This window comes from Oncorhynchus mykiss, chromosome 13 (assembly GCF_057628025.1).
Source record: "Oncorhynchus mykiss isolate SJ-2025 chromosome 13, ASM5762802v1, whole genome shotgun sequence".
In the NCBI taxonomy this organism is placed as follows: Eukaryota; Metazoa; Chordata; class Actinopteri; order Salmoniformes; family Salmonidae; genus Oncorhynchus; species Oncorhynchus mykiss.
The window spans coordinates 66,736,631-66,880,809 of record NC_143034.1 but is presented as its reverse complement, the minus strand read 5'-3'; the positions used below and the strand labels follow the sequence as shown (position 1 = coordinate 66,880,809).

Below are 144,179 nucleotides of genomic sequence, written 5' to 3'. Positions count from 1 at the left end.
TAAGTCATCTTGATTTGCTATATAATAATCTGTAAAAGAGATAACTATAACCATAGAGAAAGCCTAACATTTTTAAAGAAGCATATGAAAAGTTATACTTATGATAGTAAATGCTCCTTTAATTGTCTAGATGAAAGTGATCAAGTATGCAGGATAAGCCTGAATGTCGTTGAATACAATAAACATGGATGGCGCTGTTGGGTCGTCTGTCACGCTGTCATAGAGTTGAGTAGTTGATTTGCTTTTAGCTGGAGGCGCAATCATATCTCGTTGTCCTTCTGTGAAATCTCCGGTCAGAACATGGCACAGGTACATGTGCTTCTGCCCTTGGGAATCTGGGACTGAGTATGTGTCATCGGCAGAGTAGCTGGCTTCAACTGCAAAGTAGGTGCCGTTTCCATACACTGCCGCTGCAAAAAGGGATGACATTATTATCATAGACTTCTGCTGAGTGGTAGGAGGGGTCAGAGAACTTAGCTAGCTGGCTAACTAGTGTTTGTTATTTTAGCCTAACTTTCGTTGGTGAGTCTTACAGATGTAGTTGCTACGTTAGTGGCAAAACCAAAATGAGTACACTTTCCTAATACTCATACCTGTTGATCATTTGATCTGATTTTGTAATACCCATATAAAAACGGAGGTTTTTGGCACTACTTTATAACTCTGGTGTTTGTCATTTTGTACATCTTACCATTTTTCCCAGCGTAGCTCCGATTGAACCCGTTTGCGTTAATTGTATCTATGATTAGGGGGCAAGTTCCATGGAACAGCCTCTTCTCATTGTTCTGGTGACAGTTCTTGGAATCCATTTCTTGTTTCTTGATCTGTAGATTCCTCCACAGGCTTGGGTTCTGGATCCTCTCAATCTGAAGGAAGGGGGAAAACCACACATTCATATGCAAAAAGACTGTCAATACAGCTAGATGTCCTACTCTAATATGACCGGTTTTCAAAACCCAGATTAAGCCTAGATCTGGATTAAAAAGCACAACTCATTCCATTAAGAACATGGCCAATTGATTACATTATAACAACTGTAACCATTCCATTTGGCAGGCCCAGCAAGAATGTGTATGTAACCAGGGGTGGAATTGAAAGGGAGTGTGTGATTCTTGGTGATATAACAATGGAGAGATCTGAGTGTTGTGTCTTTTTTAATTGCACCTCTTCATTTAACTTGTATTGAAATACATTTAGCAGCAGAGATAGATACCTTTAGAACGCTGTTTTGGCAAGTGGCCTGAAACAGGCCTAGGACCTCATCATGCTCAGAGGTTCCTGGCTGGATGGGGAAGGACTGGCATAAATAGTTGTCTGGCATGGTATCCCAATACTGAGGAAGACTGTCATGAGCTGGAGAATACGGTTGAATAACGAAGGTCAGACAAACACACAGGCTTTACATTGTTGTAAATTCTTGTTAGTACTATAATGGGAATACAACAGTGGGAATGCTATCCTCATGTGTATGAATGGCTTACTCCCAACCAAGAGGACCATAGATAATGAGCAAGCAATATCAAAATAAAAGTTATTGGAATTCACATGCATCAATATCAATCTTAGCCAATCATAAACTCCCAAGAGAACGCTTTAGAGAATGTGAATGTGGTGCATTGATTTCTTGAAAATTGTTGTTCAAGTTTACATGGAAGGCCAAAAGGATAGGTACCTGCTTTGTCAATGCGTCTGATATCGAGGCTGTTGCCATGGTTATCTGTCGCAGGCCCATTTGGCAGGGTGACCTTGTACATCCGACCTTGGATAGTGACCTCCACATGCTGCTTCTTGGTCTCATTTGCCTGCTCCAGACGGAAGTTATGGATGAGGTCAAAGCTTTGGTACTGCCCTCCCTGCTGCTGGTACTGCCATTCCACCACGGTGCTGGCTAGCTCAGCACTCCTACTGAGTTCCTCTTCACTACGGATCCTTTGGAGCATCTTCTGGATTTCATTAGTAACTTTGAGCACGTCTTTGGTGATGCCCTCTATAGTCAGCTTGTCTTGAGATGACTCCTGTTCCACTCTCACTCCCATGGTGTTGATCATGTTACTAATGCGCTGGCGGTCAGAAGTCGTTAAGTTGATGATGGCATCGTCAGTGATGATGGAGCTGTCTTGTTCCTTCAAGATCAGGTCCTTGACCCACTGCTTGGCTTCATCTACTTTAGCCTGAGAATCCCCACAGATGTGGAAGCAAGCCGGATCCACTTCTTTATCCATGAAGACAAATCTCTCAGGCTTTTGTGGCTTATTACCTTTACTCCTAATGAAAATTGCTGTAAGAATATGAACAGATTGTAATAAGTCCCAGTTAATGCAGCTGTTTATCTAAAACTTTCTGTAAAAAAATTCTGTAAACAAAAAAAATTAACAAATTGACATTGAAAGTGTTTCAGTTATCATGTAATAACGAAGACACCTAGCGAATTTAAACATGTTATATACTATATATACTCAAGTTAATAAAGGCATCCCATACATTTTATTCTGGTGCCAATGTTTTCAAAGGCTTTAAACAGACTGCCTTCATCTTGAAGGTCAGTGACCGCCTCCTGTGCATCAGTGTCCTCCTCTTCCTGAACATCTGTGTTTTCCTTCTTCAGCATACTGTTGTAAAATTCAGTCAGCATGGCAGTCTGAAAGATGACAATCCGGACCAGCCTCAAGGTGCTCACTGACTTCTTGGCCACCACTTCCACTAGCGCATCGAACATGGCGTCTGCCACCTGGCTCACCTGTACATTGCCTTGGCCTTAAAAAAAGTATATTTGAATTGGAATTCAAATGGAAATTGTGACTGTTTGAATTAGAATTGGGATTCAATATAACACGACTTTATAAATGTCCATACATGCTTAGAACAAAAATAATAATATTAGGCTTTAAGTCAAGTGTTATTCTGTCTAACAAATGCAATATCAATGTTATTTGATATTTCTCCTATACTCTGTATACGGTCAGTCGTGTTCTCTGGTTGTGTGACTCACCTGTGCCGAGAGCAGGAAATGAGATGGATGTGAAGTCTTTCCTTGCGCACATTTTAAGTGCATCCTTGACACACTCCTGGATGTTCTGAGGGTCACTGATGCCAACCAGGTGAAGGATCTTCTTACTCTGCAGGTTGCCTGGCTCAGTCAAAATCATATCTTTTATAGGTTGGGCTGCTGGAAATAAAGTTGATGGGTTATTTATTTACACATACTTCATACTGCACGCAGAGACAAAGACTTCACCTTGCTCTCGGTAAGTAGAAAAACAGCCTAACTGCGAGAATCTTGCACTATCCCTTAATTGCATATTTAGATATACTTATGTGTATGTAATTTAAGAAAAATAAGGGTATGTTTTGAATTTCATAAGGGGACAAGCATTTCCCAGACCAGCATATAAGCGGCAGTGCAAATTAATTTCTAAAATTGGAAGTATACCATAACCCAATGGGTGTAGACAAAGGAGAGCTCTCCTGTAGGTGCCAAAATATTCAACGGCCCTTTTCTCAAAAGTGAGTTTACAAGTTTATCAACATTCAAAGCAGAATTACTTTCCCATTGTTCCTAAAAAATGCAGTGTATGATATAACATTTTGTAGTTTTGAGTCTCCACTTTTTTACCAATGTAAAAAAAAGAATTTCAAATTTTGCTACACAAGACCGATTTGAGCCGGTCAGTCACAATTTTGCAACAGGGTCACATTCATATGCAGAGATTCAGGGATAGAAGTTCTTAAACTAAATAAAGTGACAGCATTATAACTGGTTTTACTGAGTTGTTGACATTCTGCCTCAACAGTTGGACCAGCCGCATCCAGAATGGCTTTCGACACCCCTGGAGAAGAATAAGAGAAGAATGTTTTTAAAAGTACACACCTCTGCATGTATCGGTCTTGACTGCATACATGACGTATCTTTCCTAGCTAAGGGATGCTACACTACATTTTGCTACAATGACCAAATACACTGTGTATGCAGTGCCAATTATTTGGAAAATCACATCATTATTAAGATAGGGTTATTCAAGCTTGTCTTTTGGAGTCACATATCTTGGTGTCTTCTCCTCTTGACCATCCAGGTTGTTATTGGAAAATCACATTATTATTAAGATAGGGTTATTCAAGCTTGTCTTTTGGAGTCACATATCTTGGTGTCTTCTCCTCTTGACCATCCAGGTTGTTATTGGAAAATCACATTATTATTAAGATAGGTTATTCAAGCTTGTCTTTTGGAGTCACATATCTTGGTGTCTTCTCCTCTTGACCATCCAGGTTGTTATTGGAAAAAAACATTTTGGTCCCACTTTTTTTTGAATGTTTTTTTTGAATGATCCCCTATAGATAGTTTTACCATCACCAAACAATCAACTGCAACTCTGCAGATATGCAACAACTTAGGGTTAAGGTTAGTTGATAGTCAGTTAAACAGTTTGTTGAGAGTCAGTTGAACAGTTTGCTGATTTGAACTTAAACCATCTCTAGGCTAATGTCCCAAAAAAGTGTGAGAGACTTCATTCTCAATTACTAACACGGCTCATTAAGATAAACTACATTGTTGCACATTACAGCCTACTGGGCACAGAAGTTAAGTCAACGTCTATTCCATGTTGGTTGTAATTTAATGGACGTAGAAACAACGTTGATTCAACCAGTGTGAGCCCAGTGGGAGGTGACACAAATAATGACTTGCTGAATCCCACGCATACTAAATCCCCCAATAAAACCTACTGATAAAACCAATAAAACTGCTGTTGTTGTTGAACGTTTAACCTAAAACATGGAACCTCAGGGGAGCCAGAGGTAAGGTTGGATGTACCTGTCTTAAGGTTGAAGGTCTTATTGGTGGAGTTGACGATGACATCAGTAGTCTCTTTGGTTATGTCTCCTGTGACGACCTGTATAACCACCCCTCCCATCTTTGTCTCATGCATCCCTGAGCTTGATGTGACCTTAGAGAAAAGACCTACCAGTAGGAAATAAGTGGTGTACAAGCTGATAAATAATAGCAGATAAATCATCTTAGACAGAAAAGAACAAGCTCCTCCTGATAAAAATCAAGGAGGAGAAAGTTGGCATTGTGTCAGACAGTGAAATACCTTGGTGTTTATATCGAAAGTCAACTGAATTATTGGAATTTAAACATTAAGAAGCTTTCAGCTCTGTAGACACTTCTACAACTCTGAGAAAAGATGCGTGCACACAAACCAAACTCATTGACTGGGATAACCCATTTCAAATGACCAGCTGCATGGTCATCTCCTAAACTGAGGGTAAGCTAAGATTGCTCCGTACCATCACGCTCAAATTGGTAAATTACAAGGTTTGAATGCTAAGAGCTGCAAATCCTCCCTTGTTATGAGGATTATATGAGCTGCACCTTTACCTTGTTGAGTGGATGCTGAGCCCTTTGAAATTGCAGACTGGGTCATGAACCTTTTGTTAAATTCGTCAGTGAAAGCCTGACAGGGAAACAGAGAACGTTTAAAAATACTAATTCAATGCAATACCGTTTGACCAATTCAACTGCATTCACATATGACTTATTTGATTACCACCTGGTTATCAAACGCACTCTAAACGTGATTTGTGTATATTTCAAGTCACTCAGTTTGGCCTTATACCTTGAAAGTCGAAACATCACTTGGGTGGAGGATGAACACCACCTCCTTCAAATGCTTGGGGTTCATCTTACTGCTGAATTTGAGGACTTTATCCAGCATCAGAGAGGCCACCAGGTCTCTGGGGAAGCCCAGGTTTCCTGTGCCGATGGCGGGGAAGGCCACTGACATTAGTTGCTGCTGCTCCGCCAGAACCAAGCACTTCTTTACGATCTCACTCAATGTCTGCAAGATGTCAGGTAAACATGTTTTTCATAAAGGAATTGCTGCAACGTTGTTTAAATCTTTGTAATTTCATTGAGCATGTTTGTATAGTATTGTGTGTTTACATTGTATTGGCATGGTATGTGAAATACAAATATTCATTTTAGTTCTCAGTTGAGGAACAACACATGGTTTTCCAGTAAATGTTTCAGTAAAGGTAGACAGAGTTAGACAGCATTCTACCTTCTGTGTTGCTCCTTGTCCATTACTCCATCTAGGAGCAATTGTATGAAAGACCAGCTTGCTTTTGAGGTTGCAGCCTTTGGTGATGATGACTTCCCCAACCTTGCCAGCAGTGGCATGTTGGTTTATCAGTTCCTGAAGTTCGGGGCCAGCAGCATTAAGGAGTGCAGTGGAGACTGCTCCACTATCCAGTATCAGGTCATTACCGACTGTATTCACAACAACCTCAGTCTGTAACAGATACAGTGCATTTGGAAAGTATTCAGACACCTTGACTTTTTCAACAATTCATTACGTTACAGCCTTATTCTAAAATGTAACAAATTAACATTTTCCCTCATCAATCTACAAACAATACCTCATAATGACAAAGAGAAAAACAGCTTTTTAGAAATGTTTGCACATTTATTAAAAATAAAAAACAGAAATACCTTATTTACATAAGTATTCAGACCCTTCGCTTTGAGATTTTACATTGAGCACAGGTGCATTTTGTTTCCATTGATCAGCGTTGAGATGCTTCTACAATTTGATTGGAGTGCAGCTGTGGTAAATTCAATTGAATAGGAAAGGCACTCACTTGCCTATATAAGGTCCCAAAGTTGACAGTGCATGTCAGAGCAAATACCAAGCCATGAGTTCGAAGGAATTGTCCGTAGAGCTCCGAGACAGGATTGTGTCGAGGTACAGATCTGGGGAAGGGTACCGACAAATGTCTGCAACATTGAAGGTCCCCAAGAACACAGTGGCCTCCATCATTCTTAAATGAATGAAGTTGGGAACCACCAAGACTCTTCTTAGAGCTGGCCGCCCCCGGCAAACTGAGCAATCTGGGGAGATTGGGGAGATGGTCTCTCTGGACAGAGCTCCAGAGTTCCTCTGTGGGGATGGGAGAATCTTCCAGAAGGACAACCATCTCTGCAGCACTCCACCAATCAGGCCTTTATAGTCGACTGGCCAGACGGAAGCCACTCCTCAGTAAAAGGCACATGACAGCCCGCTTGGAGTTTTCCAAAAGGCACCTAAAGGACTCTGACCATGAGAAACAAGACTATCTGGTCTGATGAAACCATAATTGAACTATTTGGCCTGAATGCCAAGTGTCACATCTTGAAGAAACCTGGCACCATCCCTACGGTGAAGCATGGTGGTGGCAGCATCATGCTGTGGGGATGTTTCTCAGCGGCAGGGACTGGGAGACTAGTCAGGATCGTGGGAAAGATGAACGGAGCAAAGTACAGAGAGATCCTTGATGAAAACCTGATCCAGAGCGCTCAAGAACTCTGGGGCTGGGGCCAAAGTTCACCTTCCAACAGGAACGACCCTAAGCACACAGCCAAGACTTCGCAGGAGTGGCTTTGGGACACGTCTCTGAATGTCCTTGAGTGGCCCAGCCAGAGCCTGGACTTGTACCGATCGGACATCTCTGAGACCTTAAAATAGCTGTGCAGCATCACTCCCCATCCAACCTGACAGAGCTTGAGAGGATCTGCAGAGAAGAAATGGGAGAAACTCCCCAAATACAGGCGTGCCAAGCTTGTAGCGTCATACCCAAAAATCGCTGCCAAATGTGCTTCAACAAAGTACTGAGTAAAGGGTCTGAATACTTATGTAAATGTGATATATTTATATATTTATTTAGACATTTGAAAAAATTTCTAAAAACCTGTTTTGTTTTGTCATTATGGGATATTGTGTATAGATTGATGAGGGAAAAAAATATTTAATCAATTTTAGAATAAGCTCGTAACAACAAAATTTGGAAAAAGTCAAGGGTTCTGAATACATGTATGATACCTAAGGTAAACTATACCAGACTATTCAAAATAATTATCTGATTTGATTTTAGTAAGACTGACATTTATAAGAGAGCAAAGACATAATGATAACATTTTACCAAAGCATCTTGGATGTTTCCTTTCATCAGTGTGATGGTCAGCCCCTCTTTGGTCTGCGCTCTCTCTGACCCATTTGTGCTCTGCTCCCATCTATAATGCTGGGTCTCTGTGGATATGGCCAGATGCTGTTGCAGATTATTTCCCCCATGGTTCCCAAACTCTTTTGGCACCATTTCCTCCATAGCCTGGACTGTCTTGTCATTGCTCACCAGATGCATCTCATCCACCAGCTGGACTACACAAGCTGTCTTCATTTTAACGGCTTCAACATACATGGCCTCCTCGTCCTGGAAGAACTTCTTTGCTCCAGGTTCGGGGACTTGTAAAGTATCAAAGTATGTTGATGATACCAGGTCTTTAAATAAGGTCAAGCAGTCAGAGACATGAACCCTGATGCCACTAAAGCAAATGGCCTCATCCTTGAAAGAAACCTTTACTCCACCTTTGACTATATCGGACCAAGCACTCTCTTTTTCTTGGATGAATTTGACAATGGCGTTTGACTTAATCTGAAGAATTTCATCAACTGGAGCATTTTGAAATAAGAAGCCACCAAGTTCCTTTTGCACTGAATTGACAATGTCCATATTGCCAGCCACTACCACTTTTATATTTGGATGGACACCAGACGTCTTCACCATGAAAGTCCTAGACAAAATGTTGTATGTTTTTTCCAAACGGGAGGTAAGGTCCTTCCACCCTGACATCTCCAGGACATTGGAGTCTTCAACATCTATGTACTTGGAAACCAAACATTTTTCAATTTGGCGTTTTGCTTCACTCAAGGCCAGGTCTGAGACAGCCAGGAGCTCCAAGCCATTTCTATCTATTTCTAGTGCTGCATTAACACTCTGTGACGTGAAAAGAGAGTTGCTAAGCTTTTCTTGGTCTTCCTCCTGCAGAAACTCAAGGACATAGTTGCTCACTTCCACCTTCTTCCGTTTCAGTGCCGACACCCCATCTATAATCTTCCTATTAGCACCCCACACCTCTTGCATTAAGCCTGTTAAGATCACATTCTGGCTCTCACGGTTGTATGCCATCTTCAGTTCTGGGTATTCACCTGCAATCTTGCCTTGCAGACCATCTTGAGAAATGACATGGTAGATAGATGGAGCTAGGTGGAGCTCCTCTGTCTTGCTAGTCTTCTCCCTCTCAATTATTTTGGCAATCTTGTCCATGATTTCCTTTAGTGACTGACTGAGCCTATCCACTTCATCTACCAAGCCCACCACTATGAGTGCACCTTTGGCCTTATCAGGGACTACAACCACTGCCTCACCAGACATTGCCTTGCAGATCTCCTGTTCAGACTCCTCCCATGCACAGTCCTGTACATTCAGCTCCAAGGATTTGAATTTAGACAAGGCTTGAGTGAAGGTAGTCTTGACAGTGTCCTTCCACTGGTGGACATGCTTGGCTTTGACATCTTTCTGTTTGAGTAGAGATGGTAGGGGCCTTAACAGGACAGTATGGTGTTGCAGGTCTACTTTGCAGAAGTTTTCGGCCATAATCTTGTTGATGGTTTCAGTAGCTTCTTGCTTGTCACAAAGGTATCTCCAAATGGCCTGGTCGATGTTCTCAGTGAAGGCAGCTGGGAGTTTCAATGTGGGTTGATCTTTGTCATACAGGGCCGTTCCCAGAGATTCATAAAATGGGAAAGCTTTGATAGGCTGCTTCTCATCGTGGTGCTTTTTTGTGACTCTGTGAACAGCTAATTACACAGAAACATCTATCAATATATCATCCTGCATTATGGAAAACTCTGTCACAACATAGAGAATAAGAATGACCATTTACCGTGTGGATCTTGGAAAGTGATGATAGCGGATTGGTCCTCTTCACACATTTCAAGGTCGACAACTTCACCTTCTTTTTCATAGTACAGATGGAGATGGTCTGAACTGTAATTTGGAGGTATGTTTTCAACTTTCACTTTTGCTGTGATTTCCAGTAGTTTTACTGATAATTCTTTCTGCTTGAATATCTTGTGGCTGATACAGTTTGAGATAAAGTACTCAGAATCTGCCAAATAAGAAAAGGGTAGATTATGCGCTTAAGATATTGCTTAGGTTTCAATGACTGAACAAAGACAATAGCAGTGACACTACACCACCCCCAGCCCCCAGTTTTATTGTTTACCTTTTACATTTTGGAAAGTCACTACAGCCATACTGATGTCAGGCAGGATTTCCAGACTGAATCTCTGTGATGCAGTAGGAGAAGCTGAGGTTTGGGCATTCATGATGTTCTCTACCAACATCTCCAGAAATGCCTGGTTCATACTCTCCTGAATGTTTCCCAATACTGCTGAGGTGGATTGCAGCTCTGTCTTATCTGTTGCTGCACTGTCCTCAGGACAGGCTGTTTCTCCATCCCCACTGTCCTCAGGACAGGCCGTTTCTCCATCCCCACTCTCAGGTAAGTCTTTTGGAACAACAGCAGCTGAGGATGAAATGTAAGCAATGCATATCCAACAGGCTTCAGACCAATGTGGACAAACAAAAGTGGGCACAGTTAAATAGCAACATTAAGCCCTGGAAACCTGACAGACAGTAGGAAAAGGAAACATGGAAATAGGATGTGGCATTGCTGTACTTGAATATCAACAACAATATTAATGACAGATGGTTGTAGCTACCGTAGCTGTATCTGATATTGCCCAAACAAGATGACTTTGGGTTTTCTCCCAAATGAGATGAAGTTAGCCATAATAAATTTGTTGTTTTTGCAGATTAAGCACGGCACCTATAAAAAGTTAAGATTGTGTGATTACAATCTCAATAAAGGTTGTAAGTATTATATAACAATGTGCATATAGTGAATTTTATTTTTTTAACTAGGCAAGTCAGTTAAGAACAAATTCTTATTTTCAATGACAGCCTAGGAACAGTGGGTTAACTTCCTTGTTCAGAGGCAGAACAACAGATTTTTCCCTTGTGAGCTCAGGGATTTGAACTTGCAACCTTGATTAAATGGGACCACAATTAAGTGGGACCACAATTATATGTATTTCCCAACGCTCTAACCACTAGGCTATGCTGCCACCCACCATGTAGGCCCAAATTACACTTTACCTGCCTATGTAACTGCCATGTGTATAGGTAACATAGGCCTAGGTATTATGGGACACTAATTAGTAAAGTGGGACCACAATTACAGTGGGGCAAAAAAGTATTTAGTCAGCCACCAATTGTGCAAGTTCACCCACTTAAAAACATGAGAGAGGCCTGTAATTTTCATCATAGGTACACTTCAACTATGACAGACAAAATGAGAAAAAAAATCCAGAAAATCACATTGTAAGATTTTTAATGAATGTATTTGCAAATTATGGTGGAAAATAAGTATTTGGTCAATAACAAAAGTTTATCTCAATACTTTGTTATATACCCTTTGTTGGCAATGACAGAGGTCAAACGTTTTCTGTAAGTCTTCACAAGGTTTTCACACACTGTTGCTGGTATTTTGGCCCATTCCTCCATGCAGATCTCCTCTAGAGCAGTGATGTTTTGGGGCTGTTGCTGGGCAACACGGACTTTCAACTCCCTCCAAAGATTTCCTATGGGGTTGAGATCTGGAGACTGGCTAGGCCAGTCCAGGACCTTAAAAGTCTTCTTACGAAGCCACTCCTTCATTGCCCGGGCGGTGTGTTTGGTGAAAGATCCAGCCACATTTCATCTTCAATGCCCTTGCTGATGGAAGGAGGTTTTCACTCAAAATCTCACGATACATGGCCCCATTCATTCTTTCCTTTACACGGATCAGTCGTCCTGGTCCCTTTGCAGAAGAACAGCCCCAAAGCATGATGTTTCCACCCCCATGCTTCACAGTAGGTATGGTGTTCTTTGGATGCAACTCAGCATTCTTTGTCCTCCAAACACGAGGAGTTGAGTTTTTACCAAAAATTTATATTTTGGTTTCATCTGACCATATGACATTCTCCCAATCTTCTTCTGGATCATCCAAATGCTCTCTAGCAAACTTCAGACGGGCCTGGACATGTACTGGCTTAAGCAGGGGGATACGTCTGGTACTGCAGGATTTGAGTCCCTGGCGGCGTAGTGTGTTACTGATGGTAGGCTTTGTTACTTTGGTCCCAGCTCTCTGCAGGTCATTCACTAGGTCCCCCCGTGTGGTTCTGGGATTTTTTCTCACCGTTCTTGTGATCATTTTGACCCCACGGGGTAAGATCTTGCGTGGAGCCCCAGATCGAGGGAGATTATCAGTGGTCTTGTATGTCTTCCATTTCCTAATAATTGCTCCCACAGTTGATTTCTTCAAACCAAGCTGCTTACCTATTGCAGGTTCAGTCTTCCCAGCCTGGTGCAGGTCTACAATTTTGTTTCTGGTGTCCTTTGACAGCTCTTTGGTCTTGGCCATAGTGGAGTTTGGAGTGTGACTGTTTGAGGTTGTGGACAGGTGTATTTTATACTGATAACAAGTTCAAACAGGTGCCATTAATACAGGTAACGAGTAGAGGACAGAGGAGCCTCTTAAAGAAGAAGTTACAGGTCTGTGAGAGACAGAAATCTTGCTTGTTTGTAGGTGACCAAATACTTATTTTCCACCATAATTTGCAAATAAATAAATTAAAAATCCTACAATGTGATTTTCTGGATTTTCGTTCCTTATTTTGTCTGTCATAGTTGAAGTGTACCTATGACGAAAATTACAGGCCTCTCTCATATTTTTAAGTGGGAGAACTTGCACAATTGGTGGCTGACTAAATACTTTTTTTGCCCCACTGTATATGTGTTTGGACCTGACGAAGGGGTACTGGCAGGTGCCACTGGCAGCGACCTCCTGGGAGAAGACTACCTTCTCCACTACCGGGTTCTGCCTTTCGGGCTCCACAGGGCACGAGCGACCTTTCAGCGACTCATGGACCGTGTCCTGTGGCAGCACATGGAGTACGCAGCTGCTTATCTGGCTGACATCATTGTGCACAGTGACAGTTGGTAGTCACCTCTTTGTAAGTTACAGGCCGTGGTTGATGCGCGAAGGGATGCAGGCCTGACCGCGAACCCCCACAAGTGCAAGCCTGGCTACGCCGAGGTGGAGTACCTGGGATATCAGATCGGTAGGGGAAATGTGAAACCCCAAGGAAACAAAATAAAATTGCTGCTATTAGGGGATGGCCGGTCCCCCGAACCAAGAGGCAGGTGAGGTCATTCCTGGGGTCAGCAGGGTACTACAGTAGATTTGTATCTACCTTTGCCGCAATTGCTTCTCCCTTCACAGACTGAAAAAAGGCACGACTACTCCAGACAGTGCGATGGATGAAGGACACAGAGGCGACATCCAGACCCTGAAGGATGCGCTATGTTCGCACCCGGTACTCGTCACACTGGACTTCTCAAAAAACCTTCTGGTCCAGACAGACACATCTGACACACGTGTAGGGACCGTTTTGTCCCAGGAGCAGGAAGGTGAGGAGCACCCCATCATGCATGTCAACAGGAAGCTCCTCTCGAGGGAGAATAAATACTCTATTGTCAAGAAGGAGTGCCTCGCCGTGAAGTGGGCACTGGACACCCTCAAGTATTACCTCCTTGGGAGAAAATTCACCCTAATCACTGACCATGCCCCCCTTGTGTGGATGGCAAGAGGTAAGGACACATATGACCGTGTCACCCGCTGGTTCCTGTCCTTACAGCGACCAGGAGGTCTACCCCGGGGGATGGTAATAGAGGGGAGGTAGAAATGGTAATAGAGGGGAGGTACGTGAGGTGACGTTGGCTCCCTCTGCTGGGAATACGGGAGCTGGGCAGCCCGACATGGACAGCTCTAAGTGGAGGTAATTAGAGGAAAGTGCCAACCAGCCGTGGAGGCCAAATAAAAGGAGCATGGTGACACACCGTGGGAGAGAATGTGGAGAGACCGACACCAAGCAAAAGTAGAGAAGAAGGACTCAGCGAAACCTATGTGATTTTCTTTGTTTTATTCATTTTCTGTTTTAGTAAAGTTGTTTTTGCGGACGAAAGCCTCCCATTTCTGTGGCAATCTCTGCACGCTCAACCCAACACCTCACATTTTACCACAATATATTAACTCAGAAAAAAAAGAAAAGTCTCTTTTTCAGGACCCTGTGTTTCAAAGATAAATCGTAAATATCCAAATAACTTCACAGGTCTTCATTGTAAAGGGTTTAAACACTGTTTCCCATGCTTGTTCAATGAACCATAAACAATTCATGAACATGCACCTGTGGAACAGTCGTTAAGACACTAACAGATGCTAGGCAATTAAGATCACAGTTATGAAAACTTAGGACACTAAAGAGGCCTTTCTACTGACTCTGAAACACACCAAAAGAAAGATGCCCAACACGTTGTTTCATTGTTTTGCAATGACACAGAGCACATGGAGTGGAATGTTGGTTTAAAACAGGTTCTAGATGTCTGGTCCATTAATTGAATCATGACTGAAATGGGAGATGAGTCAGAGGGGACTCTAACATTAACATACTTGTTATAAAACCTCCTAAAAATGTATATTGCTGCCATCTGTCAAAATCATTTCCATAGTTGAAAAACATCTATATCATCATTCATGGAAATTAAAATGTATAGTTAAGCTGATGATATCCTTACATATTTAAAGTTGAGAGGACTTGAAATAAAAAGTTGAGTCAACTTTTAAAAAGATCTATGGAACCAGCTGCAAAATAATTTTCTAGTTGTCTCAACTTTGGCAAATGTGTTGAGACAACTCAGGAATGTGTTATTGTAGAATTTTCCTTCCACAAAGTTCAGTAAGGCTGTTTGCCTTGATTTTTTAAAGTTGACTGAACTTCCAAATGCTTTCAGTGTGCATGAATATTACACTAGGCATCCGTATATATGTCCAAAGTTGAATGAGATCTATTGAATAACCCTTGGATCAATCTGTTTTGACTGATATAAAATCTAAGTGGACAGACCTTACATTCCAGCCAACAGGCATATCAGTAAGGCAACAGGCATATCAGAAAGGCAACCACTCCCATAATATCCCATGTTAATTATTTGTAAAAGGTGATGACATTCTCTTGCAATAACACATATTTCTAATTAAGCAATACGGCTTGAGGTGTGGTATATATTTTTTATTTTACTAGGTAAGTCAGTTAAGAACAAATTCTTATTTTCAAGCTTGGGGATTTGAACTTGCAACCTTTCGGTTACTAGTCCAATGCTCTAACCACTAGGCTACCCTGCCGCCCCCAAAATATGGCCAATATACCACGACTAAGGATTGTTCTTAAGCTTGACACAAGGGATTGCTTGGATACAGTCATTAGCCGTGAAATAGCCACAAACCTCTGAGGTGCCTTATTGCTATTATAAACTGGTTACCAACATAATTATTTTTCATTTTTTGTCATACCCGTGGTATATGGTTTGATATACCACGGCTTTCAACAGTCAGCATTCAGGGCTCAAACCACCCAGTTTATAATATAATCATTTATAATAACCCTAACCCTCTTCCATATTGACCTAAAGTTAAATGTTTTGTACTTACGTTGTTTGCTTGAGTTGACAGCAGATGGTATTTCCTAAACATAAAAATCATGTGTTAAGTTTGATGGGGCTTGTCCACAGAATATATAGTACCAGTCAAAAGTTTGGACAGACAAGGGTTTTTCTTTATTTTTACTATTTTCTACATTGCAGAATAATAGTGAAGACATCAAAACTATGAAATAACACATATGGAATCATGTAGTAACTCAAAGTGTTAAATCAAAATATATTTTATATGAGATTCTTCGAAGTAGCCATCCTTTGCATTGATGACAGTTTTGCACACTCTTGGCATTCTTTCAACAAACTTCATGAGGAAGTCACCTGGAATGCATTTCAATTTGTGAGAATATTTTCCTTCTTAATGCGTTTGAGCAAATAAGTTGTGTTGTGCCAAGGTACGGGTGGTACAGTTGAAGTCGGAAGTTTACATACACTTAGGTTGGAGTCATTAAAAATCGTTATTCAACAAATCCACAAATTTCTTGTTATCAAACTATAGTTTTGGCAAGTCGGTTAGGACATCTACTTTGTGCATGACAAGTAATTTTTCAACAATTGTTTACAGAGATTATTTCACTGTATCACAATTCCAGTGGGTCAGAAGTTTACATACACTAAGTTGACTGTGCCTTTAAACAGCTTGGAAAATTCCAGAAAATGATGTCATGGCTTTAGAAGCTTCTGATAGGCTAATTGACATAATTTGAGTCAATTGGAGGTGTACCTGTGGATGTATTTCAAGGCCTACCTTCAAACTCAGTGCCTCTTTGCTTTACATCATGGGAAAATCAAAAGAAATCAGCCAAGATTTTATTAAAACCTTCCCCAACCAGAAACCGTGGATTGATGGCAGCATTCGCACAAAAATGAAAGCGCAAACCACTGCTTTTAATCACGGCAAGGCGACCGGAAACATGACTGAATACAAACAGTGTAGCTATTCCCTCTGCAAGGCAATCAACAAGTTAAGTGTCAGTATAGATGTAACGGATGTGAAACGGCTAGCTTAGTTAGCGGTGGTGCGCGCTAAATAGCGTTTCAATCGGTGACATCACTTGCTCTGAGACCTTGAAGTAGTGGTTCCCCTTGCTCTGCAAGGGCCGTGGCTTTTGTGGACCGATGGGTAATGATGCTTCGTGGGTGACTGTTGTGTGCAGAGGGTCCCTGGTTCGCGCCCGGGTATGGGCGAGGGGACTGTCTAAAGTTCTACTGTTACATAGAGACAAAGTACAGTCGCAATTCAACGACTCAGACACGAGACATATGTGGCAGGGTCTACAGTCAATCACGGATTACAAAAAGAAAACAAGCCCCGTCGCGGACACCGATGTCTTGCTCCCAGACAAACTAAACAACTTCATTGCTCGCTTCGAGGACAATACAGTGCCACCGACATAGCCCGCTACCAAAACTTGCGGGCTCTCCTTCCCTGCAGCCAACGTGAGTAAAACATTTAAACGTATTAAACCTCGCAGGGCTGCCGGCCCAGACAGCATCCCTAGCCGCATCCTCAAAGCTTGCGCAGGCCAGCTGGCTGGTGTGTTTACGGACATATTCAATCAATCCCTGTCCCAGTCTGCTGTTCCCACATGGTTCAAGAGTGCCACCACAGTTCCTGTTCCCAAAAGTAAGTCGTTTAGCTAAGGTAACTGAGCTAAACGACTATTGCCCCGTAGCACTCACTTCCATCATCATGGAGTGCTTTGAGACAAACTGAAATGGTCCACCCACATAGACAGCGTGGTGAAGAAGGCGCAACATCTCAAGACATCAGTTAGGAATTTAAAGCATACTTCCAAAGTTGTGGCAAAATGGCTTAAGGACAAAAAAGTCAAGGTAGTGGAGTGGCCATCACAAAGACCTGACCTCAATCCTATAGAAAAATGTGTGGGCAGATCTGAAAAAGCGTGTGCGAGCAAGGAGGCCTACAAACCTGACTCAGTTACACCACCTCTGTCAGGAGGAATGGGCCAAAATTCACCCAACTGGTTGTGGGAATCTTGTGGAAGGCTACCCGAAATGTTTGACCCAAGTTTAAATTGTTTAAGGTAATGCTACCAAATACTAAGGTGTATATAGAAGATAGCCCTATTTGGTAAAATACCTAGTCCATATTGGCAAGAACAGCTCAAATATGCAAAGAGAAATGACAGCACATCATTACTTTAAGACATGAAGGTCAGTCAATCTGGAAAATTTCAAGAACTTAAGATTTCTTCAAGTGCAGTTACAAAAACCATCAGGCACCATGATAAAACTGGCTCTCATGAGGTCCGCCACAGGAAAGGAGGACCCATAGTTACCTCTGCTGCAGAGAATAAGTTCATTAGAGTTAACTGCACCTCAGATTTCAGCCCAAATTAATGTAACAGACACATGTCAACATCAACTGTTCAGAGAAGACTGCATACGGCATTAATCAGGACTTCATGGTCGAATTGCTGAAAACAAAAACACTAGTAAAAGGACGCCTATATAAAGAAGAGACTTGCTTGGGCCAAAAAACACAAGCAATGGACACCAGACTGGTGGAAATCTGTCCTTTGGTCCAAATTTGAGATTTTTGTATCCAACTGCTGTGTCTTTGTGAGACACGGAGTAGTTGAATAGATAATCTCCTTATGTGTGGTTCCCACCGTGAAGCAAGGAGGAGGAGGTGTGATGGTGTTTTGCTGGTGACACTGTCAGTGATTTTTCTTTAAATTCAAGGCACACAGCATTCTGCAGCGATACGCCATCCCATCTGGTTGTTTTTCAACAGACTGTGTAAGGGCTATTTGACCAAGGAAAGTGATGGAGTCCTGCATCAGATGACCTAGCCTCCACAATCACGTGAAGTCAACCCAATTGAGATGGTTTGGGATGAGTTGGACTGCAGAGTGAATGAAAAGCAGCCAACAAGTGCTCAGCATATGTGGGAACTCCTTCAAGACAGTTGGTTGAGAAAATGTGTCACACCCTGATCTGTTTCGCCGGTCTTTGTGCTTGTGTCCAGCCCCCTCAAGGTGTCACCCATCTGTCCCATTATCCCTTGTGTATTTATACCTGTGTTCTCTGTCTGTTGCCAGTTTGTCTCGTCAGGTTCTTACCAGCATGCTTTCCCGTTTCTCAAGTTCTTCCCTTCTGACCATTCTGTTTGATCTGACCCCGAGCCTGCCTGCCGTTCTGTACCTGCCTGACTCCGACCTGATCACGAACCTCTGCCTGTCCTCAACCTGCCCTTTGCCTGCCCCGTGATTATAATAAAGTATCTGAGAACTGTACTATCCACCTCCTGTGTCTGCATATGGGTCATATCCTGAGTTGTGATAGAATACCAAGAGTGTGCAAAGCTGTCATCAAGTCCAAGGAGTGGCTAATTTGAAGAACCTCAAATATATATATTTGGATTTGTTTAACACTTTTTTGGTTACTGCATGATTCCATATGTGCTATTTCATAGTTTTGATGTCTTCACTATTATTCTACCCAGTTAGAAAATATTAAAACTAAAAACCCTGAATGAGTATGTGTCCAAACTTTTGACTGGTACTGTACATGTAATCCAGCAAATCTTTAGTAAAACACATTTACTGTCAATATCACACTACTGTATATACGATTCAGAACAAAAGACAGCAGCAGTGAATGTGGCCTTGAAGCTGTTAGAGGGTCGGAAATGCATGCTTGAATAGTGGCCGCATTCCAGTGTGACGACTTTGCAGACGCCTATCAGATCACACAACTCCTGGATAGGTGTTGAACATTTATTTTCTTTATTTTTTATTTCACCTTTATTTAACCAGGTAGGCTGGTTGAGAACAAGCTCTCATTTACAACTGCGACCTGGCCAAGATAAAGCACAGAGTTACACATGGAGTAAACAAGAAACAAGCCAATAATACAAACAAGTCAATGACACAGTAGGAAAACAATAAAGTTTATATACAATGTGTGCAATAGGCATTAGGAGGTAGGAAATAAATAGGCCATAGGAGCGAATAATTATAATTTAGCAGATTAACACTGGAGTGATAAATGAGCAGATGATGATGTGCAAAGTAGCAGATAATTAAATAAAATAAAAACAGTATGGGGATGAGGTAGGTAGATTGGGTGGGCTATTTACAGATGGGCTATGTATAGCTGCAGCGATCGGTTAGCTGCTCAGATAGTTGATGTTTAAAGTTGGTGAGGGAAATAAGTCTCCATCTGCAGCTATTTTTGCAATTCGTTCCAGTCACTGGCAGCAGAGAACTGGAAGGAAAGGCGGCCAAATGAGGTGTTCGCTTTGGGGATGATCAGTGAGATATACCTGCTGGAACGTGTGCTACGGGTGGGTGTTGTTATCGTGACCAGTGAACTGAGATAAGGCGGAGCTTTACCTAGCATAGACTTGTAGATGACCTGGAGCCAGTGGGTCTGGTGATGAATATGTAGTGAGGGCCAGCCGACTAGAGCATACAGGTCGCAGTGGTGGGTGGTATAAGGTGATTTGGTAACAAAACAGATGGCACTGTGATAGATTGCATCCAGTTTGCTGAGTAGAGTATTGGAAGCTATTTTGTAGATGACATCGCCGAAGTCGAGGATCGGTAGGATAGTCAGTTTTACTAGGGTAAATTTGGCGGAGTGAGTGAAGGAGGCTTTGTTGCAAAATAGAAAGCCGATTCTAGATTTGATTTTGGATTGGAGATGTTTAATATGAGCCTGGAAGGAGAGTTTACAGTCTAACCAGACACCTAAGTATTTATAGTTGTCCACATATTTTTAGGTCGGAACCGTCCAGGGTGGTGACGCTAGTCGGGCGGGTGCGGGCAGTGAACGGTTGAAAAGCATGCATTTGGTTTCACTAGCGTTTAAGAGCAGTCGGAGGCCACGGGAGGAATGTTGTATGGCATTGAAGCTCGTTTGGAGGTTAGTTAGCACAGTGTCCAAGGAGGGGCCAGAGGTATACAGAATGGTATTGTCTGCGTAGAGGTGGATCAGGAAATCGCCTGCAGCAAGAGCGACATCATTGATATACACAGAAAAGAGTCAGCCCGGGAATTGAACCCTGTGGTACCCCCATAGAGACTGCCAGAGGTCCGGACAAAATGGAGTGGAGGTGTATTTGGAGGGCAAGTTGGTCAGGATAATGTCTATGAGGGTGCCCATGTTTACGGATTCAGGTTCTGCTGTTGACATGCATGAAACCAAGGCTTTTTCGATCACAGAAGTCTACAAATGAGGGTGCCTGGGGACACGCAGGGCCTGGGTTTACCTCCACATCACCTTTGGAACAGAGGTGGAGTAGGATGAGGGTACGGCTAAAGGCTATCAAAACTGGTCGCCTAGAGAGTTGGGGACAAAGAATAAAAGAAGCAGATTTCTGGGCGTGGTAGAATAGATTCAGGGTATAATGTGCAGACAGGGTTATGGGGGGGTGCGGGTACAGCGGAGGTAAGCCCAGGCACTGAGTGATGATAAGAGATGTTGTATCTCTGGACATGCTGTTTATAATGGGTGAGATCACCGAATGTGTGTGAGGTGGGACAAAGGAGGTATCAGAGGTATGATGAGTGAACTAGGGGCTCCATTGTAAACTGAAACAATGATAACTAACCTAAACAACAGTATACAAAGCATATTGACATTTGAGAGAGACATACAGCGAGGCATAAAGTAATCACAGGTGTTGATTGGGAGAGCTAGCTAAGACAACAACGGGTGAGACAACAACAGCTAATCAGCTAAAAACAACAGGTAAAATGGCGATGACTGGGCAGAGAGGGTCGGTTAACTACACAAAGAGCCTGAGTTTGCGGCTGGGGCCGACAGATAAACAAAAAATAAACAGAATAGAGTACCGTGATTAATGGACAGTCCAGCAGGCATCAGCTACGTAGATAAGTGATCACAGGGTCCAGGGGGCAGCAATAGATGGAACAGGGAAGCAGTGGAGTAGTCGCTAGCACGCGGGCGACAAGGCGTTTAAAGTTAGTAGCCCGGGGCTAGTAGAAGCGTCTGCTACGAGGTCGGACGGAGGCCGGTTGAAGGCACAGCGGATGGAGTATTCGTCGGCAGACCAGTCGTGGTGGTGCGGCGGGGCGCCGTGTTGACAAAGGATCCAAGCCAGATGGCGAAAGAGGTGTTGTAGTAATTTAGTTTGCGCCCTGCTCACGGCTAACTGGTGCTAGCTTCGGGGCAGGGGCATTAGCCACTTTAGCCACTCGGTAGCAGCGGTGATCCGGTGCCAAGGTCCAGAGCTTAAGGCAAGGATCCGGTGTAGTAGTGTGTTCTAGCCGTGTTTTGCGTATGCAACCAGGTGATGAATGCATGTACCCAGGAGACAACAACCTTGCCTCAGAGCCAGCTCCTTCTTGGCCTCTTGGTCAGCAAATCCAAGTGGATTATTGTTAGTTCAAAGTGGTGACCCCAAAACAAAGATATATAAAAACAAAACAACAAAGAGGCTAAACTAAAGAGGGTAAGTAACAAAAAAACAACACCAACACTGGCTGGACGAGAGGCCTCTGGCCAAAGGTGAACAACTGATTAGGCCCGTGAGGTGGGCCTCAGGGATAGCTTCGGTACTGGGTAACTCGGAGGTTGCTAGCTAGCTGTGAAGATCAGGAGTAATCGTCCAGGGATTACGGCAGTAATCCGGCGTTGTAGTGGAGAGACAGTCCGATACTGGTAGGCTGGCGAGTATTATGCTGGCAAAAAAAAAGGCTGGTATCTGTGCAGCAGGTAAAGCCCGCTAGTAGCGGTTAACAATGACTAAATAGCTTGCACACTAATTAGCTGGTTAGCTTCTGATGGCTAGGTGGTTCTTGCTATAAGGTCTAAAAATAAAAAATAATAGCGGTTCCGAACCACATTGGGTGAGGCAGGTTACCGGAAGGTATAATTGAACTAAAATGGAAGAGAGATTGAAAATAAAATTGAAATATATACAAAAAAGACGAAAAATACACAAGTACACGAGAGGATGAACAAAACACATCTGCACTGCTACGCCATCTTGGATGAACATATCCAGTAACCACATCATATGATATAGCAATCTGATGCCTGACTGTGCAGATGATGTCTGCAATACTGTCTGCCTGGAATGCAACCACTATCAGGGAGGGGCCAAGCTTACCTGTGCAATTGTGACCTCATCTGATGGTAGACGAAGATTCAGTTTAAGCACACCTTGATCCAACTTGATCTTGTGTTCTTGCTTTTCAAGAACCATCTGCCTCACTGTGTGTGGAAAAGAAAATTACTTTTGCCTTGTACTAAAGCTTCAAAGTTTGAAACTAGTAAATAAAAATCACAGACGTGGGACTGTTCAGTATAATATCAAATTGTTACTTCAGGGGAGAGGAATTTGTAGCAATTCCCCTCAGATTAAAGACATTCTGAGATTTGAAAAAGAGCAAAATGGTGTCCATGTCACTTGCTTTGTTATAAAGATGAGCAATGGGGCCAAATGTACCCCCTCTCAAATTCATAGACAGCATTCTATATGCAAAGACAGAGTCATCCAACAGATAGTATTACCCATGTTTATAATATTATGTAGAATGAGGGATATCTTGAAAGATTTTTTATCACTGTTTATACAAGGGAATTATAGTCTGTATTAAACAATTCAATAATATATGTCTTATTGATCACTATCTTTGTGTATATGGTATTAACCCATTAAGGATGCAACCTCTAATTGCATTGAAATTATATTATTATTATTGTCATTATTATTAATATTAAGCCTAACTACATGGTCTGTAACCTGATTTGGTGTGTGCATAAATGAGAGGTAAGCGTATGCGACCAGGTGATGAATGCATGTACCCAGGAGACAACAACCTTGCCTCAGAGCCTCTTGGTCAGCAAATCCAAGTGGATTATTGTTAGTTCAAAGTGGTGACCCCAAAACAAAGATATATAAAAACAAAACAACAAAGAGGCTAAACTAAAGAGGGTAAGTAACAAAAAAACAACACCAACACTGGCTGGACGAGAGGCCTCTGGCCACAGAATGCCAATCATCTTGATGCTATCAGCTGTTATGCTTATTAGGCTTCTTGGCAGAGCACAGCCTGTGACCTGGTTGGTGCTGTCACCTGGGGATTGAGTGTTGACCTGAGTGTCACCTGAGTGTGTGGAAGTTTTCTTGTCTATGTCCTAACACTAAACTTCCGCCCCATATCATAACATCTATTATTATTATTAATAATGAATGTTACCAAGTACAAGGACATTCTTCACTGGAAAGTACCATGTAATGTGTTGGTCCCATGTTGCGCGAGCTGAAATAAAATATCCCAGAAATGTTCCATATGCCAAAATGCTTCTCTATCATATTTTGTACATCCTGTTAGTGAGCATTTCTCCTCTGCCAATATAATCCATCCACTTGAAAGATGTGGCATATCAAAAAGCTGCTTAAACAGCATGATCCTTACACAGGTGCACCTTGTGCTGGGGACAATAAAAAGCCACTAAAATGTGCAGCTTTGTCACACAACACAATGCCACAGATGTGAGCGTGCAATTGGCATGCTGATTGCAGGAATGTTCAGCAGAGCTATTGCCAGAGAATGTAATGTCAATTTCTTTATCATAAGCTGCCTCCAAGGTCGTTTTAGAAAATTTGGCAGTACCTCCAACCAGCCTCATAACCGCAGACCGCAGATATGGCGTTGAGTGAGTGAGCAGTTTGCTGATGTCAACGTTGTGAACAAAGTGCCCCACGATGGCAGTTGGGTTATGGTATGGGCAGGCATAAGCTACGGACAACGAACACAATTGCATTTTATTGATGGTAATATGAATGCACAGAGATACCGTGACGAGACCCTGAGGCCCATTGTCCTGCCATTCGTCCTCCACCATCCCTTCATGTTTCAGCATGATAATGCACAGCCCCATGCAAGGTTCTGTACACAATTCCTGGAAGGAGAAAATGTCCCAGGTCTTCCATGGCCTTTATACTCACCAGACATGTCACCCATTAAGCATGTTTGGGATGCTCTGGATTGACATGTACGACAGGATTTTCCAGTTCCTGCCAATATCCAACAACTTTACACAGCCATTGAAGAGGAGTGGGACAACATTCCACGTTCCACAATCAACTCTATGCGAAGGAGCTGCGTCGCACTGCATGAGGCAAATGATGGTCACACCAGATACTGACTGGTTTTCTGATCCACACCCCTACCTTTTTTGAAGGTATCTGTGACCAACAGATGCATATCTGTTTTCCCAATCATGTGAAATCCATAGATTAGGGTCTAATTTATTTATTTAAATGGAGTGATTTCTTTATATGAACCGAGACTCAGTAAAATCTTTGAAATTGATGCATGTTGCATTTATAGTTTTATTCAGTATATTTCCATAATGTGATTTTAGTGCCAAAGATGATATTTTTTTATAACCCTGTTAGGAGTTGATGTTATTCTTCAATAACACAGACCCTAAAGCAAATCAGGGGGAGAAAAATAGATTTGTTCAAAGAGATCAAATCATAGTTGTTATGCTGGGAAGCAGATGGTAGATGTTTATTATTCCCTGTCCTCAATGGTTTCTCCTTTGAACAAAGAGACAGGATGTAGTTTATAACCCAACCCTAGCCAGTGGTAGACCAATTAGAATTCCATCTCAGTCTCCAGACTTCAAACCTATTGAAAACCAGTGGTTTGAATTGAAGAGGGCAGTCCATAGGCTCAGACGAAGGATATCAAGGATCTGGAAAGACTCCATATTGAGGAATGGTCTATGATCCCTCCTAATGTCTTCTCTAATCTCATAAAATATTTGAGAAAATTGGTCCTGAGCCAGCTCCTTCTTGATCGGCCAGTTCAAGCAGATCATTTTTTGTTCAGAGTTCGTGACCCAAAATAAACATATATTAAAAGGAAATAACAAAGAGGCATGCAAGTAAATAAATACAATTAAAATAGAGAGCAGCTCGCTTACTAATTAACAATGTAACATTATACAATATCTTAACTTGTTTTTCAGGTTTATCATGGTTTTCTTAAAGATAGACAAGCTGAGCTCATGATGTATAGGTCTGCCAAGTATGCTCAAAGTGAAACTAGAAAGAACATGCAACACGTGTATAGTATTTAAATACAGTTTCACTTTCTATTTGAAATCATGTGCAAAATGTTAGTGTGTAATGAAAAACTTTTGTTTTACAAGAACAGTGTCATGCCCTACAGTAGTTTAAAAAATAGCAATGCTGATTTACATAAGGTTTTCTCATTTGAATGGAATGACAATCAAGGGCTTCTTACTTGGTATTGTTTCATATTTGATGTATTTTTAGATTAACATAACAGCCTTTTGTATTTACTTTCCATTATTTAGAATATCTATGATAAAAGATCATGACCTAATTTGTGGAAAAAATGACTGGCCTTTTTATAACTTACCCTCTGCAGTCCGGAACCACACAACTGCTCCTTGTCCTTTTGAGATTTCATATTCAACTAGACAATCACCGCCGTTGGATGACTTTTTACTTTGAAAATATTTAACCAACTTGTTTTTTAGTTTAGGAATATCTGGGTTTCCTTCGAGCTCAACAAGCACGGAAAATAAGTATGATTCTGCCATTGCTGCTGGACACGAACTGAACAAATTTACTGCAGGGTGGGTGTCTTGGTTCTAGTTTCACTTTCGCTTCTTGCTCTATTCATAATGAGAACAAAAGCGCAAGTCATTCAAACACCACATGGCCAAAAGTATGTGGACAGGCGTTCAAATGAGTGGATTCAGCTATTTCAGCCACACCTGTTGCTGACAGGTGAATAAAATCGAGCACACAGCCATGCAATCTTCATAGACAATCATTGGCAGTAGAATGGCCCGTATTGAGGAGCTCAGTGACATTCAACGTGGCACCGTCATAGGATGCCACTTTTACAACAAGTCAGTTTGTCAACTTTCTGGCCTGTTAGAGCAGCCCCTGTCAACTGTAAGTGCTTCTAGGAGCAACAATGGCTCAGCCAGCCGTGAAGTGGTAGGCCACACTTGTTCACAGAATGGGAACACTGTCACAGTTCTGACCTTAGTTCCTTTGTTATGTCTTTGTTTTAGTTTGGTCAGGGCGTGAGTTGGGTTGGGTAGTCTATGTTCTTTTTTCTATGTTGTGTTTATGTGTTTGGCCTGGTATGGTTCTCAGTCAGAGGCAGGTGTAGTTCATTGTCTCTGATTGAGAATCATACTTAGGTAGCCTTTTCCCACCTGTGTTTGGTGGTTGATTATTTTCTATTTTAGTGTTTTACAGGACTGTTTCGGTTTTCGTTTATTTTCACGTTATTTTGTATTTCAGTGTTCAGTATAATAAATCATCATGAACACATACCACGCTGCGCATTGGTCCGACATTTCAAACTCCTCCTCAGAGGAGGACTAAGAATTCCGTTACAGAATAACCCACCAACCAAGGACCAAGCAGCGTTGTATCGGGCAGCAGCAATCTCTGGACTCATGGACTTGGGAGGAGATTTTGGATGGAAAAGGACCCTGGGCACAGGCTGGGGAAAGATGAGCTGCGGCGATATGAGGAGGCAGCACGGCAGCGCGACAGGCAGCCCCAATATTTTTTGGGGGGAAGGCACACGGGGAGTCTGGCAGAGTCAGGTTGGAGACCTGAGCTCACTCCTCGTGCTTACTGAAAGTAGCGCAGTACTGGTCAGGCACCATGTTATGCGGTCAAGCGTACGGTGTCGGCCAACCCCCCACAAGTGTCAAGCGAGAGTGTGCATCCAGCAAGGGCGTGTTGTGCCAGCCCAGCGTGTTTGGTCTCCAGTACGCCGTTTCGTCCGGCGCTGCGTGCTGTGTCTCCAGGGCACTGGGAGGGTGCAGTGTGTCCTATGCCTGCGCTCCGTTACAACCACAGAGTGCTAAAGCGCGTAGCGTGTAAAAATGGTGTGTCCTCGGTTGCAACACTCACTACCGAGTTCCAAACTGCCTCTGGAAGCAACGTCAGCACAAGAACGGTTCATTTAGAGCTTCATGAAATGTGTTTCTATGGCCAAGCAGCCACACACAGGTCTAAAATCCCCATGCGTGATCCCAAGCGTCGGCTGGAGTGGTGTTAACCTCGCCATTATTGGACTCAGTAGCAGTGGAAACCCATTCTCTGGAATGATGAATCACGCCTCACCATCTGGCAGTCGAACGGACAAATCTGGGTTTGGCGGATGCCAGGAGAACGCTACCTGCCCCAATGCATAGTGTCAACTATAAAGTTTGGTGGAGGAGAAATAATGATCTGGGGCTGTTTTTCATGCTTCAGTCTCGGCCTTGAATGAGATGTTGGACAAGCAGGTGTCCACATACTTTTTTTTATTTACAAGTACAGTAGTTTAAAAAACAAATACAAAAATGCAGATTTATATAAGATTTTCCCATTTGAATTGAATGAGAATCAAGGGCTTCTTCCTTTGTATTATTTCATATTTTACTTTCATAAAAGCCTCTTGTATTTACTTTCCATTATTTAGAATATCTATGATAAAACATCATAACCTAATTTGTATAATTTTTTTTGTTGACTTTTTATAACTTACCCTCTGCAGTCCGAAACTGCACAACTGCTCCTTGTCCTTTTGAGATTTCATATTCAACTAGACAATTACCGACGTTGGATGACTTTTTACTTTGAAAATATTTAACCAACTTGTTTTTTAGTTTACGAAAATCTGGATTTCTTTCAAGCTCAACCAGCACGGAAAATAATTATGCTTCTGCCATTCTGTGGCGACCCGTTATTCCGGGCAGGTGGGGCAGAGACCCACCTGTTTTGAGCCCCACTTGTTTTGCTAGAAAAATAAAAAATATATTTTTAAATAATTGTTTTTTTGGGGGGGGGTTGTTGATAAGGGAATTTATATGTTTAAGGTAATGACTAAAGAATTCCACCCTGAAACGTAATTATTAGATTATCTTCTTATGGCTGAGATCCGCTAACGGGATCGATATGACAACAGCCAGTGAAATTGCAGGGCGCCAAATTCAAACAACATAAATCTCTTTATTAAAATTCCTCAAACATACAAGTATCTTATACCATTTTTAAGGTAATCTTGTTGTTAATCCCACCACAGTGTCCGATTTCAAAAAGGCTTTACAGCGAAGCACACCAAACGATTATGTTAGGTCACCGCCAAGTCACAGAAAAACACAGCCATTTTTCCAGCCAAAGAAAAAACACTGTCATTTTTCCAGACAAAAAGCAGAAATAGAGATAAAATTAATCACTAACCTTTGATGATCTTCATCAGATGACACTCATAGGACTTCATGTTACACAACACATGTATGTTTTGTTCAATAAAGTGCATATTTATATCCAAAAATCTAATTTTACATTGGCGTGTTATGTTCAGTAGTTCCAAAACATGTGGTGATTTTGCAAAGAGCCACACAAATTCACAGAAATACTCATAATAAACATTGATAAAAGATACAACTATTATACATGGAAATTTAGATAAACTTCTCCTTAATGCAACCGCTGTGTCAGATTTAAAAAAAACTTTACGGAAAAAGCATACCATGCAATAATCTGAGTTCAGCGCTCAGAGACCAAAGCAGCCAAACAAATATCCGCCATGTGGAGTCCACAGAAGTCAGAAATAGCATTATAAATATTCACTTACCTTTGAGGATCTTCATCAGAATGCACTCCGAGGAATCCCAGTTCCACAATCAATGTTTGATTTGTTCGTAATTTATGTCCAAATACCTCCTTTTTATTAGTGTGTTCAGCCCAGTAATCCAAATTCATGACGCGTGAGCAGACGGCCAGACTAAAAGTCAAAAAGTTCCGTTGCATGTCATAGAAACATGTCAAACGAAGTATAGAATCAATCTTTAGGATGTTTTTAACATAAATCTTCAATAATGTTCCAACCGGAGAATTCCTTTGTCTGTAGAAATGCAATGGAAAGCAAGCTAACTTTCACATGAACGCGCATGGTCAGCTCATGGCTGCTGGCAGACCTCTGACTCATTCCCCTTTCATTCGGCCCCCCTTCACAAGGTTCTAAAGGACCTAAAGAACAAGGTTCTAAAGACTGTTGACATCTAGTGGAAGCCTTAGGAAGTGCAAGATGACAATTTCCCACTGTATCTTCAATCGGGGATGAGTTGAAAAGCTACAAACCTCAGATTTCCCACTTCCTGTTTGGATTGTTTCTCAGGTTTTTGCCTGCCATATGAGTTCTGTTATACTCACAGACATCATTCAAACAGTTTTAGAAACTTCAGATTGTTTCCAATCCAAATATACTAATAATATACATATATTAGCAACTGAGACTGAGTAGCAGGCAGTTTATTCTGGGCACCTCTGGGCACCTTATTCATCCAAGCTACTCAATACTGCCCCCAGCCATAACAAGTTATGTAACATGTATAATGAATAATTAGACAAACTTAACTATTAGTAATTATTCGATTATGTAATATGTATAATGAATTAGAATGATAAACTTCAGTCTAATACGGTTTGGTCGAGACAAGTAGAAATGTGTGTGTGACTAAGAAAATACAGAGAACAATTAAACTGTGCATGACCTGACCTGGTTAGAACTCTGAGAAACTTACGTCAGGAAAGGGAGTCCTGTCAAGGTCCCTCTAATCTCGGGAGGATGGAACTGCCAGCTTTGTAGTGATAAACGAATGGTGAGAACTATGGGGAAAGATACATCCCACCTACTGTTTGTGTGTCTGTATGTGCGTGTAGGAGGTAGGGAGAGGGTGAGTTATAAAACGGCATGTCTTTGTATTTTGGACTTCAGAACGTTCTCGTGAATAGCTTTACGGACCTTTTGCATAAACTGAGTCTTTGCCTAATTATTATTAAACCCAGGGTCTTACAAACCTCGGGGATTGGTCAAAGCTTAAATAGGTGTTAGTTATTATCATGGGGATTGAAAGTTCTTGTGACAGTTTGGTCCAGATCTCAATATCTTTTTCTGTCGTTCCATGGAGACTGTCACGCCCTGACCTTAGATATCTCTGCTTTTCTGTATATTTTGGTTAGGTCAGGGTGTGACTAGGGTGGGTACTCTAGTTTTTGTAAGTCTAGGGTTGTTGTATGTCTAGGGGTTTTTGTATGTCTATGTTGGCTTGATATGGTTCCCAATCAGAGATAGCTGTTTATCATTGTCTCTGATTGGGGATCATATTTAGGTAGCCATTTTCCTAATTTGTGTTGTGGGATCTTGTCTATGTATAGTGCACACCAGTAGCTTCACGTCTAGTTTGGTTGTTTGTTGTTTTGTTCAGTGAGTTTCAGTTTCTTAAAATATGTGGAACTCTATGCACGCTGCGCCTTGGTCTCATCATTACGACGATCGTGACAGAGACACCAAAACCGTGCATGGGTGCATGAAATATCTGTAGATTAAAGACCTGGCCCCAGTCTGAGGGTTCTTTACAGGCCGGTGGTGAACTGGTGCATGACAGAAACGGTGACGAGATCCAACCAACAATGAAACCTCAGCTGCAAAAATAATGTCAGTGCTCTTTATTCATGGATACATGGGATAATATCTGTATGATTGCCTTAAGGGTCGGAGCAAAATACCAGCCTTAGTAAAGTTGAACATTTATTTTGAGGCCGTTAACTCTACAGCTACAGCACTCACCAGTTTTCTTCCCAGAAGTCCATAGGTCATCCCTGTAGACTGACCAAAACGAATGCCTTACAGCTAAGTTATCAACTTAGAATAGTACCCTAAGCAACACCCCGCAAATTAGGAAAGCCCTAGATATGACATTAGACAATGCCATGATAGGGTAATTTTGCCAAGACCATGGACGTAGATAGAATACAGTCCAATTAGATGATTAAGGGGGCATAACTATATTTTGTTTTGTTTATGCTTTCGTTCATTTTGTTTCATTTTCTTCGGCACATAGAAAGTGATAGAGCCATAAACAACTTCCCCATAAAACCATCAGTTAGTGCCACAATGCCACTCATTTGGGAGGAAATGTAATGATATATTTAATGAGTGTGCGTTGTTAACATCTGCCTAAGTTACTGCCCAGATCTTCCAGTCTGGACGACCAGACGACGGGTACGGAACGGCGATCCCAATCCTGACATCCGCTGCCCAGCCATGGAGCTGACTTGTTCCTTTGCAGACACCCTACCAGGGTCGACCACACCAGAGGGGGGACTGCAACAGCGATCACCAACTGGACATCTGCTGTCCAGCCATGGAGTGGACTTAATTCGCCTACCAGGGTTTCTGCGAACATGCAGGTTAATTTGCAACATGCAGGTTAATTGCAAGATTGAACCCACTGTCATGACGTTGGCCTGGGGGTAGGTTTATGACAGTCATAAATACCTCTTCCCCCCCTTTTCCTCACTCTACCCTTCTGATGTTACATTTGCAAAACCCTTGGTTAACATATAGATTCTGGGAACATCAGAAGGTGGGGGGAAATGAACTATATTCTGGTAATCAGACCAATTGAACATATGCGGTGGTACTTAATGAATATGATGTCAGTTCATGGAAAGTCTACACATCAGAGTTATCAGATTCACGTGGAATTGTTGTTCAACTTAAATGCTTGAATATGAAATGTTTTGTGATGGGTTGAAATGTGATTTTAGCTTCTAAAATGTGAGATATGATAAGATCTCTGCTCACTCAGTGGCCCGCCCATGTGAAGAGACATTGTTTGTAAACTATGAAACACACTCCTTTTCTCCCTTCCTATATAAAGCCTTGACGACAATATATCCTCCTGTTCCGAAGATGTGAGGACGACGGTCTGATGTCAGAATGGTTCAGATAATACCTACAGAACGAAGCCAATATCAGCGTGAGCTTTGGTTGCGAATGGTATCACACAACGACGTTACTACAACGTATCCAATTGACCACCAGAGACATTCTTCAAAGGACTCGGTTGGGCAACACGGCCTTCCATCTACCACCAACCTACCGAAGCGCAGCTCAGAGTAAATATTTATTGCATTTTCCTTTCCAAATGGGTGGTAATTTAGAATGCATAAGATACTGTATTTACGATAGCACAGCTTCTTCCCTTTGTTCCTCAGTCTTCCCGCTCTTTCACTCAAACCCAGACCCTTTTCTTTTGTGTAACAAGCTGTCATCTCTGTTCCGCCCGCTAGGGACGTTTTCCTTTATGGCATAATTTGTAATCAAGTTATGATTTAATTATGTGTATGTGTAATTCTGTGTGATTAGTTAGGTATTTAGTAAATAAATGATTAAACCCAATTTTGTATTGCTGATTCAACTTGGGAGCCAGGGTTCGTGCAGATAACCAAGAATTTACAACTTTCAGATGAGACTGAATTAAGATGACGATTAATATTGACTGCTATTGATGTAAAATATTACTAGGCCTTTAAGAGTTTATTGGGAAGATAACAGCTCTATAAATATTATTTAATGGTTCCCCGACTCTCTAGCTAATTACATTTACATGATTAGCTCAATCAGGTAATATTAATTACGGAGAAATTATTTTATAGAATAGCATGTCATATCACTTAATCCGGCATAGCCAAAGACACAACACATTGTTTGCTAGATGGTTACACTAGTGCATTCAGAGCCAGCTAGTGGCTAGCTACACTACAAACTTAATTTACCAGGTTCCCGTGAAGCAATTATGATGACAATCCACCACAACATACCTGAGATTGGCCTGATTAGCAACGGGTAGACTGTAATGAATTTAATTGTGTATTAAAAACCCAGTTGGAGATCATTGTTTGGGGTTTTCTCCAGTGGTTTGAATGGGGAATTGGGCTTCCTGGTAAAATGTTGACAGAGGTTGCAACAGTAACCTAGGTGGTGGGCTAAACAAAAGGTAAATTGAAAGTAAAGGTTTTGGAATCAATTAAGAATATTATCAATGGTCAGAGGTTTAGAGACATAGATACTATATACAGTACTAGGGCTGGGCAATATGGCCGAAATATTATATCACGGTATTTATTTATTTTTTACGGTATGATGGTATTTTATGTTTTTTAATAATAACATTTCTAAATCTGCCCTGAGTAGTGCGTGACCCTAGGGTGGCAACACATACATTCTAAGTGATTTCAATGGATGTTTCTCCATTCTGATAATTTCATACTGTTCAATTCAACTTCAACCCCAAAAAGTCATACTTTTCATAGATTTCTGCATATGAGATCATTTCTACACTTCTACACATTGGGTTGCACGATATGGGAAAGCAATCTGTGCCTTATTTTTAACCAAATGTTGCAATTTGACTTGCGATTTAGAGCAAAACACTTGGGTTAACTGTTGGAATCACGAAAATAGAATGTATATTCTAATTATATAGTTTGAATATAATAGTGGACACTTTTAATACAGTGTTGTTTGACATGACAACGAATGAAAATGCCAGGGAGGAGTTATTGTGACAGGGTAGGAACTAAAGTGTTGATAAGTGTTTCCTAAGGGACCCGATAATCTTTGGCTACATTGAATGTTTTCTCTTAGCTACTTCATGTAGTTAACATATACTCGCTTTGCGTTTACCTCTTTAATTTAGAAGATACTGTTGCACAAACAACATGCTGATTTAGGTCTACACCATCACTGGTACTATCAGGCTGTATAGCTAATTATGCTTGCTCTTACTCAGGAACATCCGCTAACCCCATTCCGTACAAATGTGCGCAACCGCAACATTCAAACGAGGCTGCAAAGAAAACTAATGGAACTGTAGCGACTATGTTGACATCAAAATCTGAGGTTTCTATGTTTCTATTCAAGCATTGATTAACATGGTAATGGCTCTATAGTATTGGAGAAAAGTTGAAAAAAACTGACCCCTCTAACGATGTATGTTACATCGTGACGTGTCATGGCATAACGTACAGCACGCATAGAGCAACTAATTCTGTCTTACAGCCTCTCTCCACCAGGTGCAGCACTTCTCTCACCACTTAAAAACAAGAAAAAGACAGGGACAGGGTAAGGGGGATACCTAGTCATTTTTTGCATCATCAATGCAAGCTATCATGACTCTCAAAAGACGTTGTTTACTTCTGAAGATCACTTTAGGACCTCCCTAAAAACCCGATTCAAATTCGACACAAACCTTCAAATAGGTATGTACAGTTGAAGTCTAAAGTTTACATACACTTTGGTTGGAGTCATTAAAACTTCTCTGGGATATGTGGGACGCTAGCGTCCCACCGAGCCAGCAGCCAGTGAAATTGCAGGGCACACTCAAAACAACAGAAATCTCATAAATAAAATTCCTGAAACATACAAGTATTATACACCATTTTAAATATAAACTTCTCATTAATCCAGCCACAGTGTCTGATTTCAAAAATGCTTTACAGCGATAGCACACCTTGTGATTATGTTAGGTCAGCACCTAGCCACAGAAAAACATGCAGCCATTTTCCAAAGAAGGAGAGGTGTCACAAAAGTCAGAAATAGCATTATAAATATTCACTTACCTTTGATGATCTTCATCGGAATGCACTCCCAGGAATCCGAGCTCCACAATAAATGTTTGTTGTGTCCATCATTTATGTCCAAATACTTCCTTTTTGTTTGCACGTTTAGCCCAGTAATCCAAATGCTCAATGCGTGATCACTTAGTTCAGACGAAAAGTTAAAAAAAGTTATATTACAGTTCGTAGAAACATGTCAAATGATGTATAGAATCAATCTTTAGGATGTTTTTATCATAAATCTTCAATAATGTTTCAACTGGACAATTCCTTTGTCTTTAGAAATTAAAAGGAACGCAGCTAACTCTCACGGCAGCACGCCTGACTTAGCTCATGGCATTCTGCCAGACACCTGATTCAAACAGCTCTTATTCTCTCCCCCTTCACAGTAGAAGCCTTAAACAAGGTTCTAAAGACTGTTGACATCGAGTGGAAGCCTTAGGAAGTGCAATATGGACACTGTATATTGAATAGGCAAAGAATTGAAAACCTACAAACCTCAGATTTCCCACATCCTGTTTGGATTTTTTTCTCAGGTTTTTGCCTGCCATATAAGTAGCAACATTTATTAAATGATCTTTGATTAGGGTTAAGCTTGGGATAGATTTATTCAGATTTTGATTAATATCTTAAGGTGATAATGAAATGCTAAAATTCCTACACAATGAGAAGATTTTGTAATGTAAGAGATTTGCAACTTTGGGTGCATTTGTAAATTCACTCTAGAGTGTCAGAATGCACTCAGAGTGTGCTCTGGGCGTTTGTAAATTCACTCTAGAGTGTCAGAATGCACTCAGAGTGTGCTCTGGGCGTTTGTAAATTCACTCTAGAGTGTCAGAATGCACTCAGAGTGTGCTCTGGGCGTTTGTAAATTCACTCTAGAGTGTCAGAATGCACTCAGAGTGTGCTCTGGGCGTTTGTAAATTCACTCTAGAGTGTCAGAATGCACTCAGAGTGTGCTCTGGGCGTTTGTAAATTCACTCTAGAGTGTCAGAATGCACTCAGAGTGTGCTCTGGGCGTTTGTAAATTCACTCTAGAGTGTCAGAATGCACTCAGAGTGTGCTCTGGGCGTTTGTAAATTCACTCTAGAGTGTCAGAATGCACTCAGAGTGTGCTCTGGGCGTTTGTAAATTCACTCTAGAGTGTCAGAATGCACTCAGAGTGTGCTCTGGGCGTTTGTAAATTCACTCTAGAGTGTCAGAATGCACTCAGAGTGTGCTCTGGGCGTTTGTAAATTCACTCTAGAGTGTCAGAATGCACTCAGAGTGTGCTCTGGGCGTTTGTAAATTCACTCTAGAGTGTCAGAATGCACTCAGAGTGTGCTCTGGGCGTTTGTAAATTCACTCTAGAGTGTCAGAATGCACTCAGAGTGTGCTCTGGGCGTTTGTAAATTCACTCTAGAGTGTCAGAATGCACTCAGAGTGTGCTCTGGGCGTTTGTAAATTTAGAACGTTGTCAGATTAGAGTAGCGTTGGAACTTTGAGTCTTGGAATAGGGTTGATCCGAGCATTCTGACCTCACAATGGCAGTCAAGCACACAAGCTAACTGGCTAAAGTTGGCTAGCTTGTTAGCTACTTACAGACATACAGTAAATAAGAGAAAAACACTCTCTAACCCTTTATATTCAATTTTTTAGGCAGATGTTTACTTACACCTGTCAGAACACCTGTCAGAACAACCGAGTTTAGGGCGTTTTGTAAATTCCTCAATTATTCTTATTATACTGATTTTTGTCCTCTGACGTCCTTGGGTAGGCAGAGGGAGTCTGGAAGGGCATCAAGGAATCTTTGTGTTGTCTGTGAATTTATAACACGACTTTTGCTGCTCCTTGGATGGTGTCTGAGCAGATTATTTGTTGCAATTGCAAACGTGATAAAATGGTGGTCCGATAGTCCAGGATTATGAGGAAAAACATTAAGATTAAGAAACTATGACATTGGGGGACCGGGAGCTGTTGGCTGTCATCAAGGCCTTGAAGGCGTGGAGACATTGGCTAGAGGAGGTTAGACACCCTTTTCTCATCTGTACTGACCACCGCAATCTGGAGTACTTCCGGGCAACGAGAAGACTGAACCCTCGCCAGGCAAGGGGGCCATGTTTTTCACCCATTTTGTGTTCACCCTTTCCTACAGACCAGGCTCCCAGAACGTGAAGGCAGACGCATTGTCCCGGCTGTATGACACAGAGGAGCGGCCCATGGATCCCACTCCCATACTCCCAGCCTCCTGCCTGGTGGCGCCGGTAGTGTGGGAGCTGGACGCGGACATTGAGCAGGCGTTACGTGCAGAGCCCTCTCCCGTTCAGTGTCCCACTGGGCATCTGTATATCTCGTCTGCTGTTCGTGACCGGTTAATCTATTGGGCCCACACTTCACCCTCCTCTGGCCATCCTGGGATTGGTCGAACAGTGCGCTGTTTGAGCGGGAGGTACTGGTGGCCTACCTTGGCTAAGGACGTGAGGGTTTATGTTTCCTCCTGCTCGGTGTGCGCCCAGTGCAAGGCTCCTAGGCACCTGCCCAAATGGGGGCTACACACCTTACCCGTTCCACAACGGCCTTGGTCGCACCTGTCGGTGGATTTTCTTACCGATCTCCCCCTCACAGGGTAACACCGTGATCCTGGTCATTGTGGATCGGTTCTCTAAGTCCTGTCGTCTCCTCCCTCTGCCCGGTCTCCCTACGGCCCTACAGACTGCGGAGGCCTTGTTTACGCACGTCTTCCGGTACTAAGGGGTGCCTGAGGATATAGTGTCTGATCGAGGTCCCCAGTTCACGTCTAGGGTCTGGAAGGCGTTCATGGAATGTCTGGGGGTCTCGATCAGCCTTACTTCAGGGTTTCACCCCGAGAGTAATGGGCAGGTGGAGAGAGTAAACCAGGATGTGGGCAGGTTTCTGCGGTCTTATTGCCAGGACCATCCAGGGGAGTGGGCGGCGTTCGTGCCCTGGGCCGAGATGGCACAGAACTCGCTTCGCCACTCCTCCACTAACCTCTCGCCCTTCCACTGCGTACTGGGGTACTAGCCGGTTCTGGCACCTTGGCATCAGAGTCAGACCGAGGCTCCTGCAGTGAACGACTGGTTCATGCGAGAGGAGGACACATGGGAAGCTGCCCATGTTCACCTTCAGCGGGCCGTGCTGCGCCAGAAAGAGAATGCAGACGTCACCGCAGTGAGGCCCCGGTGTTCGCACCGGGGGACTGGGTCTGGCTCTCGACCCGAAACCTGCCCCTCCGCCTGCCCTGCCGGAAGCTGGGTCCACGGTTTGTGGGGCCATTTAAAGTCCTGAGGAGAGTGAACAAGGTTTGTTATAGGTTACAGCTTCCCCCCGATTACCGTATTAACCCCTCGTTCCATGTGTCTCTCCTCAGGCCAGTGGTGGCTGGCCCGCTCCAAGAGTCTGAGGTGCGCGAGGTTCCTCCTCTGTTCCTCTGGACATCGAGGGGGCCCCGGCGTACTCCGTTCGTTCCATACTGGATTCGAGGCGTCGGGCGAGGGGCCTTCAGCATCTCGTGGAGTGGGAGGGGTACGGTCTGGAGGAAAGGTGCTGGGTTCCGGTCGAGGACATGTTGGACCCTTCAATGCTGCAGGAGTTCCACTGTCTTCGTCCGGATTTCCCTGCGCCTCGCCCTCCGGGTCGTCCCTGAGGTCGGTGTCGGCGAGCTGCTGGAGCCGCGCGTCAAGGGGGGGGGGGGGGGTACTGTCATGTCTTCCGCGGAAGTTGGTTCCTCTCCTTGTTCGGGCGGCGTTCGGCGGTTGGCGTCGCCGGTCTTCTAGCCATTATTGATCCATTTTTCATTTTCCATTTGTTTTGTCTTGTCTTCCCACACACCTGTTTTCAATTCCATCATTAGATGTTGTGTATTTAACCCTCTGTTTCCGCAAATGTCCTTGTCCGGAATTTTTTTTTGTAAGTGCCTGTGCACGTTATTTCTGGTGTGCGACTGGTTTTGTACCCATTGTATTGATTGTTCTGTTTACTGTGCTTTTATTATTAAACTGTGCCATTGTAACACAGTTTTTGCTGCGCCTGATTTCTCTGCCGCCAGTACGCACCCCTGACACCTAAGGCATGGTCCTAGGGCTCAGGCCCTGCTTAGTCTCCAAATCAGAAGTTTTAGAATGAGGAGGTTATTCCAGGTCGATTCACTGTCTATCCACCATGACATTCACTCTGATGAAACACGTACATGTTTGTAATATGCTCTATGTCCAGTTAATAACAGCTTTTAATATTAAAACCCCCCTGAGTGCCTGGACCTTAGATTATTTAGACCATGTCATGTCATGACCATGCCTACCGAAGTAGAAAACTGCAAAATAACTTCCAGTTTTGGCAACACATTATTATTATGTGTAAAAACACTCAATAAAAGATGCAAGAAAGCTATTTTCTTAAATGATCAGAAAAATACAGTTTTGCCGCTAAAGCCAATCGCTGGAAACATTAAATTTTTTACATGATCATGTTACAGCCAAGAAATTATGTAGCTGAATAAAGCCAAAGTTATTGTATGACAGGATTTTGTATTAGTTTATATTAGTTTAAGCACAATTGTTCAATCACAGTAATAGACTGAGCAAGGTCATTATATTTTATAGAGGGGAAATTAGGGTTATCTACCACACTGAGGTGTTTTATTGTAGCTTGAATATGAAAACCAGTCAGAACAAGTCAAAGAACGGCAACACCCATCCTGCTGTACTCCTTTACCCAACACCACATACATTGTTCAGTATGTTTGTTTGCTGTAGAGAGGTGTGTCAATAGCACAGAATACATTTGTAGAAGATTGCCTTTGAGGTAAAGTATCAGCATATTTTTGTTTGAACTTTCCAAACATTTCACGGAAAACTCTTAGTTGATCAATGTGGGCTCATTTACAAGAAAGACAATTAATTGGTCATTTAAATTTCCTCGTGAAATAGGTTTCTGAAACTGCTTAGAAATGCCTGAAATGGCTTTAAATAATCATTAAAATAAATGATATTAAATGAGGGTTTACCAAGTGTTTTGATTCAGATCTTGTAAGGTGATAATTGAATGCTAACATTACTGCAAATGAGATAAGGAAAAGTAAGAGATTTGCAACTTCTTTTTTCTTTCAAATCAGTGGCAGCATGAATTAAGTTAGCTTGAATTAGTAGCAGAATGAGTAAGTGATGTTTTACAGATATTACAAATCTGTTCTAAATATAAACAACCTTTTTAAAATGGCCAAATCACCTTTAAGTAAGGTCAAACTGAATATTGAGTTGATTTCAGTGGATTTTAGTTGATTTGGCAATGAAGTATTTAAGTAGAATGGTATTGCCACTTCACTCACTACCAATGATTATTAGCTAAATGACCAGTTTTCCAGTTCCATCAACTGTTTTCACGGTGAGGAATATACTAAATCAAATCAAACTTTATTTGTCATTTGCACCAAATACAACAGGTAGACCTTACAATTAAAGGTTTTATTTATTTATTTATTTTATATGACCTTTATTTAACCAGGAAGGGCTCATTGAGATTTAAAATCTCTTTTTCAAGAGCGTCCTGGCCAAGATAGGCAGCACCAAGTCATTACAAAAATGACAGACAAACAACATGAAAAACTACAAGTAATCTGTACATGTCGGTAGAGTTAAAGTGACTACGCATAGATAAACAGAGAGTAGCAGCAGTGTAAAAAAGGGGGGGATGCAAATAGTCCGGGTAGCCATTTGATTAGCTGTTCAGGAGTCTTATGGCTTGGGGGTAGAAGCTATTAAGAAGTATTTTGGAACTAGACTTGACGCTCCGGTACCGCTTGCTGTGCGGTAACAGAGAGAACAGTCTATGACTAGGGTAGATGGAGTCTTTGACAATTTTTAGGGCCTTCCTCTGACACCAACTGGTATAGAGGTCCTGGATGGCAGGAAGCTTGGCCCCAGTGATGTACTGGGCCGTACGCACTACCCTCTCTAGTGCCTTGCGGTTGGAGGCAGAGCAATTGCCGTACCAGGCAGTGATGCAACCAGTCAGGATGCTCTCGATGATGACGCTGTAGAACTTTTTGAGAACCTGAGGGCCCATGCCAAATATTTTCAGTCTCCTGAGGGGGAATAATCTTTGTCGTGCCCTGTTCAAGACTGTCTTGGTGTGTTTGGACCATGATAATTTGTTGGTGATGTGGACACCAAGGAACTTGAAGCTCTCAGACTGCTCCACTTCAGCCCCATCGATGAGAATGGGGGCGTGCTCTGTCCTCCTTTTCCTGTAGTCCATAATCATCTCCTTTGTCTTGAAGTTGTTGTCCTGGCACCACACGGCCAGGTCTCTGACCTCTTCCCTATTGGCTGTCTCGTCTTTGTAGGTGATCAGGCCTACCACTGTTGTGTCATCAGCAAACTTAATGATCGTGTTGGAGTCATGCCTGGCCATGCAGTCATGAGTGAACAGGGAGTACAGGAGGGGAGTGAGCAAGCACTCCTGTTGAGGATCAGTGTGGCGGATGTGTTGTTACCTACCCTTACCACCTGTGGTTGGCCCATCAGGAAGTTTAGGATCCAGTTGCAGAGGGAGGTGTTTAGTCCCAGGGCCCTTAGCTTAGTGATGAGCTTTGAGGGCACTATGGTGTTGAACGCTGAGCTGTAGTCAATGATTAGCATTCTCACATAGGTTCCTTCTGTCCAGGTGGGAAAGGGCAGTGTGGAGTGCAATGGAGATTGCATCATCTGTGGATCTGTTGGGGCTGTATGCAAATTGGAGTGTATCTAGGGTTTCTGGGATAATTGGTGTTAATGTGAGCCATGGCCAGCCTTTCAAAGAACTTCATGGCTACAGAAGTGAGTGCTACGGGTCTGTAGTCATTTAGGCAGAGAATTGTAATGGAATTCTGCCCTATGTGCACACAGGTGACCACAGGACACTTCTTTGATCAGAGGTTAGTTTGTTTAATAAGGATTGCAACCTGGAGTTTACACTTACAGTAATTTGCAAGCTAGACAGCTCAGCACAAAATATGGTGTTTTCCCTTGTTATCCCCTACTGAGGATCACCCCGCCCAGGGTGATGTCCCTTAACTTTAATACCATATAAGCTCATAATTAATAGTTGCTATTACAAAGATGTCTCTGCTAGGTGGAGTTCAGCTTCTTGTTATTTGCAGTTAGTTTCCCAATCCTTCTTCCTCCTATTGCTACAATGTGCTAGCAGAAGTAAGACTGGAACAGTATCAACAGGAACTGAAAGTATAGTTTCAACACACACACACACACAGGGTTCAATTCTCAGGCCGACTCTCTTCTCTGTATACATCAATGATGTCGCTGGTAATTCTCTGATCCACCTCTACACAGACAACATCATTATGTATACTTCTGGCCCTTCTTTAGACACTGTGTTAACTAACCTCCAGACAAGCTTCAATGCCATACAACTCTTCTACCGTGGCCTCCAACTGCTCTTAAATGCAAGTAAAACTAAATGCATGCTCTTCAACCGATCACTGCCTGCACCTGCCCGTCCGTCCAACATCACTACTCTGGACGGCTCTGACTTAGAATACGTGGACAACTACAAATACCTAGGTGTCTGGTTAGACTGTAAACTCTCCTTCCAGACTCACGTTAAGCATCTCCAATCCAAAATGTAATCTAGAATCAGCTTCCTATTTCGCAACAAAGCATCCTTCACTCATGCTGCCAAACATACCCTTGTAAAACTGACACTCCTACCGATCCTCGACTTCGGCGATGTCATTTACAAAATAGCCACCAACACTCTATTCAACAAATTGGATGCAGTCTATCACAGTACCATCCATTTTGTCACCAAAGCCCCATATATTACCCACCACTGCGACCTGTACACTCTCGTTGGCTGGCCCTCGCTTCATACTCTTCACCAAACCCACTGGCTCCAGGTCATCTACAAGTCTCTGCTAGGTAAAGCCCCGCCTTATCTCAGCTCACTGGTTACCATAGCAGCACCCATCTGTAGCACGTACTCCAGCAGGTATATCTCACTGGTCACCCCCAAAGCCAATTCCTCCTTTGGCCACCTTTCCTTCCAGTTCTCTGCTGTCAATGACTGGAATGAACTGCAAAAAATACTGAAGCTGGAGACTCATATCTCCCTCACTAGCTTTAAGCACCAGCTGTCAGAGCAGCTCACAGATCACTGCACCTGTACATAGTCCATCTGTAAACAGCCCATCCAACTACCTCATCCCCATACTGTATTTATTTATTTATTTATCTTGCTCCTTTGCACCCCAGTATCTCTACTTGCACATTCGTCTTCTGCACATATACCATTCCAGTGTTTAATTGCTATATTGTAATTACTTTGCCACAATTGTCTATTTATTGCCTTACCTCTCTTATCCTACCTCATTTGCACATGCTGTATATAGATTTTTCTACTGTATTATTGACTGTATGTTTGTTTATTCCATGTGTAAATCTGTGTTGTATGTGTCGAACTGCTTTGCTTTATCTTGGCCAGGTCGCAGTTGCAAATGAGAACTTGTTCTCAACTAGCCTACCTGATTAAATAAAGGTGAAATAAAATAAAAAATAAAATGCTTCTTTGCAGATGTCTCTGAGGAATATGAAGAGATGAAGAAGTGCTACGAGAATTTGCCCAGCAGCACCAATGCAGCAACAACAACTGCCTGATCAAGATAAAGCCTGTCTAAGAGCACAGCCATTCGGTGATTTGCAGGCTAATTAGATAATCACAAAGAATGTTTTGGTTTTTTGTCTCAATGTATTTTCTCTTCTCTGTCATTGCCTATTTGATATGCACCTTTAACTAACCCAACAGTACAATGACTTCATGTTTAATATTAGTAATGTAAAGGTTATGGGTAGAAGGAACTGGATAATGATAAACACTAGGATAAATGTTTGGATCAGCATGTTATAAATCTAGTATATTTGCTATACTCTATGTTAAGAGATGTTATTTTGTAATTTTGTCAATTTAAACTGTAGCGTAACTGGCTGCAGGGAAGTCAGGCACAGGAGAGCAGAACTGTAGGAAACGGAGCCCTTTATTACCGCGAACAAACACACAGCACTAAGGAAACGAAACAAATACGGGTTGATATAACCCGGCGCAAACCAGCCTGACGTGCACATACACGTAACAACAAACACTTCCACACACAGACATGGGGGGAACAGAGGGTAATATACATTCAGTCAGATGAGGGAATGTGAACCAGGTGTGTGGGAAAACAAGACAAAACAAATGGAAAATGAAAGGTTGAGCGGCGATGGCTAGAAGACCGGTGACGTCGAACGCCGAACGCCACCCGAACAAGGAAGTTGTGACATAAACTTTGTTACACAGCAGTATTTATCAAACCCATCGTTCTCATGCCTGAGGGACCGCTTACCAGTCACCTGTCCACAACAACAGTCCTTGTGCTGGTCCATCAACTGGATTTGACAAATGTTTAATACAGTTCTACTGTTTTTTTTTCTTCCTTTTCATATAGTCATTGTACATTAATATGAATAGGTACTGTATCTTTGTGTGATTTGTAACAATGTATGACGTTTTATATTGTAGATGTTAACTTAATAATACATCTCTTTAGTCTGTAATATATTACTGGACTCTACAACAGCATGGTGTGTTTTCTATTGATCATTCATTTCTGCTCACTCAATGTCATCTCTATCTCAGTTTGAAATGTAAATGTTTGCATGTCATGATTTTTCCAGCAATAACAATGACTGCTTACAGAATATATTCACTCATATGAATACACACAGCCATTTAAATATCAATACTTAACATCATTGGTAAATCTGAAGTAATACATCCAGCACAGGCCTGTGAACAGGAAAACAGTACAACATGTTTTGTATTCAACACACACATTACAAAGTTAACTCATCATAACCAGTGAACAACAACACCAGAAATCGTCACTGCTACAAAAGGACATGTATGGTGGTGCAGTGCTGTTTAAGCAGATACATGAGCCAGTTATTAATATACAAATCCCCCTAGCAACTGACTCAGGGTCAGTATCCAACTCTTTCACAGAATGACATCTTAGTGTATGCTGTATCCCACCCAGGATTGCCCTAGGTCGGATACATCAGCCCCTTGGTGGGGAAAAAAGACTTGCCTGGCTAATGCGCTTGTAAGTACCACAAGCTCTCCTCTCACTGTGTACCACGTGGGCCTGCGTGTCAGTCAGGCTACAAGAAGACTGCTTTGAGATAAGGATGTTATAGTTACTGCACACTGGAGACTTACATTGGTTTTCATTGTTAATGTTTTCTCTGTAAATCCTCTCATATACACTGGCAGCTTTCAGATATCTCAGTCATGTTTATATGTGAAAGGCAGCTACATTTCTGTGTGTGAGATATTCTAATCTAAAGGACATAGGCTTGTCTGTCAGCGACAGCTCCAACATGCAGGTTAACAGACCATCTGAAACCAAGGCATGGTTCTATTTATACAGTGTAAAATAAATATGAAAATAGTACATTCAATATTACATTATCATTAATTTGGCATTGACGTTTCTCAGCAAAACACATTAATGTATTAAAACGGCACACACCACACACAAACCTCTTTGAAATGTTACAGACTTCACACAGAGCAGAGATTGATAAAAGCCTTGTTCTGCACCATGAACCAGACGGAGAGAGCCCATCAACTGAAAAATTATATTAGAAATAAATATACCTTTTTTTACATGACAACTATCTATGTGACTACCAGCAGGGTCATTTGACATTGTAAAGGCTACAATAGCAAAGAATAAAGCTAGGGATCACAGAAGGATTATGTAAAGAGGGAAGAATACGTTTGTGTGCATGTGTGTATGCCTGTGTGCATCCATGTGTTCATACGTCCTTGCAGTAGCGTGTGTGTGAGCGTGTGAGCATGTGGGTGTGTGTGAGCATGTGGGTGTGTGTGTGTGTGTGTGTCTGTGTGAGCAAGAAAGAGAAAAGGGCAGTTATAAAGGCATGTCCATTTCTCAGGACCAGTAGAAGACTATTCACTTCTCTTCCTTCATGGGAAACAATGACCTCTATCTCTAGATTGTGTCTGTATCTGGAAAAAAACACAAGTGTGTTTTGCTGCACACAAACCTCATTGTCTTACGTCAGATGGAGCGTTGACTATGTTGAGGTTATGAGTGAAGGAGTGACACCACCTGTCAGAAGACAATCCATTCCCCTGATAAACGGTCTCAGAAGACAATCCATTCCCCTGATTAACGGTCTCAGAAGACAATCCATTCCCCTGATAAACGGTCTCAGAAGACAATCCATTCCCCTGATAAACGGTCTCAGAAGACAATCCATTCCCCTGATAAACGGTCTCAGAAGACAATCCACAGCCCTGACTGACAGTGTCAGAAGACAGTCTACAGCCCTGATAAACGGTCTCAGAAGACAATCCACAGCCCTGACTGACAGTGTCAGAAGACAGTCTACAGCCCTGATTAACGGTCTCAGATGACAATCCACACCCCTGTAAAAACGGTGTCAGACGACAATCCACAGCCCTGACTGACAGTGTCAGAAGACAATCCACACCCCTGTTTAACACGTTCAGAAGACAATCCACACCCCTGACTAAATGTCTCAGAAGACAATCCACACCCCAGTCTAACAGTGTCAGAAGACAATCCACACCCCTGACTAACAGTGTCAGAAGACAATCCACACCCCTGACTAACAGTGTCAGAAGTCAATCCTCACCCCTGACTAACAGTGTCAGAAGACAATCCACACCCCTGACTTTCAATGTCAGAAGACAATCCACAGCCCTGAATGACAGTGCCAGAAGACAATCCACACCCCTGACTAAGTGTCAGAACACAATCCACACCCTTGACTACACCCCAGACTAAATGTCTCAGAAGACAATCCACACCCCTGACTAAATGTCTCAGAAGACAATCTACACCCCTGACTAAATGTCTCAGAAGACAATCTACACCCCTGACTAAATGTGTCAGAAGACAATCAATGTTTCTTTAAAAGTTTTCACATTGGGTCTCTGAGTGGCACAGCTGTCTAAGGCATTGCAGTGCAGTGCTTGAGGGGTCACATAGAAAGTGAGGGAGGAACCTGTAATCCCAGAGAGTTCTGCTTCTTAAGGCTGTCTGAGCGCCTCACTCACTCTTTCTGTCACCGATCCCGTAGAGGTTAATAAAGATTGCAACCCAGAGTATAGACAGAGTAATTTGCAAGTAACACACTCAGTTCTCAGTTTTCCCTTTATATCTATGGTTCCCTTTATATCTATGGTTCACCCCGCCCAGTGTGATGTCCCGTAACTTAATACCATATAAACTCATAATTATGAGTTGTTAATACATAGTTGTCTCTGCTGGGCAGAGTTCGGCTTATTGGCAGTTAGTTACCCAATCCTTCTTCCTCTTATTGCTATCATGTGCTAGCAGAAGTAAGACTGGAACATAGCATCAACAGGAACTGGCTTGTATCCTCAAAACTCCTAATTTTATATAGTTTTGCTTGATTTTACAAGGCAAGTCAGTGAAGAACATCGTATTTTCAATGACGGCCTAGGGACAGTGGGTTAACTGCCAAGTTCAGGATCGGAATGACAGGTTTGTACCTTGTCAGCTCAGGGATTCGATCTTGTAACTTTTCGGTTACTAGTCCAACGCTCTAACCACTAGGCTACCTGCCACCCTAACAAAGAAAGATAGCTCTTTACATTTGTTATTAATTACTATGTAGCAATATGTGTAAACAAAACATCACGCGATAGGGCTTTAGTAATCATCAGTACATTTAAACAGCAGTTCTGTTTCAGGTCTCTTTCTCACACTTCATAGATTGGAACTGCGCTTTATCACACAGATAGAGTAATTGTATTGACTTAACCATGGATAAACATACAGGAGTACCTATGTACTAAGAATAACATTTCCTTACAGAACCCAAAAGGGTTATCCAAAAGGGGTATCCTTTTTTCTAAGAGGGTAGTTGTATCAGTGGAGGCTGCTGAGGGGAGGATGGCTAATAATAATGGTTGGAATGGAGCAAATGGAATGGCATCAACCACATGGAAACCATGTGTTTAATGTATTTGCACAAATTGCACTCCAGCCATTTCCACTAGCCCATCCTCGTCAATTAAGGTGCCACCAACCTCCTATGAGTTGTATCATTACAATTTTATGAGTTAAGGAATTAAAGAAGTAGGGAAGAGAAATAAAGAGAGAGGGAGAAGTCGAGAGGTTGGCGACTGTACTCACCCCTGTTGGTTTAGCTGACCTGAGATTGAGGTGTTCTGACCCTGACTTGGCTTCGGGATCCCGAGGGGGAGAGAAAAGACAGAAAGGGGAGATAGATAGTATACCACTGTCCTGTACTGATACCTAGAACACTCTCCCCTCAACAGCCTCCACTGATCTAGAGGAGAACTGTTTCATATGTACAGCTTTATTTGAAAGTATAGGAGACGGTAAGAGATGTGATGTATAGGAGACAGTAAGAGATGTGAAGTATAGGAGACAGTCAGAGATGTGAAGTATAGGAGACAGTCAGAGATGTGAAGTGTAGGAGGAAGTCAGAGATGTGTAGTATAAGAGACAGTAAGAGATGTGAAGTATTGGAGACAGTCAGAGATGTAAAATACATGAGACAGTCAGAGATATGAAGTATAGGAGACAGTAAGAGATGTGAAGTATAGGAGACAGTAAAGAGATGAGAAGTATAGGAGACAGTAAAGAGATGAGAAGTATAGGAGACAGTAAAGAGATGTGAAGTAAATAAGACAGTAAAGAGATGAGAAGTAAAGGAGACAGTAAAGAGATGTGAAGTATAGGAGACAGTAAAGAGATGTGAAGTATAGGAGACAGTAAGAGATGTGCAGTAAAGGACACACTAAGATATTAAAGTATAGGAGACAGTAAGAGATGTGAAGTATAGGAGACAGTAAGAGATGTGAAGTAAAGGACACACTAAGATATTAAAGTATAGGAGACAGTAAGAGATGTGAAGTATAGGAGACAGTAAGAGATGTGCAGTATAGGAGACAGTAAAGAGATGAGAAGTATAGGAGACAGTAAAGAGATGTGAAGTATAGGAGACAGTAAAGAGATGCGAAGTAAAGGAGTAGGTAAAGAGATGTGAAGTATAGGACACAGTAAGATATTAAAGTATAGGAGACAGTAAAGAGATGTGAAGTATAGGAGACAGTAAGAGATGTGACATATAGGAGACAGTAAGAGATGTGACATATAGGAGACAGTAAAGAGACGTGACATATAGGAGACAGTAAAGAGATGTGAAGTATAGGAGACAGTCAGAGATGTGAAGTATAGGAGACAGTAAGATATGTGAAGTGTAGGAGACAGTAAAGAGATGTGAAGTAAAGGAGACAGTAAAGAGATGTGAAGTAAAGGACACACTAAGATATTAAAGTATAGGAGACAGAAAGAGATGTGAAGTATAGGAGACAGTAAGAGATGTGCAGTATAGGAGACAGTAAAGAGATGAGAAGTATAGGAGACAGTAAAGAGATGTGAAGTAAAGGAGACAGTAAGAGATGTGAAGTAAAGTCTTTTCCTTTTGATCCTGACAAACTCTGCAGTCCCTGGCTGTGACAAGCATACCCATAACATGATGCTGCCACCACAATTCTTGAAATACAGACGGTTTCACTCTGTGTTGAGTTGTACTGGATTCAACTCAAATCTGTAATTTTTTTTATGTAGGCCAAAAAGTGAATTTGTTTGCCATGTTGTCTTGCAGAGTTTATATCTAAATTTGTCATTTGAATCATTTAGCAGAAGCTCTTATCCAGAGCAACTTACAGTTAGTGCATTCATCTTAAAATGGCTAGGTGAGACAATAAAGTAGATATCCACAAAGTCAGTGCTAGTAGGAACAAGTCAAGTGTGAGTGTTATTTTAATTTAGAAAGGAAATGTTGTTAATTATTATCATTAGGATTATTATTATTATCATAATTTACACACGTCATTAAATATGAGATGTTGTTTTTCTTCCAGGATGCATTAAATCAAACACTTCTGAATGGAAGGGAACAACCTAACATCTAATGACAAAACATACTGTTTGAGTTATAATAAAGCATTTTTTAATGTATCTGGATTCTTTGCAGGAATAAGTGGCAGATGGTTTTGGTAAATGTTTTGTCAAAGGAATGAGACTTTCGTGTTTCTTGTCTGAGTTGAATTTATTTGAATTGCCTTTAATTAAATGATTCTTGCTGTGGGGTAAGTCTAATTCAAATTCAACTTTAATTAATGGGTATAATTGAATTAAATTCAGGAATTCAGAATCAACCCCAACCCTGGCTCGAACGAACCCTGTCTCCTGTCTCCTTCGTCAATCATCAACCCCTGTATGGAGGCAGAACTTTTACACCGAATCCCCTTTGCGTTGTATAACAAACTGAGAAAGTCTGTTGGCTGCTGATCAGACTTAAGGGAGCACCTCTGTACTGTTGATGTTGTTGTAACTTGTTGTATATATTTGTAATTGATAATACTGTTGTTGTTTTTAATTGAATTGAGTATGATGGGTCTATCTTGCCCACCTGCCATCTCACTGTCTAAGAGGATTTATTGTGTTTTTATCCTTGATAATGTTTATTCATGTTTAATGTATGTAATGTTGTCTCTGGCTGGAGCAGCCTGCTACTTTTAAATATGTAATACATTAAATCAATGAATCAATGAATCAATCAGATATCTCTAAACAGATTAATCGATCATATGTAGTTTACATTACATTTAAGTATTTTAGCATTCCCAGCCATTTACAATAAATCCATTAAATTAAATAAGTATCCGTAAGATTGAACAACCTCTGTGAGAGGGATTTTAAGTTAAAAAATATTTGTGTTTTGTCATGTTTTTTGTGTGTGTGTAAATGACAATCAAAGTGCTAGAATGAAAGAAGATGAGTGAAACAGTCTGTAAAAATATAATAATAAAGTGTAGTAGGGCTATCAGTGCTAAAGTATTATGGGCCCCCAGTGGGCCCCCAGTGCTTCCTCAAGAGCAAGGTGGTCATGGGTATCGCTTGTCGTTGCGTTAACCCAGCTTCCTGTAGCCATCTGTCAGAGTTCGAAACTGCTAGCACTTCCTCTTGAGGAGGCACTGGGGGCCCATGTGCAGTTGTGGTTTAACATCTCACAGCTAAAGTTATCTCCATCTAAGTCTTCAGGATCATCATAATTTATATAATATGAGCCTCTTTCCCAGTGAGGGGGCCTCCCTATCTTCCTACTCTGAGATGAGCAAAAAAATCTAGATTTCGCTTCATTGTCCAAATTAACACTTACGGGAGTGTTTGTGTTTACAATTGAGGTGATAATCTCTTTACTTTAATGTATAATAATGCAATGTACAATAATACATACATCATTGTAATAAAATCAATCAATAATTGTATTTTTATTACACAATGTATTATTCATCACAAATATGAAATCACATTGTATTTATCACATGCACCAAATACAACAGGTGTAGACTTTACAGTGAAATGCTTACTTACTTGCTAAATAAAAAAGGAATAAAAAGGAAATAGTAACACAATAAAAACAGTAACGAGGCTATATATACCAGGAGTACCAGCACCGAGTCATTGTGCAGGGATACAAGGGGTACAGCATGTAAACTCAGCAAAAAAAGAAAAGTCCTCTCACTGTCAACTGCATCTATTTTCAGCAAACTTAACATGTGTAAATATTTGTATGAACATAACAAGATTCAACAACTGAGACATAAACTGAACAAGTTCCACAGACATGTGACTAACAGAAATTGAATAATGTGTCCCTGAACAAAAGGGGGGGGGGGAATCAAAAGTAACAGTCAGTATCTGGTGTGGCCACCAGCTGCATTAAGTACTGCAGTGCATTTCCTCCTCATGGACTGCACCATATTTGCCAGTTCTTGCTGTGAGATGTTACCCCACTCTTCCAACAAGACACCTGCAAGTTCCCAGACATTTCTGGGGGGAATGGCCCTAGCCCTCACCCTCCGATCCAACAGGTCCCAGACATGCTCAATGGGATTGAGATCCGGGCTCTTTGCTGGCCATGGCAAAACATTGACATTCCTGTCTTGCAGGAAATCACGCACAGAACGAGCAGTATGGCTGGTGGCATTGTCATGCTGGAGGGATATGTCAGGATGAGTCTGCAGGAAGGGTACCACATGAGGGAGGAGGATGTATTCCCTGTAATGCACAGCGTTGAGATTGCCTGCAATGACAACAAGCTCAATCCGATGATGCTGTGATACACCGCCCCAGACCATGACGGACCCTCCACCTCCAAATTGATTCCAGAGTACAAGCTTTGGTGTAATGCTCATTCCTTCAACAATAAACGCGAATCCGATCATCACCCCTGGTGAGACATAACCGCGACTTGTCAGTGAAGAGCACTTTTTGCCAGTCCTGTCTGGTCCAGCGACAGTGGGTTTGTGCCCATAGGCCTACAAGCCCTCAGTCCAGCCTCTCTCAGCCTATTGCGGACAGTCTGAGCACTGATGGAGGGATTGTGAGTTCCTGGTGTAACTCGGGCAGTTGTTGTTGCCATCCTGTACCTGTCCCGCTGGTGCGATGTTCGGGTGTATCGATCCTGTGCAGGTGTTGTTACACGTGGTCTGCAACTGCGAGGACGATCCGCAGTCCGTCCTGTCTCCCTGTAGTTCTGTCTTTGGCGTCTCACAGTATGAACATTGCAATTTATTGCCCTGGCCACATCTGCAGTCCTCATGCATCCTTGCAGCATGCCTAAGGCACGTTTACGCAGATGAGCAGGGACCCTGGTCATCTTTATTTTGGTGTTTTTCAGAGTCAGTAGAAAGGTCTCTTTAGTGTCCTAAGATATCATAATTGTGACCTTAATTGCCTACCGTCTTTAAGCTGTTAGTGTCTTAACGATCGTTCCACAGATGCATGTTCATTAATTGTTTATGGTTCATTGAACAAGCATGGGAAACAGTGTTTAATTAGGGATAGGGGGCAGCATTTTCACCTTGGATGAATTGCGTGCCCATAGAGAACTGCATCCTACTCTGTCCTAGATGCTAATATATGCATATTAGATGTCAGCATTCAGTAGAATGTGGAATGAAGCTCCTAGTGTTATATTTGACTGAATGGGAGGGGATTGAGTCACTGGCCTGGCAGAATGCCATTTCCTGGTTGCGCAATTATCTGTTGATATCGTCTGCGTTCCATGACTCTTTAGACAAAAATGAATGCTCCGGTTGGAACGTTATTGGATATATATGAAAATAACTTCCTGAAGATTGATTCTCTACTTAGTTTCGTCCGAGTTCGCCTTGACCAGCGCCAGCTTTTGGGCATGTGGGCTAAACTTGGTAGCAAATGCAGCTAATTGGACACTAGTAATGGACATTATGAAACAAAACAACGATTTATTGCGGAACTAGGATTGCTTGCACTGCATTCTGATGAAAGATCATCAAAGGTAAGGGAATATTTATGATGTAATTTCATAATTCTGTTGACTCCAACATGGCGGAGAAATGTTGTTACTTCTGAGCGACATCTCAGATTATTGCATGGTAGGCTTTTTTTGTAACGTTTAAAAACAATCTGACACAGCGGTTGCATTAAGAACCAGTGTATCTTTAATTATATGTAAAGCATGTATCTTTCGTCAAAGTTTATGATGAGTATTTCTGTTATCTGACGTAGCTCTCTGTAATTACTCCTGATATTTTGGAGGCATTTCTGAACATGGCGTCAATGTAAACTGAGATTTGTGGATATAAATATGCATATTATCAAACAAAACATAAATGTATTGTGTAACATGATGTCATATGAGTGTCATCTGATGGAGATTATCAAAGGTTAGTGATGAATTTTATCTCTAATTCTGTGTTTGTGACTATCTTTGGCTGGGAACAATGGCTGTGTGTCTTTTTGGATTTGGTGGTGATCTAACATAAACATATGTTGTGTTTTCGCTGTAAAACATTTAAAAAATCGGACGGGTGGGTAGATTAACAAGATGTTTATCTTTCATTTGCTGTATTGGACTTGATAATGTGTTAAAGTTACATATTTCAAAAAAATATTTTTTAATTTCGCACGCTGCCTTTTCAGGGGAATGTTGTGGGTGTTCCGCTAGCGGAACCCCTGGGCTAGAAAGGTTAAACCCTTTACAATGAAGATCTGTGAAGTTATTTGGATTTTTACAAATTATCTTTGAAAGACAGGGTCCTGAAAAAGAGATGTTTCTTTTCTTGCTGAGTTTACATGTAGGTGGTAAAAGTGGCAATGTGTTGCCAGGACAACAACCTCTTCCTCAATGTGAGCAAGACAAACGACCTGATTGTGGACTACAGGAAAAGGCGGGTCAAGAGTTTCAAGTTCCTTGGTTTTCACATCGCCAACAAACTAACATGGTCAAAACACCCAAAGACAGTCTTGAAGAGGGCACGACAAAACCATTTCCCCTCAGGAGACTGAAAAGATTTGGCATGGGTCCCCCGATCCTCAAAAAGTTCTACAGCTGCACCATCTAGAGCATCTCTGCCTGGTATGGCAACTGTTGGCATCTGACAATAAGGCGCATGTGCGTGCGGCCCAGTACATCACTGGGGCCAAGCTTCCTGCCACCAGGGACCTATATAATAGGAGGTGTCAGAGGAAAGCCCATAAAATTGTCAGAGACTCCAGTCACCCAAGTCATAGATTGCTTCCTCTGCTACCGCATGGCAAGCGGTACTGGAGCGCCTAGTCTAGGACCAAAAGACTCCTTAACAGCTTCTACCCCCAAGCCATAAGACTGCTGAACAATTAATCAAATGGCCACCGGACTATTACATTGACCCCCCTCCATTTGCTTTGTACACTGCTGCTACTCGCTGTTTATTATCCATGCCTAGGCATTTCACCCCTACCTAACCTACATGTACAAATTACCTCAACTAACCTGTATCCCCGCTCACTGACTCTGTACCCGTACCCCCTGTACAGAATGTAGTAACCATTTTTTTAAAAAAAATCAAAATATATTTTATATTTGAGATTCTTCTAATAGCCACCCTTTGCCTTGATGACAGCTTTGCACACTCTTGGCATTCTCTCAACCAGCTTCACCTGGAATGCTTTTCCAACATTCTTAAAGAAGTTCCCACATATGCTGAGCACTTGTTGGCTGCTTTTCCTTCACCCTGCGGTCAGACTCATCCCAAACCATCTCACTTTGGTTGCGGTCTGGGGATTGTGGAGGCCAGGTCATCTGATGCAGCACTCCATCACTATCCTTCTTGGTCAAATGCTCTTACACAGCCTGGAGGTGTGTTGGGTCATTGTCCTGTTGAAAAACAAATGATAGTCCCCAATATTGTTGAGGCTGGTAACTATAATGAACTTATCCTCTGCAGCAGAGGTAACTCTGGGTCTTCCATTCCTTTGGTGGAGTGGCAGGGAGCCTAGTGGTTAGAGCGTTTGGCCAGTTACTGAAAGGTTGCTGGATCGAATCCCGAGCTGACAAGGTAGAAATCGGTCGTTCTGCCCCTGAACAATGCAGTTAAGCCACTGTTCCATGGTAGGCCGTCATTGTAAACACTCATTTGTTATTAACTGACTTGCCTAGTTAAATAAAGGTTAAATGTTGTTTTTTTAAAGCCCAAGCCAGATGGGATGGTGTATCGCTGCAGAATGCTGTGGAAGCCATGCTGTTTAAGTGTGCCTTGAATTCTAAATAAATTAGCAACGCACCATCACACCTCCTCCTTCATGCTTTACGGTGGGAAAAACACACGAGGAGATCATCTGTTCACCTACACCGCGTCTCACAAAGACAGTGGTTGGAACCAAAAATCTAAAAATGTAGATTCCAGACCAAAAGACAAATTTCCACTGCTCTAATGTCCATTGCTTGTGTTTCTTGGCCCAAGCAAGTCTCTTCTTCTTATTGTGTCTTTTAGTAATTGTTTCTTTGCAGCAATTCAACCATGAAGGCCTGATTCACAAAGTCTCTGAACAGTTGATGTTGAGAAGTGTCTGTTACTTGAAATATGTGAAGCATTTATTTGGGCTGCAATTTCTGAGGCTGGTAACTATAATGACCTTATCCTCTACAGCAGAGGTAACTCTTGGTCTTCCATTTCTTTGGCGGTCCTCATGAGAGCCAGTTTTAGCATAGCGCTTGATGGTTTTTGTAACTGCACTTGAAACATTTTTCAAAGTTCTTGATATTTTCTAGATTGACTGACCTTCATGTCTTAAAGTAATGATGGACTGTCGTTTCTCTTTCTTATTTGAGCTGTACTTGCCATAATATGGACTTTATCTTTTACCAAATAGGGCTATCTTCTGTATACCCCTCTAACTTGTCACAACACAAGAAGGAACGATATCCCACAACTGTACTTTTAAGAAGGCACACATGTTAATAGAAATGCAGGTGACTACCTCATGAAGCTGGTTGTGAGAATTTCAAGAGTGTGCAAAGCGGTCATCAAGGCAAAGGGTGGCTATTTGAAGAATCTCAAATATAAAATATATAACTTTTTTGGTTACTATTTCATAGTTGTGATGTTTTTACTATTATTATACAATGTAGAAAATTGTAAAATTGAAGAAAAAACATTGAAGGAGTAGGTGTTCTAAAACGTTTAACCGGTAGTGTTTGTGTTATGGCTGAACACCCCCTGCTATAATGTGGATTAAGAGTTACTTGTCTGAAAGAACACATAGTGTGTTCTTTAAAAAGTTGATGCAAATAGTTTCCTACATTTTTGAAAGTAAAAGGGGTACAATATTTTTTACAGTGTGCAAATGTTGTCCCTGCTCAACATTTCACAGGAATGGAAACTTGATACAAATGTGCTCTTTAAATGATTATTTTGCTTGCTTCTGGTCTATCTTCTCTTGTATTTCAACATTTTACACTTTCTATTTATCTGTGGACTTTATCCTTCTAAAAAGTAAATAAACTTACATTTGAGAACGTGGCTTATAAAGTTTCTTCACAAATGTCCACATCTGCCTGTCATTACGTCTTAGTAACCATGTATTTAGAATATATACACTAATTACATACATGATCATGTATATAGAATATATACACTAATTACATACATGATCATGTATATAGAATATATCCACTAATTACATACATTATCATGGATATAGAATATATACACTAATTACATACATGGTCATGGATATAGAATAGAAAATATATATTTGTTCCTACTTTTTGTCTACTGCCTTTTTTTGCTATGCAAGTAGAAAACTGCAAAATAACTTGCAAATTTGGCAACACTTGTTATTCTTAGATTGAAAAACACTCAATAAAAGATGCCAGACAGAAAGCTATTTATTTAAATTATTGGTGGAAGAAAAATGTATTATGGAGCTAAAACCATTAGCTTGAAACATTAAAGATTCTTACATGAACATGCTACATAAGTATTATTTTGTTGAAGTTATTGTATGACAGGATCTTTTCTGAGTTTCATTTGTTTCAAGCACTATTGCGCAATCACAGTAATATACTGAGCAAGGTCATTATATTTTATAGAGGGGAAATTAGGGTTATCTACCACACTGAGGTGTTTTCGTACCTCGCATAATTTTGCTTGCAAATGAATATGAAAACCAGTCACAACAGCAGCTTGGCATTTATTGAGATGACTCATGTACTGAAGGCAGCTCTGCAGAGTGGTCACTATCTGACACAGCCACAAAGTCATAAAATCTGATTTGAAACCTAACCGTAACCCTACCCTTAACCACACTGCTAACCCTAGTGCTTAACCTTAACCTTAAAATAAGACCAAAAAGCTAATTTTCATTTTCATAAATTTTTACAATTATCATCAATCTTGACTTTGCAGTTGGTCCTTCTAGCAGAAACCGCTCAGTCATGCCTCCATGGCAAAACTCATGCCAATGAATGTAAACCTGCATCACAACATGACAAAGAACAGCCACACCTACAGTATACCCATACTGCTGTACTTCTTTCAACACCACATAGTCTTGTTTTTCAGTGTGTTTTCTTGCTAGAGGGCCGTGTCAGTAGCACAGAATATATATTTGCTGAACATTGCCTTTATGTGGTAAGTATCAGCATATTTTGTTTAAACGTTTCAGTGTGGACTCATTTAAAGGAAAGACATGTAATAACTTCAATTTCCTCATGTGATAGGTTAGGACTGCTATAAGAGTAAGGAAACAAATCAGTCATTTTTAAGAGATTTGCAACTTCATGTTGTGTGAGTATAAAATATATTTTTGTTTTATATGTAAGTAGCAACATTAATTTAATTATGTTTGATTAGGGTTAAGCTTGGGCTAAATTGATTCAGATTTGGATTCATATCTTATAAGGTGATAATTAAATGCTAAAATTCCTGCAAATTAGACAAGCAAAAGTGAGTAATGTAAGAGATTTGCAACTTTGGTTGCATTCGTAAATTCACTCTATATTGTCAGATTGCGCTCGGAGTGTGCTCTGGGTGTTTGTAAATTTAGAGCATTGTCTGATTGTCTGTTTGTAAATTCAGAGCATTATTATTATTATTACCATAATCAGTGAATTTATTATCTCTGTTTTCATCACCATAATCAGTGAATTTATTATCTCTGTTTTCATCACCATAATCAGTGAATTTCTTATCTCTGTTTTCATCACCATAATCAGTGAATTTATTATCTCTGTTTTCATCACCATAATCAGTGAATTTATTATCTCTGTTTTCATCACCATAATCAGTGAATTTATTATCTCTGTTTTCATCACCATAATCAGTGAATTTCTTTTTTCTTTTTCAGTCTAAGCCCCGGACGGTGTCAAATCATGCCTACCCAAGGTACATGAAAGTCTAAGACGCACATTACCTCAGTTGAGGATTAATATGTCTATAATAACTTCTTGTTGTCCAATGTATATTATGTTTACATAAATGGTATACAGCCTACCATGAAGGAAATACTGACTTCTTGGACAGATAATGGATCTGCTTGAACATTGAGTGATTGTGATTCTCTCTCAGGCCACAAAAGAGGGTCTGATGACCCCTCTACTTCAAATGATCAGGGCAGGGAAGGTAATAAACGCCTTTGTGCCATAGCAAAGGGAACTGCAGCAACACCTACCCTCGGTAAGATATATTCGTTATAATAGCTACTTTAAGAAACAAGCACTAAACCCGATGTTAAAAAGTATACCACAGCGTAATACAATTATTACATTGTAAACTCATTGTTTGTCCACCTCGTGTGTGTGTGTGTGTGTGTGTGTGTGTGTGTGTGTGTGTGTGTGTGTGTGTGTGTGTGTGTGTGTGTGTGTGTGTGTGTGTGTGTGTGTGTGTGTGTGTGTGTGTGTGTGTGTGTGTGTGTGTGTGTGTGTGTGTGTAGAGATGGATGTCATCAAAGTGGCCAAAGAGGGCCTTGGAAAAGTCCTTAGCAGACTAGACAAGGTGTCACCTCCATATGCAAACATGGATTTCATTGGTTATTTAAGGTAAGTGTACTTATATTCTTCAAAAAGTTGGTAAATCAAGTCAGGACTGACACTGGACTACTCAGGAACACTGAACACCTCTTGGAAAGCCATTCAGCATTGTTCACATTCTCTTTAGCCTTAGCCACACCCATCTCTTTAAGAATTCACATGTGAACAGGTCTCTTTGTGAATGGCTCTCTTTTGTCACCTTTGTTTCGCTAGCTAACTAAACAAGTTCCCAAACCATAATCACAAGCTATGGTTTATAGCAGTGGTCACCAACCGGTCGATTGCGATCTTCAAGGCATTCCTAGTCTGTAGAAAAGCCAACTTTAAAGCCTTGCTTTCCTTTTTCTTTAAATTTGTCCTGCCCTGTTAGAGGTACCTGCACCTGATTCAGCTGCCCTCCGTACCGGGTAGGCAAATTATTCCCATTGAGATCACAAAGGTGAATATCTCCCAAAAGTGCAGAGTTTGAATCCCTGCGTATAGCAATGCAAACTGATTGTCATTCACTTAGCAAGCCACCATGCATGAAATGATGCAGTGTGAATCTGCAGGTAAAGCTAACGAACTAGGTCTAATGTTAGCCCAAGTCAGGCATTTCCTCATCATCTCATTTACAGTATTTTCAGAGTCAAAGAGAGTCAGTCTGGCATTGTTCTCCAGAAAGTAGTGGCTCACAACTTTCTCCAACTGAACGTTGTCGATAGTACCAGTTAAATTTAGGGCAGTAATGTTGTTGAGAGCTAAAGCAACACTTTTGCCGTTGTCAATAGCTATAGCTTTTAAAAAATATGGTAGCAAATCTGATCTATTCACTGACCTGGGAAGCCCCTATTCTGTTAAAGACAGAAGCCTGTGACATGTCAGACCATATAGAACTCATCTCTTGGCATGTCTAGGTGCACCATTATCTCAGCCAATCATGGCAACCCAGGAAGAATCCTGTCTTTCTCCCTTTTTACAGTTGAAGTCAGAAGTTTACATACACCTTAGCCAAGTACATTTCTTCACAATTCCTGACATTTAATCCAAGTAAAAATTCCCTGTCTTACGTCAGTTAGGATCACCACTTTATTTTAAGAATGTGAAATGTCAGAATAGTAGTAGAGAGAATGCTTTATTTCAGCTTTTATTTCTTTTATCACATTCCCAGTGGGTCAGAAGTTCACATACACTCAATTAGCATTTGGTAGCATTGCCTTTAAATTGTTTAACTTGGGTCAAATGTTTCAGGTAGTCTTCCACAAGCTTTCCACAATAAGTTACAGTGGGGCAAAAAAGTATTTAGTCAGCCACCAATTGTGCAAGTTCTTAAAAAGCCTGTAATTTTCACCATAGGTACACTTCAACTATGACAGTCAAAATTAGAAAAAAAATCCTGAAAATCACATTGTAGGATTTTTAATGAATTTATTTGCAAATTATGGTGGAAAATAAGTATTTGGTCACCTACAAACAAGCAAGATTTCTGGCTCTCACAGACCTTCTTTAAGAGGCTCCTCTGTCCTCCACTCGTTACCTGTATTAATGGCACCTGTTTGATCTTGTTATCAGTATAAAAGACACCTGTCCACAACCTCAAACAGTCACACTCCAAACTCCACTATGGCCAAGACCAAAGAGCTGTCAAAGGACACCAGAAAACAAAATTGTAGACCTGCACCAGGCTGGGAAGACTGAATCTGCAATAGGTAAGCAGCTTGGTTTGAAGAAATCAACTGTGGGAGCAATTATTAGGAAATGGCAGACATACAAGACCACTGATAATGTCCCTTGATCTGGGGCTCCACACAAGATCTCAAAATGATCACAAGAACGGTGAGCAAAAATCCCAGAACCACACGGGGGGACCTAGTGAATGACCTGCAGAGAGCTGGGACCAAAGTAACAAAGCCTACCATCAGTAACACACTACACCGCCAGGGACACAAATCCTGCAGTGCCAGATGTGTCCCCCTGCTTAAGCCAGTACATGTCCAGGCCCGTCTGAAGTTTGCTAGAGAGCATTTGGATGATCCAGAAGATTTGGAGAATGTCATATGGTCAGATGAAACCAAAATATAACTTTTTGGTAAAAACCCAACTCGTCGTGTTTAGAGGACAAAGAATGCTGAGTTGCATCCAAAGAAGACCATACCTACTGTGAAGCATGGGGGTGGAAACATCATGCTTTGGGAATGTTTTTCTGTAAAGGGACCAGGACGACTGATCCGTGTAAAGGGAAGAATGAATGGGGCCATGTATCGTGAGATTTTGAGTGAAAACCTCCTTCCATCAACAAGGGCATTGAAGATGAAACGTGGCTGGGTCTTTCAGCATGACAATGATCCCAAACACACCGCCCGGGCAACGAAGGAGTGGCTTCGTAAGAAGCATTTCAAGGTCCTGGAGTGGCCTAGCCAGTCTCCAGATCTCAACCCCATAGGAAATCTTTGGAGGGAGTTGAAAGTCTGTGTTGCCCAGCAACAGCCCCAAAACATCACTGCTCTGGAGGAGATCTGCATGGAGGAATGGGCCAAAATACCAGCAACAGTGTGTGAAAACCTTGTGAAGACTTACAGAAAACGTTTGACCTCTGTCATTGCCAACAAAGGGTATATAACAAAGTATTGAGATAAACTTTTGTTATTGACCAAATACTTATTTTCCACCATAATTTGCAAATAAATTAATAAAAAATTCTACATTGTGATTTCTGGATTTTTTTTCTCATTTTGTCTGTCATAGTTGAAGTGTACCTATGATGAAAATTACAGGCCTCTCTCATCTTTTTAAGTGGGAGAACTTGCACAATTGGTGGCTGACAAAGTACTTTTTTGCCCAACTGTAGGTGAATTTTGGCCCATGCCTCCTGACAGACCTGGTGTGACTGAGTCAGGTTTGTAGGCCTCCTTGCTCGCACACGCTTTTTCAGTTCTGCCCACACATTTTCTATGGGATTGAGGTCAGGGCTTTGTGATGACCACTCCAATACCTTGAGTTTGTTGTCCTTAAGCCTTTTTGCCACAACTTTGGAAGTATGCTTGGTCATTGTCCATTTGGAAGACCATGTGTAACCAAGCTTTAAGTTCCTGACATCTGACTGATGCATAATTTCCCTCCCTCACGATGCCATTTATTTTGTGAAGTGCACCAGTCCGTCCTGCAGCAAAGCACCCCCACAACATGATGCTGCCACCCCCGTGCTTCACGGTTGGGATGGTGTTCTTCGGCTTGCAAGCCTCCCCCTTTTCCCTCCAAACATAACGATGGTCATTATGGCCAAACCGTTCTATTTTTGTTTCATCAGACCAGAGGACATTTCTCCAAAAAGTACAATCTTTGTCCCCATGTGCAGTTGCGAAACGTAGTTTGGCTTTGTTATGGCGGTTTTGGAGCAATGGCTTCTTCCTTGCCAAGCGGCCTTTCAGGTTATGTCGATATAGGACTCGTTTTACTGTGGATATAGATACTTTTGTACCTGTTTCCTCCAGCATCTTCATAATGTCCTTTGCTGTTGTTCTGGGAATGATTTGCACTTTTCGCACCAAAGTACGATCATCTCTAGGAGACAGAATGCGTCTCCTTCCTGAGCGGTATGACGGCTGCATGGTCCCATGGTGTTTATACTTGCATAATATTGTTTGTACAGATGAAAGTGGTACCTTCAGGTGTTTGGAAATTTGGATGAACCAGACTTGTGGAAATCTCCATTTTTTTCTGAGGTCTTGGCTGATTTCTTTTGATTTTCCCATGATGTCAAGCATAGAGGCACTGAGTTTGAAGGTAGGCCTTGAAATACATCCACAGGTACACCTCCAATTGACTCAAATGATGTCAATTAGCCTATCAGAAGCTTCTAAAGTCATGACATAATTTTCTGGAATTTTCTAAGCTGTTTAAAGGCACAGTCAACTTAGTGTATGTAAACTTCTGACCCACTGGAATTGAGATACAGTGATTTATAAGTGAAATCTGTAAACAATTGTTGAAAAAATTCCTTGTGTCATGCACAAAGTAGATGTCCTAACCCGACTTGCCAAAACTATAGTTTGTTAACAAGAAATTTGTGGAGTGGTTGAAAAACCAGTTTTAAAAAAAGTCCTTCACTTAACTAGTCAGTTAAGAACCAATTTTTGTTTTCAATGATGACCTAGAAACAGTGGGTTAAATGCCTTGTTCAGGGGCAGAACGACAGCTTTTTACCTTGTCAACTCGGGGAGTTGATCTTGCAGCCTTTCGGTTACTAGTCCAAAGCTCTAACCACTAGGGTACCTGCCGCCCCAATGACTCCAACCTAAGTGTACGTAAACTTCCGACTTCAGCTGAAGCTTAGTTGTTTCTTTTGGTAACCTAGGCTCGTAATTTAACACCTTTAATCAAATTTACAGATCACTTGCAAGTATTTTAAAAATGTATTTTGAAGCACCCCTCCTGTGAAGTGGGAACTAGCATCAAACGCCCACCTTCTTGAATCCCGTCACATTTTGTGCAATTGTTCCGCTGAAAAATGTAACTCTATTCTCAGAAACTTTATTTAGCGTAAATTGGAATTAGCCTGCCCTGAAGCAGGTAGAGTAAGAACTTTAGGATTCATTGTCATAGAAATGTACCTGGCTAAAAGGTGAGCCACAGTATCAACGGTTATCCCAATTTGAATTCAGAGTTGACAAAAGTTAGCTTGCTAACTCCTCTATCTCACTTCGTAGTACACCCCTCTGCTTTCTACTGTTTATGTATAGATAGACCTCAAGTCAATTAATTGCATTTTTAGTGTGACATTGCTTTTCTGTGCTTCACTCTTTACAGGAACAAAATCTCAGCTTTGGAGGCTATCATTGACGACAAAGTTGTTGTTGGTGTATTTGGGAGGTCAGGAGCTGGTAAGAGCTCACTGATGAATGCCATTTTGGGGGTGAAGACCTTGCTGCCCTCAGGGACTGTTGGCGCATGCACATCAGTCATCATCCAGGTGGAGGCCAATATGACTGACTCCAACTACGTGGCAGAGATTGACTTCATTTCTAATGAGGTGATTTTAGCAATGTTGATAAACCCCAAGTGTGAATTTCATTAGAATATAGATTTTTTTTCATTTTAAGGGTGCAATCTGTAAGTCATCTAGGCACCACGTTCTGGCCTGACACCATGCAAATATAATCACATTGACTTTTTTTGTATTTTAGCACAGGGTTTCCCAAACAATATTATACAGAGAAACTTACATTTAATGCATTTATCTTAAAATAGCTACAGTGGGGCAAAAAATTATTTAGTCAGCCACCAATTGTGCAAGTTCTCCCACTTAAAAGATGAGAGAGGCCTGTAATCTTCATCATAGGTACACTTCAACTATGACAGACAAAATGAGAGAGAAAAAATCCAGAAATCACAATGTAGGATTTTTTATGAATTTATTTGGAAAATAAGTATTTGGTCAATAACAAAAGTTTATCTCAATACTTTGTTATATACCCTTTGTTGGCAATGACAGAGGTCAAACATTTTCTGTAAGTCTTCACAAGGTATTTTGGCCCATTCCTCCATGCAGATCTCCTCTAGAGCAGTGATGTTTTGGGCTGTTGCTGGGCAACACAGACTTTCAATTTCCTCCAAAGATTTTCTATGGGGTTGAGATCTGGAGTAGACTGGCTAGGCCACTCCAGGACCTTGAAATGCTTCTTACGAAGCCACTCCTTCGTTGCCCGGGCGGTGTGTTTGGGATCATTGTCATGCTGAAAGACCCAGCCACGTTTCATCTTCAATGCCCTTGCTGATGGAAGGAGGTTTTCACTCAAAATCGCACGATACATGGCCCCATTCATTCTTCCCTTTACACGGATCAATCGTCCTGGTCCCTTTGCAGAAAAACATTCCCAAAGCATGATGTTTCCACCCCCATGCTTCACAGTAGGTATGGTGTTCTTTGGATGCAACTCAGCATTCTTTGTCCTCCAAACACGACAAGTTGAGTTTTTCCCAAAAAGTTATATTTTGGTTTCATCTGACCATATGACATTCTCCCAATCTTCTTCTGGATCATCCAAATGCTCTCTAGCAAACTTCAGACGGGCCTGTACATGTACTGACTTAAGCAGGGGGACACGTCTGGCACTGCAGGATTTTAGTCCCTGGCGGCGTAGTGTGTTACTGATGGTAGGCTTTGTTACTTTGGACCCAGCTCTCTGCAGGTCATTCACTAGGTCCCCCCGTGTGGTTCTGGGATTTTTGCTCACCGTTCTTGTGATCATTTTGACCCCACGGGGTGAGATCTTGCGTGGAGCCCCAGATCAAGGGAGATTATCAGTGGTCTTGTATGTCTTCCATTTCCTAATAATTGCTCCCACAGTTGATTTCTTCAAACCAAGCTGCTTACCTATTGCAGATTCAGTCTTCCCTGCCTGGTGCAGGTCTACAATTGTGTTTCTGGTGTCCTTTGACAGCTCTTTGGTCTTGGCCATAGTGGAGTTTGGAGTGTGACTGTTTGAGGTTGTGGACAGGTGTCTTTTACACTGATAACAAGTTCAAACAGGTGCCATTAATACAGGTAACGAGTGGAGGACAGAGGAGCCTCTTAAAGGTCTGTGAGAGACAGAAATCTTGCTTGTTTGTAGTTGACCAAATGCTTATTTTCCACCATGATTTGCAATAAATTCATTAAAAAAATCCTACAATGTGATTTTCTGGATTTTTGGTGGCTGACTAAATACTTTTATGCCCCACTGTAGGTGAGACAACAACACATCACAGTTGTATCAAGTACATTTACCTCAACAAAGTAGTTATAATTTATGAATTATAATATGTGGGTAATGAAACATTTGATCCATCATATAAATATATAATATATTCAGTAAAATAATAATGTTTGACTTTTTTTAGGAATGGGAGAAGGAGCTGGAATCACTTTTGAAAATCAAAGAAATGGATGGTGAGGAGAAAGATAAAAGGATGGTGAATATGGCGAACAGTAAAATCCAGGCATTGTACGGAGAAGATGCAGTCGGGAAAAGCTTTGATGAACTGAAGTCACTGGAGTCAGAGACATTCAGCGACATCCCAGAGTTTCTCTCATCAACTAGGAAAATCCTGTCATTTGACACAGTAAGTCATTTTAAGCCTCTTTTATAAGGGTCTTTTTTGCTGTCTGATATCCAATTTGAGTCCAAATTATTCCCATTTTATCTCCTGAACTTCACGGACATCATGACATACAACATGAAATGCATAATAGCCATCAATGTTTAAATATACCAGAAAGTTGTAAAGGGGCAGAGTGTGACTAAAGAATAATATTACATTATTTGACAGGCCACAAAGTTCTCTACAGAGATCGCCTGCTACATACGAAGCAAAAGAAAGATATATGGGAATCAATTTAACTCATCTCAGATACACTACTGGCCACTTGTGAAGTATGTGACCATCAAGATGCCAAACTCCAAGGATCTTCTGGAACACATTGTGCTGGTGGATCTTCCAGGAACTGGAGACTGCAACAAGGCCAGAGATGAGATGTGGGAATCGGTAATCATTTACTTTTGTGATCATTTCTGAATGCATTTACAGTAGGTCTCAATTCAGGTGCAATGTCATATGTGGTATCTGTGGTTTAATCAGAGAATGTTTTTGGTTAGGCCTCCCTTACCAAAATGAAGTACATTTTATATTGTCAGTTCACGGTTTTCAAACTAAAAGCAAAGAAATGTACTTGTATTTTATGATTATATCACTTTCAAATAGTAAACATGCATCAGTTTATATAGAGGTCCAAACTCAAATTATTGGCAGCCTTGATAAAGATGAGTAAAAAACATTGTTTAAAATAAATAATACAAATACTGAGCTATATTGTATGCTCAAAAAAAGTTGCAAATTCTATTATTTTATACTATTCAATACAATTGCCCAGAGAAAGAGATGTTGTTTACAGGTGGCTATTGATCAGACTTTTCTCAGACCTTTTTATCTCCGGATTACAGATCCCAAAGCTTCTTCTCATGTGCAGAAAAAGGTCAGGGCAAAAATGTATTGGCGCCTCTGTTTTCAATACCTTTCAATACCTCACCATGCGAGGATAATTGAGTCTTTTTCCCCAAAAAATTGAAATTGGAGAACACATTGGGATAGGTCTCAGACCATTTCTCCATAAAAAATATTTTCAGATCCTTGATATCCTTCACCTGCGCTTATGGACTGCCCTCTTCATTTCAAACCACAGGTTTTCAATGAGGTTAAAGTCCGGAGACTGAGATGGCCATTTCATTTTTTTTTATTTTGTCATCAATGAACCATTTCTTTGTGGTTTTTGATTTCTGCTTTGGGTTATTGTCTTGCTGGGATCCACTTGCATCTAAGTTTTAGCCTCCTGGCAGAGGCAACCAGGTTTTTGTATAAAATGTCCTGGTACTGGCTAAAGTTCATGATGCCGTTGACCTTAACAAGGGCCTCAGGAACAGTTAAAGCAAAATAGCACCTTAAATGTGACTCACATTTTATTTGGATTACCGCAGTTTGGGAATACCTGCTCTATGGGATTGGTGACCCCACACGGGACGGTTGAGCTAACGTGCGCTAATGGGATTAGCATGAGGTTGTAAGTAACAAGTACATTTCCCAGGACATAGACATACAGTGGGGAGAACAAGTATTTGATACACTGCTGATTTTGCAGGTTTTCCAACTTACAAAGCATGTAGTGGTCTGTAATTTTTATCATTGGTGCACTTCAACTGTGAGAGACGGAATCTAAAACAAAAATCCAGAAAATCACATTGTATGATTTTTAAGTAATTAATTTGCATCTCGCCGTTAAGATACTGATGCCCTTTGCAACCACGTATCTATGTGAGAGTGGATTCTCGGTCCTAAAAACTAAATACAGGCAAAAACTGTGTTTGGAAAATGATTTAAGACTGAGACTTTGTAACCCTGCCACACACACACTATAAGATACATTTATTAAACATATGAATGAGTGTGAGTTGTCACAACTCACATTTATTAAACATAAGAATGAGTGTATCTTATAGTGTGTGTGTGTGTGTGTGTGTGTGTGTGTGGGGGGCAGGATTACAATCATGGCAAAAAACAACATTTGAGGGTATGCTGACTCTGGTGCTTGAGGGGGGATGCAGCTGGAGGTTGAATGTTTGAGGGGCACGGGACTATAAAAGGTTTGGGAACCACTGCCATAGAGGATAACATCAAAGGTCCAACAAAACATTTTACAGTAGGTATGGGATTCTTTTCTGCTTATGCAGAACCCTAAAAATCTGAACCTCAAAAAGCAAAAAGAACAAACTATTTATTTTAAGAATACATTCTAGCACTTCCTGTATTCAAGCTAAATTATGCATTTAACGTACTGAGAGCGGACCAAGTAATTGGGCGTCACTCTAAAGCGGAAAGGTGGAATAAACGAGTCAGGAGTAGGTTTTCTTGATTGAACACAGTTCTCTATTGAGGGCATTTGGTCAACACAAACACTCCAACATAATCAATGAAAATCTTCCAAGGAAAAACATACATCTTCTTCTCCAGATGAAACAGGAACACAAAAGGATTATCTTTAAACTACAACAAAAGTCACAGGATTGTCACCGTTTTAGTGGTTCTTCCTGGATAGCTCCTCTGTCTCGGTGGCCATGTTCCAGAGATAGTTTTCCCCTCCCCTCTCTACTGGTTACATTCTCTCTCTTATAGGGGAAGGAGACTATGTCATTAGTACCGTCAGCTGTGCTTAATTGCCTCTGGTTACCTTGTCTCCCATGCCTTGTTGGGCTACTATCCGTGAGCCCAGCCTTCCCTCTGGTGGTCCTTCCACAGTACACAAAACGTGTGTACTGTTTATTAACAACGTTTTCATAAGAGCTATAAAAACCTACTTCAAAGAAGTGTAGTGTGTATGTGTGCAGGATTTTTCTTTTTTAAATAACGGCACTGTAAGCATTACTACAGCGTGTTAGATTGAATTCCAGCATTAGAACCACTGGCAATGAACTCATCATGTACACCTAAAACGTTTCAGCTTGAATGATGACTATATCCAATGTTTTATTTTATTTCAACTGTTACATTTGTTTTAACATTCTAAACAACATTTCTGAACACCATGTTTTTTTTTATAGTACATTACTAAGTGCTCCTCTGTGTGGGTCGTGGCTGACATTGACCGGGCCGCAGCGGACAGTGATGCATGGAATATACTGGACAACAGCATCAGTAATATGGGTCCTGGTGGACAGTGTCAGAACATCACCTTCATCTGTACTAAGACAGACATCATCAACCCAGACAATTATATGGGGTGAGACATTTTCATCCTATATTTTGCTACTGCTTTAACAGTTTCATATTGCGATTATTGAAAAAAATGGTATACAATAACAATGCCTTTGGGAAATTATTCAGACCCCTTGACTTTTTCCACATTGTGTTAGGTTACAGACATATTCAGAAATGTCTAATAAAAAAATATATCTTCATCAATCTACACTCAATACCTCATAATGACAGCAAAAAACATTTTTTTTATCCCAAAAAATGTATAGAACTGAAATATCACATTTATATATGTTTTCAGACCCTTTACTCAGTACTTTGTTGAAGCACCTTTGACAGTGATTACAGCCTCAAGTCTTCTTGAGTTTGACGCTACAGGCGTGGCACACCTGTATTTAGGGAATATCCCCAATTCTTCTCTGAAGATCCTCTCAATCTCTGTCAGGTTGGATGAGAAGCATTGCTGCACAGCTATTTTCAGGTCTCTCCAGAGATGTTCGATTGGGTTCAAGTCCGGGCTCTGGCTGGCCTCTCAAGGAGGACATTCAGAGACTTGTCCTGAAGCCTCTCCTGCATTGCATTGGCTGTGTGCTTAGGGTCATTTTACTGTCAGAAGTTGAACCTTCGCCCCAGTCTGAGGTCCGGAGCGCTCTGGATCAGGTTTTCATTAAGGATCTCTCTGTACTTTGCTCCGTTCATCTTTGCCTCGTCCTGATGCTTCCACCCCCATGCTTCACCGTAGGGATTGTGCCAGGTTTTCACCAGACGTGACGCTTGACATTCAGGCCAAAGAGTTAAATCTTTGTTTCATCAGACCAGAGAATCTTGTTTCTCATGGTCGGAGAGTCTTTAGGTGCCTTTTGGTAAACTCCAAGTGGGCTGTCATGTGCCTTTTACTAAGGAGTGGCTTCCGTCTGGCCACCCTACCATAAAGGCCTGATTGGTGGAGTGCTCCAGAGATGGTTGTCCTTCTGGAAGGTTCTTCCATCTCCACAGAGGAACTATAGAGCTCTGTCAGAGTGACCATCGGGTTCTTGGTCACCTCCCTTGCTCAGTTTGGCCGGGTGTCCAGCTCTAGGAAGAGTCTTGGTGGTTCAAATCTTCTTCCATTTAAGAATGATGGAGGCCACTGTGTTCTTGGGGGCCTTCAATGCTGCATACATTTTTTCGTACACTTCACCAGATCTGTGCCTCGGCACAATCCTGTTTCGGAGCTCTACTGACATTTCCTTCGACTTCATGGCTTGGTTTTTGCTCTGACATGCACTGTCAACTGTGGGACCTAATATAGACAGGTGAGTGCCTTTCCAAATTTAATGTATTTACCAAAGGTGGACTCCAATTGTTGAAACATCTCAATGATGATCAATGGAAACAGGATGCAGCTGAGCCCAATTTTGAGTCTCATAGCTAAGGGTTGGAATATTTATGTAAATAAGGTATTCTATTTTATACAGGTATTTTAAAACATTTGCAAAAATGTCTAAAAACCTGTTTTTGGTTTGTCATTATGGGGTATTGTGTGTAGATTGCTTTTGATTTGTATTTATTAAAGGCTGTAAATTAACAAAATGTGGAAAAGGTCAAAGGGTCAGAATACTTTCTGAAGGCACTGTAAATACAAAGATATAGACATATTTTCACTGCTTATACATCACTAATTAAGAAAAAAACTAATTTCAGTGAATTGGACGATGAAGACCTTCACATAGAGGTACAGATACACAAAATATAACAAATACTTTGTTTACAGAACTATAAACAAATAGTTGGTTTATAGAGAATTGAATATGTCACTGTATGGATATCAACCATGGTCTCCTCTTATTTCACATGCAATTAGGACTCTTCTAACTATTCAGAGGAGCAGAAACGTGCATGCATATTGCACCGAAATCAACAAGCCAAGATGGAAATTCAAGAGAATTACAGCAACCCGTATGAAGTAAGATGTTTTATTTTTTATTTTCTTAACCAAATAAGAAACTATAAAGGAACTTCAGATATATAGATTGATTGAAACCAGAAAAAGGTCCAGTTTTAACTTAAATGGATAGTTTCCTTGCCTTGTAGTGTATGGATGAGGTTAGACAGCAATCCAAATGTTTTAGCTTTGTGTCAAAAAACCAATGCAGTTTTTTGTGGTTTATGTCCAAATCCTCCGAAAGTGTCTCAAATTGATTGTGTAGCTCAATAAAGTTACTTTAAGATAATTTGGACATGAAATGCAATCTGTCAGAAGAAAATGGTGTTCTCTTGAATTAGAAGAATATAACATCCATTAAAATGGCATTAGCGTTCTTAGACCGGAAGTTCATTGAATAGGGAAATGCGATTTGGTATTCTTCAAAAACTTGGAAATGTCCCTGAAGTAACTCCAAACGAACCAGTTTAGCTGCTTCAGCAATGATTGACTGATGATTGATTGATAATTATATTGATGTATTGTTTTTCTTTTGTCATCTTTTGTCACATACATTCAGGCTATTGATGAAATGCAGGTGTTTACAGTTAGTTCTCAAGAATTCCAGAAGGATAACAACTGCATTCTGAGACAAGAAGAGACAGGTATGATCACTTGCATTATTGTGCAACAAAACCTCCAATAGGAATAGGTGCAAACAGATTGTTAGGTACTGTATAATGAACGTGTATTAGGGTAAGTGTTAGGGTATGGCAGAGGTTAAACATAACCAAACGTAATACAAGTGCCCGGCACAATTTGCAAATACCCTTTGCAAATACCTCTTTGCACCTAATACATTGGAGTTGGAGCTGTTATTATATAATATCCATTATTCTAAAGTCATATTCTCACCCTGAATGTGAATCTAACAACAACTGTCTCTGCTCATACAATTATTGTTTACCTAAAGATAATTTTACATAAACAGAAAGATTAATAAAGACATCTTGTCTTCAGAGATACCTGAGCTGAGAGCTCTGCTGAAAAGCCTGAACGACCAAAGGTCAGAAAAAGTGATGAGAGACTATGTGAATGGAGCGTATGGGATTCTCTCCCTGGTCCACGTGGTAAACCATGAGATCACCAAATCGGTATTTCCTTTAATACATTAGCCTTTTGTGATGAATTTACCCTTGCACCAACTCACTGAATTTACGGATTGGTTTTTCTCTGTTGTGTTTAAGATGGAGACCGAAAAAGAAACATTGCACAAACTTCTAGAACAAAGGCTGGAAGATGAGCTCCAGAACATTGACCAGTTCATGTCAGACATTCACATGGAGTTTGACAAGTGCCTTTCAGCCGGAGTGCTAGAGTCAGAGAAGACATGTGTGACAAGAGCCAAGGAGGAAGTGATAGCACCAGTAAGTCAATGGTACCTTAGGCTGGGCCATAAGGTTCTAGCAGGGTTCAATGGAGTTTTACTTCTTCAAACTTGATCTGAGCGCAGTTTATTAAATCTTGTTCTGAGCCCAGATTATTCAATCTTGTTCTGAGCGTAATTTATTCAACCTTGTTCTAAATGCAGCTCTTTCTCAAGATCACTGGTCTGTTAATCTGTTAGTATGCTAAATAGTTAAATAGTTAACCAATACCTACCCAAACTATCTACATTGACCGTTTTTGTCTCTTTTGACTCATAGCATGCACTGCTGTTACTGTTTATTATCTATCATGTTACCTAGTCACTTTATCCCTACCTATATGTATATATCTACCTCAATTACCTCGTACCCCTGCACATTGACATGGTACTGGTACCCCATGTACAGTTGAAGTCGGATGTTTACATACACCTTAGCCAAATACATTTAAACTCAGTTTTTCACAATTCCTGACATTTAATTCTAGTAAAAATTCCCTGTCTTAGGTCAGTTAGGGTCACCACTTTATTTTAAGAATGTGAAATGTCAGAATAATAGTAGAGATAATGATTTATTTCAGCTTTTATTTCTTTCATCACATTCCCAGTGGGTCAGAAGTTCACATACACTCAATTAGCATTTGGTAGCATTGCCTTTAAATTGTTTAACTTGGGTCAAATGTTTTGGGTAGCCTTCCACAAGCTTCCCACAATAAGTTGGGTGAATTTTGGCCCATTCCTCCTGGCAGAGCTGGTGTAACTGAGTCAGGTTTGTAGGCCTCCTTGCTCACACACGCTTTTTCAGTTCTGCCCACAGATTTTCTATAGAATTGAGGTCAGGACTTTGTGATGGCAACTCCAATACCTTGACTTTGTTGTCCTTAAGCCATTTTGCCACAACTTTGGGAGTATGCTTGGAGTCATTGTCCCATTTGCGACCAAGCTTTAACTTCCTGACTGATGTCTTGAGATGTTGCTTCAATATATTCACATAATTTTCCTCCCTCATTATGCCATCTATTTTGTGAAGTGCACCAGTCCCTCCTGCAGCAAAGCACCCCCACAACATGATTCTGCTACCCCCGTGCTTCACAGTTGGGATTGTGTTCTCCGGCTTGGTCATTATGGCCAAACAGTTCTATTTTTGTTTCATCAGACCAGAGGACATTTCTCCAAAAAGTACGATCTTTGTCCCCTTGTGCAGTTGCAAACCATAGTCTGGCTTTTTTATTGCGGTTTTGGAGCAGTGGCTTCTTCCTTGCTGAGCGGCCTTTCAGGTTATGTCGATATAGGACTCGTTTTACTGTGGATATAGATACTTTTGTACCTGTTTCCTCCAGCATCTTCACAAGGTCCTTTGCTGTTGTTCTGGGATTGATTTGCACTTTCGCACCAAAGTACGATCATCTCTAGGAGACAGAACGCATCTCCTTCCTGAGCGGTATGACGGCTGCGTGGTCCCATGGTGTTTATACTTGCATACTATTGTTTGTACAGATGAATGTGGTACCTTCAGGAAATTGCTCCCAAGGATGAACCAGACTTGTGGAGGTCTACCATTTTTTTCTGAGGTCTTGGCTGATTTCTTTTGATTTTCCCATGATGTCAAGCAAAGAGGCACTGAGTTTGAAGGTAGGCCTTGAAATACATCCACAGGTACACCTCCAATTGACTCAAATGTTGTCAATTAGCCTATCAGAAGCTTCTAAAGCCATGACATCATTTTCAGGAATTTTCCAAGCTTTTTAAAGGCACAGTCAACTTAGTGTATGTAAACTTCTGACCCACTGGAATTGTGATACAGTGAATTATAAGCGAAATAATCTGTCTGTAAACAATTGTTGGAAAAATTCCTTGTGTCATGCACAAAGTAGATGTCCTAACCGACTTGCCAAAACTATAGTTTGTTAACAAGAGTGGTTGAAGTGGAGTGGTTGAAAAACGAGTTTTAATGACTCCAACCTAAGTGTATTTAAACTTCTGACTTCAGCTGTATATAGCGAAGTTATCATTACTGATTGTGTGTATATTCCTTGTGTTATTATTTTTCTATTTATTCCTCTCTCTGCATTGTTTGGCCCAGAAGTAAACATTTCACTGTAAGTTTACACCTGTTGTTTACAAAGCATGTGCCAAATTCAATTTGATTTGAACAAATGTGATTGGTTGGATGAAAGCTCACATATGGTCCCTGGTTCGTATATGCCACCCCAAACCCTAACTCTAAACTTAATTGGAATTACTTGGAATGCATTTCTTGCCAAAACTTAAACAATCACAATTGTTTCTTCAATGGAGGCAGAGCTGCTCTAAGAACAAGATAAAATTAGGAAAACTCCAATCTTTTCTCCAATCTGACAATAGGATGATCATGTTTTATGTTTTTTCAGAAAGGAAAAGGAGGAGGGGGGTACCACCAGACCCTGAGAGCTGTATGCAACGGCCAGGGGTTCTGCAGGTCAACAAATGGAGTAAAAACGAACATGAACGCTTCACTGAGCAGCTCTCTGTGCGATTCCATTAAAAAAATGTTTTCAAAAACATTCAAGTAAGTTATGTTCTCAATGCCTTACAGACACATTTATTGGGACACACCACTTGAGTAACATGGTTATTATCATGTCTTCTAGGAAATCTCAGAAATCTATCTCTGCAAAGATTGATAATTTCAGCATCCTCTTAGAGAGCTATGATGAAGAAACCATGTTTCCTCGGCTAGCATTCCTCAAAACTGAGGTTTGTGGAAATACAACCGTGTTATGTACATTTGATTGGATGTTATCTGTGAAGCTGTATCATAGATGGTACTGTGCTATGCTCTACCTTCCAATTATGGCGGTCTAGTAAAGTGTAATGTTAAGTAGTCTAATAGTATTTTGTCTGGTGTCAAAAAGGAACACAAATTGAAAGCAGATCTTAAAAATGAGATCGTCCAGAGGAAGAAGACAATCTACTCTTCACTCACCAAGTCAATCATGACCTCCATGCTCCCCTCCTATATAGGTCAGTCTAACTGTCAGCATTAATCTGTCACTATACAGTGCCTTGCAAAAGTATTCATCCCCTTAGCATTTTTTCTCTATTTTGTTGTATTACAACCTGTAATTTAAATGGATTTTTATTTGGATTTCATGTAATGGACATTCACAAATTAGTCCAAAATGGTGAAGTGAAATGAAAATATATATATATTTCAAAAAATTATACAAAATTAAAAACGGATAAGTGTTGTGTGCATATGTATTTACCCCCTTCGCTATGAAGCCCCTAAATAAGATCTGGTACAACCAATTACTTTCAGAAGTCACATAATTAGTTAGATTGCATACAGGTAGACTTTATTTAAGTGTCTCATGATCTGTCACATGATCTCAGTATATCTACATCTGTTCTGAAAGGCCCCAGAGTCTGCAACACCACTAAGCAAGGGGCACCACCAAGCAAGCGGCACCATGAAGACCAAGGAGCTCTCGAAACAGGTCAGGGACAACATTGTGGAGAAGTGCAGATCAGGGTTGGGATATAAAAAAATATCCAAAACTTTGAACATCCCACGGAGCACCATTAAATCCATTATTAAACAATGGACAGAACATGGCACCACAACAAACCTGCCAAGAGGCGGCCACCCAACAAAACTCACGGACCAGGCAAGGAGGGCATTAATCCGAGAGGCAACAAAGAGACCAAAGATAACCCTGAAAGAGCTGCAAAGCTCCACAACGGAGATGTGAGCATCTGTCCATGGGACCACTTTAAGCCGTACACTCCACAGAGGTGGGCTTTATGGAAGAGTGGCAAGAACAAAGCCATTTCTTAAAAAGCTAACACATTTGGTGTACACCAAAAGGCATGTGGAAGACTCCCCAAACATATGAAAGAAAGGGTACTCTTGTCAGATGAGACTAAATTGTAGCTTTTTGGCCATCAAGGAAAATGCTATGTCTGGCGCAAACCCAACTCCTCTCATAACCCCGAGAATACCATCCCCACAGTGAAGCATGGTGGTGGCCGCATCATGCTGTGGGGATGTTTTTCTTCGGCAGGGACTGGGAAACTGGTCAGAATTGAAAGAATGATGGATGGCGCTAAATACAGGGAAATTCTGAGGGAAACTCAATCCAATTGAGAATCTGTGGTATGACTTAAAGATTGCTGTACACGAGCAGAATCCATCCAACTTGAAGGAGCTGGAGCAGTTTTGCCTTGAAGAATGGGCAAAACTCCCAGTGGCTGAATGTGCCAAGCTTATAGAGACATACCCCAAGTGACTGGCAATACAAGAGACTGGTAGCTGCAAAAGGTGGCGCTACAAAGTATTGACTTTCAGGGAGTAAATAGTTATGCACACTCAAGTTTCCTGTTTTTTTTGTCTTATTTCTTGTTTGTTTCACAATAAAAAGTATTTTGCATCTTCAAAGTGGTAGGCATGTTGTGTAAATCAGATGATACAAACACCCAAAAAATCTATTTTATTTCCAGGTTGTAAGGCAGCAAAATAGGACAAATGCCAAGGGGGTTGAATACTTTTGCAAGCCACTGTAATTCCCTTTAGTATACATGTCAATAGCAATCGTAAAATAATAGTTCTGCAAAATGTGATATTTAGATGTTCATTTCCTTAACCCTGAAAACAAGGAATGACTACAATCCACACTTTCGTTTTGTTAGCCATTGCCAGCAAATAATGATTTGGGCATAATATTTAAATCATGCTAAACGGGTGAGATTGGTTTTTAGTCTGAAAAATGTTTAACAAAAAAATAAAGAAATAAAGAAACAAGTTTAACAAAACCAAAGTGTGGATTTCAGTTACAAGGTTCATAGACTGTTTTCAAGGTAAGTAAAAAAATATATAATATCTAAATATGTCAATCCGCTGAACTGTCCCTTTAATAATCATTGGATAGAAGTGACCTCTTAACAATGACTTTTTAATAACTTACTTCGTCAACTTTTTCTCTCTGATTTTTAGAGGCTTCAGATGTACATGGGAAAGGATCCCTAAAGAGAATGCAGGACATACTCGAGAGTCACATTGAGTCATCAAAGAGCACCATGTTCCACGATGCTAAGGGGAAGATGCTGACACTCCTAGCCAAGCTCAGGGTAGGATACTTTTTTATGTCACTGTTTCAATTCAATTATTGAAGTGTTAATATTATCACAATTGGTGTTGTGCTCGACGCACTCAGTTTTCCACCACAAAACACCAGAAAATTGCCAAAAATAGTGAAACCAGCTCACCTTCCTTTAGAATATTATTTGACTATCAAATGTTCAATGTTTAAAAAAATATATATTTCTTACAGTATTAAACAAGGTTTCAGTTCATGTAACAGTTTCATAGCGAATCATGTTACAAGTGGCAATAGGGATGCAAGTGTGCATCGTCTCAATTCTCATTTTGCCCAAAACAGTAGCAGACTGGAGTGATCAGTATCAAACACATCAGCGAGTGGCCTCTCCATAAAGGACTTAGGGGATACGTGTTCTTTCAACATAACATTGGCGATGTCTTTTCTTATGTTAACACGTCTGAGGTGCTGCATAACGGGCAGGTCTCTCTCACGGTTTGCTGCTATGATTGGATAGAGTGAATCAACGCAGCTGTTTCTTCGTACAGACAATTCTTCGTAGGCTTTACAATCCTGTGTTACTGGGCAAGTGGGCGTGATTGTAATCCAAACCCAACCCTCATGTATGTAATGAGGACCTCACAAAACTCAGTTTTTGAATATACTGACTTTATTACCAAAATAATCATACTTTTTAATAAAGAATGGCACTGGAATAAATGTTTATGACTAATATCAATGCCAAATAGGCCAATTTCAACCAGAAAAGGTGGTTCTTGCATGCAGTTTCCCTTTAACATCATTTTTATTTAACTAGGCATGTCAGTTAAGAACAAATTCTTATTTACAATGACAGCCTGCCACAGATGACTCTGGGCCAATTGTGCACTGCCCTATGGGACTCCCGATCATGTGACACAGCCTGGATTTGAACCAGGTACTGCAGTGACAGGCACATGCAGTGCCTTAAACATGAGGCACAAATGTAAATGAATCCCTAATCACATGAAAGAAATTATTCTCTTCAGAAATTACTTCCTCAAATCAACCAAATAACTAGGGCTTTACAATGATGGTGAAAACGGATATCTCACCCAAACTACAACATGACATATTGGTTACCCTGTAAGCAGTCTATGGACAAGGTACAACAGCAATCCATGCTTTTGTTTTGCTTACCTGGCCACAGTTTCTAATGTTAACCTTTTAACATTTGTGACACAAAGTACACAAGGACATTAAAGGTTATATATTCATGCCACAACCACTGTACTGTCAAAATGATCAAATACAAAATTAGAAAATGTTTACATAAATGTTTATTATGTCTCCTTTTTACTTCCCGTAGGAACACATTGTGCAGGAGCTAAGGTCTAAACTAAAGGAAGCTGTGAAGCAGTCACTCCACAATGAGCTACCTCTCCCAGGTAAATCAAAGAAACTATGAAAGTATAGTTGCTGATGTTTCCATCTCACATGTATGGTTCAAATACATATATACTGCAATATTCCAGGTTATACATGTACAATTTCCAGCTGCAAATGTAAATTACAATGCCACATGTCAATGCCATACCAGTAGTAGTAAAGGAAGGGAAATCATGTTACTGAGTGGTTAAAGTAAGTGTTAGGGTAAGGTTAGAAAAACTAAAACAACACAAATCCCCCAAAAGTAATGTATTGTCTTTGTTACAGATATATCTGAGCACTATGAGATAGTGAAGAGCGCCCATGAAAAAATGACGGGTAAACCTATGACAGATGTTGAAGATGAGAAATGGTAAAGACTCACTGCTCCACATAAAACCATACATTTGAAAGTCTGAAACAAAGTAGGTTCAATCCGTAGCACTGATGAGCCGCGCTTTAAACCCCCTATGATCTAAGGGCCCAGGGCTGGGTTTCTACTAAGCTAACATATGGAATAGTTTTAAGAGGTCATACCAAGGATCATTTAGCTAATTGATTTGGAATGTTAGGATCCCTGTAAGTATCCAATGTTTTATGAAACCTTGAATTTGGCCTTACATTGAATAACATATTCATACCAGTGGAGGCTGCTGGGAGGACGGCTCTTGATGATGGCTGGAACGAAGAGAAAGGAATGGCATCAAACCATGGTTGATGTATTTGATACCATTCCACTGATTCCGCTCCAGCCATTACAACAAGCCTGTCTTCCCCAATTAAGGTTCCACCAACCTCCTGTGACTCATGGTAAAAAAATGTAGTTTGTTTTGAAATGTCTGTCCTATATCTGAGAGATATAAGAAGAAACCATGTACGCCACCACAATGGTGAGGTAATATGTACATGTAGGTAGAGTTATTATTAAAGTGACTATGCATAGATGATAACAACAGACAGTAGCAGCAGTGTAAAAGGGGGGGGGGGGCATGCAAATAGTCTGGGTAGCCATTTGATTAGATGTTCAGGAGTCTTACGGCTTGGGGGTAGAAGCTGTTTAGAAGCCTCTTGGACCTAGACTTGGGTCTCCGGTACCGCTTGCCGTGTGGTAGCAGAGATAACACTCTATGAATATGGTGGCTGGAGTCTTTGACAATTTTTAGGGCCTTCCTCTGACACCGCCTGGTATAGAGGTCCTGGATGGCAGGAAGCTTGGCCCAAGTGATGTACTGGGCCGTACCTCTGTAGTGCCTTGCGGTCGGAGGCCAAGCAGTTGAAATCAACTCAAGACCTTTAATCTGCTTACTTGTAAATCAACTAATGAGGGAATAACACACACCTGGCCATGGAACAGCTGAGCAGTCAACTACTTTATGGAACACCATGGAACAGCTGAGCAGTCAACTACTTTATGGAACACCATGGAACAGCTGAGCAGCCAACTACTTTATGGAACACCATGGAACAGCTGAGCAGCCAACTACTTTATGGAACACCATTGAACAGCTGAGTAGTCAACTACTTCATGGAACACCATGGAACAGCTGAGCAGCCAACTACTTTATGGAACACCATGGAACAGCTGAGCAGTCAACTACTTTATGGAACACCATGGAACAGCTGAGCAGTCAACTACTTCATGGAACACCATGGAGCAGCTGAGCAGCCAACTACTTTATGGAACACCATGGAACAGCTGAGCAGCCAACTACTTTATGGAACACCATGGAACAGCTGAGCAGTCAACTACTTTATGGAACACCATGGAACAGTTGAGCAGCCAACTACTTTATGGAACACCATGGAACAGCTGAGCAGTCAACTACTTTATGGAACACCATGGAACAGCTGAGCAGCCAACTACTTTATGGAACACCATGGAACAGCTGAGCAGCCAACTACTTTATGGAACACCATGGAACAGCTGAGCAGCCAACTACTTTATGGAACACCATGGAACAGTTGAGCAGCCAACTACTTTATGGAACACCATGGAACAGCTGAGCAGTCAACTACTTTATGGAACACCATGGAACAGCTGAGCAGCCAACTACTTTATGGAACACCATGGAACAGCTGAGCAGCCAACTACTTTATGGAACACCATGGAACAGCTGAGCAGTCAACTACTTTATGGAACACCATGGAACAGTTGAGCAGCCAACTACTTTATGGAACACCATGGAACAGCTGAGCAGTCAACTACTTTATGGAACACCATGGAACAGCTGAGCAGCCAACTACTTTATGGAACACCATGGAACAATTATGTATGACATTTTGGGGGGATATTTTTGGGGTTGCCATGGGGCAAAGAGAACAATTTCCAGTTTTACAGGTAATGTAATGCTATTATACACATTTTGCCATGAGGCTGAGAGTAGGCCGTTATTTATTAATTACATGCCTCCCCCCACTTTTTTTCAGAATCTATAAAAAAATGTGATCTTAGGGGAGTTAGCCATCACTGACGGTGTTCACAACATGTACCCAAAACAGATATTTTTGCCTCTAAAAATAAAAGTTCAATACAAAAAAAATATATATAAGCAAAAGGATTCATTTGAAAATCCACAATAAAAGCACAACCATTCTATCAGATCTATCAGCACTCTGACGGTGTTGACGTTAGACAAAAATCTGATGGAGTTGATGTTTCACGGACTTCGCAAAAATTCTAATGTTCTTCTTCACTCATGTGGTAAACACAGCAACAATTTGCATGTAGTTTTTCCTCAGTTGCTTTATGACTGTAAAACCTAATTAAATGTAACATTTTTAACCAAAATTCATTTTATCTATCAGGAATATGGAGTTGACAGTTTATGGTTGTGACCATGGTGATTTCAATATTGTTTGTTTAAATCTATCAAAAGTAGAGAACTTTACAGACCATGAGTGGTCTTGTTGTGGTACATGTAATGAGGACAAGAATAAGGGGTCCTTATGGTATAGCTGACCCTGCTCATTCCTGATTCATTTAGGATTTTAGACAAATCTGATGGACACATCTTTTAGGAATCAAAGTGTTGAGATAAATATTCTCAAAAGTCAGAGGGTTATTGCACAAAATGACATACCATCATTTTTCAGTTAATACCCACTATTGACAGTTTTTAAAACTTGAAACCCTTTTTTGCTTTTGGTCCTTCGCTCAAAAACAAATATTTTCTAAAATACACAAGGCCCAAAACTTATTACAAAAAATTATTTTGTATTGTATTTTATTTGACCCACAATTTCGATATTGTCTCATCGCTGCAGCTCCCCAAAGGGCTCGGGAGGCGAAGGTCAAGTCATGTGTCCCCCGAAACATGACCCGCCAAACCGCGCTTCTTAACACCGGCCCGCTTAACCCGGAAGCCAGCCACACCAACGTGTCGGAGGAAACATCGTTCAACTGACGACCGATGTCAGCCTGCAGGCACCAGGCCCGCCACGAGAGCGAGATGAGCCAAGTAAAGCCCCCACGGTGCTGGGCTGATTGTGCGCCGCCCTATGGGACTCCCGATCACAGCCATTTGTGATACAGGATCGAACCCGGGTCTGTAGTGACGCCATTTGGTAAGCCCCACCAAAACGTAAATTTATAACTCAAATACTGCAAGGATTATTTAAAAAAAAAAAAATTTTACTATAAAAATACAGCTTCCCTGCCGGACAAGTATTGTCCCGACTTTGAAGAATCCCTGTACTGATTCCCTGCTATTCTACAAAGTTCGCCATGAGGATGAGAGAAAATGTTGCAGTTTTAAAGCAAATTTTCTGAAATTGTTTTTAATTTTCAATCACGCTATAACACGGATCTTTGGAAATACAGATAGAATTTTGCCCTAAGCTGTCAAAGGACCAAGTAAACTATAATGTTGTTGTTGTTTTTCAGAGTTGATGGAAAGTGACTAGACAGTGGCATTTATACCATTCTGATTATGTATTCTTAAGTATGTCTGTGTTGTCCTCCATGTCCTCTATAAAGAGTCTGAATAATTTGCCTTTACAATTAGCTTACAGACACATATCAACAAATACTTTTGTTTGTGCTGGTCTTTTATTTAGTATTTATTATGAATTCAATTACTTACAGAACTTCTTGTTTTTATCATTGTAGTGTTCCAGAACACAGCTCGGGGAAGGAAACAACATCTGAGCAGGTAACTGCCAAAATAAAGTCAACACCAACATAAAGTGTTTTAATAGGGCGTTGGGCGACCACGAGCCAGAACTGTTATGGTGAGTGAATGAGGACCCAAAAGCGAACTAACTTAAACAGAGCTTCTTTAATAACCAAACATAGGTAGGCTCAGATAGACCGGCAGATTCCGACAGGACAGGACAAGGTTACAGCAAACATGACGATAGTCTGGCTCAGGCATGAAACACAAACAAGAATCCGACAAGGACAGGAACAGAAACAGAGAGAGATATAGGGACCTAATCAGAGGGAAAAAGGGAACAGGTGGGAAACGGGGTGAATGGGTAGTTAGAGGAGACAAGGAACAGCTGGGAGAAAGCGGGGGAGAAAAGGTAACCTAACAACGACCAGCAGAGGGAGACAGGGTGAAGGGAAAGGACAGAGACAAGACACAACATGACAGTACCCCCCCACTCACCGAGCGCCTCCTGGCGCACTCGAGGAGGAAACCTGGCGGCAACGGAGGAAATCCTCGATCAGCGCACGGTCCAGCACGTCCCGAGAGGGAACCCAACTCCTCTCCTCAGGACCGTACCCCTCCCAATCGACAAGGTACTGGTGACCACGGCCCCGAGGACGCATGTCCAAAATCCTGCGGACCCTGTAGATGGGTGCGCCCTCGACAAGGATGGGGGGGGGGGGGGGGAAGACGAGCGGGGGCGCGAAGGACGGGCTTAATACAGGAGACATGGAAGACCGGGTGGACGCGACGAAGGTATCGCGGAAGAAGAAGTCGAACTGCGACAGGATTAATGACCCGAGAAATACGGAACGGACCAATGAACCGCGGGGTCAACTTGCGAGAAGCCGTCTTAAGGGGAAGGTTCTGAGTGGAGAGCCAAACTCTCTGACCGCGACAATATCTAGGACTCTTAGTTCTACGCTTATTAGCAGCCCTCACAGTCTGCGCCCTATAACGGCAAAGTGCAGACCTGACCCTCTTCCAGGTGCGCTCGCAACGTTGGACAAAAGCCTGAGCGGAGGGGACGCTGGACTCGGCGAACTGAGATGAGAACAGCGGAGGCTGGTACCCGAGGCTACTCTGAAAAGGAGATAGCCCGGTCGCAGACGAAGGAAGCGAGTTGTGGGCGTATTCTGCCCAGGGGAGCTGTTCTGACCAAGACGCAGGGTTGCGAAAAGAAAGACTGCGTAAGATGCGACCAATAGTCTGATTGGCCCGTTCTGCTTGACCGTTAGACTGGGGGTGAAAGCCGGAAGAGAGACTGACGGAAGCCCCAATCAAACGGCAAAACTCCCTCCAAAATTGAGACGTGAATTGCGGACCTCTGTCCGAAACGACGTCTGACGGAAGGCCATGAATTCTGAAAACGTTCTCGATGATGATTTGTGCCGTCTCTTTAGCAGAAGGAAGCTTAGCAAGGGGAATGAAATGAGCCGCCTTAGAGAACCTATCGACAACCGTAAGAATAACAGTCTTCCCCGCTGACGAAGGCAGTCCGGTGACAAAATCTAAGGCGATGTGAGACCACGGTCGAGAGGGAATAGGAAGCGGCCTGAGACGGCCGGCAGGAGGAGAGTTACCGGACTTAGTCTGCGCGCAGACCGAACAAGCAGCCACGAAACGACGCGTGTCATGCTCCCGGGTGGGCCACCAAAAACGCTGGCGAATGGAAGCAAGCGTACCCCGAACGCCAGGGTGGCCGGCTAACTTGGCAGAGTGAGCCCACTGAAGAACGGCCAGACGAGTAGGAACGGGAACGAAAAGAAGGTTCCTAGGACAAGCGCGCGGCGACGGAGTGTGAGTGAGCGCTTGTTTTACCTGCCTCTCAATTCCCCAGACAGTCAACCCGACAACACGCCCCTCAGGGAGAATCCCCTCGGGGTCAGTGGAGGCTACTGAAGAACTGAAGAGACGAGACAAAGCATCAGGCTTGGTGTTCTTAGAGCCCGGACGATAAGAAATCACGAACTCGAAACGAGCGAAAAACAGCGCCCAACGCGCCTGACGCGCATTAAGTCGTTTGGCAGAACGGATGTACTCAAGGTTCCTATGGTCAGTCCAAACGACAAAAGGAACGGTCGCCCCCTCCAACCACTGTCGCCATTCGCCTAGGGCTAACCGGATGGCGAGCAGTTCGCGGTTACCCACATCATAGTTACGTTCCGACGGCGACAGGCGATGAGAAAAATACGCGCATGGGTGGACCTTGTCGTCAGAGAGGGAGCGCTGAGAAAGAATGGCTCCCACGCCCACCTCTGACGCGTCAACCTCGACAACGAACTGTCTAGAGACGTCAGGTGTAACAAGGATAGGAGCGGATGTAAAACGATTCTTGAGGAGATCAAAAGCTCCCTGGGCGGAAACGGACCACTTAAAGCACGTCTTGACAGAAGTAAGGGCTGTGAGAGGAGCTGCCACCTGACCGAAATTACGGATGAAACGACGATAGAAGTTCGCGAAGCCGAGAAAGCGCTGCAGCTCGACGCGTGACTTAGGGACGGGCCAATCAATGACAGCTTGGACCTTAGCGGGATCCATCTTAATGCCTTCAGCGGAAATAACAGAACCGAGAAATGTGACGGAGGAGGCATGAAAAGTGCACTTCTCAGCCTTCACAAAAAGACAATTCTCTAAAAGGCGCTGGAGGACACGTCGAACGTGCTGAACATGAATCTGGAGTGACGGTGAAAAAATCAGGATATCGTCAAGGTAGACGAAAACAAAGATGTTCAGCATGTCTCTCAGGACATCATTGACTAATGCCTGAAAGACAGCTGGAGCGTTAGCGAGGCCGAAAGGAAGAACCCGGTATTCAAAGTGCCCTAACGGAGTGTTAAACGCCGTCTTCCACTCGTCCCCCTCCCTGATGCGCACGAGATGGTAAGCGTTACGAAGGTCCAACTTAGTGAAAAACCTGGCTCCCTGCAGGATCTCGAAGGCTGAAGACATAAGAGGAAGCGGATAACGATTCTTCACTGTTATGTCATTCAGCCCTCGATAATCTATGCAGGGGCGCAGAGACCCGTCCTTCTTCTTGACAAAAAAAAACCCCGCTCCGGCGGGAGAGGAGGAGGGGACTATGGTACCGGCGTCAAGAGCTACAGACAAATAATCTTCGAGAGCCTTACGTTCGGGAGCCGACAGAGAGTATAGTCTACCCCGGGGGGGGGTGGTTCCCGGAAGGAGATCAATACTACAATCATACGACCGGTGTGGAGGAAGAGAGGTGGCCCTGGACCGACTGAACACCGTGCGCAGATCGTGATATTCCTCCGGCACCCCTGTCAAATCACCAGGCTCCTCCTGTGAAGAAGAGACAGAGGAAACAGGAGGGATAGCAGACATTAAACATTTCACATGACAAGAGACGTTCCAGGAGAGGATAGAATTACTAGACCAATTAATGGAAGGATTATGACAAACTAGCCAGGGATGGCCCAAAACAACAGGTGTAAAAGGTGAACGAAAAATTAAAAAAGAAATGGTTTCACTATGATTACCAGAAACAGTGAGGGTTAAAGGTAGCGTCTCACGCTGAATCCTGGGGAGAGGACTACCCTCCAGGGCGAACAAGGCCGTGGGCTCCTTTAACTGTCTGAGAGGAATGTCATGTTCCCGAGCCCAGGTCTCGTCCATAAAACAGCCCTCCGCCCCAGAGTCTATTAAGGCACTGCAGGAAGCAGACGAACCGGTCCAGCGTAGATGGACCGACAAGGTAGTGCAGGATCTTGAAGGAGAGACAGGAGTAGTAGCGCTCACCAGTAGCCCTCCGCTTACTGACGAGCTCTGGCCTTTTACTGGACATGAAGTGACAAAATGACCAGCGGAACCGCAATAGAGACAGAGGCGGTTGGTGATTCTCCGTTCCCTCTCCTTAGTCGAGATGCGGATACCTCCCAGCTGCATGGGCTCAGCACCCGAGCCGGCAGAGGAAGATGGTAGTGATGCGGAGAGGGGGGCGACGGAGAGCGCGAGCTCCTTTCCACAAGCTCGGTGACGAAGATCAACCCGTCGCTCAATGCGAATAGCGAGTTCAATCAAGGAATCCACGCTGGAAGGAACCTCCCGGGAGAGAATCTCATCCTTTACCTCTGCGCGGAGACCCTCCAGAAGACGAGCGAGCAAGGCCGGCTCGTTCCAGCCACAGGAGACAGCAAGAGTGCGAAACTCAATAGAGTAGTCTGTTATGGATCGATTGCCTTGACATAGGGAAGACAGGGCCCTGGAAGCCTCCTCCCCAAAAACAGATCGATCAAAAACCCGTATCATCTCCTCCTTAAAGTCCTGATACTGGTTAGTACACTCAGCCCTTGCCTCCCAGATTGCCGTGCCCCACTCACGAGCCCGTCCAATAAGGAGAGATATGACGTAGGCGACACGAGCAGTGCTCCTGGAGTAAGTGTTGGGCTGGAGAGAAAACACAATATCACACTGGGTGAGGAACGAGCGGCATTCAGTGGGCTCCCCAGAGTAACACGGCGGGTTATTGATTCTGGGCTCCGGAGATTCGAAAGCCCTGGAAGTGGCCGGTGGATCGAGGCGGAGATGGTGAACCTGTTCTGTGAGGTTGGAGACTTGGGTGGCCAGGGTCTCAACGGCATGTCGAGCAGCAGACACTTCCTGCTCGTGTCTGCCTAGCATCGCTCCCTGGATCCCGACGGCTGAGTGGAGAGGATCCGAAGTCGCTGGGTCCATTCCTGGTCGGATTCTTCTGTTATGGTGAGTGAATGAGGACCCAAAAGCGAACTAACTTAAACAGAGCTTCTTTAATAACCAAACATAGGTAGGCTCAGATAGACCGGCAGATTCCGACAGGACAGGACAAGGTTACAGCAAACATGACGATAGTCTGGCTCAGGCATGAAACACAAACAAGAATCCGACAAGGACAGGAACAGAAACAGAGAGAGATATAGGGACCTAATCAGAGGGAAAAAGGGAACAGGTGGGAAACGGGGTGAATGGGTAGTTAGAGGAGACAAGGAACAGCTGGGAGAAAGCGGGGGAGAAAAGGTAACCTAACAACGACCAGCAGAGGGAGACAGGGTGAAGGGAAAGGACAGAGACAAGACACAACATGACAAGAACAGCTTGGCATAGATTCTACAAGTGTCTGGAACTCTATTGGTGGAATCCAACACCATTTTCACACAAAAAAAATCCATAAAATTGTGTTTTGTTGATGGTGGTAGAAAACGTAGACTCAGGCACCCGTCCAAAGTCTCCCAGAAGTGTTCAATTGGGTTGAGATCTGGTGACAGAAACAGCCGTGGCTTATGGCTCACATTGTTTTCATGCTCATCAAACCATTCAGTAACCACTCGTGTCCTATGGATGGGAGCATTGTCATCCTACGGGGGGCATAGCTAAGGTAGCCGAAAATAATGGTGAAAATAATTTGTAATATCTTTATTTTATTTCACCTTTATTTAACCAGGTAGGCTAGTTGAGAACAAGTCTCATTTACAACTGCGACCTGGCCAAGATAAAGAAAAGCAGTGCGACACAAAAAACAACACAGAGTTACACATGGAATAAACAAACATGCAGTCATGCAGTCAATAATACAATAGGAAACGTCTATAGACAGTGTGTGCAAATGAGGTCGGATAAGGGCGGTAAGGCAATAAATAGGCCATAGTTGTAAAATAATTACAATATAGCAATTAAACACTGGAGTGATAGATGTGCAGAAGATGTTTTTTTTGTTTGTTGTTTTTTTCACCTTTATTTAACCAGGTAGGCTAATTGAGAACACCTTTATTAAACCAGGTAGGCTAGTTGAGAGCACCTTTATTAAACCAGGTAGGCTAATTGAGAACATGTTCTCATTTACAACTGCGACCTGGCCAAGATAAAGCATAGCAGTGTGAACAGATACCAACACAGAGTTACACATGGAGTAAACAATAAACAAGTCAATAACACAGTAGAAAAAAGAAAGAGTCTATATACATTGTGTGCAAAAGGCATGAGGTAGGCAAATAATTACAATTTAGCAGATTAACACTGGAGTGATAAATGATCAGATGGTCATGTGCAGGTAGAGATACTGGTGTGCAAAAGATCAGAAAAGTAAATAAATAAAAACAGTATGGGGATGAGGTAGGTAGATTGGATGGGCTATTTCCCGATGGACTATGTACAGCTGCAGCGATCGGTTAGCTGCTCAGATAGCAGATGTTTAAAGTTGGTGAGGGAGATAAAAGTCTCCAACTTCAGCGATTTTTGCAATTCGTTCCAGTCACAGGCAGCAGAGAACTGGAAGGAAAGGCGGCCAAATGAGGTGTTGACTTTAGGGATGATCAGTGAGATACACCTGCTGGAGCGCGTGCTACGGGTGGGTGTCGCCATCGTGACCAGTGAACTGAGATAAGGCGGAGCTTTACCTAGCATGGACTTGTAGATGACCTGGAGCCAGTGGGTCTGGCGACGAATATGTAGCGAGGACCAGCCGACTAGAGCATACAGGTCGCAGTGGTGGGTGGTATAAGGTGCTTTAGTAACAAAACGGATGGCACTGTGATAAACTGCATCCAGTTTGCTGAGTAGAGTATTGGAAGCTATTTTGTAGATGACATCGCCGAAGTCGAGGATCGGTAGGATAGTCAGTTTTATCAGGGTAAGTGTGGCGGCGTGAGTGAAGGAAGCTTGGTTGCGAAATAGAAAGCTGACTCTAGATTTGATTTTAGATTGGAGATGTTTGATATGAGTCTGGAAGGAGAGTTTACAGTCTAGCCAGACACCTAGGTACTTATAGATGTCCACGTATTCTAGGTCGGAACCATCCAGGGTGGTGATGCTAGTCGGGCGTGCGGGTGCAGGCAGTTTTACTAGCGTTTAAGAGCAGTTGGAGGCCACGGAAGGAGTGTTGTATGGCATTGAAGCTGAGGTGCAAGTAGAGATACTGTGGTGCAAAGGAGCAAAATAAATAACAGAATGGGGGAGAAGGTAGTTGGATGGGCTATTTACAAATGGGCTATGTACAGGTGCAGTGATCTGTGAGCTGCGTTGACAGCTGGGGCTTAAAGTTAGTGAGGGAGATATGAGTCTCCAGCTTCAGTGATTTTTGCAGTTTGTTCCAGTCATTGGCAGCAGAGAACTGGAAGGAAAGGCAGCCAAATGAGGAATTGGCTTTGGGGGTGACCAGTGAGATATAACAGCTGGAGCACGTGCTACGGGTGGGTGCTGCTATGGTAACCAGTGAGCTGTGAGCTAACAAAGCTATCAAAGACTTATAGATGACCTGGAGCCAGTGGCTTTGGCGACGAATATGAAGCGAGGGCTAGCCAACAAGATCATACAGGTCGCAGTGGTGGGTAGTATATGGGGCTTGGTGACAAAATGGATGGCACTGTGATAGACTAGATCCAATTTGCTGAGAAGTGTTGGAGGCTATTTTATAAATGGCATCGCTGAAGTCATGGATCGGTAAGATAGTCAGTTTTACAAGGGTATGTTTGGCAGCATGAGTGAAGGATGCTTTGTTTGTGAAATAGGATGCCGAATCTAGATTTAATTTTGGATTGGAGATGCTTAACGTGAGTCTGGAAGGAGAGTTTACAGTCTAACCAGACACCTAGGTATTTGTAGTCCACATATTCTAAACCAGAACCGTCCAGAGTAGTGATGCTGGACAGGCGGGCAGGTGTGGGCAGCGATCGGTTGAAGAGCATGCATTTAGTTTTACTTGCATTTAAGAGCAGATGGAGGCCACGGAAGGAGTGTTGTATGGCATTGAAGCTCGTCTGGAGGTTAGTTAACACAGTGTCCAAAGAAGGGCCAGAAGTATACAAAATAGTGTCGTCTGCGTAGAGGTGTATCCGAGAATCCCCAGAAGCAAGAGCGACAACATTGATGTATACAGAGAAAAGAGTCAGCCTGAGAATTGAACCCTGTGGCACACCCATAGAGACTGCCAGAGGTCCGGACAACAGGCCCTCCGATTTGACACACTGAACTGTGTCTGAGAAGTAGTTGGTGAACCAGGCAAGGCAGTCATTTGAGAAACCAAGGCTGTTGAGTCTGCCGATAAGAATGTGGTGACTGACAGAGTCGAAAGCCTTGGCCAGGTCGAGGAAAACAGCTGCACAGTATTGCCTCTTATCGATGGAGGTTATTATGCCGTTTAGGACCTTGAGAGTGGCTGAGGTGCACCCATGACCTGCTCAGAAACCAGATTGCGTAGTGGAGAAGGTACGGTGGGATTCGAAATGGTCAGTGATCTGTTTGTTAACTTGGCATTTGAAGACCTTAGAAAGGCAGGGTAGGATAGATATACATACAGTGGGGCAAAAAAGTATTTAGTCAGCCACCAATTGTGCAGGTTCTACAACTTAAAAAGATGAGAGAGGCCTGTCATCATAGGTACACTTCAACTATGAAAGACAAAATGAGAAAAAAAATCCAGAAAATCACATTGTAGGATTTTTTATGAATTTATTTCATTTTTGTAGAGGCTCTACAATGAAATAAGGCAATAATTACAAACCGAAACAGCAATGGACAAGGCATATTGACATTAGGGAGAGGCATGCGTGGCCGAGTGATCATTGGGTCCAGTGAGTAGCTGGGCGAGCTGGAGATACTGCGATTCAGACAGCTAGCAGACCGGGGCTAGCAGGCAAACAGAAGGGCCTTAGAGGGACGTTGCGATGGAATTACTCAGTTGTAGCCCCTTCGTGCTGTTACGTCGGCAGATCAGTCTTGATGGATCAGCAGGGCTCCGTGTAGTAAAAGGGTCCAGGCCAATTGGCAAAATAGGTATTGTGGCCCAATTATTATTTTTTTAATAAAAAATAAATAAATATAAAAAAGGAAAATAATTGGCTGATGGAATTCTTCAGCTAATAGTCCGGTGAGCTCTAGACAGATAGCGGGCCGCGGCTAGCAGATGGGCATTCACAGGCTAGCAGATGGGGACGTCGCAATGGGGGAGCCAGTTGAAATCCCTCTCAGGCGGATTATGTCTGTAGTCTATTCGTGAAGGATCGACGGGGCTCCGTATCGGCAATAAAAGTGGTCCAGGCCAATTGGTAAAATAGGTATTGTAGCCCAAGGAGTAGCTGATGGACCTCTTCAGCTAGCCGGGAGATGGGCCTAGCATAGGCTAGTTCCAGGCTAATTGGTGGTTGCTTCGGGACAGAGGCGTTAGCCAGGAGAAGCCAATCAGATAGCAGCTAGCTAGCTGTGATGATCCAGATGAAAAGGTTCAGAGCTTGCGGTAGGAATCCGGAGATATGGAGAGAATTAAGTCCAATTTGCTCTGGTTTGAGTTACGCTGTGCAGACTGGCGAGAGTTGTCCGGGCTAAAGGTAGCTGATGACCGCTAGCAGGTAGCTGATGACCGCTGACTACTAGCTACTAGCTAGTAAGTTGGCTAGCTTCTGTTGGGGGTTCCGGTTCAAAAGTAAAGAAAATTGCAGAATCATTCCACATTGAGTGAGGCAGATTGCAGATTGTATGTTGAAGTTGAGGTTGAGGTTAAGAAAAATCTAAAAAAATATGTGCGAAGAAAAATATAATGGCCTGCCCAGCATTTTATACATGCCCCTAAGCATGATGGGATATTCATTACTTAATTAACTCAGGAATCACACCTGTGTGGAAGCTCCTGCTTTCAAAATAATTTGTTTCCATTATTTTGACAGTTACCTGTACATTAGTTGAAGAAAAGTTTCAAATCAAATGACACTGTGAGATTAAAATGAGGTTGATGGTCATTTCTGCACTTTTCACAATTCTTCTGCATTTTCTCCAGAGTGTATATAAAAGGATGTTAGTGATATATCTTGTTTCTGTTTCACCTCCTAAATGGTTGTAGAATCCACTAGCAGAACTACACAGGTCTCAATTTGTTGATGGAAGGCTGTGTGATTCCCACCAACAGGTTCCACTTCGAAACAACAGGAATGATGAGAAGATAAAGAAGAAGAAGAAACAAAAGAAAAGGGCGAAGGATGTTCTTGCAGGTAAAAGCCATCCTTGCTATAGGCTGTCTTTGTTCAAATACATTTTTTTACGCAACCATTACTATACGAGTTTTTGCTTTCTTCTGTACACTGTACTAAGGGGCTCTTTCACCTGAAATCCCAGGTGCTGCGTTTGTGGATAAGCACATGAGTGCACTAATCAAGAGGGTCACAATGGTGATGGCTATAGCAGATGACCTACTGGGAAAGAAAATGATCCAAGATGAAACGTATTCGATTATTGATGTAGCCGAGACCAGTGAGAAAAAAATGAGAGTTATGTACAAGGCTCTACGCTCAGGAGGACCACTGATTAAATCAGCCTTCTACACAGCTCTCCAAACTAATGAACCTAATCTTGTCAACGACTTGGGTAAGAACAATATATACTATTTACACCCTGTGATTACCCTAACACATAGTGTGCATTGTGATGTACAGTACACATCATATATTTTCACATTCCTCTTCCATTTTAAGCTTCCCCCTGAAGACAGACCTGGCTTGGGTTGGTCCTCAAGTGCTGGACAAAGGGCAGCAAGCAGTCTCACCGGCTGTGGGACAGCAGCGGAGTTACTATCCTCCTAATGCCCCGATAGGTGTTGGGGGATATAACCAACTAGCTCTATCATCCTTTTTGTAGTTGTTGTGGCTTTATGTTTGTGGCAAACTGAAATCTGTGCTCTTGCAATCTGCTATAGCCTGGTACTTTGTTTTCCTCAGAATGTTTTGTGTGTTTTGTTTTTATCAAACCCATCTTTAGTGTTCTTACTGTATGTGTGAGGGGAAAGGGACAACACAAAACTGGTTAAATATGATGTTAGTTTAAAAAAATTGTGCATGCATAAATACTTGAGGACAACAGAGGGACAAACAGGTTGAGTGGGATGTATGCTTGTTAATTGATTTATGCATTATTTTATTTGGTACATAATACAATCATGTTATGTGGAAATGTTTGTCACAATTTATTTGACCAGAGGACAATACCAGTGGAAACAGTGCCATGAAGTAATGTGCAACCCAAGATAAAATATTGGTCATGTATGTAACATTTTATTTTAGATGTGTGCTTGATTATACCGATGAATTCTGTTTATTTCTGTTGTAGCTTATATTCTGATTGTATTATGGTACCTGGTTTATATCATCATTCATTCTGTTTGTTCAAAGTAATCTCTAAATCATCATTATATCTTCAACTAATTTTACATTTTATGTTTCTGTGTTGAATGTCTCATTGTTTCATTTTTTTCCTCAATAAAAATAAATGTTAAAAGTACCATAGAAATAATATATATCTCACATGAATACTAAACAGCAATTTAAATATCAACATTTAATATGGTGATTCTGCAATAAATACATCATGCATAGGCCTATAAACAGGAAACATTTACAAAATGTATTGTATTAAACAAACAAATTACAACAAAAAGTCAGCAATGACGATCTATATACAACAACAACAACAACACCAGAAATCCTTCACTGCTACATAAGGCTATGTATGGTGACGTAGTGCTGCTTAAGCAGATCAATGAGTCAGTTATTAATATACAAATCCCCCTAGAAAATGACTCTGGGTCAGTATCAAAGTCTCTCCCAGAATGACACGTTAATTACATGTTCGTTTTGGCTGCACTGGTTCATGAAAAGCCCCAGAATTGCAAGAAGATTTGCCTGGCTAACACGCTCCTACCACAAGCTCTCCTCTCACTGTGTACCACGTGGGCCTGTGTGTCAGTCAGGCTACAAGAAGACTGCTTTGAGACAAGGATGTTATAGTTACTGCACACTGGAGAGTTACATTGGTTTTCATTGTTAATGTTTTCTCTGTAAATCCTCTCATATACACTGGCAGCTTTCAGATATCTCAGTCATGTTTATATGTGAAAGGCAGCTACATTTCTGTGTGTGGCATATTCTAATCTAAAGGACATAGGCTTGTCTGTCAGCGACAGCTCCAACATGCAGGTTAACAGACCATCTGAAACCAAAGCATGGTTCTATTGGTACAGTGTAAAATAAACATGAAAATAGTGCTTTCAATAGTAAATGTTCTGTCATTTGGCATTGACGTTTCTCAACAAAACACATTGATGTATTAAAAACAGCACACACCACACACAAACCACTTTGAAATGTTACAGACTTCACACAGAACAGAGATTGAGCAAAGCCTTGAAAAGTTCAGCACCATGAGCCAGAGGGAGAGAGTCCTCTAAGCCCTTAGACAGGCTGCATGGAGGGAGATGGAGCACTGGAGCTCAGTGGAGAGGAGAAACCTGGAGAGAGAGAGAGACCTTTTACACATTACATTCACACAGAAACAGGTAAATGAGCAATAAACAACTTACCCTGCCAAGATGGCTTTACATTTCTGAGACATACAGAGGAACCATTGTTGTAGTATATTAATTTATTGTGTCAACAGTTAGGTCTGTATTTTATTGATTAATTTGGACATAAAAAAGACAATACGAAGATGAGAATTAAAAGACAAAATAAATGTACAAGTGGAGGAGAGGTAAAAAACAAACACCCTAAGGGTTTTGTAAAGCACCTCCCTATTTCAAATAGTAGAAAAAATAGTAACATTTCCCCATGCTTCAACCCAATCACATCTACAGAGGTAATGGTTTGGGTGTGTTAGTGAGAGGTTGCCTACTCCGCATGTGGAGTATCAAGTAGGATTCTGTGTATTCACATACAAAAGAAAAGGAATGAGACTTATCGTTCTTGTCTCAGTTGAATTCATTTGAATTGCTTTTAATTAAATTCTACTTTCTGTGGGGTGTGTCTAATTCAAATTTTCATTCATGGGTTGAATTTAATTAAATTCAGGAATTCAGAATCAACCCCAACCCTGGCTCGAACGAACCCTGTCTCCTGTATCAATCATCAACCACTGGATGGAGGCAGAACTTTAAAACATAATCCCTCTTTGCATTGTATAACAAACTCTTGATATTGATGTAACTTGTTGTATAGCTTTGTGATTGATGATACTGTTGTTATTTTTAATTGCATTGAGTATGATGGGTCAATCTTGCCAACTTGCCATCTCACATTCTAAGAGGACCACAATGGAAAGAAGCCATTAGGGCTTGTTTTTGTTTTTGTGTGTTTTTATGCTTGATAGTGTTTAGTGACATAATGTTGTCTCTGGCGGGCGCAGCCTCCTACTTTTAATTATCTAATAAAGCCAATCAATTAATCAATCAATCAGATATCTCTAAGCTGATGAAGCAATCTCATAGTGAATTCTCATGGCACCATTTTATTTCATCATAGACATTAAGGAGAAGTTTATCTAAAGTTCCATGTATAATAGTTGTATCTCTTATCAATGTTTATTATGAGTATTTCTGTAAATTGATGTGGCTCTCTGCAAAATCACTGCATGTTTTGGAACTACTGAACATAACACGGCAATGTAAAATTTGATTTTTGGATATAAATATGCACTTTATCGAACAAAACATACATGTATTGTGTAACATGAAGTCCTATGAGTGTCATCTGATGAAGATCATCAAAGGTTAGTGATTCATTTGATCTATATTTCTGCTTTTTGTGACTCCTCTCTTTGGCTGGAAAAATGGCTTTGTTTTTCTGTGACTTGGTGGTGATCTAACATAATCGTTTGTGGTGCTTTCACTGTCAAGCCTTTTTGAAATCAAACACTGTGGCTGGATTAAGGAGAAGTTTATCTTTAAAATGATGTAAAATACTTGTATGCTTGAGGAATTTTAATTATGAGATATTTGTTGTTTTGAATTTGGCGCCCTGCTCTTTCACTGGCTGTTGGTGGGGTGGGACGCTACCGTCCCGAATATTCCAGAGAGGTTAATCTCTTTCCCATTTTAACAGCCAGCGAACACTTGACAGATTCCATGCAGTAGTTGTTCTCACGACAGTCGCCGTAGGTCCCTGAAGGAGTAATTGAAGGAGGCTATAGTAACAGCATGGAACTGGACTATGCCGCAAATGTGGGATTTTGAGGTAAGCGTCATGGGCAGTGTCAATAGTAGCAGGGGTTACTTTAGATGTATTGTTGGAATATAATTTTATGAGGATTCATGCCACATGGCTTGGTAGCTGGTAACTGGGAGACCAATGTGAAAACCGGGGACTGTTATTCACATGTCATAAATTAGTGATCTTGCCATAAGGGGAGAGTCTATTTAAACATATATATATATTTATCCTTTATTTTACTAGGCAAGTCAGTTAAGAACAATTTCTTATTTAGAATGACGGCCTAGGAATTGTTGTCCTGTCGTCAGGAAATTAACAATGCATTGCAGTGTGTATATTCTCGTGTGGAAGCGGCACATGAGGAGCAGAAGATAACCGAGGACACGGGCTGAATTCTGGAGATTGAGTGTACATCAAGATACACCAGGCGGCGGTGGTGGGACAGCGTTGGTCTGGTCCACACAGCACCTGCAGCGGGAAAGATCGGCATGTCTCTCCTCAGTGGGTTCATAGTTCTCACGTGAAGTGAGGTCCAGCTGCATAATAGTTGAGCTTGAAGACGCCATGACAGAGGAAGCGGAGCTAAAGAGAGAGAGAGAGTATATTCCATTATAGACATGCAGATGGGTTGGGTATGGGAGCTACTTTAACCTCTGTTGTTGGGTTGGGTTAGTTGCTTTATTGGTTAATGCATCGAATAAAATGATATATGTTGGGGTAATTGTACACTGGACAACATTCTGAAGGCATTGGTGTGAAAGCATATACAGTGCTGAGTTACCTCAAGAGGATGTAGCGTTGATTAGGGCTATGCACTTGCCTATCAGGTGACGTGCCTATCAGGTGGCAATGGAGGAAGAAGGAGATGGGGAACAGAGTGAAAATGACATGGCTTGGGAACACCTCTAGGTGCCTGTGGCTGGAAAAGGGAAGACTGGAATCCAGAAGAAAAGTATCCTGGAGGCATAGAGGCAGGCGAAGAGAGAGAGGGAATTGTCATGTTATCAGACTTTGGGTTTTCATGCATATATAATTATGCATCGCTTACCACATTGTTAATGCTGTTATGTTTCGTGTTTCTTGCTGCTTTTCAAGTCTTGTGCTATCACTCGCTTAGGAACCAGAAGGAGAAAGTTGAAATGGAAGAAGTCGACAGCTCCAGTGGACACGTTATTATCATCTATGAGAAATGGAAATATGATTGTGTATGGTGTGATCGTAGAACAGAGGCCATAAGTCTCTGAGTTTGTAAACCTCAGTGAATGTTAGTCATGTTTATTTTTTTATTTTTTTTGCGCATGTTTTATTATCATTGTTTGTCCATTAATAAGTAATTTCCAAGTGTATGTAATGTTGAACAGTATTAAGTTAAATGTTCAAAACGGGGGACTGATGGATTCTGGGATCTAACTCCTAAAACTTGAAATAGGGTTAATTATCAGGTATCATATTGAGTAGTATGGTCTAGAGAAGGTCTACACCAGAAGTTAATGGTTATCTGTATGAGGAATGTTTATGGTAGAGGCAATTAAACTTTGAATGTACTGAGTGAAGGAAAGACGATCACATCTTGGAAGGCACTGATATGGGTGGAGAGGAAGGGGGCCGAGTTCAGCTCAGGTCACGTTAAGGGAGAAGGAACAGTTTATTGCCCACACCACTCAATTTCCTGCCTAGCAACAGAGATGTAGTGTTTGGAGAGAAGGAAGAGATTCCACCCCAAATTGTTGTACAATCACCACCTCTATTGGAATGTGTCTTGGTCGGTTCAGCTGTTGGACCCTCTGGGATGAATAAACTTGGTTTAAGCTTTCATAGTGTCCGTTGAGTTCTTACTGTGATAATTAGAACCTATCAGTGAGAGAAATCAGTCTTGAATATATTATTTTTATGGTACTTTTAAAAATGTTTTATTGAGGAAAGATTTAGGCAATATGACATTCAACTCAGAAACATGAAATGTAAAATTAGTTGAAGATATAATGATGATTTAGAGATTACTTTGAACAAACAGAATGAATGATGAAATAAACCAGGCGTCATAATACAATCAGAAGTTAAGCTACAACAGAGATAAACACAATTCATTGGTATAATCAAGTTCACATCTAAAATAAAATGTTACATACATGACCAATATTTTATCTTGGGTTGCACATTACTTCATGGCACTGTTTCCACTGGTATTGTCCTCTGGTCAAATAAATTGTGACAAACATTTCCACATAACATGATTGTATTATGTACCAAATATTTCAAATAATGCATAAATCAATTAACAAGCATACATACCACTCAACCTGTTTGTCCCTCTGTTGTCCTCAGGTATTATGCATTTACATGTTTTAACTTGCATCAGATAAATAAAAAAATTGTGTTGTCCCTTTCCCCTCACACATACAGTAAGAACACTAAAGATGGGTTTGATAAAAACAAAAACACACAAAACATTCTAAGGAAAACAAAGTACTAAGCTATAGCAGATTGCAAGAGCACAGATTTCAGTTTGCCACAAACATAAAGCCACAACAACAAAAGAGGATGATAGAGCTAGTTGGTTATATCCCCCAACACCCATAGGGGCATTAGGAGGATAGTAACTCCGCTGCAGTTCCACAGCCGGTGAGACTGCTTGCTGCCCTTTGTCCAGCACTTGAAGCCCAAGCCAGTTCTGTCATCAGGGGAAATGTTCTGTTGCCTCTGGGAGAGGAATGGGAAAATATATGTACTGTACATCATATCAAAATGCACAAGAAGACACACTATGTGTTAGGGTAATCACATGGTGAAAATAGTATCTATTGTTCTTACCCAAGTCCTTGACAAGACTAGGTTCATTAGTTTGGAGAGCTGTGTAGAAGGCTGATTTAATTAGTAGCCCTCCTGAGCGTACAACCTGAAACAGCTTCCTCATTTTTTTCACACTGGTCTTGGCTGCATAGATATTCAAATACGTTTCATCTTGGATCATTTTCTTTCCCAGTAGGTCATCTGCTATAGCCATCACCATTGTGACCCTCTTGATTAGTGCACTCATGTGCTTATCCACAAACTCAGCCTCTGGGATTTCAGGTGAAAGAGACACTTAGTACATTGTACAGAAGAAAGCAAAAACTCGTATAGTAATGGTTGCGTAAAAAAATGTATTTGAACAAAGACAGCCTATAGCAAGGATGGCTTTTACCTGCAAGAACATCCTTCGCCCTTTTCTTTTGTTTCTTCTTCTTCTTTATCTTCTCATCATTCCTGTTGTTTCGAAGTGGAACCTGTTGGTGGGAATCACACAGCCTTCCATCAACAAATTGAGACCTGTGTAGTCCTGTTAGTGGATTCTACATTTAAGAGGTGAAACAGAAACAAGATATATCACTAACATCCTTTTATATACACTCTGGAGAAAATGCCAAAGAATTGTGAAAATTGCAGAAATGACCATCAACCTCATTTTAATCTCACAGTGTCATTTGATTTGAAACTTTTCTTCAATTAATGTACAGGTAACTGCCAAAATAATGGAAACACAAAGTATATTAAAAGCAGGAGCTTCCACACAGGCGTGGTTCCTGAGTTAATGAAGCAATGAACATCCCATCATGCTTAGGGTCATGTATAAAATTCTGGGCAGGCCATTATTTTGGCCATTATTTTTGGCTACCATAGCTATGTGTAAGGACAGACGCCAGGGACAAGAAGCAGGTACAGGGAGGGAACATTTAATGAATAACGGACATGAAACAGAACAGGAACAGAATACGGAGGGCATCTGGACAGGGGAAACTACAGCAATGCTGATAAAGGGAACACACCAGGAAGCAGACAGAAATAGGGAAGTCAATCAACAAATGAAAGGAGTCTAGGTGAGTCCAATGATGTGCTGCTGCGCGTGATGGTGACTGGTGATGAAGCGCATGTGCGCGTAACGATGGTGACAGGTGTGCGTAATGAAGGCAGTCTGGCACCCTCGAACGCCAGAGAGGGAGAGTGGGAGCAGGCATGACAGCTAGGATGACGATGCACCCATACATAGCGCGCTAGTGGTCACTGAATGGTTTGATGAGCATGAAAACGATGTTAACCTAATGCCACGGCCGTTTCAGTCACCAGATCTCAACACAATTGAACACTTATGGGAAATTCTGGAGCAGCGCCTGAGTCACCGTTTTCTACCACCATCAACAAAATGGAATTACTTGTGTGAAAATGGTGTTGGATTCCACCAATAGAGTTCCAGACACTTGTAGAATCTATGCCAAGCTGTTCTGGCTCGTGGTGGCCCAACGCCCTATTAAAACACTTTATGTTGGTGTTGACTTTATTTTGGCAGTTACCTGCTCAGATGTTGTTTCCTTTCCCGAGCTGTGTTCTGGAACACTACAATGATAAAAATAAAAAAAGTTATATAAGTCATTTCACTCAGAATAAATACAAAATATAAGACCAGCACAAACAATAGCATTTGTTGATATGTGTCTGGAAGCTAATTGTGAAGGCAAATCATTCAGACTCTTTATAGAGGACATAGAGGACAACACAGACAAACAAAAAAAGACATAATCAGAATGGTATAAATGCCACTGTCTAGTCACTTCACATCATCACTGAAAAACCAAAACATTATAGTTTACTTGGACCTTTGACAGCTTAGGGCAAAATGCAGTCTGTATTTCGGAAGATCCGTGTTATAGCGCGATTTAAAAGTAAAGACAATTTCACAAAACTAGCTTTAAAACTGCAACATTTTCTCTCATCCTCAGGGCAAACTTTGTAGAATAGCAGGGAATTAGTTCAGGGATTCTTCAAAGTCGGGACAATACGTTTTGGTGGGGCCTCCCGAGTGGCGTCACTACAGACTCGGGTTCAATCCCGGGCTGTATCACAACCGTCCGTGATCGGGAGTCCAATAGGGCAGCGCACAATTGGCCCATCGTAGTCCGGGTTTGGCTAGGGGACTTTACTTGGCTCATCTCACTCTTGTGGTGGACTGGGCGCCTGCAGGCTGACCTCGGTCGTCAGTTGAACAGTGTTTCCTCCGACACATTGGTGTGGCTGGCTTCCAGGTAAAGCGGATTCGCGGGTCATGTTTTAGAGGACGCATGACTCGACCTTCGCCTTCTGAGCATTTGGGGAGTTGCAGCGATGAGACAAGATCAAAATTGGGGGTTACAAATTACAAAAAAAAATAATTAAAAAAAATCTAGTTTTGGGCCATTTTATAAAGACAATATTTGTTTTGGGAATTTTTTTAATACTTTAAATATGATTCATTTCTGTATCATCTCAATGCCTGCAAATTCCCTTTACCAGAGCAAAGTATTCCCATTTCAAACTCTCCAAAAAAAGTTTTTTTATTTTAAAAAAAAACTGTCAATAATGGATATTAGCTCAAAATGATTGGCATTTTGTGCAATAGCACTCTATGACTAAATAATATTTATCTCAAAACTTTGAATCCTAAATGATGTGTCCGTCAAATTTGTCTAAAATCCTAAATTAATCTGGAATGAGCAGGGTAAACTATACAATAAGGACCCCTTATTCATGTCCTCATTTCATGTAGTACAACAAGACCATTCATGGTCTGTAAAGTTCTCTACTTTTGATAGATTTAAACAAACAATATTGGAATCACCACGGTCAAATCCATAAACTGTCAACTCCATATTCCTGATAAATTCATATTCTATTTTAATCTTGGTTTGAAAATGTTACATTTACTGCGATTTTATAGTCATAAAGCAACATAGGAAAAACAACGTGTAAATTGTTGCTATGTTTACCACATGAATGAAAAAGAAAAAAAGCAATTTTTTCCAAATCCGTGAAACATCATCTCCATCAGATTTTTGCCTAACGTTAACACCGTCAGAGTGCTGAAAGATCTGATAGAATGGTAAATTTCAAACGAATCCTTTTCCATATTTCACAATTGTTTGTATTGAACTTTTATTTTTAGAGGAAAAAAATATGTTGTGAACTCTGTCAGTGATTGCTAACCCCCTTCAGATCAGACTTTTTGTAGATTTTGAAAACATATTGTAATCACTGTTCAGCAACATTTAGGCTATTTAAGTATTTGCTGTTCTAAACCTAAGGGTCAATGTTTGCTTTATAAATGCTGTTTTATGTTCTCAATCTAGAAAAAAGAATTAGCCCTGGAGCTACAAAACCAAACAAAAATAAGTTTGGAGATTTGTATTACATATTTTAATAATTTAATGTTGGAATTTAAACAATCAACAGCCTTTAAACACTTGTTGGATGATAATTGGGGCAGCAGGGTAGCCTAGTGGTTACAGTGTTGGACTAGTAACCGAAAGGTTGCAAGTTCAAACCCCCGAGCTGAAGAGGTACAAATCTGTCGTTCTGCCCCTGAACAGGCAGTTAACCCACTGTTCCTAGGCTGTCATTGAAAATAAGAATTTGTTCTTAACTAACTTGCCTGGTTAAATAAAGGTAAAAATGAAATGCCATTTATGGTGTCTAACATGGAGGCCGCACAGCCCTCCATGTGCTCGCCAGAGGTAGCCCGACTGCCATTAGGTACCGAGATGAGATCCTCAGACCCCTTGTGAGACCATATGCTGGTGCGGTTGGCCCTAATACAAGACAACGCTAGACCTCATGTCTAGAGTGTGTCAGCAGTTCTTGCAAGAGGAAGGCATTGATGCTATGGACTGGCTCGCCCGTTCAACAGACCTGTATCCAATTGAGCACATCTTGGACATCATGTCTCGCTCCATCTACCAACGCCACGTTGCACCACAGACTGTCCAGGAGTTGGCGGATGCTTTAGTCCAGGTCTGGGAGGAGATCCCTCAGGAGACCATCCGCCACCTCATCAGGAGCATGCCCAGGAGTTGTAGGGAGGTCATACAGGCACGTGGAGACCACACACACTACTGAGCCTCATTTTGACTTGTTTTAAGGATATTACATCAAAGTTGGATCAGCCTGTAGTTTGGTTTTCCACTTTAATTTTGAGTGTGACTCCAAATCAAGACCTCCATGGGTTGAAAAATTTGATTTCCATTGATCATTTTTGTGTGATTTTGTTGTCAGCACATTCAACTATGTAAAGAAAAAAGTATTTAATAAGAATATTTCATTCATTCAGATCTTTGAACTAGTGAACTTGTTTCACAAGTGAGATGTGTTATTTTAGTGTTCCCTTTATTTTTTTGAGCAGTGTATTTTGTACATTCTTAAAAAGAAAGAACGCACTGGTGAGCTCATGAACACCAAAAGTCCCGGAAGACCACGGAAAACAACTATGGTGGATGAAGAAAAACCCCTTCACAACAATTGACCAGTTCAAGAACACCCTCCAGAAGGTAGGCGTATCTGTGTCAAAGTCAACATTCAAGACAATTTACCTTAGTAAATACAGACGGGTTATCACAAGATGTAAACCTTTGGTAAACCTCAAAAACAGGAAGACCAGATTAGAGTTTGCCAAACATCTAAAAATGCCTGTACAGTTATGGAACAACATCCTATGGACAGAAGAGACAAAGATCAACTTGTATCAGAATGATGGGAAGAGAAAAGCATGGAGAAGGGAAGGAACTGCTCATAATCCGAAGCATACCACCTCATCTATGAAGCATGGTGGAGGTAGTGTTATGGCGTGGGCATGTATTGCTACCAATGGAACTGGTTCCCTTGTATTTATTGATGATCTGACTGCTGACAAAAGCAGCAGGATGAATTCTGAAGGGTTTAGGTCTATATTATCTGCTCAGAATTAGTCAAATGCTTAAACTCATTGGAGGGCGCTTCACAATGCAGATGGACAATGGCCCGAAGCATACTGCGAAAGCAACCCAATACTTTTTAAGGCAAAGTAATGCAGTGTTCTGCAATGGCCAAGTCAATCACCTGACCGGAATCCAATTGAGCATACATTTCACTTGCTGAAGACAAAATGCCCCAAGAACAAGCAGGAACTGAAGACAGCTGCAGTAAAGGCCTGGCAGAGCATCACCAGGGAAGAAACCCAGCATCTGGTGATGTCTATGGGTTCCAGACTTCAGGCAGTCATTGACTGCAAAGGATTTGCAACCAAGTATTAATACTCACAATTGAATTTATGATTATGTTAGTTTGTCCAATTACTTTTGAGCTCCTAAAATTGTGGTGACCACATATAAAAAGTGCTGTAATTCCTACACCGTTCACCCGATTTGGATGTAAATACCCTCAAAGCTGAAAGTCTGCACTTTCAGCTCATCTTGATTGTTTCTTTTCAAATTCATTGTGGTGGCAAACATTTTTTCTTTTTATCTTTCTTATCTCTCAGATATAGGACAGACACTTCAAAACAAACTAACTGATCTGAATGATTTGATGCCATTCCTTTCTCTCCGTTTCAGCCATCATCATGAGCCGTCCTCCCAGCAGCCTCCACTGGTATGAATATGTTATTACATGTAAGTCCAAATTCAAGGTTTCATACTTACAGGGATCCTAACATTCCAAATCAATTAACTAAATTATCCTTGGTATGACCTTCTTAAAACTATTCCATATGTTAGCTTAGTAAAAACCCAGCCCCGGACCCTTAGATCTTAGGGGTTTTTAACTTCTTTGGGATAGGGGGCGGTATTTTGACGTCCGGATGAAAAGTGTGCCCAAAGTAAACTGCCTGCTACTCAGGCCCAGAAGCTAGGATATGCATATAATTGGTAGATTTTGATAGAAAACACTGTAAGGTTTCTAAAACTGTTAAAATAATGTCTGAGTATAACAGAACTGAAATGGCAGGCAAAACCCCGAGGACAAACCCCCCCCCAAAAAATGTTTGTCCTACCACTGATTTCAATGGCTGGCACTTTTATAATAGGGCGAAATCATGCCCGATTGAGTACCTAGGGCTTCCACTAGATGTCAACAGTCTTTAGAAAGAGTTTCAGGCTGGTTTTTGAAAAAATGAGGGAGAAGAAGTTTTTCTAAGGGCTCCCATTTTGGCTGTAGTGTTTCCATGCGCATGGCCGAGATAAACAAAAAGAACGCTCTATCTCCAGTAAAGACAATAACGATTCTCCATCTTAAATGTAATTGTTTATTTGGCTATTAGGGTACCTAAGGATTGATTATAAACGTTGATTGACTTGTTTGGATAAGTTTATTGGTAACGTTTGGGATTCATTTTGTATACATTTTGACCGATGGGAACCGAGTGGATTATTGACTTTTTTTTAAATGGAAATAAAGAATACATTTACAGAAGGACCATTTGTAATGTAACTGAGACCATTTGGAGTGCCAACAGAAGAAGCTCTTCAAAGGTAAGGCATGTATTATATCTTTATTTCTTTTGTGTTGCCACCTGCCTGATTGATTGCTATGAATTTGTGTGCTGGGTGCTGTCCTCAGATAATCGGATGGTTTCCTTTCGCAGTAAAGCCTTTTTGAAATCTGACACCACGGCTGGATTAACAAGAAGTTAAGCTTTATTTTGACATATTGCATGTGTATTTTCAAGATTGCTAAATATTTACAATTCTGTAGTTTGAATTTGGCTCCCTGCACTTTCACTGGATGTTGGTCAGGTGGGACGCTACCTTCGCACCCATCCTAGAGAAGTTTTAAAGCGCGGCTCATCAGTGCTACGGATTGAACCTACTTTGTTTCGAACTTTCAAATGTATGGTTTTATGTGGAGCAGTGAGTCTTTACCATTTCTCATCTTCAACATCTGTGATAGGTTTACCCGTCATTTTTTCATGGGCGCTCTTCACTATCTCATAGTGCTCAGATATATCTGCAACAAAGACAATACATTACTTTTGGGGGATTTGTGTTGTTTTAGTTTTTCTAACCTTACCCTAACACTTACTTTAACCACTCAGTAACATGATTTCCCTTCCTTTACTACTACTGGTATGGCATTGACATTTGGCATTGTAATTTACATTTGCAGCTGGAAATTGTACATGAATAACCTGGAATGTTACATTATATATGTATTTGAACCATACAGACAGCATCCAATCCAAAATGTGATGGAAACAAGTGTATTTGATTTACCTGGGAGAGGTAGCTCATTGTGGAGTGACTGCTTCATAGCTTCCTTTAGTTTAGACCTTATTTCCTGCACAATGTATTCCTAATGGAAGTAAAAAGGAGATGTAATGAACATTTTCAGTTTTTTTAAAGAAGATCAGAATTCCAAGGACCTTTTTTATTTTATAATTTTGACAGTACTGGGGTCCTGCCACAAACATCTTTTATATTCTTATGACATTGTGTGTACATTTTCATTAAACATGTAATTTAACCGCTGATCACATACACCTACACACTTGCTAAACCAAACCATGTAACAAATTCCATTAGTAGTGTGTTTTCATTCAAATAATTGTGTTTTCTCTGAGACAATCCCTATTTTGGCATGTTCTACGTCATGTTTGTCTGACATCTAGGAAGATTTTAAGGGAGGGTTCACCCAAATGACAAAATGACATATTGATCTCCTTACCTTGTAAGCAGTCTATGGACAAGGTATGACAGCAATCCATGCATTTGTTTAAATTACCACTCGCCACTGTTTCAATGCTAAAGTATTTTGCATTTGTGGCACGATGTTAGTCAATTGTACCAATATTAGCGTTTTCGGTCTTCCTGTCCAAATCATCCTAAAGTAACTAACAATTGATTGTGTAACTTAATGAAGTTACTTATAGATGATTCAGACTTCAAGTGTGCAAATTTACATTCGTCCCTCAGTTTTAAAGGGAAACTGGATGCAAAAACTATAGAAAACGGCCTATGTGAAACATTTATTACAGTGCCAAAATTGATTAAAAAGTGTACGTAGGATATAAAGTCAGTACATTCCAATACAGAGTTTTGTGAGATTTGTGTAACTGAGGTCATCACAATTTTCACGACTTCTGCCGATGTCGGCTCCTCTCTTTGTTTGGGCGGCGATGGACGTCACCGGCTTTCTAGCCATCGCCGCTCCATTTTTCATATGTCCATTTGTCTTGTCTTGTTCCATACACACCTGGTTTTCATTTCCCCAATCAATCTACTTAAAATAAAAGTGTGCCTGTTTACATTACCCTGCTCTCATGCACCTGACTTCTCCTCTAGTACACCCCTTGACAGAATTACACAACTCTATGGAGTCAGCAGGAGCATGTACCCCGGTTAGAGGAGTCGAGGAGCGCGTCCAGGAACATTCGGCCATGTTACAACATCTTGGTGCCATGATGGATCGCGTTGTCCAGACCAGGGATGATGGCAGGGATGCCACCATTTCCTTTGACCAACTGGTGGATTTGTCCATCCGGTTGGATAACCTGCTGGTCACCTGTGGATGTCCAGAGGGGGCTCTGTCAGTTCCATCTTCCAGCACCCCTGCTCCGGTGCCCATGGAGTTAGGAGGGGCTGCTCATAGGGAGACTGGAGGAGGAGCCATCATGTGCACCATCTGTGGCCGCAGAGGACACACTGCCGGTCGGTGCCGTATTGGTTCCTCTGGGAGTCAAGGCAACAGGGTGACTCTGGCGTCACCCCAGGTGAGTTTGCACCGCACTCATCCAGAGTCCTCTGTTGATCAACTGTTTGTGCCTGTTTGTTTCCCTGAGGTTTTCCCACATTACCAGCATAAGGCGCCCGTCGATTCAGGCGCAGCTGGGAATTTTATCGACAGAGCATTAGCCATTAGGTTAGGGATCCCCATTTTTCCTATTGTTAGACCCTTCCCGGGACATGCTCTAGATAGTCGACCATTAGGGTCCGGGCTAATCAGGGAGGCCACCATCTCCTTGGCCATGGTTATGCAGAGGGATCATGAGGAGAGAATCAGTCTCTTCCTCATTGACTCTCCTGAGTTTCCTGTGGTACTAGGTCTTCCCTGGTTGACTCTGCATAACCCCACTATTTTCTGGCAACAGAGGGCTCTCACGGAGACGGTGGCTATGGATACATATGTCTCTGAATCCCTGCGTCAGGTACATTCGGCCCTCTACTTCACCCGCCTCCTTGAGTTCATTTTTTGTGAAGAAGAAGGATGGAGGTTTACACCCGTGCATTGACTGTAGAGTTCTCAATCAAATCACGGTGAGGTACAGTTACCCGCTACCTCTTATCGCCACGAAGATTGAGTCAATGCACGGGGTGCGCTTCTTCACAAAACTGGATCTCAGGAATGCGTATAACCTGGTGCATATCTGGGAGGGAGACGAGTGGAAGACAGTGTTCAGTACCACCATAGGGCGTTATGAGTACCTCGTCATGCCGTACGGGTTGATGAATGCTCCATCAGTTTTCCAATCCTTTGTAGACAAGATTTTCTGGGACCTGCATGGGCAGGGTGTAGTGGTGTATATCGATGACATTCTGATATACTCCGCTACACGCACCGAGCATGTGTCCTTGGTGCGCAAGGTACTTGGACGACTATTGGAGCATGACCTGTATGTCAAGGCTGAGAAATGCCTGTTCTTTCAGCAGGTCGTCTCCTAGGGTATCGCATTTCCACATCGGGGTGGAGAGTGACCACATTGCAGCCATGCGTAATTGGCCGACTCCCACCACGGTAAAGGATGTGCAGCGATTTTTAGGGTTTTCCAATTACTACTGGAGGTTTATCTGGGGTTTTGGCCAGGTTGCTGCGCCCATTACCTCACTGCTGAAGGGGGGTCCTGTAAGGTTGCAGTGGTTGGCTGAGGCGGACAGGGCTTTTGTGCTCCCGTGCTGGCCCATCCGGATCCCTCTTTGGCATTTATAGTGAAGGTGGACACGTCCGAGGCTGTGCTCTCACAGCGCTCGGACACGCCATTGAAACTCCACCACTGTGCTTTCTTCTCTAAGAAGCTCAGCCCAGTGAAGCACAACTATGATGTGGGGGACCGGGAGGTGTTGGCTGTGGTTAAAGCATTGAAGGCGTGGAGACATTGGCTTGAGGGGGATAAACAACCTTTTCTCATCTGGACTGACCACCGCAACCTGGAGTACATCCGGGCAGCGAGAAGACTGAATCCTCGTCAGGCAAGGTGGGCCATGTTCCTTACCCGTTTTTTGTTTACCCTATCCTACAGACCAGGTTACCAGACTCCCATACTCCTGGCCTCCTGCCTGGTAGCGCCGGTCGTGTGGGAGCTGGATGCGGACATTGAGCAGGCGTTGTGTACAGAGCCCGCTCCCCTCCAGTGTCCTGTTGGGCACATGTACGCTCCGTCTGCTGTCCATGACCAGTTGATCTGGTCACACACTTCTCCCTCCTCTGATCATCCGGGGATCAGTCGGACGGTGCTCTGTCTGACTGGGAAGTACTGGTGGCCCACTTTGGCTATGGACGTGAGGGTTTATGTCTCATCCTGCTCGATGTGTGCCCAGTGTAAGGCTCCGAGACACCTGCCCAGAGGTAAGTTACATCCCTTACCCGTTCCACAACGACCGTGGTCACATCTGTCAGTGGATTTCCTAACAGATCTTCCTCTTTCACAGGGAAACACTACAATCCTTGTCATTGTGGATCGTTCTTCTAAGTCTTGTCATCTCATCCTCTGCCTGGTCTTCCTACGGCCCTACAGACTGCGGAAGCCCTATTTACTCACGTCTTCCGGCACTACGGGGTGCCTGAGGATATAGTGTCAGATCGGGGTCCCCAGTTCATGTCGAGAGTTTGGAAGGCGTTCATGGAACGTCTGGGGGTCTCGATCTCAGGTTTTCACCCCGAGAGTAACGGGAGGGTAGAGAGAGTCAACCAGGATGTGGGCAGGTTTCTGCGGTCCTATTGCCAGGACCGGCCAGGGGAGTGGGCAGCGTTCGTGCCCTGGGCCGAGATGGAACAGAACTCGCTTCGCCACTCCTCCACTAACCTCTCCCCCTTTCAGTACGTATTGGGGTACCAGCCAGTTCTGGCACCCTGGCATCAGGGTCAGACCGAGACTCCTGCGGTGGACGACAGGTTTAGGCGCACGGAGGAGACATGGGAGGCTGCCCGTGTCCAACTCTAGCGCGCCGTGGGTCGCCAGAAAACCAGCAAGGACCGTCACAGCAGTGAGACCCCGGTGTTCGCACCAGGGGACCGGGTCTGGCTCTCGACCCATAACCTGCCCCTCCGCCTGCCCTGCCGGAAGCTGGGTCCGCGGTTTGTGGGGCCATTTAAAGTCCTGAGGAGGGTGAACGAGGTATGTTACAGATTACAGCTTCCCTCTGATTATCGTATTAACTCCTCGTTCCATGTGTCTCTCCTCAGGCCGGTGGTGTCTGGTCCCTCCTCCCCCTTTGGACATCGAGGGGGGCCCCGGCGTACATCGTTTGTTCCATCCTGGATTCGAGGCTTCGTGTGGGGGGCCTTCAGTACCTCATGGAGGGGTACGGGCCGGAGGAGATGTGCTGGGTTTCGGTTGCAGATGTTCTGGATCCTGAACTACTGCGTGAGTTTCACCATCACCAGATCGCCCTGTGCCTCATCCTCCGGTTCGTCCTCGAGGCCGGTGTCGGCGCGCAGCTGGAGCCGCGCGTCAAGGGGGGGTACTGTCACGACTTCCACCGAAATTGGCTCCTCTCCTTGTTCGGGCGGCGTTCGGCGATCGACGTCACCGGCTTTCTAGCCATTGCCGCTCCATTTTTCATATGCCCATTTGTCTTGTCTTGTTCATTACACGCCTGGTTTTCATTTCCCCAATCAATCTACGTGTATTTAACCCTCTGTTTCCCATCATGTATTTGTGTGTAATTGTTTCATGTTATTGTGGTGTTTTATTACGCGCTTTACTTTTGTTATGTTCCGTGTTTTGAGCGTGTTTGATTTATGTAGTGCTCTCGTGTTTTTAGAACGAAAATAAAAGTGTGCCTGTTTATATTACTTTACCCCTTGACAACAATTTACATTAGGGTTGGATTTGGATTACAATAATGCCAACCTGATACTCTAACACAGGATTGTAATGCCTAGGGATAATTATCTCTACAAAGAAACAGCTGCGTTGATTCACTCTATCCAATCATAGCAGCAAACCGTGAGAGAGACCTGCCCATTATGCAGCTCCTCGGACTTGTTAACATAAGACAAGACATCGCCAATGTTATGTTGAAAGAACTCTTGGCCCCTAAGTCCTTTATGGAGAGGCCACTTGCTGATGTGTTTGATAGTGATCACTCCAGTCTGCCGCTGTTTTGGACAAAATTAGAATTGAAACGATGCACACTTGCATACCAACTGCCACTTTTCAATATTTTACCATTCTAAACCCATTCGCGAGCACCTTGTGTCCCCCGCGGCTTGTTCTGTAACATGATTCGCTATGAAACTCTTACGTGAACTGAACTCTGTTACATTACCTGTTTTCAAAAGTCAAAACAAATTATAAATGCAGGTGAGCTGGTTCTACTCTTTTTGGGAATTATCTGGTGTTTTGTGGTAAACTGAGTGTGTCAAGCATAAGACCTATGGTGCCCATATTAATACTTCAATAATTGAATTGGAACAGTGACATAAAGTATCCTACACTGAGCTTGGTTAGGAGCGTCAGCATCTTCCCCTTAGCATCGTGGAACATGGTGCTCTTTGATGACTCAATGTGACTCTCGAGAATGTCCTGCATTCTCTTTAGGGATCCTTTCCCATGTACATTTGAAGCCTCTAAAAATCAGAGAAAAAAAGTTTACAAAGTAAGTTATATAAAGTTATGGTTATGAGGTCACTGGGTCACTGCTATCCAATGATTGTTAAAGGCATAGTTCAGCCAATTGACACACAGTATTTAGTGGTTTTTCCTTTGACAGCAGTCTATGGACCTTGTATCTGCAATCCACACTTTTGGTTTTGTTAAACTATCAACGGCCAACAAACTATTTAAGCATTTTTTAGACGTAAAACCAATGTCAACCATTTAGCATGTTTAAAATATCAAATCACAATTTGCTGGCAGTGGCTAGTTGAAAAGAACTAAAGTGTGGATTGCATTCACTCCTTGTGCACAGATTATTTTCAGGGTTAAGGAAAAAAATATCTACAATTTGTGGAACTATTGTTTTATGACTGCTATTGACATGCATATTAAAGGGTAATTATAGTGACAGAATGATACTGACAGTTAGACTGACCTGTATAGGAGGGGAGCATGGAGGTCATGATTGACTTGATGAGCGAAGAGTAAATTTCCTTCTTCCTCTGGATGATCTCATGTTTAAGATCTGCCTTCAATTTGTGTTCCTTTTTGACACCAGAAAAAAAATACTATTATGAATATTAGTCTTCTTAACATTACACTTTACTTGACCGCATTTATTGTAAGGTCATAAATAATTACACTGGTGGCAAGCAGAGCAGGGGGGGGGGGGGGGGAAACATGAATGATTCATGGGGCCCTATCCTGGTAGGGGCCCCTAAATGTTTAGAGAATTATTTGCTTATCATTTTAAAAATGTTAGACAAAAAAAATCTGTGCTGAAAATTAAAAGGTATAACCATAATCAGATCAGGCATCTCTTCCACCCAACCATCCCATTTGTAAGCCCCCCATAATGCACATGGTTTGGTCCATTCTCTAGGAGGAGAAAAAAAATACAGCTGATCTGACAATTGCTCTGGCATGTAGAAAAAATTCAGGGAAAAGTTACTCACTACGATTTTTCCCAGAAAACAAATGAGAAGGATTTGAGTGGTAAGTCAGTGCAGACCACATGCCGAACTGAGCAGCCGAGCTAGCCAATATAGCTAGCTAGATAGCTTGCTAGCTACATGTAGCTGCCTACCGTGGACTCAGTCGGCTTGGTCAGAGCAGTAATTATTAACATGATGATGATGAGCTACCACTACCAGCTATGGCTAGCTAATTAGCTATTATTTAGATATTATAACTGTATTCCCCAATATTTGCGTGATATTTGTTAGCTAGCTAGACTAAAATTAAAACCTAACTTGTAGCCTACCTATCCATACTGTAGATGCTACTAGTACTACTGCTGTAGACACAGATCCCAACGTGTCTACGACATGAAATTGAAACGTCAGACCTTGGAGGTGAGGCAGTTGTTTTGTAGCAGCAGCATAACTAGACCATTTTTTAATTGTACAGTTAGGCACATGATAACTTTGACACACTAAAATATGTATTATATTTGATATGTATACTATTAAAAAATATATATTTCAGTAGTAGATTTTTTGTACGGTAACCTTTGTAGGAGCGAACATTAAACCTAAAATTCCCTTTGTTTACTCACTTCCTAGTGCCTAGAGAGCCCCAGGTAGGCAGAATCTCAGCAGAAAGCTGTCAGACAGACTCTGATGCAGAGGAGAGCAGGGAGGAGGAAGAAGAGTTAAGGAGTAGCAGCAGTGCCAGTGAAGGAGTGACAGAAGAGATTGAACAAGCAGGTAATAAGGGAAAGGAAGAGTATGGACAGATTCAAAGTGAGGAAGATGAGGTTTTAGAAGATCCAGCACTGTGGTCAGAGAAAGTACGAGACCATGAAAGGGAAGCTATTGTTCGCAGACTAGCCAACAGGTGTGGTGAGGAGACAGAACTGTATAAAATCATGCCCCCAGACTCAGAAGGCAAGCCATTCCCCAACTATTTACAGTACAGTAAGTCAGCAAACGGAAGAGAAAAGGTGCAGAGAGACTGGCTTCTTTATAGTAAGAGTGTAAAGGCATTATATTGCATTCCATGTGTTCTTTTTTCTCACCCAGTTTTCTGATTAGTAAGGATGGCTATAATATATCATCAGTGAAATGGCAGAGAAAGTATGACAAACTGCCAGAGCATGAGGATGGTGTGTCTCACAAGAACTGTTACTGGAAATGGAAAAATCTGCAGCATACCGTTACAACAGATACAGGTATAGACAGTCAGCTGCAGAAACAAATCCAGTCAGAAATGTATAAAAACAGAGACTTCTAGAAAGGATTGTGGATGTGACACTGTACTTCGCATCTAGGAATCTGCCATTCTGGGGGAAATCACTCAATCTTGATGATGTACATAATGGACAGGGAAAGTAAAGGGAGTTCAAGCACACATACTGCAAAAAGAATCCACGGGCCACATACTCACCTTGTTCCTCCTATACTCTTAATCTTGTGGGTGTACATGCAGCTCAGTCGTACCCAAAAATATCAACCTTGTTTTGAGTAAATGGTCTTTCCAATCTGTTCAGTGCCAGCCCAGAGCGATGGGCTATTCTCAAGGAGAAGACTGGCTGCTGTCTTAACCGCCTTTCAGACAAGTCATAGAGTGCGCGTAATGCTGTGGTCCGACCAGTGGCAACTCATTTACCGTCTATCATCAAGGCCCTAGACATGCTTCTTGCTACCGGTAGCCTGACAAACAAAGCCAAATATGAGGCAAAAGGTCTGAAAAGCTACTTCATGTCTTTCAAGGCAATCTTCCTGCTCACTTTCTGGGTAAAATCTTTGCAGTGTATTGAGAATAGAAGCCTAATTCTTCAGTCAGGAAATATTTCTCTGGACACTGGAGCAGCTCACATTAAGACACTACAGGAAGAAATGCAGGCTCTGTGTAAACAATGGGACGCTCTTCTGGCAGAAGCCTCCATGGTGGCAAATGAAATGGTTGTAACTACTCAGTTTCACAGTGAACAGAGGAGCCGCCAGAAAAAAATAAAACGTTTCCCAGATGAGACTGAAGATGACATAGCAAATGAACAGTAAAATGAGTCCTATATCGAAATAACCTGAAAGGCCACTCAGAAAGGAATAAGCCACTGCTCGAAAACCGCCATTGAAAAAGCCAGACTACAGTTTGCAACTGCACATGGGGACAAATATTGTACTTTTTGGAGAAATGTCCTCTGGTCTGATGAAACAAAAATAGAACTGTTTGGCCATGATGACCATCGTTATGTTTGGAGGAAAAAGGGGGAGGCTTGCAAGCCGAAGAACCCCATCCCAACCGTAAAGCACGGGGGTGGCAGCATCATGTTGTGGGGGTGCTTTGCTGCAGGAGGGACTGGTGCACTTCACAAAATAGATAGCACCATGAGGAATGATAATTATTTGGATATTTTGAAGCAACATCTCTAGACATCAGTCAGAAGTTAAAGCTTGGTCGCAAATGGGTCTTGCAAATTGACAATGATCCCAAGCATTCTTCCAAAGTTGTGGCAAAATGGCTTAAGAACAAAGTCAAGGTATTGGAGTGGCCATCACAAATACCTGACCTCAATCTTATAGAAAATGTGTGGGCAGAACTGAAAAAGCGTGTGCGAGCAAGGAGCCCTACAAACCTGACTCAGTTACACCAGCTCTGTCAGGAGGAATGGGCCAAAATTCACCCAACGTATTGTGGGAAGCCTGTGGAAGGCTACCCGAAATGTTTGACCCAAGTTAAACAATTTAAAGGCAATGCTACCAAATACTAATTGAGTGTATGTACATTTCTGACCCACTGGGAATGTGATGAAAGAAATTAAAGGATAAAGGTGGAAACTAGAATCTGTACAATTGTAGTATAGAGCAGCAGAAGCTTATATTTAGTACATTTAATATCACATATTGTTCAGTATGTTATTTTAATCTGAAACATTCTGATTTCTATGTTAGGGGCCCAATATTATTTTTTTCTTCAATTGGCCCCAAAATTCTGTCAACGCCCCTGGTGAATGAATATTAGACAACTTAACATTACACTTTACTAGACCGCCATAATCGGAAGGTAGAGCATAGCACAGTACCATCTATGATACAGCTTCACAGATAACATCCAATCAAATGTACATAACACAGTTGTATTTCCACAAACCTCAGTTTTGAGGAATGCCAGCCGAGGAAACATGGTTTCTTCATCATAGCTCTCTAAGAGGATGCTGAAACTATCAATCTTTGCAGATATAGATTTCTGAGATTTCCTAGAAGACATGATGATAACCATGTTACTCAAGTGGTGGATCTTTGTCCCAATAAATGTGTCTGGAAGGCACGTAGAAAATCACTTACTTGAATGTTTTTGAAAACATATTTTTAATGGCATCGCACAGAGAGCTGCTCAGTGAAGCGTTCATGTTCGTTTTTACTCCATTTGTTGACCTGCAGAACCCCTGGCCGTTGCATACAGCTCTCAGGGTCTGGTGGTACCCCCCTCCTCCTTTTCCTTTCTGAAAAAACATAAAACATTATCATGATTTTGTCAGATTGGAGTTTTCCTTATTTCATCTTGTTCTAAGAGCAGCTCTTTCCTCCATGGAAAAAACAAATGTGATTGGCTAAGGTTTGGCAAGAAATGCATTCCAAGTAATTCCAAATAAGTTTAGAGAGTTAGGGGTTGGATACGAACCAGGGACCTTAAGTCAGCTTTCATCCAACCAATCACATTTGTTCAAATCCCCCAAAAATTGGCACTTGCTTCGTAAACAACAGGTGTAGACTAAAAGTGAAATGTTTTCAATACAGAGAGAGATCAAATAAATAATAGAAACATAATAACACAAGGAATAAATACACAACAATTAATGATAACTTTGCTATATACGCAGGGTACCAGAACAAAGTCAATGTGCAGGGGTACAAGGCAATTGAGGTATATATGTACATATAGGTTGGGATAAAGTGACTAGGCAACAGGATAGATAATAAACAGTAACAGCAGCGTATGTTATGAGTCAAAAGAGTTAGAGCAAAAAGGGTCAGTGCAGATAGTCCGGCTAGCTATTGGTTAACTATTTAGCAGACTAACAGTCTAGCACACTATTGACCTTGAGAAAGAGCTGTGTTTATAACAGGGTTTAAAAAATTACACTCAGAACAAGATTGAATCAACTGGGCTCAGAACAAGATTGAATAAACAGTGCTCAGATCAGTGGAGACTCCATCATTGAGCACCACACTTTTAGGTAAAAAAGGTTTTTGGAGGCTTGCCTCTTTTGTTTGTTATTTTGGCATTAATACGTGTCACATCGCAGTTTGCAAACAATGTAAAAACATTAAATTGAGTTAATAAAGCCGCATCCAAACATGGTCTCTTTTTGCCTTCTGCCTAAATGACTACAGACCCGTAGCACTCACGTTCGTAGCTATGAAGTGCTTTGAAAGGCTGGTAATGGCTCACATCAACACCATTATCCCAGAAACCCTAGACCCACTCCAATTTGCATACCGCCCAAACAGATCCACAGATGATGCAATCTCTATTGCACTCCACACTGCCCTTTCCCACCTGGACAAAAGGAACACCTATGTGTTCCTCAACACTGGAGCTCCCCAGGGGTGCGTGCTCAGTCCCCTCCTGTACTCCCTGTTCACCCACGACTGCATGGCCAGGCACGACTCCAACACCATCATTAAGTTTGCTGACGACATAACAGTGGTAGATCACCGACAACAACGAGACAGCCTATAGGGAGGAGCTCAGAGACCTGACCAGGCGGTAAGATATATTTTATGTGTAGTAGCTTTGCTGGCATGCATCCCACTTTTTTTCTTTGTTTGCCCCACCAAGATTTACATGCTAAAATTGCCACTGGCTCAGATTAAGTTTGAAGAAGTAAAACTCCATTGAACCCTGCTAGAACCTTATGGCCCAGCATAAGGTACAATTGACTTACTGGTGCTATCACTTCCTCCTTGGCTCTTGTCACACATGTCTTCTCTGACTCTAGCACTCCGGCTGAAAGGCACTTGTCAAACTCCATGTGAATGTCTGACATGAACTGGTCAATTTTTTGGAGCTCATCTTCCAGCATTTGTTCTAGAAGCTTGTGCAATTTTTCTTTTTCGGTCTCCATCTTAAACACAACAGAGAACAACCAACCCGTAAACATATTGAGATGGATCAAGGGTACAATCATTTTAAAAAAAGGCTAATGCATTAAAGGCAATACCGATTTGGTGATCCCATGGTTTACCACGTGGACCAGGGAGAGGATCCCATAGGCTCCAATCACATAGTCTCTCATCACTTTTTCTGACCGTTGGTCGTTCAAGCTTTTCAGCAGAGCTCTCAGCTCAGGTATCTCTGAAAATGAGATGCATTTTGTCATTTTTCTGTTAATGTACAGTAATCTTTAGGTCAACAATCATTGTTTGAGCAAAGAAAGTTGTTGTTAGATTCATATTCAGGTTTAGTATATGACTTTAGAACAATTTATAATAACAGCCCCAACTCCAATAGATTAGGTGCAAAGAGATGGTATTTGCAAATTGTGCCGGGCACTTGTTCTACTTTCGGGTCTTGTTTAACTTTTTTTTACCTTTACCATACCCTGACACTTACCCTAATAAACATTCATTATACAGTACCTAACCTTTCAAGGTTCTTGTGTCCTAGAAGTCAGTTTGCCAAAAAAACATTGCATGTAAATGTTTTTTTTAAAGTTGTATTTCAATGTTTTGCTAAAATGTATGTGAAGTTTTAAAATATATATATATTTGCAGTTTTTTTTTTTGCTGTTTGCAACAAACAATCTGTTTGCACGTATTCCTACTGGAGGTACCCTAACACTTACCCTAATACACGTTCATTATACAGTACCTAACAATCTGTTTGCACCTATTCCTATTGGAGGTTTTGTTGCACAATAACGCAAGTGATCATACCTGTCTCTTCTTGTCTCAGAATGCAGTTGTTATCCTTCTGGAATTCTTGAGAACTAACTGTAAACACCTGCATTTCATCAATAGCCTGAATGTATGTGACAAAAGATGACAAAAGAAAAACAATACATCAATATAATTATCAATCAATCATCAGTCAATCATTGCTGAAGTAGCTATACTGGTTGTTTTGGAGTTACTTCAGGGACATTTCCAAGTTTTTGAAGAATACAAAATTCCATTTCCCTATTCAATGAACTTCCGGTCTAAGAACGCTAATGCCATTTTAATGGATGTTATATTATTCTAATTCAAGGGAACAGCTTTGTCTTGACAGATAATGTCATTCTAACACGACCATGTTGCCATGAACTATCAGTTCATTAGCATTTTTCTCATTTCATGTCTAAATCATCTTAAAGTAACTTTATTGAGCTACACAAGCAATTTGAGACGCTTTGGGATGCTTTGGACATAGAACGCAAAACAATGCATTGATTTTTGGACACAAAAGCTAAAAAGTTTGCATGTGGAGACAGTAGCTAGGTAAACAAAATAAAAGCATGGATTGCTGTCTTACCTCGTCCATACACTGCAGGGAAAGAAACTCTTTATAGTTTCTTATTTGGTTAAGAAAATAGAAAATAAAACATCTTACTTCATACGGGTTGCTGTAATTCTCTTGAATTTCCATCTTGGCTTGTTGATTTCGGTGCAATATGCATGCACGTTTCTGCTCCTCTGAATAGTTAGAAGAGTCCTAATTGCATGTGAAATAAGAGGAGACCATGGTTGATAACCATGCAGTGACATATTTGAGTCTCTATAAACCAACTATTTGTTTATAGTTCTGTAAACAAAGTATTTCTTATATTTTGTGTAGCTGTACCTCTATGTGAAGGTCTTCATCGTCCATTTCACTGAAATTGGAATTTGTTCTTTATTAGTGATGTATAAGCAGTGAAAATGTATATATATCTGGGTAGGTAATTGTAAACAAATATTTGTTCAGTAATCGCAATATATGAAACTGTTAAAGCAGTAACAGAATTTGAGTTTAAAATGTCTCACAGCATATAATTGTCTGGGTTGATGTCGTCCGTCTTAGTACAGATGAAGGTGATGTTCTGACACTGTCCACCAGGACCCATATTACTGATGCTGTTGTCCAGTATATTCCATGCATCACTGTCAGCCGCGGCCCGGTCAATGTCAGCCACGACCCACACAGAGGAGCACTTAGTAATGTACTATAAAAAAAAAACATGGTGTTCAGAAATGTTATTTAGAATGTTAAAACAAAAATTGTAACAGGTGAGGTAAAATAAAACATTGGACATAGTGTAAAATATTTGAAGCCATAATCAACATTTCACTCATCATTCAAGCTGATTTTTTTTTTTGTAAATGATGAGTTGAATGGCAGTGGTTCTAATGCTGGAATTCAATCTAACCCGCTGTAGTAATGCTTACAGTGCCGTTATTTGGAGAGAAAAAATGGCTGCACTCACAGACACACACACACACTTCTTTGAAGTAGGTTTTTATTGCCCTAATGAAAATGTAGTTAATAAACTACATTTTACCTACTGAATACCTACTGTATTCATGTTATCTGATGAAATTGCTTGACAATGAAATTGCTGTACAATGCACATTAATGTCATAAATTAACACTGCAGAGCTCTTCGTCTCCTATGCCGTGCCTTGATTGTATTAATGTTGATGATATCTGGAAATGTGCATGTACATCCTGGCCCATCTACTGTTGCTAGCCCCAATTCTGCCTTGTGCTCTGATATCTGCTTCACTGATATCTGCTCCCGTAAAAGCCTGGGATTTCTGCACATTAACACTAGAAGCTTATTACCTGAAATTGATCAATTTAAAGTGTGGGATCACAGCTCCAATCCAGATGTGTTGGTCATTACTGAGACGTGGTTAAGGAAGAGTGTTTTGAATACTGATGTTAACCTTTCTGGTTATAACCTCTTTCGGCAAGACAGATCTTCCAAAGGTGGGGGAGTGTCAATCTTTACCAAGGATCACCTTCAGTGCTCGGTTGTCTCCACCAAGTCTGTCCCCAAACAATTTGATTTGCTGGTTTTAGGTATTGAACTTTCAAATAGCTCTTTATTGAGTGTTGCTGTGTGCTATCATCCTCCATCAGCACTGGCCTGTACCCTACCTGCCCTAAAGCTCTCTCCTGGCCCCGTACACCAATTCTGAATGTGTCCTGCTAGTTGACCTAAACTGGGACATGCTTAAACCACCTGACCAAGTCCTAAAACAATGGGACTCCCTAAATCTTTCTCAGATTATCACCAATCCCACAAGGTATGGCTCCAAGGCTACTCTCCTCGATGTTATCCTCACAAATAATCCTGATGGGTATAAGTCTGGTGTTTTCTGTAATGACCTTAGTGATCACTGTTTTACAGCCTGTGTTCGTAATGGCTGTTCAGTGAAACGACCTGTCCTGATTTGTCATAGACGCTCGCTAAAAAACTTTGAGCAAGCCTTCCTTCATAAACTGGCCTCTGTAAAATGGTATAGAATCAGGTTGATCCCCTGTGTTGAAGACGCTTGGACATCCTTTTTTTATATTTTCAGTGGTATTGTTAACAAACACGCCCCCATAAAGAAAATTAGAATAAAAAACAGGTTCAGCCCCTGGTTCGACCGTGATCTTGCAGAGTTACTAAACCTCAACAATTGCATTTGGCGAAAGGCTCAGCACACGCACACGCTGACTGGCTCTCATTCAGGCAAATTAGAAATAAGTGCACTTGGGCTATCCGGAAGGCCAAGGTTAGTTACTTTAAGAAGCAGTTCTCTCTCTGTGGGTCTAACCCCAAGAAGTTCTGGAAACCGGTTAAAGACCTGGAGAATAAACCCTCCTCCTCACAGCTGCCCATGTCCCTTAATGTTGATGATGTGGTTGTTACTGACAAGAAGCACATGGCTGTGCTCTTTAATCACAAATTAATTAAGTCAGGATTCCTATTTGACTCAGCCATGCCTCCTTGCCGTCCAACATTTCCTCATCTCCCACCCCTTCTAATACGACTATCCCTGATGCTTCTCCCTCTTTTTACCCTGCCAAGCTACAAAGTTTCTCCCTGCAGGCAGTCACTGAGTCTGAGGTGCTAGAGGAGCTCCTGAAACTTGACACCAAAAAAACATCTGGGTCAGATGGTTTAGACCCTTTCTTCTTCAAGGTTGTTGCCCCTATCATTGCCAAGCCTATCTCTGACGTTTTTAACCTTTCTGGGTAAGTTCCCATTGCTTGGAAGGCAGCCATGGTTCGTCCTTTATTTATAACTGTTATAGGCCTATTTCTATTTCACCCTGTTTATGAAAAGTGTTGGAAAATTTTGTCAATAATCAACTGACTGTCTTTCTTGATGTCTATAGTATTCTCTCTGGTATGCAATCTGGTTTCCGCTCAGGTTATGCATGTGTCACTGCAACCTTAAAGGTCCTCAATGATGTCACCATTGCCCTTGATTCTAAGCAATGTTGTGCTGCTCTTTTTATTGACTTGGACAAAGCTTTTGATACAGTGGACAATTCCATTCTTGTGGGCCGGCTAAGGAGTATTGGTGTCTCTGAGGGGTCTTTGGCCTGGTTTGGCCACTCTCTCAGAGTGCAGTGTATAATGTCAGAAAATCTGTTGTCTCAGCCACAGCCTGTCACCAAGGGAGTACCCCAAGGCTCAATCCTAGGTCCAACGCTCTTCTCAATTTACATCAACAACATAGCTCAGGCAGTAGGAACCTCTGTCATCCATTTATATGCAGATTATACAGTGTTATACTCAGCTGGCCCCTCCCCGGATTTTGTGTTAAATGCTCTACATCAAAGCTTTCTTAGTGTCCAACAAACTTTCTCTACCCTTAACCTTGTTCTGTACACCTCCAAAACAACGGTAATGTGGTTCAGCAAGAAGAATGCCCTTCTCCCCACAGGTGTGATTACTACCTCTGAGGGTTTAGAGTTTGAGGTAATCACCTCATACAAGTACTTGGGGGTATGGCTAGACAGTACACTGTCCTTCTCTCAGCACATATCAAAGCTGCAGGCTAAAGGTAAATCTAGACTCGGTTTCCTACATCGTAAGCGCTCCTCTTTCACCCCAGCTGCCAAACTAACCCTGATTCAGATGACCATCCTACCCATGCTAGATTATGGAGACATAATTAGATTATAGATTTGCAGGTAAGGGTGCTCTCGAGTGACTAGATGTTCTTTACCATTCGGCCATCAGATTTGCCACCAATGCTCCTTATACAGTGCCTTGCGAAGGTATTCGGCCCCCTTGAACTTTGCGACCTTTTGCCACATTTCAGGCTTCAAACATAAAGATATAAAACTGTATTTTTTGTGAAGAATCAACAACAAGTGGAGCACAATCATGAAGTGGAACGACATTTATTGGATATTTCAAACTTTTTTAACAAATCAAAAACTGAAAAATTGGGCGTGAAAATTATTCAGCCCCTTTACTTTCAGTGCAGCAAACTCTCTCCAGAAGTTCAGTGAGGATCTCTGAATGATCCAATGTTGACCTAAATGACTAATGATGATAAATACAATCCACCTGTGTGTAATCAAGTCTCCGTATAAATGCACCTGCACTGTGATAGTCTCAGAGGTCCGTTAAAAGCGCAGAGAGCATCATGAAGAACAAGGAACACACCAGGCAGGTCCGAGATACTGTTGTGAAGAAGTTTAAAGCCGGATTTGGATACAAAAAGATTTCCCAAGCTTTAAACATCCCAAGGAGCACTGTGCAAGCGATAATATTGAAATGGAAGGAGTATCAGACCACTGCAAATCTACCAAGACCTGGCCGTCCCTCTAAACTTTCAGCTCATACAAGGAGAAGACTGATCAGAGATGCAGCCAAGAGGCCCATGATCACTCTGGATGAACTGCAGAGATCTACAGCTGAGGTGGGAGACTCTGTCCATAGGACAACAATCAGTCGTATATTGCACAAATCTGGCCTTTATGGAAGAGTGGCAAGAAGAGAGCCATTTCTTAAAGATATCCATAAAAAGTGTTGTTTAAAGTTTGCCACAAGCCACCTGGGAGACACACCAAACATGTGGAAGATTGTGCTCTGGTCAGATGAAACCAAAATTGAACTTTTTGGCAACAATGCAAAACGTTATGTTTGGCGTAAAAGCAACACAGCTGAACACACCATCCCCACTGTCAAACATGATGGTGGCAGCATCATGGTTTGGGCCTGCTTTTCTTCAGCAGGGACAGGGAAGATGGTTAAAATTGATGGGGATGGAGCCAAATACAGGACCATTCTGGAAGAAAACCTGATGGAGTCTGCAAAAGACCTGAGACTGGGACGAAGATTTGTCTTCCAACAAGACAATGATCCAAAACATAAAGCAAAATCTACAATGGAATGGTTAAAAAATAAACATATCCAGGTGTTAGAATGGCCAAGTCAAAGTCCAGACCTGAATCCAATCGAGAATCTGTGGAAAGAACTGAAAACTGCTGTTCACAAATGCTCTCCATCCAACCTCACTGAGGGTAATTTTGCACGCCCAATTTTTCAGTTTTTGATTTGTTAAAAAAGTTTGAAATATCCAATAAATGTCGTTCCACTTCATGATTGTGTCCCGCTTGTTGTTGATTCTTCACAAAAAAATACAGTTTTATGTCTTTATGTTTGAAGCCTGAAATGTGGCAAAAGGTCGCAAAGTTCAAGGGGGCCGAATACTTTCGCAAGGCACTGTAGCACACATCACTACACTCTATACTCCTCTGTCATCTGGTCATCTCTATATACCCATCGCAAGACCCACTGGTTGATGCATATTTATAAAACCCTCTTAGGCCTCACTCCCCCCTATCTGAGATATCTACTGCAGCCCTCATCCTCCACATACAACACCCGTTCTGCCATTCACATTCTGTTAAAGGTCCCTGAAGCACACACATCCCTGGGTCACTCATATTTTCAGTTCGCTGCAGCTAGCGACTGGAACGAGCTGCAACAAACACTCAAACTGGACAGTTTTATCTCAATCTCTTCATTCAAAGACTCAATCATGGACACTCTTACTGACAGTTGTGGCTGCTTTGCGTGATGTATTGTTGTCTCTACCTTCTTGCCCTTTGTGCTGTTGTCTGTGACCAATAATGCTTGAACCATGTTTTGTGCTGCTACCATGTTGTGTTGCTACCATGTTGTTTTCATGTTGTGTTGCTACAATCCTGTGTTGTCGTCTTAAGTCTCTCTTTATGTAGTGTTGTGTTGTCTCTCTTGTCGAGATGTGTGTTTTGTCCTATATTTCTGTGTTATCTTTTTTTTTAAATCCCAGCCCCGTCCCCGCAGGTCTTTTGCCTTTTGGTAGGCCGTCATAACTGACTTACCTAGTTAAATTAAGGTTAAAAAATACACATGTCTTAAATGCATAATTTAGCTTGAATGCAAAAAGTACTAAAATGTATTCTTAAAATAAATAGTTTCTTCTTTTTGCTTTTTGGGGTTCTGCATAAGCAAAAAAGAACTCCATACCTACTGTAAACTCTGGTGGTGGATCTTTGATGTTAAGGTGCTATTTTACTTCAACTGTTCCTGGGGCCCTTGTTATGGTCAAGGGCATCAGGAACTTTACCCGGTACCAGGACAGTTTAGCCAAAACCTGTTTGCCTCTGCCAGGAGGTTAAAACTTAGATGCAAGTGGATCCCAGCAAGACAATGACCCCAAGCACAAATCAAAATCCACAATGAAATTGTTAATAAAACATTTTTTTGGTGAAAATTAATATTAGTTTTAAATAAACTTTTTGAAGGTACATTTCTTTGCTTTTATTTTGAAAAACATGCCCTGACAATATACAATATAGAATTGACTTTTTGGTAAGGAAGGCTTAACCAAAACCATCCTCTGATTAAACCAAATAAATACCACACACTACAGCGTACCTTCAGGTTCAATTAAATTGAGACCTACTGTAAATGCATTCAGAAATGATCACAAAAGTAAAAGATTACCGATTCCCACATCTCATCTCTGGCCTTGTTGCAGTCTCCAGTTCCTGGAAGATCCACCAGCACAATGTGTTCCAGAAGATCCTTGGAGTTTGGCATCTTGATGGTCACATACTTCACAAGTGGCCAGTAGTGTATCTGAGATGATTTAGATTGTTTCCCATGTATCTTTCTTTTGCTTCGTATGTAGCAGGCGATCTCTGTAGAGAACTTTGTGGCCTGTCAAATGATTTAATATTATTCTCAAGTCACACTCGACCCTTTTACAACTTTCTGGTATATTTAAAATAATTGATGGCTATTATGCATTTCATGTTGTTTGTCATGATGTCCGTGAAGTTCAGGGTTTTCAAATGGGAACATATTGGACCTCAGACAGCAAAAAAAAACTGTATAAAAGAGGCTTAAAATGACTTACTGTGTCAAATGACAGGATTTTCCTAGTTGATGAGAGAAACTCTGGGATGTCGCTGAATGTCTCTGACTCCAGTGACTTCAGTTCATCAAAGCTTTTCCCGACTGCATCTTCTCCGTACAATGCCTGGATTTTACTGTTCGCCATATTCACCATCCTTTTATCTTTCTCCTCACCATCCATTTCTTTAATTTTCAAAAGTGATTCCAGCTCCTTCTCCCATTCCTAAAAAAAGTCAAACATTATTATTTTACTGAATATATTATATATTTATATGATGGATCAAATGTTTCATATTATAATAAATAAATGCTAAATACTTTGTTGAGGGAAATGTACTTGATTCAACTGTGATATGTTGTTGTCTCACCTAACTATCTTAAGATTAATGCACTAATTGTAAGTCGCTCTGTATAATAAAATCAGCTAAATCAGGTTTCCCAAACTCGGTCCTGGGTCCAACCCTGCATGCACGTTTCGTTTTTTGCCGTAGCACTACACAGCTGAATCAAATAACCAGCACATCCTCAAGCAATCATTAATTGAATCAGCTATGTAGTGCTATGGAAACAAACAAAACGTGCATCCAGGCCGGGGGGGGGGGGGCTCTGAGCTAAATAACAAACATGTTAATGTGATCATATCAGCATGGTGTCAGGACAAAACATGGTGTCTAAGTGACTTCAACTGGTCTTCAAAATTTCACAAATTATATCTTGAGGTTTATCAACATTGCTAAAATCACCTCTTTAGAAATGAAGTCAATCTCTGCCACGTAGTTGGAGTCAGTCATATTGGCCTCCACCTGGATGATGACTGATGTGCATGCACCAACAGTCCCGGAGGGCAGCAAGGTATTCACCCCCAAAATGGCATTCATCAGTGAGCTCTTACCAGCTCCTGACCTCCCAAATACACCAACAACAACTTTGTCGTCAATAACAGCCTCCAAAGCTGAGATTTTTTCCCTGTTAACAGTGAACCACAGAAAAGCAATGTCACACTAAAAATGCAATTCATTGACTTGAGGTCTATCTATACATAAACAGTAGAAAGCACAGAGGTATACTGCATAGTGGAATAGAGGAGTTAGCAAGCTAACTTTGGTCAACTCTGAATTCAAATTGGGATAACCGTTGACACTGTGGCTCACCTTTTAGCCAGGTATGTTTCTATGACAATGAATCCTAAAGTTCTTACAGTACCTGCTCTGGGGCAGGCTAACTCCAATGTATGCTAAATAAAGGTTCTGAGGATAGAGTTAAATTTTTCACCGGAACAGTCCTGACTTAAATTTGCTTGAAAATCAGAGACATGATTTGAATACTGTTGTCCATCAATGATTCCCAACTGAATTTACTGAGCTTGAGGAATTTTCTATATTTTTTCCTTTCACTTTGAACATAAGAGTAGGTTGTGTAGATCGGTAGGAAAACAAATCACATGTAATCACCTTTTAGATTTCATTTTAAGGTAGCAAAATGCGAAAACTTTGAGGTGTGTAGACTTTCACTAGGCACTGTATGTATTTTCTTGAAGAATGAATGGCAATATAATTCATTTAAATGGCAAAAATTGATGTACCAACCTTTTGAAGAATACAAGTACACTTACCTTAAATAACCAATGAAATCCGTGTTTGCATATGGAGGTGACACCTTGTCTAGCCCGCTAAGGACTTTTCCAATGCCCTCTTTGGCCACTTTGATGACATCCATCTCTACACACACACACACACACACACACACACACACACACACACACACACACACACACACACACACACACACACACACACACACACACACACACACACACACACACACACACACGAGGTGGACAAACAATGAGTTTACAATGTAATAATTGTATTACGCTGTGGTATAATTTTTAACATCAGGTTTACTGTTTATTTCTTAAAGTAGCTATTATAACGTATATATCTTACCGAGGGTAGGTGTTGCTGCAGTTCCCTTTGCTATGGCACAAAGGCGTTTATTACCTTCCCTGCCCTGATCATTTGAAGTAGAGGGGTCATCAGACCCTCTTTTGTGGCCTGAGAGAGAATCACAATCACTCAATGTTCAAGCAGATCCATTATCTGTCCAAGAAGTCAGTATTTCCTTCATGGTAGGCTGTATACCATTTATGTAAATATAATATACATTGGACAACAAGAAGTTATTATAGACATATTAATCCTCAACTGAAGTAATGTGCGTCTTAGACTTTCATGTACCTTGGGTAGGCATGATTTGACACCGTCCGGGGCTTAGACTGAAAAATAAAAAATAAATTCACTGATTATGGTGATGAAAACAGAGATAATAAATTCTAATCCCACAGAAAACGTATTATCACAGGAAACAGTCATTATCTGATTTCAGTGGAGGGTCCTTAGAGGAGGACCATCCTACTCAGTGATTTTCAGAAACAATGTAATGTTAAAAGAGTTATCCTTTTTAGATAGAACTATACTAAATATATTCACGTCATCAAGTACCAGATTATAACACGCTGTTTTGCAGTGAAGGTCTACAGTAGTATCAATGACACACTCTAGAATAGCACAATAGTGTAGCCAGAGGAAAGCTATTCCCCACCCTCCTCTGGCTACATTAACTTCAATACAAAACCTAGGATGCTCGTAGGCCTTACCCGCTTCCATAGACCACAAGGTAATTATGACCACTTCCAGAGGACGTCCTCCAACCATTCAAAGCTTTAGCAATATGAACTGACATGTTGTCCATCCAATCATAGGATTAGGATCAGAAAACAAACCTAGTGTGGTGTATTGGGGTATTGCCACATATTTTGATAAAATATTGAATTTGGCCTTCTCTACTATAGCCCGTAGAAACGTATTGAATAACTCATTCATAAACGGGGAAAAAAACAAGCGAAAAATAAATCATCAATCATCTGGGTTTTTTAAGTGTCTGTCCTATATATAGGAGATATAAGAAAACTCGGGGAATATACAGTACCAGTCAATAGTTTGGACATGCCGACTCATTCAAGGGCTTTTCTTTATTTTGTACTATTTTCTACATTGTAGAATACTAGTGAAGAAAATCAAAACTATGAAATGACACATATGGAGTGTTAAACCATTCAAAATATATTTTATATTTTAAATTCTTCAAGTAGCCACCCTTTGCTTTGATGACAACTTTACACACTCTTGGCATTCTCTCAACCAGCTTCGTGAGGAATGCTTTTCCAACAGTCTTGAAGGAATTTCCACATATGCTGAGCAGTTGTTGGCTGCTTTTCCTTCACTCTGTGGTCCAACTCATCCCAAACCATCTCAATTAGGTTGAGGTTGGGTAATTGTGGAGGCCAGGTCATCTGATTCAGCACTCCATCACTCTCCTTCTTGGTCAAATAGACCTTACACAGCCTGGAAGTGTGTTTTGGGTCATTGTCCTGTTGAAAAACAAATGATAGTCCCACAAAGCTCAAACCAGATGGGATGGCGTATCACTGCAGAATGCTGTGGTAGACATGCTGGTTAAGTGTGCATTGAATTCAAAATAAATCAGAGACGGTGTGGGAGTGCTTTGCTGGTGACACTATCACACCTCCTCCTCCATGCTTCACAGTGGGAACCAAACATGCAGAGATTATCCGTTCATCTACTCTGCGTCTCACAAAGACATGGCAGTTGGAACCAAAAATCTCAAATTTGCATTCATCAGACCAAAGGACAGATTTCCACTGCTCGTGTTTCTTGGCCCAAGCAAGTCTCTTCTTATTATTGGTGTCCTTTAGTAGTGGTTTCTTTGAAGCAATTCGACCATGCAGGCCTGATTCACGTAGTCTCCTCTGAACAGCTGATGTTGAGATGTGTCTGTTACTTGAACTCTGTGAAGGATTTGTTTGGGCTGCAATCTGAACTTATCCTCTGCAGCAGAGGTAACACTAGGTCTTCCTTTCCTGTGGCGGTACTCATGAAAGCCAGTTTCATCATAGCATTTGATGGTTTTTGCGACTGCACTTGAGGAAACTTGAAAAATTCTTGAAATGTTCCATATTGACTGATCTTCATGTCTTGAAATAGTGATGAACTGTCGTTTCTCTTTGCTTATTTGAGATGTTCTTGCCATAATATGGACTTTGTATTTTACCAAATAGGGCTATATTTTGTATACCACCCCTTCCTTGTCACAACACAACCGACTGGCTCAAATACATTAAGGAAAGAAATTCCACTAATTAACTTAACAAGGAACACCTGTTAATTAAAATGTATTCCATTTTGACGGCCTAGACAGAATGGCTATATAAGGAATGGAACATATAGGACCAAGGCCCTGCTACCATTATAACCTATACAGCTGTCAGATGTGGGCGTTAACAAGCAAGAACTGAGATGTAAAGATAATGGTGGAGAAAGGTCAAGAGGAGTTATTTTAGTATAGAGTAAAGACAGAATACTTTAAAGGCAGGGCTTGCTATGATTGTGATAAAGTCTAATTGAATCTACAAGTTCCGGTATCTGTGCAATTATTTGACTCAATGTTTTTCCACAACAGATGTTACTTAGATTGATGCACCAGTGGATCAATAGACTCTGAGGGGTTTAATTAGCTTCTTGATATGCCACACATGTCAGGTGGATGGATTATCTTGGCAAAGGAGAAACGCTCACTAACAGGGGTGTAATAAAAAAATACGCTTGGTAGCACTTTACCGTAATTTCCGGACTATAAGCCGCTACTTTTTTCCCACGCTTTGAACCTCTCGGTTTATACAATGACCCGGCTAATTTATGGATTTTTCCCGCTTTCACAAGATTCATGCCGCCAAAAAACTGAGCACCGTCACCTAATGTTACGTAAATCGAGCGCACTCAAACTTCCCATCATTCTGATTACAGTAGTCATTTTGTCACCCTCATCATGGCAAAGACACAGAGAAATGCATATGATGCAGCTTTCAAGTTGAAGGCGATCGATCTGGCTGTTGGAAAAGGAAATAGAGTTGCTGCACTGGAGCTTGGCCTTAATGAGTCGATGATAAGACGTTGGAAACAGCAGCGTGAGGAACTGACTCAGTGCAAAAAGACAACAAAAGCTTTCAGAGGGAAGAAAAGCAGATGGCCCGAACTAGAAAATGAGCTTGAAGACTGGGTCAACACACAGAGAGCAGACTGCCGAGGTGTTTCAACTGTGCAGATCCGACTGAAAGACAAAACAATCGCCACCGCAATGAAGTTTGAGGATTTTAGAGGTGGACCATCGTGGTGTCTAAGATTTATGAGACGTAAAGGCCTGTCCATCAGGGTACGGACGAGTCTGTGTCAGCAGCTCCCTCCCGACTACGAGGAAAAAGTATCAAACTTCCGCAAATTCACTGATGTAAAGATAGCGGAGCGTCCATTGTAACAAGCCGTGTTTTGTTTAAAAGCCTATTTATTTTTGTTACAAGCCGTCTTTCGTTTAAAGGCTGTGTAAAGTTCATTTGTTTCAATGTACCAGTAGGCACCGGCGGGTTATAGACATGTGCGGCGTATTTATGTACAAAATACATATTTTTTTTTAATTCAGTGGGTGTGGTTTATATTCAGGTGCGCTTAATTGTCCAGAAATTACGGTACTTGAGACCAAGTGTCATAACACGTCACGACACAGTCATAACCATGCCATAGTTTGTCATAACAACTGACATAACTTGTCAAAACCTGTTAAAATATGGACATACCACTGTCATTCCACATATATTTAGACCTGTTGTGACATACATTGTTATTTTATGGTTTGATATGACACCTACATAAGAGTGTCAAAACCCACCAAACCTACCACACATGGCAAATCATTCCATTACACCATAGCCTACGTGTCAACAGTATGTTTATGTTCTATACTTTTTATTTTATTTACCATATTAAAACATAATTGTAATTGCTCACACATTGATGTCAAACAAGTAAAGTATAGTGTATTTTCTACCAGTTTTTTCATAAAATGTATTTTCTACCAGTTTTTTTAAATATGATGAAAAAAAACATGACTGTAAAGAATTCATTACAACAATCAACAAAGCATTTAAGAAACAAACTTTCAAACAAAAGGAAACTTCTTGGCAGGGAACATTTTTAATTTGAGTGAATGTGGGTTTTGACACTCTTAGGCAGGTGTCATAACCAGCCATAAAATAATGCAATATATTTCCCTACAGGTGTAAATATATGGGCCATGACAGTGCTATGACCATATCATGGCAGGTTATGTCAGCTTGTAGCGGTATTTATTAGAGAGGGGTAAAGATACAGATTTTGTTCGGGCGCCAGGCAGGTATTAACCATGCCGAAAGGAAAAGAGTAGAATAGAGAGTACCACTACCAGACCACTGGTACCACTACCAGACCCACACACATCAGCAGAAGAGACTGCCTAGAGTGTAGCCTGTTTACCATATAGCCAGTGGAGAGAAAAGAGAATACACACCATATCACCTTTTCAGTTACTAGTCCAACGATCTAACCACTAGGCTACCCCGCAGCCCCAAGGTGGGTGGGTGTTCATAAGCACAACAAGGGCCTTAACAATGTCCACAATCTTCTTGGCCACATGTCATTAGTTCACCCCACCTCAATACAGTTCAAATAAAAATACACAACCTTTTAACTCAAATGTCCACCCAAATACTTCTGGCAGGGCAATAATAGTCCAGCTCTAATGAACTTCAAGGAGAAGTGCATTTGAAAAATAGAAAGTATGTTGCAGGGTAAAGCACTGGAACGATAGAGGGAAGAGAAAGAGAAAAAGAGAACAAGAGAGATCTTAGCTGTGGTTTCAGGCGTGGCGGTGTACTGTCTGACCGTCCGATGGTTTGTTGGTTTGTATGTCAAAGTACAGATGAAAGTATAACACATTGAACATGGAAATAAAAATAGATTATATTCTTACATTGAAAAAAGGTGCTCAAGAAATGATGCCTATCTTCGTCAATCCTTCATGGCGTTCTGCTGTTTTGCCTGCTAAACTGACTAAGACTCTCTATCTCTTTCTCTTTTTCTCTCTCTCACTCGCTCTGTCACTTTCTCACTCACTCTCACACACAGGCACAGACATGTGGGTTGACCACTTTTTACTTTCACTCTCGATTCTGCAAAATCAAGTGTGTCCTTCCCTGAAGCAAAGGCTGGGGGATAATGAAACAACTTTTTGCAGTATTTTGCATTACCTTTTGCATTATTATTTTTAGTTTAGTTTATTAATTTGACCATTTAAAAAAAACAAGCACACATTAAACTTGAAAAAGCCGTACATGCACATGAATAAAATCATCAAGGACAACACACAATGAAGTCTGGGACTTATTTCCATTGTGGTCCTCTTGAGACAAGATGGCTAGACAAGATCAAACACAGTATGGCAGTGAAATAATAAAAATAAAACAAAAACATAGAAGAAGAACATCTATCTCATCATTCCAGTTACATCATAGGGGTTATTCATATGTTTAGCCCTGAATCAACCTAGAAGGTCTATTTGTCATGTATGATGAGACATAAGTGGGACGCTGTCGTTTTTTGACAATTTTTTTAAAAACATCCAAAATGACCAGGGGCGCCCCCTTTTGGATGGGGTGCTCCCTACCCAACTGTGGACCCCTTGCAACCCCATAGGCATTAAAAAAAAAAACATTTTGAAAATGTGCTCTTGGTAACCCGTTTCAATCACCAGGCGCACGGCTGTCCATTTGCAAAATGCTTCAATGGGCATTTACCATCACGAATTTGACATGTGTCAGTTTATATTAGTTTGTATTAGTTTGTGTCAGTAGGGTAGAGAGAGGAAAAGGGGGGAGGGCGTATTTATGACTGTCATAAACCTACCCCCAGGCCAGCATCATGACAATACACACACATGCATACTGACTCCACACACACACATACACACACACACAAACACACACACACACACACACACTCTTCACATACATTGCTGCTACTCTTTTTATTTTATATCCTGATTGCCTAGTCACTTTTCTAAACAGGTAAATAATTCACCTCATGGAACAGCAGGGACTGTGAAGAGTCAAACAAACGTACAGACACATGCATACGCACACATTGTGATATTGTTGTAAAGTGGTATTAGACATTTTGAATTGTGGATATGTAGTGGTGTAATAATGACCTCCTTCCTATAGGCTGTCTCATCGTTGTCAGGGATCAGGCCTACCACTGTTGTGTCATCGGCAAACTTAATGATGGTGTTGAAGTCGTGCCTGATAGTGCAGTCATGAGTGGACGGGGAGTACAGGAGGGGACTGAGTACGCACCCTTGAAGGGCCCCCGTGTTGAGGATCAGCGAGACAGATGTGTTGTTACCTACAATTACAATCTGGGTGCGGCCCGTCAGGAAGTCCAGGATCCAGTTGCAGCGGAAGGTGTTTAGTCCCAGTGTCCTTAGCTTATTGATGAGCTTTGAGGGCACTATGGTGTTGAACCCGGAGCTGTAGTCAATGAATACCATTCTCACATAGGTGTTCCTTTTGTCCAGGTGTGAAAGGGGAGTGTGGAGTGCAATAGAGATTGCATCATCTGTGGATCTGTTAGTGCAGTATGCAAATTGGAGTGGGTTTAGGGTTTCTGGGATAATGGTGTTGATGTGAGCTATGACCAGCTTTTCAAAGCACTTCATGGCTACAGACGTGAGTGCTATTGGTCAGTAATCATTTAGGCAGGTTATTTTAGTGTTCTTGGGCACAGGGACTATGCTGGTCTGCTTAAAACATGTTGGTATTACAGACTTGGACATGAAGATGTTGAAAATGTCAGTGAAGACACTTGCCAGTTGGTCAGCGCATGCTCGCAGTACACATCCTGGTAATCCATCTGGTAATCTCTGCAGCCTTGTGAATGTTGATCTGTTTAAATATCTTTCCCACATCGGCTGTGGAGAGCGTGATCACACAGTCTTCCAAAAAACCTGGTGCTCTCATGCATATTTCAGTGTTATTTGCCTTCTAATGTTTTATTGAACCTTTATTTAACTAGGCAAGTCAGTAAAGAACATATTCTTACTTACAATGACAGCCTAGGAACAGTGAGTTAACTGCCTTGTTCAGGGGCAGAATTACAGATTTTTACATTGTCTGCTTGGGGATTCGATCTAGCAACGTTTCGGTTACTGGCCCAATGCTCTAACCACTACCTGCTCTAACCGCTACCTGCCGCCCCAGATTACAGGCAACCGAGGCCTTAGCGAGCATAGAAGTAGTTTAGCTTGTCTGGTAGGCTTGTGTCACTGGGCAGCACTTGGCTGTGCTTCCCTTTGTTGTCTGTAATGATTTTCAAGCCCTGCCACATCCGACAAGCGTCGGAGCCAGTGTAGTTCGATTCGATCTTAGTCCTTTATTGATGCTTTGCCTGTTTGATGGTTTGTCGGAGGGCATAGTGGGATTTCATATAAGCTTCCGGGGGATTTCATATAAGCTTTCTAGCCTTTAGCTCAGTGCGGCTGTTGCCTGTAATCCATGGCTTCTGGTTGGGGTATGTACGTCTCGTCACTGTGGGGACGACGTAATCGATGCACTTATTGATGAAGCCAATGACTGATGTAGTGTACTCCTCAATGCCATCGGAGGAATCACGGAATATATTCCAGTCTGTGCTAGCAAAACAGTCCTGTAGCTTAGCATCTGCTTCATCTGATCACTTTTTTATTGACAGAGTCAATAATGCTTCCTGCTTAATATTTTTCTTGTAAGCAGGAATCAGGAGGATAGAGTTCTGGTCAGATTTGCCAAATGGAGGGCAAGGGAGAGCTTTGTACTTGTCTCTGTGTGTGGAGTATAGGTGGTGTAAAAAATGCTTCCCCCTGGTTGCATGTTTAACATGCTGATAGAAATGAGGTAAAACTGATTTAAGTTTCCCTGCATTTAAGTTCACGGCCACTGGGAGCGCCGCCTCTGGATGAGTGTAATTCCTGTTAGTTTATTGCGGAATACAGCTCATTGAGGTTTTAGTGCCAGCGTCGGTCTGTGGTGGTATGTAGATAGCTATGAAGAATACAGATGGAAACTCTCTAGGTAGTGTGGTCTACAGTTTATCATGAGATACTCTACCTCAGGGGAGCAAAACCTTGAGACTTCCTTAGACATCTTGCTACTGTTTACATGTATGCATAGGCCCCCGCCCTGTGTCTTACCAGAGGCCGCTGTTCTGTCCTGCTGATGGAGTGTATAACCCGCCAGCTGTATATTCTTAATGTTGTCGGTCAGCCACAAGTTGGTGGAACATAAGATATTACAGTTTTTAATGTCTCGTTAGTAGGATATACGTGCTTTCAGTTTGTCCCATTTCTTTTCCAGCGATTGAACGTCAGCTAGCAGGATGGAAGGCAAGGACAGATTAGCCACTCGTCGCCTGATCCTCACAAGGCACCCAGATCTCTTTCCACAAAATGTATTTTTCCTTCTCAAGCGTATCACGGGGATCTGGGCATGGTTAGGTGTCTGTAGTATATTCCTCGCGTCCGACTCATTGAAGAAGAACTCCTCGTCCAATTTGAGTTGAGTAATCACAGTTATTTTCTGTCGTAAGAGATGGTAGCGGCAACATTATGTACAAAACAAGTTACGAACAATGCAAAAAAACGAACAAATTAGCATGGTTTAAGAGCCGATAAGACTGCCTCCCCTCCGGCGCCATCATCCAGCACTATACCACTGTATATATTAAATAGAACGTTTCTTCATTCTGTAGTTAAACAGATAAGATGAAAGGAAAAAAACATAAAATCATAGCCATGCAAATTCCATTGAGAAACATTGGCAGTTGAATGGCCTTACTGAAGAGCTCAGTCACTTTCAATGTGGCACTGTTATAGGATGACACCGTTCCAACAAGTCAGTTCGTAATTTAAGTGCTGTTATAGTGGAAACGTCTAGGAGCAACAACGGTTCAGCCGGGAAGTGGTAGGCCACACAAGCTCACAGCACTGGACCGCCGAGTGCTGAAGTGCGTAACGTGTAAAAGTAATCTGTCCTCGGTTGCAACACTCACTACACAGTTCCAATCTGCTGCTGGAAGCAACGTCACCACAAGAACTGTTCGTTGGGAGCTTCATGAAATGGGTTTCCATGGCAGAGTAGCCGCACACAAGCCTAAGATCACCTTTGCGCAATGCCAAGCGTCGGCTGGGGTGGTGTAAAGCTCACACCATTGGACTCTGGAGCAGTGGAAACGCTCTCTGGCTGTTTTTCATGGTTCGGGCATGCCCCTTAGTTCCAGTGAAGGGAAATCTTAATGCTACAGCATACAATGACATTCTAGATGATTCTGTGTTTCCAACTTTGTGGCAAAAGTTTGGGGAAGGCCCTTTCCTGTTTCAGTATGACAATGCCCCTGTGCACAAGTGGGGTTCAGAAATGGTTTGTCAAGATCGGTGTGGCTTCCAACTTGACTGGCCTGCACAAAGCTCTGACCTCAACCCCATCGAACACCTTTGGGATGAATTGGAACACCGACTGAGAGCCAGGTCTAATCGCCCAACATCAGTCCCTGACATCATTAATGCTCTTGTGGCTGAATGGAAGCAAGTCCCACCAACAATGTTCCAACAAAGCCTTCCCAGAAGAGTGGTGGCTGTTATCGGAGCAAAGGGGGACGAACTCCATATTAATGCCTATTATTTTGGAATGAGATGTTCGATGAGCAGGTGTCCACATACTTTTGGTCATGTAGTGTATGTATGTATACAGTATAACATGCTGATCCAAACATTTATCCTAGTGTTTATCATTATCCAGTAACTTCTACCCATAACCTTTACATTACTAATATTAAACATGAAGTCATTGTACTGTTGGGTTAGTTAAAGGTGCATATCAAATAGGCTGTGACAGAGAAGAGAAAATACATTGAGACAAAAAACCAAAACATTCTTTATGATTATCTAATTAGACTGCAAATCACCGAATGGCTGTGCACTTAGATATACTTTATCTTGATCAGGCAGTTGTTGTTGCTGCATTGGTGCTGCTGGGCAAATTCTCGTAGCACTTCTTCATCTCTTCATATTCCTCAGAGACATCTGCAAAGAAGCATTTTATTTTTATTTTATTTCACCTTTATTTAACCAGGTAGGCCAGTTGAGAACAAGTCTCAGTCTCCTTTGCAACTGCGACCTGGCCAAGATAAAGCAAAGCAGTTAGACACATACAACAACACAGAGTTACACATGGAATAAACAGACATACAATCAATAATACAGTAGAAAAATCTATATACAGCATGTGCAAATGAGGTAGGATAAGAGAGGTAAGGCAATAAATAGACCATGGTAGCAAAGTAATTACAATATAGCAATTAAACACTGGAATGGTATATGTGCAGAAGACGAATGTGCAAGTAGAGATACTGGGGTGCTTTTAAAAAAATACAGTATGGGGATGAGGTAGTTGGATGGGCTGTTTACAGATGGGCTATGTACAGGTGCAGTGATCTGAGAGCTGCTCTGACAGCTGGTGCTTAAAGCTAGTGAGGGAGATATGAGTCTCCAGCTTCAGTGATTTTTGCAGTTCGTTCCAGTCATTGGCAGCAGAGAACTTGAAGGAAAGGCGGCCATAGGAGGAATTGGCTTTGGGGGTGATCAGTGAGATATACCTGCTGGAGCGCGTGCTACAGATGGGTGCTGCTATGGTGACCAGTGAGCTGAGATAAGGTGGGGCTTTACATAGTAGAGACTTGTAGATGACCTGGAGCCAGTGGGTTTGGCGAAGAGTATGAAGCGAGGACCAGCCAACGAGAGTGTACAGGTTGCAGTGGTGGGTAGTATATGGGGCTTTGGTGACAAAATGGATGGCACTGTGATAGACTGCATCCAATTTGTTGAGTAGAGTGTTGGAGGCTATTTTATAAATTACATTGCCGAAGTTGAGGATAGGTAGGAATGTCAGTTTTACGAGGGTATGTTTGGCAGCATGAGTGAAGGATGCTTTGTTGCGAAATAGGAAGCCGATTCTAGATTTAATTTTGGATTGGAGATGCTTAATGTGAGTCTGGAAGAAGAGTTTACAGTCTAACCAGACACCTAGGTATTTGTAGTTGTCCACGTATTCTAAGTCAGAACCGTCCAGGGTAGTGATGTTGGACGGGCGGGCAGGTGCTGGCAGTGATCGGTTGAAGAGCATGCATTTAGTTTTACTTGCATTTAAGAGCAGTTGGAGGCCACGGAATGAGAGTTGTATGGCACTGAAGCTCGTCGGGAGGTTAGTTAACACAGTATCCAAAGAAGGGCCAGAAGTATACAGAATGGTGTCGTCTGCGTAAAGGTGGATCAGAGAATCACCAGCAGCAAGAGCGACAACATTGATGTATACAGAGAAGAGAGTCGGCCCAAGAATTGAACCCTGTGTGTGTGTTGAAACTATACTTTCAGTTCCTGTTGATACTACGTTTCAGTCTTACTTCTGCTAGCACATGGTAGATATAGGAGGAAGAAACTAACTAACTGCAAATAACAATAAGCTGAACTCCGCCTAGCAGAGACATCTTTCTATTAGCAACTACTAATTATGAGCTTATATGGTATTCAAGTTAAGGGACATCACCCTGGGCGGGGTGATCCTCAGTAGGGGATAAAAAGGGAAAACATCATATTTTGTACTGAGTGTCTAGCTTGCAAATTACTGTAAGTGTATACTCCAGGTTGCAATCTTTATTAAACAAACTAACCTCTAATCAAAGAAGTGTCCTGTGGTCAAACACCTCCCTCTGCAACTGGATCCTAAACTTCCTGACGGGCCAACCACAGGTGGTAAGGGTAGGTAACAACACTCCCGCCACGCTGATCCTCAACACGGGGGCCCTTTAGGAGTGCTTGCTCAGTCCCCTCCTGTACTCCCTGTTCACTCATGACTGCATGGCCAGGCATCAAGTTTGCTGATGACACAACAGCAGTAGGCCTGATCACCTACAAAGACGAGACAGCCTATAGGGACGAGGTCAGAGACCTGGCCGTGTGGTGCCAGGACAACAACTTCTCCCTCAACATGATCACGACAAAGGAGATGCTTGTGGACTACAGGAAAATTGAGGACCGAGCACACCCCCATTCTCATCGATGGGGCTGTAGTGGAGCAGGTTGAGAGCTTCAAGTTCCTTGGTGTCCACATCAACAACAAACTATCATGGTCCAAACACACCAAGACAGTCTTGAAGAGGGCACGAGAAAACCTATTCCTCTTCAGGAGACTTAAAAGATTTGGCATGGGTCCTCAGATCCTCAAAAAGTTCTACAGCTGCACCATCAAGAGCTGGTTGCATCACTGCTTGGTACGGCAACTGCTCTGCCTCCAACCGCAAGGCTCTACAGAGGGTAGTGGCACTACAGAGGCACTACAGAGGGTAGTGCGTACAGCCCAGTACATCACCGGGTCCAAGCTTCCTGGACCTCTATACCAGGCAGTGTCAGAAGAAGGCCCTAAAAATGGTCAAAGACTCCAGCTACACTAGTCATAGACTGTTCTCTCTGTTACCGCACAGCAAGCGGTACCGGAGCGTCAAGTCTAGTTCCAAAATACTTCTTAATAGCTTCTACCCCCAAGCCATAAGAATCCTGAACAGCTAATCAAATGGCTACCTAGACTATTTGCATTGTCCCCCCCCCCCCCCTATTTTACACTGCTGCTACTCTCTGTTTATCTATGCGTAGTCACTTTAACTCTACCGACATGTACAGATTACTTGTAGTTTTTCATGTTGTTTGTCTGTCATTTTTGTAATGACTTGGTGCTGCCTATCTTGGCCAAGACGCTCTTGAAAAATAGATTTTAAATCTCAATGAGCCCTTCCTGGTTAAATAAAGGTTATATAAAATAAATAAATAAATAAATAAAACATTTCACTGTACAACACCTGTTGTATTCGGCACAAATGACAAATAAAGTTTGATTTGATTTAGTATATTCCTCACCGTGAAAACAGTTGATGGAACTGGAAAACTGGTCATTTAGCTAATAATCATTGGTAGTGATTGGCGAAACCATTCTATTTAAATACTTCATGGCCAAATCAACTAAAATCCACTGAAATCAACTCAATATTCAGTTTGACCTTACTTAAAGGTGATTTGGCCATTTTAAAAGGTTTGTTTGTCTTACTCATCCTGCTACTAATTCAAGCTAATTTAATTCCTGCTGCCACTTATTTGAAGTAAAAACGAACTTGCAAATCTCTTACATTACTTTTCCTTATCTCATTTGCAGTAATGTTAGCATTTAATTATCACCTTACAAGATCTGAATAAAACCCATTTACCCCCAATTAATATCATTTATTTTAATACTGCTACTTATTTAAAGCCATTTCAGGCATTTCTAAGCAGTTTCAGAAACCTATTTCATGAGGAAATTGAAATGACCAATTAATTGTCTTTCCTGTAAATGAGCCCACATTGATCAACTAAGAGTTTACCGTGAAATGTTGGTAAACAAAAATATGCTGATACTTACCACTTACCACATAAAGGCAAAATTCTACAAATGTATTCTGTGCTACTTACTCACCTCTCTACAGCAAACAAACATACTGAAAAATGTATGTGGTGTTGGGTAAAGGAGTACAGCAGGATGGGTGTTGCCGTTCTTTGACTTGTTCTGACTGGTTTTCATATTCAAGCTACAATAAAACACCTCAGTGTGGTAGTTAACCCTAATTTTCCCTCTATAAAATAGAATGACCTTGCTCAGTCTATTACTGTGATTGAACAATTGTGCTTAAACTAATTTAAACTAATTCAAAATCCTGTCATATAATAACTTTGGCTTTATTCAACTAGACAATTTCTTGGCTGTAACATGATCATGTAAAAGATGTAATGTTTCTGTATCTGTAAATCTGTATCTGTAATTAGTGTATCTATTCTAAATACACGGGTAATAAGAAGTTCTGACGGGCAGATGTGGAAATTAGTGCAGAAACTTTGGAGGCCACTTTCTCAAGTTTAAGTATGCAGTTAGTTATGTATTAACATTCAGAGGGATAAAGTCCACAGACAAATGTTGAAATACAGGAGAAGATAAGCAAGAAACTGGACATGAAGTTATGAGGATGTAGAAGTGAACATAGTTTTTACAAACACAATATAATAACACACTTTTCATAACTTAACAAGAAGAAGAGAACCTTTGGGATCAACATTTTCAATACAGTGTTTATTTCCAGTCTTGTGAAATGTTGAGCATGGACAACATTTCCCTTAACAACAGTTGCAAACATACAGTACCTACTGTAAGAAATATAATAACAAAGAAACAAGTGGTTTCAAGTAAAGAGTCACATCCTAATGTATGTACTAATCAGTCCTCCTCACCTTTAAACTCTGTCAAAGCAAAATACAGTAGACCAAAATACCGTTTTTTTTCATGTTGGAATAATGGAGCACCTACTGTGTGGGGAGCATCAGTTGAGGCTAGTTCTCTGTCACAACTGAAGTTAACATTATTTGGTTGGGTTTATTTGTTCATAAAAAGTGTGAATTTATCTAAAGAATCTAAGGTCCAGGCACTGAGGTGGGTTTTAATATTAAATGTCGTTATTAACTGGGCGTAGAGCATATTAAAAAACATCAAAGTGAAATTCACAGTGGATAGA

The 144,179-nt window shown here is 41.7% G+C and overlaps 3 protein-coding genes across 18 annotated transcripts in view; 1 reads left to right on the top strand and 2 right to left on the bottom strand.

Annotated features, from left to right (window-relative positions):
* The window catches only part of LOC110518424 (protein mono-ADP-ribosyltransferase PARP14), a 49,424-nt gene extending 973 nt beyond the window's left edge, over positions 1–48,451 (bottom strand). The window contains exons 1-17 of one of the 5 annotated variants that reach the window (XM_090197304.1): positions 48,180–48,451; positions 22,577–22,680; positions 15,464–15,497; positions 10,097–10,399; positions 9,755–9,979; positions 7,954–9,668; positions 6,057–6,287; positions 5,613–5,834; positions 5,375–5,450; positions 4,808–4,954; positions 3,765–3,827; positions 2,990–3,166; positions 2,482–2,754; positions 1,673–2,278; positions 1,214–1,353; positions 692–866; positions 1–410 (exon numbers count right to left, since the gene is read on the bottom strand). The exon at positions 1–410 is cut by the window's left edge and continues 973 nt beyond it. In XM_090197304.1, coding sequence (XP_090053430.1) covers positions 127–410; positions 692–866; positions 1,214–1,353; positions 1,673–2,278; positions 2,482–2,754; positions 2,990–3,166; positions 3,765–3,827; positions 4,808–4,954; positions 5,375–5,450; positions 5,613–5,834; positions 6,057–6,287; positions 7,954–9,668; positions 9,755–9,979; positions 10,097–10,399; positions 15,464–15,497; positions 22,577–22,672 — 4,767 coding nt within the window. In that variant the 5' untranslated portion in view covers positions 22,673–22,680; positions 48,180–48,451 and the 3' untranslated portion in view covers positions 1–126. Of the gene's footprint in view, positions 411–691; positions 867–1,213; positions 1,354–1,672; positions 2,279–2,481; positions 2,755–2,989; positions 3,167–3,764; positions 3,828–4,807; positions 4,955–5,374; positions 5,451–5,612; positions 5,835–6,056; positions 6,288–7,953; positions 9,669–9,754; positions 9,980–10,096; positions 10,400–15,463; positions 15,498–21,296; positions 22,527–22,576; positions 22,681–25,868; positions 26,355–48,179 lie in introns of those variants that run through there. The other 4 variants (XM_090197305.1, XM_090197302.1, XM_090197303.1 and 1 more) reach the window with 4 other exon arrangements.
* Positions 48,452–53,131: 4,680 nt separating this feature from the next.
* Positions 53,132–94,902, top strand: LOC110486955 (nuclear GTPase SLIP-GC). Of its 12 annotated transcripts, none has more exons than XM_090197295.1 (24): positions 57,871–58,024; positions 58,114–58,180; positions 58,740–58,777; positions 58,961–59,068; positions 59,325–59,430; positions 64,207–64,429; positions 66,280–66,501; positions 66,709–66,924; positions 69,528–69,706; positions 71,365–71,395; positions 71,525–71,626; positions 72,165–72,249; positions 72,605–72,738; positions 72,832–73,011; positions 75,401–75,558; positions 75,641–75,746; positions 75,905–76,013; positions 77,986–78,119; positions 79,437–79,515; positions 79,784–79,868; positions 83,604–83,646; positions 93,539–93,620; positions 93,745–93,993; positions 94,101–94,902. In XM_090197295.1, exons 3-24 carry the CDS (start codon positions 58,765–58,767, stop codon positions 94,109–94,111), a joined length of 2,655 nt encoding a protein of 884 aa, XP_090053421.1. In that variant the 5' UTR covers positions 57,871–58,024; positions 58,114–58,180; positions 58,740–58,764; the 3' UTR covers positions 94,112–94,902. The 12 variants fall into 12 exon arrangements, with proteins under 12 accessions (XP_090053418.1, XP_090053416.1, XP_090053422.1 ...); XM_090197294.1 differs by having other exon boundaries at positions 57,901–58,024; positions 93,721–93,993; XM_090197292.1 differs by lacking the exons at positions 57,871–58,024; positions 58,114–58,180 and adding an exon at positions 53,132–53,406.
* A 4,587-nt stretch (positions 94,903–99,489) lies between these two features.
* Positions 99,490–134,650, bottom strand: LOC110538555 (nuclear GTPase SLIP-GC). The gene is made up of 23 exons (XM_036941717.2): positions 134,479–134,650; positions 129,798–129,835; positions 129,507–129,614; positions 129,173–129,278; positions 128,304–128,526; positions 127,562–127,783; positions 127,147–127,362; positions 121,185–121,363; positions 121,003–121,033; positions 120,772–120,873; positions 120,117–120,201; positions 119,402–119,535; positions 119,126–119,305; positions 117,522–117,679; positions 117,328–117,433; positions 113,669–113,777; positions 113,071–113,204; positions 107,633–107,711; positions 107,282–107,366; positions 101,933–101,975; positions 100,789–100,870; positions 100,416–100,664; positions 99,490–100,304 (listed from the first exon to the last, which is right to left on the bottom strand). Exons 2-23 carry the CDS (start codon positions 129,808–129,810, stop codon positions 100,282–100,284), a joined length of 2,667 nt encoding a protein of 888 aa, XP_036797612.2. The 5' UTR covers positions 129,811–129,835; positions 134,479–134,650; the 3' UTR covers positions 99,490–100,281.
* Positions 134,651–144,179: the final 9,529 nt, after the last annotated feature.

Bases quoted from the DNA above. Each gene is read 5' to 3' on its own strand.
- LOC110538555 (XM_036941717.2), bottom strand. The intron at 129,279-129,506 runs GTAAGATATATA...GTGTGTGTGTAG, and splicing joins TGCAGCAACACCTACCCTCG to AGATGGATGTCATCAAAGTG. The intron at 120,874-121,002 runs GTACAGCTACAC...ACATGCAATTAG, and splicing joins ATGAAGACCTTCACATAGAG to GACTCTTCTAACTATTCAGA.
- LOC110486955 (XM_090197290.1), top strand. The intron at 66,925-69,527 runs GTAATCATTTAC...TTTTTTTTATAG, and splicing joins GAGATGAGATGTGGGAATCG to TACATTACTAAGTGCTCCTC. The intron at 83,647-93,538 runs GTAACTGCCAAA...TCCCACCAACAG, and splicing joins AGGAAACAACATCTGAGCAG to GTTCCACTTCGAAACAACAG.